Source organism: Pecten maximus, chromosome 10 (assembly GCF_902652985.1).
Source record: "Pecten maximus chromosome 10, xPecMax1.1, whole genome shotgun sequence".
In the NCBI taxonomy this organism is placed as follows: domain Eukaryota; kingdom Metazoa; phylum Mollusca; class Bivalvia; order Pectinida; family Pectinidae; genus Pecten; species Pecten maximus.
In genome coordinates, this window is record NC_047024.1 from 41,098,515 (window position 1) to 41,207,608 (window position 109,094).

At 37.0% G+C, this 109,094-nt stretch overlaps 4 protein-coding genes across 5 annotated transcripts; 2 read left to right on the forward strand and 2 right to left on the reverse strand.

Moving 5' to 3' along the window:
* Nucleotides 1-5,397: 5,397 nt before the first annotated feature.
* LOC117335434 (uncharacterized protein DDB_G0279899-like) lies at nucleotides 5,398-9,296 on the reverse strand. 2 transcript variants are annotated; one of them, XM_033895409.1, is made up of 4 exons: nucleotides 9,186-9,296; nucleotides 7,895-7,971; nucleotides 6,989-7,080; nucleotides 5,398-6,416 (listed from the first exon to the last, which is right to left on the reverse strand). In XM_033895409.1, exon 4 carries the CDS (start codon nucleotides 6,342-6,344, stop codon nucleotides 5,481-5,483), a length of 864 nt encoding a protein of 287 aa, XP_033751300.1. In that variant the 5' UTR covers nucleotides 6,345-6,416; nucleotides 6,989-7,080; nucleotides 7,895-7,971; nucleotides 9,186-9,296; the 3' UTR covers nucleotides 5,398-5,480. The 2 variants fall into 2 exon arrangements, with proteins under 2 accessions (XP_033751300.1, XP_033751299.1); XM_033895408.1 differs by having other exon boundaries at nucleotides 6,989-7,083.
* A 4,686-nt stretch (nucleotides 9,297-13,982) lies between these two features.
* LOC117336875 (thyroid transcription factor 1-associated protein 26 homolog) lies at nucleotides 13,983-17,587 on the forward strand. Its single transcript, XM_033897610.1, has 4 exons — nucleotides 13,983-14,122; nucleotides 15,466-15,604; nucleotides 16,213-16,300; nucleotides 17,408-17,587. The coding sequence occupies exons 1-4, from the start codon at nucleotides 14,026-14,028 to the stop codon at nucleotides 17,576-17,578; spliced, it is 495 nt and encodes a 164-aa protein (XP_033753501.1). The 5' UTR covers nucleotides 13,983-14,025; the 3' UTR covers nucleotides 17,579-17,587.
* An 18,840-nt stretch (nucleotides 17,588-36,427) lies between these two features.
* Nucleotides 36,428-70,111, forward strand: LOC117335837 (CD9 antigen-like). Its single transcript, XM_033896077.1, has 8 exons — nucleotides 36,428-36,849; nucleotides 59,890-60,090; nucleotides 62,316-62,390; nucleotides 64,741-64,839; nucleotides 65,257-65,358; nucleotides 66,046-66,129; nucleotides 66,382-66,451; nucleotides 67,452-70,111. The coding sequence occupies exons 1-7, from the start codon at nucleotides 36,784-36,786 to the stop codon at nucleotides 66,439-66,441; spliced, it is 687 nt and encodes a 228-aa protein (XP_033751968.1). The 5' UTR covers nucleotides 36,428-36,783; the 3' UTR covers nucleotides 66,442-66,451; nucleotides 67,452-70,111.
* Nucleotides 70,112-70,578: 467 nt separating this feature from the next.
* LOC117335836 (calpain-2 catalytic subunit-like) lies at nucleotides 70,579-102,721 on the reverse strand. The gene is made up of 22 exons (XM_033896076.1): nucleotides 102,213-102,721; nucleotides 95,623-96,614; nucleotides 94,967-95,066; nucleotides 94,278-94,347; nucleotides 93,807-93,986; nucleotides 88,094-88,166; nucleotides 87,723-87,891; nucleotides 87,059-87,139; nucleotides 86,620-86,705; nucleotides 86,382-86,459; nucleotides 85,280-85,449; nucleotides 84,409-84,539; nucleotides 82,353-82,561; nucleotides 80,319-80,355; nucleotides 79,738-79,806; nucleotides 79,209-79,305; nucleotides 78,432-78,496; nucleotides 77,569-77,637; nucleotides 76,984-77,059; nucleotides 75,357-75,470; nucleotides 72,602-72,660; nucleotides 70,579-72,190 (listed from the first exon to the last, which is right to left on the reverse strand). Exons 2-22 carry the CDS (start codon nucleotides 96,582-96,584, stop codon nucleotides 72,164-72,166), a joined length of 2,922 nt encoding a protein of 973 aa, XP_033751967.1. The 5' UTR covers nucleotides 96,585-96,614; nucleotides 102,213-102,721; the 3' UTR covers nucleotides 70,579-72,163.
* Between the last annotated feature and the right edge of the window lie 6,373 nt (nucleotides 102,722-109,094).

The following is a 109,094-nucleotide window of genomic DNA, read 5'->3' on the forward strand; positions in this document are numbered from 1 at the left end:
TCTTCTTAACATACGAATGAATTAAAACAATATTAACTTTTATAAATCGTTAGCTGCAATGAATCTTCATAGGCGGATAGCGTTTAAGGGGAAACGATACGGTCAGGAATTCATAAACTAATTATCATGTAAATTTACACGAGTGATCTTTGTATCATCTGTTGCTTTGTTGTCAATATTATTTTTGCTTATTTTCTAAGAAACTACACTGTTGGGAAAAAGTAACATGCAATCTTTTTAAAGAAATTCATTTATTTTTCAAACAGGAATCTAGAAATAACACCATTCTGTCGAAGGGTTTAGTGGTTACAGCGAGAATTTAATTGAGATATTTTACTACAGGTACGAAGTTTCTGATAAAACGAGTTAATTTCGTATATAACGCAAAAGTTTTGCGATATCACGCGTAATGTTTGCGCTTTAAAGCGTTATTTTCGTGTAATGAGGCCAAAGTTAGTTTTGAGATATATTACGAAAGTTTTGTGTAATACAGGTTTTGCGTTCTTGGATTTTTGAGCGAAAAATTTGAAAAGGCAGAAAGGGGCCAAAACCGACTAATTGAATTTTCAAAACGTCAGGAGATGTCACATCACAATTAAATCACTTAGATAATATTTGAGTATTTGATGATTATGAAAAAGCACGAAATATGTATGCATAAATTCTGATAGGTGTCAGTTTTTAGAAAAAATAGTAAAACCGACAAATGAAAGATGCCATTTTTAGTAATAATAATACCGCAAAGTACTTTTTTGTCTTGATATAGTGAAATGGCTGAAAGTAAAATTGATGTTGACGACGATAAAAACTGAAAACATCAAAATGGGAGGTTATAGAAAATTTACCTGGGTAAACAAAAGAAATATGAAATGAATGAATGCAACGCGTTATGTACACTCTCTTACCTGTGGGACATTCCTCAGGTACTCTTCTTTTCACACGTTTTCTACTGTCAATAACGAGATTAACAAAGCTATTTTCGCTTAAGTCTCTGTTTTCTCGTCCACTTTTCCTTGTCAAATCTACAACTGAATTATTTACGCTCTGTCCTTTGTTTAAAGTCAAGTTCGAGATTATGATACAAATAGCAAAGCTGAATAGTGCATATGACATGTTGTTTTGTAACATTGATGTATAACCACTCTTGTAATGACAAAAATAGGTTTTTATTAATCGTGAACACGACAAACTAATGCAGAAATTCCTGAAAGGTCACAGAACAATTGTCCTGACGAAATGAGCAATATAATGGAATAACTCTCATGAAGCCTGTTGCAATATCACAGAACAGCTGTCAGGCAGACTGTTGTAATGCCACAGAGCATATACAAGTGTATCTGACACACTGGAGAGAGCGATTCCACAGAACAACCATCCAGATGACTGGAGCTATATGTCACAGGACTACATACGTCCCGGAGACTGTTTGAGGTCAAAGTATAACAGCCCTGGAGACTGGAGCGATGTCAAAGAATAACACCCCTGGAGACTGAAGCGATGTCAAAGAATAACAGTCCTGGAGACTGGAGCGATGTCACAGAATAACAGTCCTGGAGACTGGAGCGATGTCAAAGAATAACAGCCCTGGAGACTGGATCGATGTCAAAGAATAACAGTCCTGGAGACTGGAGCGATGTCAAAGATAAACAGCCCTGGAAACTGGAGCGATGTCAAACAATAACAGTCCTGGAGACTGAAGCGATGTCAAAGATAAACAGCCCTGGAGACTGAAGCGATGTCAAAGAATAACAGTCCTGGAGACTGGAGCGATGTCAAAGATAAACAGCCCTGGAGACTGGAGCGATGTCAAAGAATAACAGTCCTGGAGACTGAAGCGATGTCAAACAATAACAGTCCTGGAGACTGGAGCGATGTCAAAGAATAACAGCCCTGGAGACTGGAGCGATGTCAAAGAATAACAGTCCTGAAGACTGGAGCGATGTCACAGACCAACTGTCCTCGAATGTAGAACGATGTAAAACAACATCTGTCCAGAATACTGTTGCGATGTCACACTACAACTGCCGGGCTGATTCGAGTGATGCCTCTTTTGTATCAACGTAATATAAATCGGCAACCATGCAGTGCTTTCGCATAGGGACCGGACATTTTGGTATTTGAATTTGATATATGTTTGAAAACTCCGGGATATCACATTCATGATTTCATGTAAATATATATGCAGTAAGATATGACGACGAGTTTAACTAGTGAATGTCAAATAAATCAATTGGAGATGTTGATATGTAAATTATCTGCTTCGGACATTATAGCGCTGGACTTGTTTGTGCCATTGCGGCGATCGGAGAACACGAGCGTTTTGATATGATTCGATAAAACGTTATGGTTTTGTAAAGATCAAACATGTGCAATGACGTGCACTAATTGGAAACTTAACCACGCGACCTATGGCGGACAACGAAATGTACTCCAGTAGGAGGACTAACATTGGGAAGCTGCTACATACGGAATCAAAAGCTTATGTTTTTAAATATGTATGTACCATATGTTGATTTCAGGGAATCAATTTTGTTCGTGCAAAAATCAAAATGTCTGTTGGAGAATGTATTTATAAGTGTAAGTAAAGAGAGTCACTGTCGGTCCTCCACATACTTGTATTATTGTCTATAGCACGCACTAGGAGTTTGAGCGGAATTTACTTTATATAGGTATAAAAGCTGTTCTGTTTTGAACTTGAAATGCGAATAGTGTTTATAAATAAAATCACAAAAATATGTCAAATGGGGAAACATGGTTTGTATTAAATGAATTTTCATATAGTTTTGTACCGTGGTTAACCTTTACACTGTACACAAATATATTGAGTTTGATTTCTGTTTGTTAATTAGATGATAATATCAAATTGATAGGTCGTTTTGATTTTAGAATATCCATGCTTACCTTGGATGAGAATATCAAATTTTCTGGTTTTTTTATTATAAATGTCCCAACTCCTATATAATATAAAATATCAGGAGGGTTTCGTCCATCACAACGTCAATATGAGCAGGGGTACGTCCGTCACGCCGTCAAAATCATCAATAGGGTTGCGTCCGTCACGTCGTCATTATCAGCAGGGTTACGTCCGTCACGCCGTCAAAATCAACAAGGTTACGTCCATTACGTCAATTTCAGCAGTGGTACGTCCGTCACGCCGTCAATTTCAACAGGGTTACATCCGTCACGTCGTCTATATAAGTAGGGTTACGTCCGTCACGCCGTCAATATCAACAGGGTTACATCCGTCACGTCGTCTATATAAGTAGGGTTACGTCCGTCACGCCGTCAATTTCAGCAGTGGTACGTCCGTCACGCCGTCAATTTCAACAGGGTTACATCCGTCACGTCGTCTATATAAGTAGGGTTACGTCCGTCACGCCGTCAATATCAACAGGGTTACGTCCGTCACGTCGTCAATATCAATAAGGTTACGCCCAACATGCCGTCAAAATCAACAGGGTTACGTCCGTTACGTCGTCAATGTTGCAAGGGTTACGTCCGTTACGTCGTCAATGTTGCAAGGGTTACGTCCGTCACGTCGTCAATATCAACAGGGTTACGTCCGTCACGTCGTCAATATCAGCAGGGTAACGTCCGTCACGTCGTCAATATCAGCATGGTTCCGTCCGTCAGGTCGCCAATATCTACAGGGTTCCGTCCGTCACGCCGTCAATATCTACAGGGTTACGTCCGTTACGTCGTCAATGTTGCAAGGGTTACGTCCGTTACGTTAATTTCAGTAGTGGTACGTCCGTCACGTCGTCAATATCAACAGGGTTACGTCCGTCACGTCGTCAATATCAGCATGGTTCCGTCCGTCACGTCGCCAATATCTACAGGGTAACGTCCGTCACGTCGTCAATATCAGCATGGTTCCGTCCGTCACGTCGTCAATATCTACAGGGTTACGTCCGTTACGTCGTCAATATCAGCATGGTTACGTCCGTCACGTCGTCAATATAAGTAGGGTTACGTCCGTCACGCCGTCAATATCAACAGGGTTACGTCCGTCACGTCGTCAATATCAATAAGGTTACGTCCAACATGCCGTCAAAATCAACAGGGTTACGTCCGTTACGTCGTCAATATCAGCAGGGTAACGTCCGTCACGTCGTCAATATCAGCATGGTTCCGTCCGTCACGTCGCCAATATCTACAGGGTTCCGTCCGTCACGCCGTCAATATCTACAGGGTTACGTCCGTTACGTCGTCAATGTTGCAAGGGTTACGTCCGTTACGTCAATTTCAGTAGTGGTACGTCCGTCACGTCGTCAATATCAACAGGGTTACGTCCGTCACGTCGTCAATATCAGCAGGGAAACGTCCGTCACGTCGTCAATATCAGCATGGTTCCGTCCGTCACGTCGCCAATATCTACATGGTTACGTCCGTCACGCCGTCAATATCTACAGGGTTACGTCCGTCACGTCGCCAATATCTACAGGGTTACGTCCGTCACGCCGTCAATATCTACAGGGTTACGTCCGTGACGTCGTCAATATCAGCAGGGTTACGTCCGTCACACCGTCAATATCAGCAGGGTACGTCCGTCACGCCGTCAATATCAACAGGGCTATGTCCGTCACGTCGTCAATATCAGCAGTTTTACGTCCGTCACGTCGTCAATATCAGCATGGTTCCGTCCGTCACGTCGTCAATATCAACAGGGTAACGTCCGTCACGTCGTCAATATCAGCATGGTTCCGTCCGTCACGTCGTCAATATCTACAGGGTTACGTCCGTCACGTCGTCAATATCAGCAGGGTTACGTCCGTCACACCGTCAATATTAACAGGGTTTCATCCGTCACGTCGTCAATATCAGCATGGTTCGTCCGTCGTCATATCTACAGGTATACGTCCGATCATTCTCAATAACAGGGTTACGTCCGTCACACCGTCAATATTAACAGGGTTTCATCCGTCACGCTATCAAATTCAATAAGGTTACGTCTCATATAATTGCCATTATAATATATTTATTATAACATTATGATATATTTATTATACATATTTATTATAATGTATTTATTATAACATTATAATATATTTATTATAACATTATGATATATTTATTATAACATTATGATATATTTATTATAACATTATGATGTATTTATTATAACATTATAATGTATTTATTATAACATTATGATATATTTATTATAACATTATGATATATTTATTATAACATTATGATATATTTATTATAAGGTAATTGTTCTGTGGATAATATACAAGTCCTTGGTGCAGTCAACTCATGATAAATTGTCCGTATATTTAATTATACCAAAGTCCAGTACTGCCATGGACTTAGGTATCAAAGTCGTGTCACTGGCTTAAATGTCTGTAACATGAGCATACTCTCCGGCTAAATATTAGAACAACGATTCAATTCACAGTTCAAATACGTTTATTACAAAAAAAACACATATTTACAAAAGATTGGTACACAAAAATAGATAGGGCCATGGCCTAAAACTACAAACTGATGTCCTGTATGTCACTGTTGTGTTGTATCGTCTGTATGACCTGACCTTTAGTGTTGATGAGATTTACTGTGTCGTTGGAGCAGTCACACAGCCACGCACGTCCATCAGATGTTAGGCAGATCGATGTGATGTCATCCGGGTATGTGAACTCGGACATGACAGTGGGACTGTCAGGAATAGTGTACCGGAGAAGTTCATCGGGAATGATTATGTTCCCGACGGCCTGCTTCAGGAGACTTTGTCTGTCCTTACCCGGAGTAAACTCTGCCATGTCTATATCAGGTGTCGGTGGGATGGTTGAATCCATTTCCTGGATTTCCGATACCGAGTCGTACACGAGTACAGCAGTTCCTATCTGAAGAGTCTGTTTATATTCTGATAAGAGGTTCCTCAAAGTATCCAATCTCCTCTCCAGGTCTGTGATGTGGGTCTGAATGATGTCCGTGGTCGCCGCCTCCATCGTGTGACATAATGATATATAATCCTCAGTAAGCTTATCTAATTCTAGCTTACACTGGATATTATTTTCGATGATATTTTTGCGAAGATTTTCGTAATGAGTTTTATAAGTAGACATTTTTGTTCGAGATGAAATAATTTCCTGGTTCAGTTTCGGAATATTTACTTTTTCTGTGTCATTAACAAAATCCACAATTGTATTTGTTTTTTCGGTCTTAATTTCCGACAGCTCACGTAAGCTGTCAATATGATTTTTATGGTTTTCTGATAAACAACATGTTGTGCATATTAAATTCTCACACTCTTGACAAACAAAGACAACATCCTTTTCTTTATGAATGCTACATTTAGAATTCCCCTTACTTCTGATTGGTAACTGGGCGATGCTTGCCATGGTATAGATATTGAAATATTAATTTATGTAACGAGATGGAAGGCGGCGGCTATGGTAGATCCTCTGGTGTGTCTGTATAACACAAAAATGACAAAATTGATCAAATAAATCTATGATTCCTTAAAAGTCTGAAATACTCCAGACCAAAGTGAACTCTTTTTCATTGCAAATAAATATACCATCAATCTTATAAACAGTTAATAATTGACTACATGAAAAGAGGGGGAGGTTTATCTATTCATTCCCTCTAAATTAGAACTCCCAGTAAAAGTTCGTTCAGCGAAATTTTGTTGTACGTGTCGTATACAATAAGTTGTACAAAACAATGATATTGACGTACAAGATAACAATTACGTCATACTTAAAATATTCTACCATACACACGATTAACAGTAAGTTGTATTACTGATTATTCTTTATATTGCCTCGGTACGCCGCTGTACAAGTAAGTGATTTGACGGTCTCCCGTATGGCACTCAGTGAGGTAGCCACCAGCTACTACAATGATACCATTTTGTTTACAAATAAACCTGACTGTTCACACGATGACAACACCAACAAAGTAGAGTACTTGTATTAGAAGGTAAAGTTAAAATAAAGAAAGGGCCCAAATAAAATAATACAATGCAATACACCATACTCACAGACAAGACCTATTTCAGTCTTTTCCAAGAAATGTTATGTCTTCTGTTCTGTGTTAAAGAATGATGTCCTCTGAGAGACAGGAAGGTGCTACCTGCTGGATAAAAAAGTACAACAATAAACATATTTCATCGACTAAAAAGGGTAAACTATAACTAATTGCCCTATTGGCCAATTGGTTTTCCCAAATCGATCACTCAAAACTCAAGGACAATATACTTTCCATTTTTCTGAAGAAATAGCGAAAACTGTTTCTACGTTTTGTTAGTTTGTTTTTGTTTAACGTCCTATTAACAGCCTTGTTTTTGTTTAACGTCCTATTAACAGCCAGGGTCATTTAAGTACGTGCCGGGTTTTGGAACTGGAGGAAAGCCAACGGCCTACGGTCAGTACCTGGCAACTGTCCCATGTAGATTTCGAACTCGTAACCCAGAGGTGGAGGGCTAGTGATAAAGTGTCGAGACCCCTTAACCACTAGGCCACCGCGGCTCATACAGAAGGACATATCACGGACCACTGACATAGGACGATTTGAATTGAATAAAAACATAATTTCATATCGAATGTTGGAACAATCAAATTAAAATTAGTTGTTCATCATACACTCTGTAAACTCAGTTAATACGGAGTCTATAATGAACATCTTATCTTATAAGATTGCTAGTGGAACCCAGTAAAATGCACATTTTCATATCAGTTTAATGCACATTTTCTATTTTCAAAACACACATTCCCGAGTGGTTGAGTTGAGAGCGGAAATGCTTTAAACAGCAGGATATGGTCGGAATAGTTATTTTGATTACGAACATACAAAATGTATACTCATGCAATTTATTACGAAATGGACTAGATATCTAGGTCAATTAAGAATGCAGACGACACTTTATCCTTTTCACTTCTGTACTCACCGACTTGTTCAAAATGGATGCATCTGCACGGAATGAGTGTCGTAGTTTTGAGCCCAGGTCAACAAATAGCGTCCTCACTGTGACAAAATAATAGAATTTGATTAATATTGGACTAAACTAAGATAAGCTGGTTTTGCTAGTACAAGGTTAAAGTGTAACACGATATACTTTTATGGATACATGTCGACATATGTTATATTCATTTAACTGTTTTCATTATAGTACAAGAGATCCTAGAGGAATTTTGTCGCCCACCATTAATGATTTTTATTTGCTTTATATCGGATTAACCTTCTTTTTCTTTTAACAATCTTAATCAAGAACAAGTTGATCATACATGTAAAATTTGAGAAACATCCATCTAGTTATTTTCAAGAAATAGCAATAACAACTTCAATATCAAAACTATCAACCATTACTTTGAACATAGGTTAGCAGACGACAGCTATATTTAGGAAGACATGGTTATGTCCCCTTATCTAGTTAGCAGGTAGGTGTTACATGAATTTATCCCTGGCAAGAAAGTTCCGGCATCAATAACGTAAAGTGTTAAATTTTACACGAGAGTGAACAAAATTCCCATACCACCGTCAATATTATGTAATGCAGGTATCACAATGTTAAGGTTATTTAATCTAAAACAAACAAACAAACAAACAAACAGAATAAAAAAAAAAGAAGATAATAACGTGTTTTTCTTGATTTCCTATGGGTGGTACAATTGTATAAAACTGGCATCAACTTAATGCTTAATGTACAATTGGCCAATTAATGAAGTGGTTATGGGTACATCTTATCGAAAAAATATGTAAATAAGCCTAGACCTTAGCCTAAATAAGCCCTGGTATGATAGATAGGAAGTAACTACACATAAAGGGGAATTAGGATCGAAACTAACCGCACACTAAGCGGACTTGTACATAACTTACCACACTCCAAGGGGACTTACGATCGGAACTTACCGCACACCAAGGGACTTAGGATCGGAACTTACCGCACACCAATGGACTTAGGATCAGAGCTAACCGCACACCAAGGGGACATGGGATCGGAACTAACCGCACACCAAGGGGATTTAGGATCGGAACTTACCGGGTTGTTAAGAATATTAATAAAACTCACGCATTTTCTCAGTTTAAATTGGTTCCCCGTGATTGCAATACAGTTTATGTGAGGTTTAATGTACATAACATATATCTGTATGATTACAATGGTAAAACATACACCTATAGTTTTACCTATTGATCTATATAATTAAACTGGTAAACGAATGAATAGTAACACATCCTACCTGTCTTTTTCTGATGCTAAACTGATGTCTTTGTATGTCGATGTCTGCAGGCGTAATTTGTGGTAGATTTCTCAGCTTGTCTCTTGTTAGGTAAAACGCCCCGTCTAATGTACAATAAAGTAATAGATACAGGTATTTATACTTTTTATCTACATGATCATGTGAAGTACTTATACATCCTTCTGTAAATTGATTGGATGAATTATATCATACTACATAAATATATGTACTATGTACAGCGATAAAGAACATTGTCGAAATGCACGTACACCAAATTATGGAGAGAGGGTTAGGTCAGAGACACACCACACTATATGGGTGTTGTGATAATGAAGCAAACATAGAGCCCGGCTGAATAGAGTACATCCATTCTGCCATGATTAAGGGAACTTCATCCCCTCCCGGTGTGAGATAACAGCCATACTCCCATAGGTAAGGGGGGATTCCCGGCGTGAGATTACAGCCAAACTCCCGTGGGTAAGAGGACTCCCGGCGTGAGATTACAGCCAAAATCTCGTGGGTAAGGGGACTCCCGGCGTGAGATTATAGCCAAACTCCCGTGGGTAATGGGACTCCCGGCGTGAGGTTACAGCCATATTCCTATGGGTAAACGGACTCCCGGCATAAAAGTTAACCTAGAGAGACAGACCAAAGGGCTTGGAGAAATGCTCCATTTGGCAGCAGACTTGTGGGGCTCGGGGATCGCTTTCCAGCTACTCATCCGTGTGTCGGAGATCAATCGGCGAAGGGAAATGGCTGATTGTTCCACCATGGTTAGGGACTATATAGCGCCGAGGGTAGTGTGCGTGCTCCCCCGGTGAGGCGTTACAACGTAATACATGAAGTTAGGGGATAACTCCTCGGGTGAAGGATTGCAACCATACAGCAAGGGATTGGGGGTTATTACAACCATACAGCAAGGGGCTGGGTATTACTACAACCATACAACAATGGGCTGGGGACTACTACAACCATACAACAAGGGGCGAGTGATCATAACAACTATACAACAAGGGGCTGGGGACTATTACAACCATACAGCAAGGGGCTGGGGGATTACTACAACCATACAGCAAGGGGCTGGGGGTTATTACAAGCATAAAGCAAGGAACTTGGGGATTACTACAACCATACAGCATGGGGTTGGGGGTTATTACAACCATACAGTAAGGGGCTGGGGGATTACTACAACCATACAGCAAGGGGCTGGGGGGTTATTACAACCATACAGCAAGGGGCTGGGGGTTATAACAACCATACAACAAGGGGCTGGGGGTTATTACAACCATACAACAAGGGGCTGGGGGCTATTACAACCATACAGCAAGGGGCTGGGGTATTACTACAACAATATAACAAGGGGCTGGGGATTACTACAACCATAAATCAAGGGACTGTGGGTTATTACAACCATACAGAAAGGAACTTGGGGATTACTACAACCATACAGCAAGGGGCTGGGTACTACTACAACCATACAACAAGGGGCTGGGGGTTATTACAACCATACAGCATGGAGCTGGGGGATTACTACAACCATACAACAAGGGGCTGGGATTACTACAACCATACAACATGGGGCTGGGGACTACTACAACCATATAACAAGGGCTGAGGGATTACTACAACTATACAACAAGGGGCTGGGGACTACTACAACTATACAACAAGGGGCTGGGGACTACTACAACCATACAACAAGGGGCTGGGGACTACTACAACCATACAACAAGGGGCTGGGGTATTACTACAAACATACAACAAGGGGCTGGGGTATTACTACAACTATACAACAAGGGGCTGGGATTACTACAACCATACAACATGGGGCTGGGGACTACTACAACCATATAACAAGGGCTGAGGGATTACTATAACCATACAACAAGGGGCTGGGGATTACTACAACTATACAACAAGGGGCTGGGGATTACTACAACCATACAACAAGGGGCTGGGGACTACTACAACCATACAACAAGGGGCTGGGGATTACTACAACTATACAACAAGGGGCTGGGGATTACTACAACCATACAACAAGGGGCTGGGGACTACTACAACCATACAACAAGGGCTGGGGACTACTACAACCATACAACAAGGGGCTGGGGACTACTACAACCATACAACAAGGGGTTGGGGTATTACTACAACAATATAACAAGGGGCTGGGGACTACTACAACCATACAACAAGGGGCTGGGGACTACTACAACCATACAACAAGGGGCTGGTGGACACTCAACCATACAAAAGGGAATTGGACTTTCTACAACCATACAAAAGGGAAGGGTTATTACACCATAAAGAAGGGATTGACTAACTACAACCATACAACGAGGAAATGAAGAATTACTACAAGCACACCGTAAGGGAAATGTGTGATTAACATAGCCATACAACAAGGGGCTGGGGATTACTATAACAATACAGTAGGGGAAATTGGTGATCACTTTAACGATACAGAAAGGGAAATTAGTGATTTCTACAACCATACAATAAGGGAAAATGGTGTTTATTACCACCATAGAGTAAGGGAAATTGGAGATTACTACAACCATACCGCATGGGGCTAGAGGTTTACTACAATCATACAGCAATTAAGGACGGGGAATTACTACAAACATACCGCAAAGGGCTGGGGACTACTACAACCATACAACAAGGGGCGGGTGATCATAACAACTATACAGCAAGGGGTCGGGGGATTACTACAACCATACAACAAGGGGCTGGGGACTACTACAACCATACAACAAGGGGCTGGGGACTACTACAACCATACAACAAGGGGCTGGGGACTACTACAACCATACAACAAGGGGCTGGGGACTACTACAACCATACAACAAGGGGCTGGGGACTACTACAACCATACAACAAGGGGCGGGTGATCATAACAACTATACAACAAGGGGCTGCGATTACTACAACCATACAACAAGGGGCTGGGATTACTACAACCATACAACAAGGGGCTTGGATTACTACAACCATACAACAAGGGGCTGGGTCTACTACAACCATACAACAACGGGATTTTTTAACCTTAATTACCTTAATTATGGGTATGCTTTCGATTTTCATTTTTTTCATTAGTAAATTAGATACATAGCCAGGATTAATAATATATAGCCATATTCGGCAATTCATGTTTCCGTAAATTACATCAAAACTGCCAAACATAATTAAAAGTATATCAGAGACCTCCAAATTAGAATTATACAGATTCGTGAACAGACATTGTTTCTATAATCTAATAAGTGATTGTATTTATATATTCTGATATTATAACCCAGATAATTAGCATCAGGTGAAACGTCCCGTTCAATGTACAATTAGATGCTTGATACAGGTAGATGTACCTGTTAATGGTTTATCTACCTGGTCACGTGAGTGACGTCTGGACTAACATGAATGAGGTCACCAGAGATGATAGCACTTATTTATGTTAATCGGTGAATACCTGTATGCTGGTGGTGTAGATAATCTATATACATATATATATATACGGTGTATAATCAATTGCTATTGTCTGGCTTCATTTTATGTTGTATTTGTTTTATTGTATGTCGGGAGAGGGAGTTTCATCAATTGAAATAACTTACGAGTGGTTACATAATTATGCTTGTTTGTTTGTTTTTGTTGAACGTCCTATTTACAGCCAGGGTCATTTAAGGACGTGCCAGGTTTTGGGGGTGGAGGAAAGCCGGAGTATCCGGAGAAAAACCACCGGCAACAGTCAGTACCTGGCAACTGCCCCACGTAGGCTTCGAACTCGCAACCCAGAGGTGGAGGGCTAGTGATAAAGTGTCAGAGGCCAAGGCGAGTAAAGAAATAATTGGAAAAGGGGGAAATAATAATAGTTATTTAATTAATATCATTATTCTCACATTATAATTAAAATTCCTTTTTTTTTATTGTTATTTTGAAAGTAACATGAAATCCCAAAAATATGTCTGAAGAAAAACAAAATCAGCACAGAAAATACATAAAAAGAAAAAAAGATACAGTAATATAGATTAATGATATGTTTTATCTATTCATCATTTCCAGAAGTTCGTTTCCATGCACTTTGCAATCTAACACTCTCAACTCCGAATGTGAATACATTGTTGCTACAATGAATTATTACTATGTGATTACAATTGGGCAAAATATTGCATGACAACGTACCCGTGATTTTGAAATCCCGCGCTAAAGGTCTCACGCAACTAAACAATTTACTGCGTGTTATTACTAGTTACACCATCTCCCAATCGCTCATTTGAAGTTCAAATGTTGTGAAATTGATATCAAATTAAATGTTAAGACTTTCGCTATTTGAAAAAAAAAATGATGGCAAAGGATGGATTTAATCACATATAAGAGTACATACATGTAGGTACTCGGAAGTACCTATTTCATATCTAGCCCGAGTTTTCTCTGGCCCTGTCACAATGTTTATTTTTTTCTTTAGGGACATGGTTCAGGTGAGACAGCAGCTGATTGGCTTACTTAGATGTGTGAGAGTAGTTGTGTGACAGCGGTTATGTACAGGAGAGACTGATCCAGCTAGCGAGCATTAATAAATAATTATGTAATATACCACACCATCACCGGGGGAATTAAATCGAAGTCACTCATAAAATGTCAAATACTCATTATTTATTTATTCATTTATTTGACTCGTCGTTATTAAAAATGAAAGCGCACATTTTGTGCGGAATGAGTTACAGAACAACAAGATGGTGTATATTTTCGTATTTTCCGGATCTTGATATATGTCGATTTCAAAATTATAATAATTTGTATTGATAATCGGAGTCTTTTGCATGTTTGATTCAGGATCGCGAGCATGGATGACAACATAAAAAGAAAGCCTTTCAAAAAAGCACACACCAAAAGGCCTGGTGCGGATAAATACAAGAAATTTATTGGAAATAAAAGCGAAGGTAACGTTTCTTTAAATTTGTATCTGATTTGGGGTGAACAGAGCGAGTGAAACAATGTTTGAAGCGAGTGGTTTTCCCCAAATAGTCCACATGTGCACTTGAAACTCTGAACGAGTTGATGAAATAATAAAACGTGTGGTATATTTTAGGAAGGATGCACCTGCTGTAAGAATTTGATAAATATGCGCGCCGTCTTGACAAAATGTATCGATGAGTCCGGGGATGGGCTGTTTGATTTGTCAACCGTGAAGTTAAAGTCTTCGATGACTTGACAAACAGACTTTTAACATATTCAGTCTTTTGATGATAAGATGTTAAATGTCACAATATGAACCTTCGAAGGCTTATATTATAGGACTAAGCCACAGGGTATTATGCGTGATTCTTGTTTATATTATAAACAAGGATTTTAAGGTCATTCCTCAATCTGTGGAGACAGGTATCACTTAATATATGTACAGTACTTACACTAGTTCTAAATATTAAAAAACTCCTACGTTGTCCTCTTCTTGACGACAAATTCAGTCGAAATAACTTGATCCCATTACTAAATTTTGGTAGCAATATGTCAACAGTAATGGCATTTACAAGAGTTATTTCCCTTCCAGTATCAATTCAGAAATTGCATCTGCCCGATGCTCCAATAAATAATGTACACTGATCACAAAGACTACCGGGACTAGTTACCCTTGGTCCTGATATGTGGATATAACTGTGTATACTTGTGTAGCGGAACTGGACTGAGATGAATGCCAGCGACCAGGTACAGGTACAGAATGTAGCTCAGTTGGTTGAGCATCCGGCTAGTGTTTGGAGGTCCAGGGTTCGAACCCCGGTCTGGCCTTGCATTTTTCCTCTCCTATTACAGTTGTATAAAATATGGTACAAAATTAATATTCTGGACCTTGGGTGCCTAGTCCCTTTACATCACCTATAGCTATTTATGAGTCATGTGATCAAACATTACTTTAGTTATAGAAGTAAGATATGCACCTGTTCAATAACAAAGACAGTATACCTGTGGTTCAGTTTAAAGATTTTGCGTTTCAAACCAACAACCTATGATTTGATGCATAAAAGTAAAAAGACAAAAAAAAATTAAAAAAAAAAATTAAGGGAAAATTCATTTAATATCAGATATTCACCCTGTTTCCCACAGTTGTAAATATGTCACAAAGATGTCCTTAACATTAATATCCTGCTTTTATTTTGTAAGTAGGGCAACATAATATGTCTACATTACAAATGAAACATTTTGGATGCATTTGTAAGATACACAAACCTGTTAATAATGTATAGTACTTGACTTTACATTTAAAGTAAATTTATTTCTATCACATCAGGACAAGGATTCGCAGACAACAGGAAGAGAAAAGTACAGCATGAGTACCTGAAGATATTGAGTAAACAGAGGAAAAAAGACGAACATCAAGCAAACCAACAATCGGAGAGAAATAACAGATTTACAGACAAAGAAGAAAGGTACATCTTAATATGCATGTGTATATCATCACATTTAAAGACTTTCATAAGATACCAATTTAGTAAGGCCTTTTGACTTTCATAAGTTATCAATTTAGTAAGGCCTTTTCAACAGAACTATTCCATATATAACTTTAAAAAAGTAGCAGCTTCCTATTCAATAAGGAATTGGAAAATTTTCTTTTGCCAGGGTGTCGGATATATAGTCTAGTGAAACAGAGGTCAAAGTTCAAACCCTAACAGTAGAATTGAAAATAAAATGCCATGTTTCATTACACAGAAACATAAATTTGAATCGTTATATGTTACAAACATTTTCTGCAGGCTTATAAATTCAAAAGGTAGATTAAATCTTGCCAACAACTTCTTTAATATACTTTTTGATTATCAAGCTGTTATATATATACAAAGTATATACTGTTTAGAGTAGAAGATAAAAATTCAAATTTACAAGTCAATTTGCTACACTTTACAAAATAAATCGACATTATCTGCTGTATATATAGTTAATTAACATTAATGAAAGATGAAATATCAAAGTTAACATGTTTGAATCACTTTATTTAAATTGAAAATATAAAAATTAATTATTTTATTTACAATTGCAGCTCTTCCAGTGCAGAGAAATTTACAAAATTTTCTAAATCCAAATGGCAGTCTGAACAAACGAAAGTTGAAAAGGCAAGAAAGAAGACGGTAAGAAATAAATGTTGCATTCTTGGTTTATAGCCCTTTGCATTTAATTCACTTTCTATCCTTTGTTAGGGGATATTTTCACCGAAATCGCGAAAATTCATATAGAAGCTAGGAAAAACATGCTCTTTCTGATAACAGGGTTACCAAAAATATTTTAAAAGTTTAAACCCACATGGGCAGAATTGCCTGATGACAAAAATTATTTTTGTAAATAATTGTCCAGTTAAAGCTTTTGCGCAAGTTTCTTCCTGAATTTTTTGACTACATGTCAAGTAAAACTTTACAAAGGATGCCATGATGACAATTTATGAAACAGTAATAGGGCATCCAGTTGATCCTTTGATGTTAAAAAATTCAAATGACTATTTCCATGAAAAAAAAGGACTAAACATCAAATAAGACATGTCCCTTCAATTTCAAGAGTCAAATCTGAATTTAGAAAGTAAAAAAAATACTGTCAAGTGTCTACTAGATACCCTGAGTATTCATTTATGCACATTTTTGACATGTTTTTTATTTTATGTTTTTTGCCAAAATTTTCGGGTAAATTTCTCCACAGGCCTATACATGTACTTAGTCAAAGATAATACTACAGAATTAATGCTTTGCATAGATAGGCCTATTCAGGATGGCGAAAATCCAATCTAAATAATTATGAATATCAATATTTTGGTCATTGGCAATTTTAATTTTTTTAATGCTGAATCATTTTCTACATGTACATGTATGTGATAATACTGTAAATCACATATATTTCATGTGAGATTTATTTTTTGTGTTAATAATGCAACGAGAGCCAATCTTGAATTCAAATCTTTCGTGATTATTTGTTCGAAAATAATACCTTGGGATGGCGACCGAGCTATCAGTATAGGAATCTCAAATAGCTAGATCAGTGTTCACGAAATCATGTATTGGCAAATATGCCTAAAGGGGTAAGCTCGCGAAATAAAGTATTCGCGAAATCTAAGTGTTTCACAGTACTAACAAGGACACTCACTGTGATTCATTCATTAGAAAAACCCAACTGGATCTAGGTTTAACTGTTGGGTGGGTGTTTACTGAACGATACAATGTATAAACCATAGTTTCTAATTTTATTTTCAGGAGGCATTGAAGAGGAAACGAGAACGAGAGGAAGCATTAGCTAAATACAGTGACAAAAAGCACCAGAAAAATAAAACATTTTGCAAACGGACGCGTAAAGGACAACCGGTAATGAAAAATCAAATTGAATATCTGTTAACTAAAATTGAAAAGCAGGTCAATAAAACGTGACAGTAAATATTGTTGAATTTGTTTTATTGATACATGATGATTTTGTTGCAAATTGTACCAAACAATTTTAAATGATTTAGCTTAAGTGATGTGGGGATGGAGGTTGATACTGTTGAGATTTCTGATAGAAATTCATGTGGCCATATGATATGTTGGTAATCCCTGTTGATTGTCATCTGTACATCACACTTATGGTTGTATGTTGGTAATTATTATTGTCATCTGTTTATCAAACTGAAGATGGTATGTTGGTAATTATTATTGTCATCTGTTTATCAAACTGAAGATGGTATATTGGTTATCCATAGTGATTGCAGACTCATCTTCCATCAAAATTAAGCTCATCTGATTCCATAGTCTGTTATCAGATCTAAAAAAGATTCTTCATCTGAACAAATCATCCTGATTAAGAGACTTGACGAGTAGTGCAAATGATTGTTACATCCCTGCTTCTCTTACCTACGTGTTAACATATTACTGGTGACTTGATATCCAAGGGCCTGTGTCCATTATCAAGATTTCCCTGACAGATGTCAATTTCTGGCTCGGAATCAAGTTAACAGCACAAGGTTTCGATAGATGCAAGTTGATAAAACCAGGCTGAAAATTCAGGTGATCGACATCATGACCTTCATTTAGGAATATTATTTTCTTGTGAATATAAGAAGCCAGAAATGTTTCATGCTTGTTGATATACCTAGTGGTTCCGTTGTCACACCCCAACCCCTATTGGGGATTGTGATGTAACCGAAATTCCACCTAGATTTGTAGTGGTGAATTCTAAAGTTATCCCCCTTTGCCATTTAAGGTAAAATTTCCGATTTCATCAATAACGATTGCTTGTTATATTTGAGTCTTCATGTAAATAACGTACAATGTATGACAAAAAAATTCAGTATTCTGTAACCATACTCTCTCCGTAGGAGGAAATCTATAAATCCTTGGTAGGGATAAAAACAATATTTACTTCTGTTTAGTTCATATGACATATATGCCATACCTCCCGGCGTGAGACAAAATCTCCCTTATTTTCAAGTCATTTATTGTCTCCCGGGAGGAGAGACAAAATTCCCGTATTTCGTAAATTTCTCCAGTATTTTTTCCACCGCCATTTTTGTACATATTATGTACCTACACTTGATTGGTATATATTTACATTTAGATATTTTTGATAACAGTTATCTACACCACAGACATTAAAACAACCAATGACTTTAAAGTACTTGTATTGTTTCCGTTGTAGGTCACAGGGACAATGTTTCGACTTCAAACATTTTCAATTTGACTGAAATTTTTAAAATCGTCTTCTTGAGACCCAAATAAGGTAGAATCAAATATTGTTTATTGGTGGAAGGGTCTTTACTTGAATTGTGACTTTCATGACCCTTCGGTCGCTCATTTGCCCCGGGGAGTTGGGGAACTTCTATAGTTTCAATAAAACCTGGATATAACTGTACCACGGGTCCTTGCAAACTCTTTCCATAACTGCAAATTTTGTAACGAGCATTCCCACCTTCAATCTTATTGTATCGTAACATACAGTGTAGCCCGAGTATCCTCTGGCCCTTACACCATGACTGGTGTGAGTTTCCTCTGGCCCTGACACCATGTCTGGTGTAGTGAGTTTCCTCTGATCCTGACACCATGACTTGTGTAGTGAGTTTCCTCTGGCCCTGACACCATGACTGGTGTAGTGAGTTTCCTCTGATCCTGACACCATGTCTGGTGTAGTGAGTTTCCTCTGATCCTGACACCATGACTTGTGTAGTGAGTTTCCTTTGGCTCTGACACCATGTCTGGTGTAGCGAGTTTCCTCTGGCCCTGACACCATGACTGGTGTAGGGAGTTTTCTCTGGCCCTGACACCATGTCTGGTGTAGTGAGTTTCCTCTGGCCCTGACACCATGTCTGGTGAAGGGAGTTTTCTCTGGCCCTTACACCATATCTGGTGTAGGGAGTTTCGGGGCCAGAAATGACTCCCTACACCAGACATGGGGTCGGGGCCAGAGGAAACTCTGGCTACATACAGTGCTGTTCATCCATATGTATGAATAAACAGATATTTAGTTGTTAGAAATAATTTGGTGTATAAAATTGTTACATACTATTCATTTAAGCATTGGTGTTATTTTTAATTTTTTTTAGTTTCATTGGGGTATGAAAAAAATATGCTTGCAAACTTCTTACAAAAATTTGCAAACATGTTTTTTTCATACCCCTATGAAACTAAAAAAACAATTGACATCAACGTTTATAATTTATTTTTGAAATTGATTTTCCAAATTAAAACATGTTTTAGGTACAATTGAACTCATCTTATAAGGGAATCTTTTTCACAAATCAATTTGCAATGTCAATGGCCGTATTGTGACGTCACATATTTCGCGCCATTTTCGGATTTTTTTCATAGAGGTATGGGAAAAAACTCTCAACCAATCAGAAAGCCACATTCTGCGTACAAACACTGGACAATTAATTATTTAATAATCAAAAGAATTTTTGTTTTTGAATTCCATGTATAAACAGTTACGATAGAAATGCGAACCTCATGACGGTAGACTAGGGCCTTCGACCATTGTGCACACTTCATAGTCTGATACGAGGTCCGTTTCGCCCGTGTCGCCTCCAGATTTTACACATTTAAGGATGTCATCAACAGTGTCAGTGTTAAATACGTAACATTGCAAGTGAGATATAGTCGTCGACCTCAAGTGTGGGGCCCGCGGCGGGGAATACGAAGCCTGCTTTCTCAATAGTTAGCAATGCATTGAACATACAATTACAGGAAAGTCGCATTTTTGACTATCATTTGTTGAATTTCTATTGGAATTAATTCAGACTTGATTACAATTATCAGTCACTATGGGATTGCAGTTATATGGTACGCACATGTTAGCCCTGACTAACCTCCAAGGGACTGACGGGCGGGGCCTTAAACGGTCAAATTGACTGAAATTTCAAAAATCTTCTTCTTAAGAACCAAATACAGAAGAATCAAATACTTTTCATAGATGGGAGGGTATTAAGGTGCTTTACCTAAATTGCGAATTTCATTACCGTGGTGTCTCCCATTTGCCCCTTTGGAGATGGTTTGATTAAAATTATCAATATGCACATGTCGGCCCTGACTGACCCCCTGGACTGATCACCGAGGTCAAAAAGGGCAAAATTGACTGTAATAGTTCAGAACTCATGTTAAGACTCACGTGCCTCTTAAGCTTATATGTGCAAAAATTGTTAAGACCTTTATATAAACGAACCATGAACAAAGGTATATAATGAATAAGTAACAATTAGATTAATGAATATTTGACAATATGGTCCTGCCCGCCAGGAAAATGATCTTGTCAACAGTTTTACATTTCAGTAATCAGATCGACAACCTTTCGTGTACCCAAGTGACAACGCCTTCATGCGTCAGACATACTTTCTGTGTTTAATTATGTTAAGCCATAATTTTTTAACAATTTTTGAACGAATTTGTTTATTTTAAAATTTCAATTAGCCAATCAAAAATTGAAATTGGCAAAAGAAGGTTTATAAATGTGCTTATCTGAAGCTTGAAATATTGGATACGCGCCATACTTCCCATTCGCCCATCCTCCATGAAAATTTGTTTGGTGGCAAGCATTAATATTGTCAGGAAGGAATTTTCAAAATGTTCCCTTCTTCCGTTAGTCTTTTGCATACTTTAATCTGATGATAACAGTATGCCGTGTATCGGTCCCGGACACGTACACTCTGGTAGATTTTCTTTTATAATATTTTCTAGAAGGGATTCTGGACGATGCTTCTTCACTTTTGGACACAGCCGAGCTAGTGTCCGAGATGGTAAAAGATGTGATCTACTCTGCAGAGTGTTTCGTCCTATCATGGTCCTATTGACACCAAGTTCGAAAATAGTGTGACGAGATGGTAAAAATAAAATAAAATCAGACAAGTGTACGAGATGGTATATTTTATTCACGATATCAATGCTCGGGTAATCAAGGGACATAACTCTGACGCGCTTCCTGCGTTAATGACATAATGTGCATAAAATCATCGGATGTTTTAATATAGAAATTGTTATCAATATATATTTGGCAATATTTCGTAACTATGTAGGAACTAAACGGATGTAAATATTTTTTCTCAAATACCACAGACATTAAAATACATCCGATTATGTAAATTACGTAAGTGTTGTTTGTGTCAGAGTTGTAGGTTTTCCGATAATGAGGGTTTGTTATATTGCTTGCTTGCTTGTTTGTTTGTTTGTTTGTTTGTTTGCTAGGTTTATCGTCCCGTGAAAACCCAGGGTCATTTTGAGGCGCGGTCTCCTTGTAGTAGTCGGTGACTACCTCACTGAACAACATACAAGGGGCTCGTCGCATGTAATCAAGAACAATTATGGTAAAAGTGTCTTGTCCATGCACAGACTGGGACATTTGTCGGCTTTCCGAGAAATACAAACCGACACGGGTAGGGAGTATCGAACCAGCTCCTCGTATCACCACTCGAGATTACGTGGCCGGCGACTGAGCTATCTTGGTCCCCTCAAAAATGAGGGTTAGGTTAACTAAGTGCTCATATCTATACGATCTATTGTTATATATACATATCTTAGCCTAAGCATAACAGAATGTTAATTGAAAAAAATAAACAGAATAATGAAACATATGAAATTGATGCATAGACCACAGGGACATGTCTAGTGTTATAATTTTTTATTTAATAGCCAGAAAGACCAATATATAGATATTTCTGGCTATTGTTTTTAATATAAGACTAGACATGCCCCTGTGTATATATACCAATTTCTTATCAAATTGGTCAAAAATTTGCAAGCCCGATAACTACATGGTTCAGTAGTATGAGTTCAGAAAGAAAATATATCAAAACTGTTAATACATAGAAGTCAACATCCATTCTATATATATATTATTTATTAAAAAAAATATATGCGATAATTAAAAATATTTACAGCATATTCCTTACACTTGCCCGTTCGTTGTGGTCAAAATTGACACCAAGTTAGAAAAAAAAACGGAAGTAGATAGCTTGATCGATCCCTATACAATTTTTGAGTTATGGCCTGAAGCACATTTGTACAAAGTTTTGTACTTCTGTCAAATGTGCATTATTTTTTTCATTTATTCGCTCCACTATCATAATCTTTGTCATTTTTTTCATAAAAAGTTGTATAATTTTGTCAATAATGTAATCTTAAGCATTCGAACGCTTGCGCGAAATCAAATGCCCGGAGAAAAAGATCTGAATCTAACCACCGAGTCATTTTAAAACCCAGAGCTTTCATGTCTGAACATGTTTCAAGTGAAACCGAGATTGCACCCACGATTCCGCACGAGGAATGATGGAATATCCGAGTGGAATCAATATTACAACAGCTTAAAACCATGACAGTATCTCTATACAGAGGTATATATATACCGAGGTATCTCTATACCGAGGTATATATATACCGAGGTATCTCTATACAGAGGTATCTCTAAACAAAGGTATCTCTATACAGAGGTGTCGCTATACAGATTTATCCCTAAACAAAGGTATCTCTATACAGAGGTATCTCTATAAAGAGGTTTTTCTATACATAGTTATCTCTAAACGGAGGTTTCTCTATACAGGCGTATCTCTATACAGAGGTATCTCTATACATAGTTATCTCTAAACAAAGGTATCTCATACAGAGGTATTTCTATACAGATTTATTTCTATGCAGAGGTGTCTCTATACAGATGTGTCTCTATACAGGCGTATCTCTATACAGAGGTATCTCTATAGAGTTATTTCTATACAGAGGTGTCTCTATACAGAGTTATTTCTATACAGAGGTATCTCTATACAGAGTTATTTATATACAGAGGTGTCTCTATACAGAGTTATTTCTATACAGAGGTGTCTCTATACAGAGGTGTCTCTATACAGAGGTGTCTCTATACAGAGTTGTCTCTATACAGAGGTGTCTCTATACAGAGGTGTCTATACAGGCGTATCTCTATACAGAGTTATTTCTATACAGAGTTATTTCTATACAGAGTTATTTCTATACAGAGGTGTCTCTATACAGAGGTGTCTCTATACAGATGTATCTCTATACAGAAGTTTCTCTATACAGAGGTATCGCTAAACAGAGGTATCGCTATACAGAGGTATCGCTAAACAGAGGTATATCTATACAGAGGTATTTCTATACAGAGGTATATCTATACAGAGGTGTCTCTATACAGAGGTGTCTCTATACAGAGGTATTTCTATACAGAGGTATATCTATACAGGCGTATCTCTATACAGAGTTATTTCTATGCAGAGGTGTCTCTATACAGAGGTGTCTCTATACAGAGTTATCTTTATACAGAGGTTTCTCTATACAGAGTTATTTCTATACAGAGGTGTCTCTATACAGAGTTATCTTTATACAGAGGTTTCTCTATACAGAGGTGTCTCTATACAGAGGTGTCTCTATACAGAGGTGTCTATACAGGCGTATCTCTATACAGAGTTATTTCTATACAGAGGTGTCTCTATACAGAGGTGTCTATACAGGCGTATCTCTATACAGAGGTATCTCTATACAGAGGTGTCTCTATACAGATGTGTCTCTATACAGGCGTATCTCTATACAGAGGTATCTCTATACAGAGGTATCTCTATACAGAGGTTTCTCTCAAATGTCATAAGTTTGTTTCCCTTAGTCCCTACCTGTACATGTTCACCTTTAGAACTGATCAGAAAAACAGGGTGGCCAACAGGAGGCCATTTTGACAGTTGAAAATTGTTATCGTTTTCATATTTTATTTGCAGGTTCCCCTTGGTATCTAGTTTTACATTGTCAGTCTTTACATATTGGAAAGCAAAATGTTCGACATCAGGCCTTTTGAATTTTGTTACCGCTATTTCTCAAAAAGTCCCTGGTGGACCTTTCTGAATTTTCATATGAACCTTCCTCTCTGTCAGTAATTTTTGCGTGGTCAATTATGAAATGACCAGAATTGAAATCAAAATGGCCGACAAAGGACTTACTGTGGGAGAAGACTGGAGTATCTGTTCACGTCCGATCGGGGAATCGAACCACGATCGCATATGTGAAAGGCAAGTGTGTTACCACTGTGCCACCTGACCGCTCATGTAATTTATTCTACCTTAACAACGATTACAAAACCATACATTCCTTTTCTCTCGCCAGTTATTTATAGAACAAAGTTTGCATTGGTTTATTATTGCGAAAGTTATTGAAAAAGAATTAATCTTATTTACTAATAATAACTTTTATATTTGTAACAAAATGTCACTGATTTCAAATGACACACAATTCAGACTTTCGCAAAAATTACCGATAGCATAAACGTAACGAAGATATGCATTCATCAACACAGACATGTCAAGTTCAAGGACGTGATCGCGTGCTTCCTAAGACAGTGTAATTACGTTGAAACATCCTGCAAGATATGTGGTAATGTCGAAACCACACGCTTGTAATAAAATCTTTCTGAGCCTGAATGTTTAGAAAGTGTCTTCAGTCTGGAAGTTGTATTTTCTAAAACAACAGAGTCTTTGATTGGCGGGCTATAAAACAACAGAGTCTTTGATTGGCGGGCAATGTCTTTCATCGGGTATATACTCTCTGTAATAGATGTTCACTATCCCGGCGTGAAGCCGTGCTACCGATAACTTATTTATCGTGCGAACGTTGACACGTCCAGATCTGCCAAACTGCGTATACGTGTAATAAAATAAACATACTCCAGACAAATTGCTCAATGAAATTTAACTAAGAAACAAGTACTTAAGATTCATGAATCTAACATCTTAGAATCAATCATTTTAGTTCAACAACCAGAAGGCTGGGAGCATATGCTGTGGTGCGGCGTCCGTTCGGCCGTCATCAATCCGGCGTCAATTTCCCCATATATATCCCCCCCCCCCCCCCCCCCCCCCCCCCCTCAATAACCAAAAGCAACAGAGACATAATATCTGGCCTGTAGCAAGCTATGACGAAGTAAAGGACTACCGAGTTTGTTCAAATGAATGACCTTGACTTAAATTCATGGTCACGGGATTCGTACATGCAGAAATCCTAAAACGACTTCTCGGTAGCCAAAAGACCCGGATACCTGATAGTTGGCCAGCAGCATGCTGGTTTGGTTTGGTTTGGTTTGTTTTGTTGAACGTCCTATTAACAGCTACGGTCATTTAAGGACGGCCTCCCGTGCGTGCGACATGCATGCGTGTGTTTTGGGAGGCTGCGGTATGTTCGTGTTAAGTCTCCTTGTGATAGGCCGGAACTCCTGCCGATTTATAGTGCTACCTCACTGAAGTATACCGCCGAAGACAGCCAGCAGGACACCCCAACCGGTCACATTATACTGACAACGGGCGAACCAGTCGTCCCACTCCTAATATGCTGAGCGCTAAGCAGGAGTAGCAACTACCATTTTTAATGACTTTGGTATGTCTCGGCCAGGGGACAGAACCCAAAGCCTTCCTCACAGGGGCGAACGCTCGACTGAAGACCAAAAGTGGAGCATTTTCAAGGGAGACATGAGGAAGAAGAAAGTTGTTAAGAAAGAAGAAAGAAGATAAGATCCCAAATTTGGTCGCCTCTAACGATCATGCAATGGGGGTAGCAGGTACAATTCTTATTGGGATTAAGAGCTACAAAATTTATTGAAATCAATAAAACCTTGCTTTACTGATTAACATCAACTTCAAAGTTGCATTATAGGCAGGTGTGTGATACAGGCACGTTGGGCCTCTTGTTGTGAATAGCGCGCGCTAAAGATTTTGTTGGGAAATAAAAATTCTGAAACACGATAGCCAGCAAAACAGTGTCTGAGGTTAGCGACCAAGAGCTGAAAAGGAATTTTTCACGGGTTATCTCCCTTCAAAAGAGTGTTATTTTGTGTGACAATGAATTATAAATGAATGTTTTGAACAACGTTATCGATCCTGAAAGTCGATTTTGTATTTAGTCGAGTTTTACCGTGAGTGTTAGTAAATTGACTATGCACTCCCGAGTTCACGCTAAACATTTCTAATATCACATGTGTCTTGTGTTTTATCATTGTACATTTTGTCTTTGTGTGTTATCAAGGTACATTTTGTCTGTGTGGGTTATCACTGTACATTTTGTCTTTGTGTTATCACTGTACATTTTGTCTTTGTGTGTTATCATTGTACATTTTGTCTTTGTGTTACCATTGTACATTTTGTCTTTGTGTTTTATCACTGTACATTTTGTCTTTGTGTTATCACTGTACATTTTGTCTTTGTGTTATCACTGTATATTTTGTCTTTGTTATCACTGTACATTTTGTCTTTGTGTGTTATCACTGTACATTTTGTCTTTGTGTGTTATTACTGTACATTTTGTCTTTGTGTGTTATCGCTGTACATTTTGTCTTTGTGTTATCACTGTACATTTTGTCTTTGTGTGTTATCGCTGTACATTTTGTCTTTGTGTTATCACTGTACATTTTGTCTTTGTGTGTTATCGCTGTACATTTTGTCTTTGTGTGTTATCATTGTACATTTTGTCTTTGTGTGTTATCATTGTGCATTTTGTCTTTGTGTGTTATCACTGTACATTTTGTCTTTGTTATCACTGTACATTTTGTCTTTGTGTGTTATCATTGTACATTTTGTCGTTGTGTTTTATCACTGTACATTTTGTCTTTGTGTGTTATCACTGTACATTTTGTCTTTGTGTGTTACCACTGTACATTTTGTCTTTGTGTGTTATCACTGTACATTTTGTCTTTGTGTGTTATCACTGTACACTTTGTCTTTGTTATCACTGTACATTTTGTCTTTGTGTGTTATCATTGTACATTTTGTCTTTGTGTGTTATCACTGTACATTTTGTCTTTGTGTGTTATCACTGTACATTTTGTCTTTGTGTTTTATCACTGTACATTTTGTCTGTGTGGGTTATCGTTGTACATTTTGTCTTTGTGTTTTATCGCTGTACATTTTGTCTTTGTGTGTTCATTTTGTCTTTGTGTTATTGTACATTTTGTCTTTGTGTGTGATCACTGTACATTTGGTCTTTGTACAATAATAAAACACAAATCCATATCATGTAAGCACGCACGGCAAAGTTACAGTATAAACGAATAGAAATAAAAGTAAGAAATCAAGTTATATTGTCGATATTAAGACGCTTTAGAAAATACATAAATCATACACATTATAGCTACAGAAGATAGCTGTGTATTTATTAAGTCAACATGGCACGTCAAAATCTTAATTATCAAGAGGAAATCTTCTATATGCTGAATCAGCATTTTTTTTTTAATTTTTTTTTAATTTGTAGTAGGTTATCGGTCTGATATATTAACTTAGAATGTATTAACCGTGGATTTGGGAGGGGGGGGGGGGGGGGGGGGGGGCTAGATCATAATTCGGTAAAAATGACACTCCTCCGGTGTTCGTTTTATACAGTATGAACACCGGGGGTTGTCATTTTTACAGAATTCTAATCTAGCCTGATAATGTGCTATACACACTAGGGGAGGTCCAAATACATGTAGACTGTAACTGATTCTCAAGTCCCTGTGATACACACTAGGGGAGGTCCAAATACATGTAGACTGTAACTAATTCTCAAGTCCCTGTGATACACACTAGGGGAGGTCCAAATACATGTAGACTGTTCCAAATACATGTAGACTGTAACTGATTCTCAAGTCCCTGTGATACACACTAGGGGAGGTCCAAATACATGTAGACTGTAACTGATTCTCAAGTCCCTGTGATACACACTCGAGGAGGTCCAAATACATGTAGACTGTAACTAATTCTCAAGTCCCTGTGATACACACTCGAGGAGGTCCAAATACATGTAGACTGTAACTGATTCTCAAGTCCCTGTGATACACACTAGGGGAGGTCCAAATACATGTAGACTGTAACTAATTCTCAAGTCCCTGTGATACACACTAGAGGAGGTCCAAATACATGTAGACTGTAACTAATTCTCAAGTCACTGTTGTCCTAGTTCCATCCGTATTCCTCAACACGGAATTTTTTAAAGGAACGGTATTGTTTGACCCTAATGACCCTAGCTGTTGATGGGCCGTGAAACCCAAACAATCTATATAAACGCCCTTTAGATTTTAAGCAAAATTCCTTAACTAGAATTGTTTTCCTTGAATATAATAATATGTTCCAGCTTGAAATTTTAAGTTAGGGATTCCCTTAGGCACAGAACGTTGATGAAAGCTAGAAAAAACTAGTTTTGTGCATACATCAGTAAATTCTCCACAGTGTCAATATCTCTAATGTATACCATACAACTAGGTAAACTTACAGTGTCGTTTAGTAACAATAAAGATATCAAATATTTACAGTGTGTGTTTGTATAGACATTTCATACGGTTATTTATGTTTCCAAATGAAACAAAACCAAACAATGATGGCAAGTGGTTGTCAAGATAATACAATATATATTTAGAAAGGTTTGGGGCAGGGTAAAGATTTAAAATAACACAGCTGAAATTTATCATGCGACTGAAAGCATTGATTACATAATACTGTCATCATAAATACAAACAAAGTAAACAAAATTGACAAAGACTGTTTACAGATACAAATGCGGTGATAAAAATGTAACTATTGAGTAGAAATTGTTAAAGATGAAGTTCGTGTAAAGTGTAAACATATTCATCTGAAAAAAACACAATATTGACATGTAAACAAAATTGTTATTTTAATTCAAAATTAATTGAATGGTGTGATAATCATATATTTTATGGAGACTCTTGAATAAGTAATAGGAGAATAAGACCACATGTTCCGGGAGAGTAACCGTCTTCTACTAGCTGTAACAAATCCAGGTCATCTCACGTCACCAAAAATAAGAATCACCGGAAAAATTATTTTCAATCAGGTTCATAAAATGTAGCCATAAATATTTTTTTTTAAAGATTCTTGTTTTCTATTCAATTTCTAGAATAGTCATTTACCACTCTCGACTAGAAAAATACGCTGCCGTTCTCGTCCAGACAAAATGTGTTATGTCAAACAAGTAATGTTGTATCCTTTGTTTAAATATTCAACTTTGAATCATTTCTTTATGCAGCACTACCGTACCCTGTTTGACATTCGATCATTATTTAGGATGCTACATTCTAAGTCAGCGCTGTCTGCAGTTTTAACCGCAGTCCTTGATGTTGGGTTTGGTTGTCTTCTCGGTTTTTTCTTCTTCAACAAGATCCTAAAGAACAACATCTGAACTGTCTTGTTAAGGCCTCTAAGTCGATATCGCAGTTTTTGCACGTTATATGTATTACTACAAGTCACTTAGTTTTCGCGAATACTTTATTTCGCGAACATATTTCTTCGGACATATTCGCGAATGCATACTTCAGTATATCGGTAGTCGTGAACCAAAGAGGTGACCAATGCTTGTTACCATAACCATTTACATTCTTACACTTCCTCCACTCCAGGAGTGGATTAAAGATTTTGGAGAAGCTATGTTCAACACTCATCGTATCGGTTCTTCGAAACTACTCTTCAACAGAACTCCTGAGTTTTCAATTCTGTGCACCCACTTCTGAACTTGGAAGAGAATGTGAGGTCTTTATTATGAGGGAACTTTCTACCATAAAAGGTTAGTAGCAATACAAATGGAATGGTGTAGCGTATGTTAGGGAAGGCACTGCTTAGACAAAAATTAAATTACAGAACTCTTCATGCTAGACTATTGCCATATATATGCGAACAAAATGTTGTCATCTCTTCGACGACTTTGAATTCTGCCGAGCTTATCATGACAATACAAGTCCATGGCTTCCATCTTCAGACATAAAACGACAATGTGTTGTCTTTAAATAAGATTTATTTTTAGATATAGATTTATAATCCCGTGAACATATGATTACCGTAGTCTTTATTTAGGGCCTGGTAACCAGTGATTGGTACATAAACGTATATAGTAAGCATTGTGATTTCCTACTTTCCATTTCTTGTTGGCAGCATCCCTTGTGTGTGATCGGATAGTGTTGGCCGATGTTATATGTCTGCCATCCTGATATGATTTGGTAATATGGTCTTTTTCCAAGTGTGATATTAAATTTTAAAAATAAGAAATATATGATGACGTTAGTTTGCAATGTGTTCCCGCCGTCACTTATTTGAGAACTTAACATATCTCGGATTTGATCTAGATCCTTTAGAAGCAAGATTATGCAAGAGCTGTTGACTATGTTGAGCTGTCAATTCACTGAACAATTTTATTGGTATTTACAGAGCCAAAAGATGGGTTGGTATAAGACTTTTTCGGCATGTTTTCCCCCGGTCGAACCAGTACCGTCGTCAAACAGCAGTTGACTATGATATGAATGGTAACTGATCGTGTGTATAATCTGTAAACATTAATGCGGAACAATGATTTCACACCACGATTTTATATATTGTGCCTGTAAAAGGTTAAATGGACGACCTATGTCAGATATAATGTTAACGTTTGGTGTTGTTTGGGGGAGCCAGAGAGATCAAATGTTTACTTTCACTAATGCAGCTCAACAATGCATCATTGTTAAGCTTCTAACTTGAATTAGTATATAACAAATGTAGTTTTCAGAAATAATTTGAGACGGCATTCAATAAATATTTGTGGTCGGGTTGCCCAATGGTTACACCCGTCTTTTACCGACGTGGCCGGGGTTTGATTCCCCGATCGGACGTGAAAATGAACAAGATCGCCTGCCCGATCACTTTTTCACGATTTCATCTCAAACTAAGACTCCGCGCGCGCTCTCATTCCGTGCATTACGTAATTACTACGTTCTCTCTGCGTTTGCCCGTTCCCTATAAATACAACTTGACTTGTTTCTTTTTTCCATTCCCCTGCAATATTCACAATATGCCGCCGAGAAAATCCGGACAGTCCAAGACAGGTGGTGGTGGTGGTACCAAAAAAGCCTAGGTTGTCTTTTATTCCTTCTTCGCCTTCTTCGCAGCATCAAAAGTGCGGCCTGTGCATCAATAAAAACCTGTTGTCCTTGAATCAGAGCAAGATGCATAAGAAGTTCTTGATAACTTGTAACCATCTTCTTTTGTAGTTTGAACGAAAGTGATAATGAATTAAACTTGAAATGAGTATTTATACAGCCGATCCTCTGGACGTGGTTTTGACGTGGTGGTAACCTGTGACAGACGTGTCGTAAACTTAATGAGCACCGTAAGAACGTACTGGAAACCTAACGTGGTCATCAACAACGTGGTATTGGCGTACCTTGGTCATTGTACAAGCGTAGAGAGGTCATAACAAGCGATATAAGCTGATATAACATGTTTCGCCATTGTTGTAAAATGAATGAAGTTGATATTTATATAAGTATTGGTGTACAAATATATACAGGAATATTAAAGCACCTCTACATTATAAAGCTACATGTAGTACAAAGCGACCTTAAATCGCAGAAGCTAGGGTTTACTAATTACAAATTCACATACATGTATGTTTTGCTTGTTTTTGCTTTTTTCTTTAATTTTACTTAAACATATTTCATTTACATTGATACAGATGGGGTCACCTGGAATCTCTCGAAAACTTATACACATGTATGTGTAATATTCAGCTTAATGAGACAATATCTCAATATTGACCAATCAGGGGACTCTATTGTATTTCCATGGCAACGGTTCTGGGAACACCTGATGTTTTATCTATTATACATTAATAAGATACACTACTTGACCGAGTTTAAATAGAATTTATCAAATGACTGACGAGACTTGCACATTTACACATGTTCCCAAACATTCCTGTGAAGTCTTGTTTTTCAGAAAGAGTCGTTCGGACAAGATGTGTCTACAGACAGACAGACAGACAACGGATTCCAGTCAAACCCCATAACACCGTTGCTGAGGCGGAAAAAATGAAAAAAAGATGATAAAACTATCTTATTGTAATAGAAGTATACATGTTAGTTACAGCATAATTACATAATGACAATATGTCTTTGAATTGAATTTCCTAACAAGGTTACGTGTTACAATAATTAACTTTGGCTATCAGTTATGGACCTTAAGTGAGGCTGATATGATGTTATACCAACCCGAAAAAAAAAATTCTGACAGGTTGGTATTACACCATATTAACCGAATCTAAGGTCCCCAATATTTATATTAGATATTAAATTTGTTTCCAAAAGGTTGATATTCAATTACATGTATATCTAGATAACAAATAAATTTCATATTCGGGCATTGCGACTTTCTTAACATGATATTGAATCGTGGTTCCTAAAAATAGAAATAGCACGTTTATATCTCTAAAAATTAACCTCCACGTGACCATGTTATAGCCAATAAGAATTGAGGAATATCGGACCATATCTATATTTTGTTATTATATGTAAAATTTAATTTAAGGTAGCCCACACATAAGTGTATCTTAATCACGTGACACAGCAGATCGCAGAAAGCTAAAGACACCCTGATACAGTCAGAACACAAACAGCGCCACATCATAATGTCCGCTGCCGGTGAACTTGAACCACATAATCAGCATAAAGAAGTTTATGTTTAAAAATGTATACTGGAATAGTTATTTAATACTTCGTTTTATTAGTTTAATTTATTTGTTTATTTATTCCTGCTCTACTGCGTCTAACTCTCAATTTGAATTGAAAAGTGATAAGATCTTTAATATCTTTTGTTCATTTTTATCGGATTGCAGGTGGTAGACGTATATGTATCTACCTAAATGTGACGTAATTTATTTGAAATGTGACACGGATCAAAATATACACATATTTTTGACCTTCCTTAGAAATCCAATGTTGAAAATCATTTACTTTATTGAATGTATAGGTCTTTTACGCCTCCTCACTCAGATTTCGACATTTCTGTTGATCTGTTTCGAGCTGAGTCGCTTCATTTAATCATTTTAGGCCTTTAGCATCACTGACGAGACGTAGAACGGCGAACCAGCTGTATCCAACTCTCAATTTATATCAAACGGTGGGGGCCGCGGTGGCCGAGTGGTTAAAGTGTCCCGACACCTCTGGGTTGCGAGTTCGAAACCTACGTGGGGCGGTTGCCATGTACTGACTGTACGCCGGTGGTTTTTCTCCGGGTATGCAGGCTTTTTTCAACCTCCAAAACCTGGCACGTCGTTAAATGACCCTGGCTGTTAATAGGACGTTAAACAAAAACAAACAAATATCAAACGGTGCTGCTATCGTGTATGTTTTATGTTAATCCGTTCAGATTTCCACCTTTAAAATTTTGCCATTTATATTTTGCCGATTGACAATTTTTAGTCTCGGAACTGTTTTTAATAACATTGCTGTCTTAACTTTCAACAATGCGAGATATGTTCCAGGCATGAATATAATTCGTTTGTTGGTGTTGTCAAATTAACCTGGTCAGTTTATTCACGAGATTAACTCGTCATGCAAGGTATGACACTTCTGTCTCGGTTAATGCCGACAGGTTAATTACCTTACCTGTCCCGGTCATTAAGGAAAGTTGTACCTGTCAGCTGTCAATCAAATTATGGTATTGTGTAAACACCGCTTGCAGCATCAGCACAGTGCAAACAGGCAAAACAATACGATATGTACTCTGTACATACACAACTCTCTCAGCGAATGTAGTGCAGAGCGACGTCTCATACAACATTATCTACAAATGCCTTCATCAAATATGTATACGGGTCTGGCATGTCATTTATAAATCTATCTCGGTTTATGCTACTTAATCTGATAAACTTAGCCTTTGTAGTAATTTTTTAAACATTTTTTTTATTATTTTATCATAATCACGTTTCCTGCAATGTTTCAAAAATAACAGCCCCCCCCCCCCCCCCCCCCCCCCCCCCCCCTTTTCAGAGGCCCTATTCTAGTCCGAGTTTCCTCTGAACCCGACACCGTGTATGACATGGTGTCAGGGCCAGAGGAAACTCGGACTAGCCCTATTCCTGTTATTCATTAAATGAACGAAAATAATCGGGACTCATTTCCTTTATCTCAAAACATTGAACTTCTAGGATAAAATCATCCTCAGCATCACCGCTAAATAATGTTGTATATGACATCTTTCGGTCCTGCTATATCGACCTGAAAATTCAATTTATGCGATGACATATGAAATTTCGACATTTCTTTCAAAAATTTAAATGGTTTCACTAAATATTTCTGCAAATGAAAACCATCATGTTCGTATAAGAAGCATTTCAAAAATGACTATCTTTTCTCCGAAATCTTGTTGAAATATATCCTTATTCTGCGTTTAACAATACCAATATCTCTGCCATTCACTTTGATAAGTTTAAACCATATATTCTGCAATATTTACAAAATCGAATACATTGTACTTTCCTATAATCAATAAAACATGCATTACGACTGGAAAACAAATTTTAACATATTTTCTTAAACCCAAACAGAGCATCACTTATTTTTTTCATATATACACTCGAAGTAAAGGAGTCTGTTATTTAAAACTGAATTAAAGATAAAGTAATTTAAATAATAAACCCCTTTTGTATCCAAAAATCGCCCACCGATCTACATATAGGGGAAAATATTTATAAACAAGTATTTCGACAACTTTTCACGACTTCGGAATCATTCATAACCGATTGTCTTCTCAGAACTATACAATGCACGAGAACAGGTCTGTAGATAATTGTAATCAAATTGATGTCAATTTGTTTGTTTGTTTGTTTTTGTTTAACGTCCTATTAACAGCCAGGGTCATTTAAGGACGTGCCAGGTTTTGGAGGTGGAGGAAAGCCGGAGTACCCGGAGAAAAACCACCGGCCTACGGTCAGTACCTGGCAACTGCCCCACGTAGGTTTCGAACTCGCAACCCAGAGGTGGAGGGCTAGTGTTAAAGTGTCGGGACACCTTAACCACTCGGCCACCGCCCCCCCCCCATCAAATTGATGTCAACAATTAGTTTTATTTTCTAATGATATATTATCTGGTTCAACAAATAAAAGACTGTCTAGCAAATGAGATTATCTACTTAGAGCGGCTGGATTAAATTGATGGGCTTAAAGTAGGGATTTCAGATTACCGAACGGAAAAGAATTAGAAATGGATTATTCATTAAAATTTGGAATGATATAAAGATTTAACTATTTAGTTCCAATGTATGAGAGATCATTTTTTGTTTATATAAAATAAATCTATATCTTTGAATCACGCTATTGTTTTGATCTATAAAATTGTAATTATTAAACATCGTGTAAATATTGTAAGTATGAAGGAGTGTAGTTGGTTTGCATTTCATATCATTACATAATTACTTTAGTACGTACGTGCTAGGGGCTTATAACACGCAACATTATATTGCAACTTTGTTTCAAGTATACCTATTTACCTTATTTGGAAGAAATGATCGTTTAACAATGAAACAATTCATTATTATATCAATACAAACAAAGCTTTTTTTCTCCTTTATAACTTATACAACATCTAATCCCATCAGCAAATTCATTTTTCTCGTTAGAACTTAAGTTTGTGAAGCTGGGAATATTAAAGTTTATAAAAATTATAATGCGAAAAAAATACTAATTGTATTCATTATCGCCCAGTCAGATTACGTGTTAAGCTGTAATGAGTCAACCCACGCACATTAAGTGAGTAATAGCGCTTTAAATTATAATGAATCAACTTCATTATCTAAATCAATAAAGCCATAATTGTTTCACTTTTTATTACTAATACAACATACATGTCTACCATATTTAAAATGTAAGTGGTTTTGTTGACGACCGACAGTCCCTTCTTAAATAACTCCGATGGTGTGTCATACATCTTGATGAAACAGTAGTGAGCTATAGTATATAGTCGTTTGTTGTAACGCCGCGCATTGCCCATGTCTCGTATATGTGCAATGCACGAACCGCTTTACCGCAAATATCTGTCAGGGTTTCCTCAGCAACAGTACAGAGACTGGATCAAGGCAAAGACTTGTATCGAGTAAGCCCTAACCGTGACGTTGTGTGCGTCCGACAACAACAAAACAGCGGGCCTGCAAGTTGTAGCCTGGCGCGTTCACTTTATCACTCGGGCGTGAACAGTGTAGCGGTGTGTAGGAATAGCTGTAAGGACGACCCAGGTATATTGTGATACACGCTTGCTGTGAAAAAGGATTTCAATACCGTTCCGAGTGTGGTTGGGGATTTTATAGTGCTTTAAAGAAACCTTTACACAGTCAAATCTCAAACTACCTACAGAAATGGCGTTGGGAAGCTGTCATACATGCATCAAGTATTTGATGTTTGCATTCAACTTCTTGTTTTGGGTAAGTACCGTGTATTCGTGTCGTCATCCAGATCGATTTAAACCGCCACAAGTCTTTATGGGTATTTTCAGTAGACGAATGTCTCGTCTGTGGAGAATATGTATATACACATTGAACACGCGGTGCAAATGCCCGGTGCTGTTTTGCTCTACAGCTCTGACAAATCTGTGGTAAAACATGCTGTATCGATCACATTGCTTACAAGAAGAATCAAAACAAACGAGCATGGTCCGAAAGATCAAACAAACACACTTATGTATGTGTCGCCCATGTACGTGACCTAGATTTTAGTCAACACAATCTTTAAATGTTGAAAGTGTTTATTGGCCGACGTCGGCAAACTGCTACCTTATATACTCACATAAACGCCCGGTAATACCACAAACAAAAGTTCATTGTCGTCGTTCAAAGTATTTCAATATACATACACATACCTATATATTTCTGAGTTTGCTCTATTTATATACATATGAGCTTGGGGCGATTCTGAGACTCGCGTTTGTAGTTGAAGCTGTATGTGCTACACACACAGTGGGATACATGGTCGACTGTTTATTATGTGCTCCGAGATATACATAACGGTACGGTTGAAGAGATCAGATTTATTCACAGATAGCCGCGAGAGAACACGGACAGCGCCAGCAAGCTTAGCTTTAATCCTATCCCATGTAAACGGGCTCTGTGCCGTTTGAGGAGGCAAGAATTTACGTACTAGGGCGATGCTTATTTATATCTAGGACCATTTTGCCTTAATACCAAGCGATGTTGAGAACCCCAATACAGATTTATGATAACAAATCGTTATACAGATTACATATTTCGAGGTTGTCGGTGTTGCGGTAGTACAGGGAGGGTGTGTGTTTAATGTAGATGTTTAGTAAACCGACGAATCGCTGTCACTTGGTGGCCTCTGACCTATAAATAACCCCCCTCTGGTGGAAGGATCTCCGCTATTGATGGAAATGTACATGAGGCTCCCCACGGGGTAATTTTACTCGGCACATGTTGATCACTACACGAACTTCAATTACAATGTAAACGGTTTATCTTAATGACAGTTGGGTATCAGACCAACACCGCTAAATGTGCACACGGGATTACACCACAGGGATTCGGCACGAATATACATAATATACTTAATGTAGTTACCATGGTTTAGGATTGTGTGTGCCAAGCCCCTGTGGATTAGGCTAACAGGCGTTCTCCAAACATTAAGCGTGGGAGGGGGTTGTAGTAAAAACCATCATTGCTTCTGCATGAAAAACCCCGTACATTCAAGTTTATTACCCTTTTAATCTTACAGCAGATGATGAATTGAAATCACTTGTGAAATTAATTAAGAAAATAAGTATACGACTCAACACTATTTAATATAAGCTCTTGCTTTACAAATATGCCCATGTATTATATCATATGTCTTGTACAATTTTGTATGTTTATGGGAATAAAATTTTGTCATTGTCATTGCCAGGAATAGGGATATTGTCCCTCCAACTAAAATGATATGGCGTTTCAGCCAGTTATAAATGAGCACTATTTAATGAATTCAATGCCGACCCTTCACCAGTTTTCCAAACAAAAGCCAGCTGGCGTACACTTAAAAGACGTCTCTGCATTAGAAATAGGAATTGTATAATTCAATCAGATATTTATACGATAGTTTTACTACAGTTTTATATTCTCCCCTTTCACATGAATTGGAGATTTCATGCCGAGGAAAGCATGTAAATCTCTGCACGTACCAGGTGGGCGTCTGGATCGCTGGGCCTCTTGTTTAGCACGGAATACCACTCGTGTTTTAAAAACTAGTAATAACACCGACCGTCTTTCTGAGTCAAACTTGATACACACAACCGCAGTATTTCTACTGGGGGTGTGATATGCATTATAATGTAGAATGTGAATAGATGATGTGAAATTCGTAAATACACAGTTGTCTGACGAATCTTGGATGTTGTTTGTGTAGCAAGTTGGTCAGGGATAATATGAAAGTTCTTCCCACGGAGTTTTGACTCGGTCTCGGTGGTATGGTCAAACACAGGGACTGGACACAATGTTAGGTGGGAATATTCTCAGGGAATAATGACACGGTTTGGGTGGAGTGATCAAGGCAAGGGGATGGGTAAGATGGGGAACAAGATGTCCGGGGCCCCTGGTATAATGATCTCGCACAGATGAGCAGTTGGCAAAAACTCGCCACGCTTGACGACCAGTTTACGCAAACCCCCTCTCTCTACTCTTTTTACGTTTTAATTGGATTTTGGCGGGTTTTAGTCTCCATGCGTGAAGCTTGATGACCGAGGGACGCTTTAAAACCATTCTTGTATCTGTCTGATCTTAACAGGTGGCCGACCCACAACACTGTCTTTAGAAGTTTAGTGTTTATAAACCTCATTCTTACGTGCACGTGGCTGATATTGACTAAATGCGTACAGGCCTACAACCTTCACCATCGCATTTCTTGTGCGTAAACGTGCGGGTGTGTATGTGTGTTAAATTACATATGTGTACATAGGTAGAGTTTTAAACATATGTATACACACACAGGGGAGAGGAAACAGTTCGAGACGTGACGTACTACACAGGGATAAGAATTCGTACATAATTATCAGCTCTGAAAGCAGTTTACTCGAAATTGTCACATAAATGTTTCGTCAGCTTATGCGCATACTCTGCAAGATGATAGAATTTGATAAAGCTTTAACGGCCATTTGCATCCTCTCATTAATAGTTAGTGCGGTATTACTTATATACCTATATATATATATATATATATATACTTTCCTAATATCAACAGGAATCTCGGGAATGTCAGTCCACATACAAATTACATACACCGCAAGTTTATGTAGATTGAGCCTGACCCTTATTTCACAGTATCGTAAACACTGATAGCTGACTCCAACCTTCAAAGATACGGTCCCCATTTCACGAGAAATTGCTCATTAGCGATTGGTCAATTGAGTGATAATTATTCATAAATATGCATATCCTTTTAATACCATGTACGTAAGTCCACGTACAGAACACACACACAGCGCCATCTGGAATTCATGTCCGGGGTTCAATTTTTTTATTTAGAATTTAACGCGAAGTATTTGATAAATACATTCTACATATGGTATAACTTAAGAACGTTATCGGCAGGTTTAATTAACTATATAACTGTTAGGGGTCGGCAGTGCAAAACTATGCTATGTTAAACACCACTTACTCCGGGGATCCAAAGAAAAGAAGAACCAGTTCAAAGTTCAATAACTCTTGATATCTATTTCTTGTCCAGGGTATTCATGTTATATATATGCGATATATAATGCTTGAGGTTCAAGAGCTCAATTTAAAGCCAAATATTTGATGACCGACAAAGAAAATCCCAAATTATCGACAATTTTCATTAGATAATATGTGGATAATTTCTTACTTAACAATTATTTGATGAAGTATCTTTTTAGTCGTTCTTTATGTTAGAACTCCTTGTTGACTTTCTCTTGAAAACAGACGTTTCTAGGAATTCATTTGATGTAATATTTAGGCCATATGCAATTTTTGCTGTTTCTCACAAAACAGGTTGACACGTTTATTCTGCAAAATATCTGTATGAAATGCTGATTATAAACGATATTTCAGATTAAAAGTGTTTATTTTAAATCGCTGATAAAAAGGAAAATATTGTAGACCAAGATTAGGGAATCAAAAGTGGAAGGATTTGCTTTATTCAGCCCGGAAGATTTTGACGAAAGATTCAAGTGAAATTATCAAAATTTGCCAGCGATATATTCTTTCCAGCTTACATACTTATGCAAAACGATTGGTTTGTCAATACACCAAATATATTATATTTTCGGTTATTGACTGACGACGCGAGTACCTGTGGTTTTTGGGTGAATTGATCACAGACGACGCGAGTATCTGTGTTTTGGGGTGATTTTATCACAGACGATGCGAGTAAATTGTAAATTGATAACAGTCAAGGCGAGTACCTGCTATATTTTAACTATAAAACCTAGAACACGAAGTGCTTTAGTTATAGCGGAAATTTCACATTCAAAAGCATAAAGAGGCGTTATCCTGTTTGTAAATGTTTCCTCCTTCTGAGGATTTTTATATATTTCTACACTTTACCGCTTAACAGTTTTTAGGGAAAATAAGAATACGTTTTAAATACCGACAAAGTCACTTTAAAGAACTTCGACAAAGTCACTTTAAAGAACTGTTTTGTCCATTACGTTCCAGTCACATGCTGCTCGCTGTCCTAATATCTGTAACTTCCCAGTCGTAACCAGATACCTGACGGAACAATGTTGTCCTACACAGGAACGGATATTGTGTTACGGTCATGAGCCGTGTCATAGTTTTAGAGCTCCATTCTTGGACCTTTAACTACACTGCGCTTTCGTACCGACCACACACCTCAAAACACATGTATTATACAGATGAATATGTTCAAACGGAGATGTTTAGGATGTTGTGTTCCGACTTGAGGTTTAACATCATGCTCAGCATCTTCGCTTGCCAAAGAAGCCTTGGCTAGCGAAGATACATATATGCATGCTCAGGTAATTTCAGACTACAGATATAAGTACATGTTTAGTCATCAAATGACACATGTAATGGTACTATTGGTAATACATTTGAATTGAATACTAGTATAATGTCCTGACTACAGACGAATTATGGTTAGACCGAAAGTATGTTATATGTTAAGACCACAGGTGTGTTATGTTCAGACCACAGGTGTGTTATGTTAAGACCACAGGTGTGTTATGTTCAGAACACAGGTGTGCTATGTTCAGACCACAGGTGTGTTATTATGTTCAGGCCACGTGTGTTATGTTCAGACCACTGGTGTGTTATGTTCAGACCAGAGGTGTGTTATGTTCAGACCAGAGTTGAGTTATGTTCAGACCAGAGGTGTGTTATGTTCAGACCAGAGGTATGTTATGTTCAGACCACAGGTGTGTTATGTTCAGACCACAGGTGTGTTATGTTCAGACCACAGGTGTGTTATGTTCAGACCACATGTGTGTTATGTTCAGACCACAGGTGTACTTTATTCAGTGTTCAGACTACAAATTGTGCATGTGAACATGTTTGCCTCTTAGTGAGTGATCTCCCACTCGACTACCGACACTATACACACGTATCTACTTACCTATGTAGACACTAGGCAGTGCATCCAGAGAACCACTGCCCCACCCAATCACCATACACATACATTCTGTTACGTAAATGGATCACACACACGTAAACAAGAATCTCCGTTTGGCAGTTAATGTCTAGAACGATCAAGGCTATCGCTGTGTCGCCCCTAATGTTATCTACTTTACATATGAATATCGGTCTTGAAATGATTACATTCCTGAATAAAACATCGTTTGATATATTTTTTGGCTTGCAAACTTTATTAAGTAAGAAGAATGAAATGTTTCTCACTTTTATCCGCCCGGCAGTTGTCAAATGACGCGGTTTTATGATATAATTTACTTGATGTAGCTAGGACGGATGGTTTGTATCTAGGTATGCTTTTGAAATAAATAGCTTGTTACTCATGGTGTCATTCGGAACCTATCGTCTATGTTTACCGTAGTGATGGTGTCATTCGGACCCTATCGCCTATATATGTTTACCGTAGTTATGGTGTCATTCGGACCCTATCGCCTATATATGTTTACCGTAGTTATGGTGTCATTCGGACCCTATCGTCTATGCTCACAGTAGTTATGGTGTCATTCGGACCCTATCGCCTATATATGTTTACCGTAGTTATGGTGTCATTCGGACCCTATCGTCTATGTTTACTGTAGTTATGGTGTCATTCGGACCCTATCGCCTATATATGTTTACCGTAGTTATGGTGACATTCGGACCCTATCGCCTATATATGTTTACCGTAGTGATGGTGACATTCGGACCCTATCGCCTATACATGTTTACCGTAGGTATGGTGTCATTCGGACCCTATCGCCTATGTTTACCGTAGGTATGGTGTCATTCGGACCCTATCGCCTATATATGTTTACCGTAGTTATGGTGTCATTCGGACCCTATCGCCTATATATGTTTACCGTAGTGATGGTGTCATTCGGACCCTATCGTCTATGTTCATCTTAGTTATGGTGACATTCGATTCGGACCCTGTCGTCTATGTTCACTGTAGTTATGGTGACTTTCGGATCCTATCGTCTATGTTTACCGTAGTTATGGTGTTATTCGGACCCTATCGTCTATATTTATCGTAATTATGCTAAAACTCCCCCTACAGTGATTCTCCCAAACTAATTCGTTTAATGTATGATGGATATGAGATTTAAAATTTTCGAATGTAAGATCTACTTAACACAAAGCTCGAATGCGAATATAAATGGGGAAAATTTTATTTAATGACGTCACAATAGTGTTATTTGTAAAAAATATATATATATATCTATATGTGATCCTTTCATCGTATTTAATTAGTTTGCTGTTATAACATATTACGTTCAAACAATATTGATTATTTTCCTATATATGATCGATTCTCCGAAATTCCATCTTCACTAGCCAAGGGTAGTTCGTATTCACGAAATTCACTAGTTCTTCGCTAGTAAAGATGATATCAAAATCAAACACTATTACGTAACTTCAATCTGATTAAAATACAGATCCTAATACTATCGTGTTAGGATCTATATTTTAATCAGATTGACGTAACTTGACCTCAAGATGTTGTAATGACAAGGGATATGTAAAAAATTCAGTCAACTCTGTGTAAGTAACTATTCTTTGAAAATACATAATGTATGGTGTGTAGGGTCTGCCAATTCCTCGCACGTGATCTCGTGGTTGAATTAGTTTTGATAATTGCTTTTCGGCTATCTATAGCATTCAATTTTGTCATAGTCATACAGTGTTTTGCTTAAAAATAAGAAGTTAAAGCAACCTTTTATAGATAAAATGAGGTTACTACCAAACGTCGATCCATCAAAATTATACATGCTGTTTAATGTAGCTGGTATATAATTTGAAAGAAAAAAAAACTTATTCTCTGCAGACTCAACCCTTAAATAAAAACAGGGTGAAAAAAAACAGAAAACCGAAGAGATAACCTTTTGATATTTAAGTGTGTTTCAGCTGATTTCTTCTATATCTCATTGCCAAGACTCGACTACCGAGACACAAGTTTATTTAAAAACGTAAAACAGACACATTCATCGGATGCATATGGTTATCCAAAGCGAGGGCGATCGTTTGTAAACAAAACCCGGAATTATATATGTTGTGGCATGCTGAATTTATACGAAACGAAATAATCATTTATTTGCTTATAACGAATATGATATTGTTTTAATTTTATTTCGGTGGATGTTATTATCAATTATGTATATAAGTAAGATGATACGCTGTTTAAATTTAAGTTTCTATTTAAAAAAAGACTGGATAGTTTCCGTGATGTCTAGTATACGTATGTAATGATACAGCGAAGTCAGACTCGGGTCTCTCACGGAAACAGTGACGCCAGTCTCCAAATGAAGCCATGAATATTAGATCAGGGGCTGATACAATCTAGTCGGTAGTACAAACCATTGATTTGTTCTCTGAATGTCAGTATCACTACAACAGCGCCATCTATCGTTAGTTTTGTTATATATTACTTAGGAAGCACGTGACAGCAAGGGTAGATAACTTATCTCGCTTGTCGAGGAATACGACATGCATCGCGATGTGTTAAACAACATTAAGTTTATGTCTTTGTTATATTGATCATTCCAGAATTCAATAGTTCTTGATAATCTCGGTCTGAAAGGGTCGATAGCAAAGCATGTTGGTCGCTATATTGTGTTCCCTGTGCACGCGCACTCGGCACGTGTCGCGATTTATTGCTGCCATGAGCACTGAACCCCATCTTTAACACGTGATAAACCTGGAGTAAAAGGGTCCTATAATAGATAGCGGACCCCCATGGAGGTCGACTGATAAAGGCCTGGGACGATTAGCCAAGTTTCACTTCGCTCCATAAAATTTCAACAGTTGAACCAAACCGAGGCTGTACATTAATATCACACGACTGTACGTGACGTATGAAATATTAATGAACATTGAATGCTAATTAACATAGTAACACGTAAGTAGTCTCGTCTCATAGCTACGGGGTTATCGTGTATGAAACTTCTACCAGGCTGTAAACTCTTTGTAGATGATACGTGTATATTTACCATAGACTCCCGGACTCATTTAATCTGGTCGAATCGTCTTACAAGAAAGTTGTCTTGGTCGGCACTGTTATAATTTCACAGCTACCTACAACTTCGTCACACACATCTGATACAAACGCTATAATGTTTGAAAGCAGAAACATATTTATACATACATTCACCACATTATACTGAATTGATTGTGCATGATGAGAATCTGACACCAGTGTCTATGTAATATTGAATTTATTAAACGTGTTTAATAATTTGGGCGAGTAGCTTAAAAAAATATTTAACGAGATTAATTAATTTCATATTACATAACCACGAGTGTAAGATTCTGTTTATCACATATATCTTTAATAGAATGTAAGTGTATTTATATAGACAGGCGAATTTGTCTCTGCAGAGACAATCGTGCGACGTCAAGTATTCATTGTGACGTCATAAAGCAATTGACGTCACAATAGTGTTATTACGTGTATATTGTTATAGCATTTGTGACATATCGATATCACTGGTTTTTATACAATCAATCAACATTACAGTTAATGATTACTTTTTCTTTAAGACAAATTGTGACGACAACGCTATGAATCTTTCAGATGTCAATATAAGAAATGTGAAAGTTCTATATTAGCAATACGTACATCCATTTGTGTAACTCTAATGTAAAATCAATAAAACATTAGAACTACTGACACTTCATTATATATTATTTTCTTATTTAGCGATCCATGGTCTCATTTACGTATGTTTCCACCTGTTTATCACGATGGGTGTTCGCCCCCCCATGCATGAAATACGACTAAATTACCGCCTTCTACATTTTGTATATACCTTATGATCACTCAACCGAGAAGATACTTGAAGTCGAGTGATTTTAGAAGTCAACACATCGACATAATCCAACACCGTAAGAAATCATGCGCACTTTAATTTGAGTTTTTAACGTGTTTCATCATTCGGAACCAAAACAGGTAAAACTTAAAAATGCTAAGTATCATTAAAAACAAATTTAAACCTACAAAAGTATATGTAGTGTTGAGTACAGCCTTATATCACAAATGCTCGGCATCTTTTAGATGGGGATGTACATAATAAATAGTAAATATAAGTCTCGTGATGTACACTATTGATGTACAATATTGTTGAACAATATTGATGTACACTATTGATGTACAATATTATTGAACAATATTGATGTACACTATTGATGTACGCTATTGATGTACACCATTGATGTACACTATTGATGTACGCCATTGATGTACACCATTGATGTACACCATTGATGTACACTATTGATGTACGCCATTGATGTACACTATTGATGTACACCATTGATGTGCACTATTGATGAACAATATTGATGTACACTACTAATCTACATTATGTACAATATTAATATCGAGGGATTAACATTATGATGACATCTCTACAACCTGAATAGCCTACAACATGTCCATTGAGTGAAACTGTAGATGAAGTGCCCTCCTGGTTTATTTAGTATGAATGCGGTGTGCTGAGCGAGTGGGATATGTGTTAAGACTAATGGATGTGTGTGGTGCTCGGTTGTGAATTAATATATGTGTTGTACATGTGCGTGGGAGGTGTGAGTAACGACACAGACTTTAGGTACAGTTATGTACGTCATTATACTGCCACTGTTTTAAAGCGACAGTTCGGCGTTATAAAATGTTTACCGATATATCGAGGGACAAATGAATGTATGATGGCGGTAAGCCATATGGAAGAATATATTATGGGCGTTGTATAACACTGTACATAAACGAGGAACGTTCTATCGATGCTTTACTATAAATGCGGGTGGTGTATCGAAGTTTTAATTTATATAAAGATATTATTTCGCGGCCTCACTTTATAAACCGAGGGACAGTATATCGAGGTGTCACTGTAAACGGTATAGTTAATTGGAGGTTTCACTATATAAACAGGTGACACTATAAGTATATCCAGGTGTCAGTATATAAACGGGGGGGGGGGGGGGGGGGGATTATACTGAATGTATTCTGCTTGTTGAAGGAATTGTGTAAGCTGTCTGTTTCGTGGAAGTTCGACTGTTATTCTGAGTGGCATATGCGTTTCAACTTGTTAATTTTGGACAAAGTACTTGACAGAATCAGAAGTGAGATAAAGGATCTGTCGTATATACTGGCTATTTATATAACGGGTTGTTGCGATGGTGTAATACCTGTGTACAGGTATACGTATATATCATGTATACATGTACATACATGCGGATATGTTCAGATAGATATCTGTAAGAATATATTATATACATTTACCCATGCATAGGTACACTTATATATATATATAGCACACACATATATACTATCAAAGGAATTATATCAATATTTCTTCGTTTAAATTTATTCAAAACGCCCACCATATAGTTAAAGTATTGACAGGTACAGCGCACCTGTGTGACGTAACACGGTGACATGGATAACCACTAAGAGGTTCCGGGGGGTTATCTCCTTTCGGGATGTCCGATCGTTTATATCTCTCGGCCGGGGGCTGTTTTTATTTGACGGTGGGCGTTGACTGTTGTTGATGTCGTTAACAAATGACCACTTTATGTCCACCTGTTTATAAATTGTCCAGTCATATCTCGCTCCTCCGTGTTTTTTTTTTCTTGTGATCATGGTGTACAATTATGGTGTTAAGTGAAGTCTGCGACACAAGGCGCCACCTGGTGGACACGAGATTTGTATTTATATATAGACATTCTTATCACCTCGTGTTTATTGGATATCAGACTTATGATTACAGCGAAGGGTCGTTTTACAGGTACGATAACAATCGATTGCAGCAAAATCTAGGTATCTCTTTCACTTCCGGTTGCAATGTACTTCACCGATACGAGTGTTTATGACAGATGTTTAGTAAAGCTGTGCTCGTAGAGTGTTATGAAATATTACGGTGCTTAAACAAAGCTTTAATAAGAAATAGCGAGTGTTTACACATTAAATGGTCCTCGCTGGCCGATGTGTCCCAGGAAAAGTGCACAATATGCTACGATATGTGAATGACATATCAGCATTTTTATGGGCGCATTTAGATAGTGTGTTATACATGCCGCCTACTTTGGTTCGTTTATACGCCCAGAGGTCTCGTGACAAGTAACATGTAAAGGGGGTGTCGCCATTTGCATGGGACGGTGTCTACTTTCGACCATGGCAATGCTGTTGTAATTGGAATCATAATGAACTTAATTATATCAATATTTCCGTTGCATAATAAACAATTAATTGTGTAGGTACACATCGTTTGGGTAGGTCTCGATGTAAGGCTTTGAAGAACCCTCTCTTGTCCCCATAGCATGATTCCGAAGCGACTTTTCTGAAGAAACAGTGTTCTTCTAAATGTCTCTCTTGCAGCAGACCTGGTCTATTCTGGTGTCAGAATCATGAATCTGGAGTGATGACGTCATATTTTGCATGCGACATTATTGAAATTTCAGTGTGATAACACTACAAAGCCAATAACTTTTCCTCTAAAGTTGGCGCCGTCCTTAAATGCCATCAATGTGTTGATAGGACGTTAAGCAATAAAACGCAAAGCAATACCAGAGGAAACAACGGCTCGTCCCCCGGGTTAATTGCATAATTTCTGTACTTTTAGAATAATGAAAATACGGCAAACGTTAGAATTGATGTTGAAAGAACATTCACTGTCGCCTGCAGTCATAAAATTAAAAGAGAAAAAAGAAAAGAAAAATTCATTTTATCACATTTTCAGTTTCATTTAGACAGATTCTAAATCGGAATGTCCTAAAAGTGAAAAAAATATAGAATGTCTCATTACGTTAATGGACTAGACTTATTAAAAACAGATCAATATGTTATTATGTTATCAGAAGAGCTTACGCTGTTAAAGAGAAATCAAACAACTTCATTCGTGACAACCTTCATGGAAACCCTGACATGAGCAGAGGGTGATTGTTGTTTGCTCCATTGCCCAATTAATATTCATCGAAAGTAATTTCTGGAGATGTTTAATTGGTTAAATCAATCTGAGGTTTTCAGTGCCTGGTGCTTTTGTGTAAGTTTGGCCGTTTTTCAAACGATGTGGATATTTCTAATTTGTATGTAAGCCTGCGATATTTATTCCCGGGAATGTATATACGAATGTACACATTATATAGAAAGTCATGAAGTTCGTGTATGCTCTGTACTTTTTAGTACAGTATATTGGACATAAAATGTTATAAAGGGTTCATCACACTTTTATGTCGGGCAACCTTCATCTCTATTTAGTCGTTAATAACAGATATATGGGGGCGATTTCCTGTGTTGCTCGATTTACCAACTGCTATTTTTTCCTCGTAAACATACCTGGACGCTAGGTTACGCCCCGTGATGGAATTAATTACACAACCATTTACTGGGGCTACTGGTTTACGCCCTGTGTGAGACACTGTCCGACGATGGGCGTTCAAGGTTTGGTAATTTCCGGGAGATTGTGGGTGCTGTCCGCGTACAAGATGTCGCGACCAGAGCCGTTGTATATATCTGAATGGTGTATACGCGGTACGGCTACTGCGACCAAAATAATATTGCCAAACCTCCGTTATATCTTTATTCAAGATCTACAATAACAAATGTTTACAGAAATCATCTATATTCACACATACATCATTTACATCCACACTCATTATCTACATTTAAAGTCCAAGGGTTCACCTGTAATGTTCTCCCTTGGAATACGTCATCTTAAAGGAACACGGTTCAATAAACGCTTCTTTCCGGATTACTTAAGTTGTCTGGTCTGGAAACTAGAGTAAACCAATGACAACCTTTGACCTGTTTTCTGATTTCGGAAACTATTTTGCAATTATTTCTTCAAGACAGCCTGGCGATTTAGAAATTGTCATGTTTGTATATCTGGGACCAACTATTTCCAATCGGAGAACCTTTAGTTTTCTGCTTAATATTCCATGGACTTAGAGAATACGTCTTAATAGGGACCCTTGGATTTAAGAGTTGGAATTTATTAACTCTTAGATGATGTTCCTTGATAAAACATTACGAATGAACATTCGTTGTTCAAATCCCCATCGATAAGATAATGATATGATGTGAAATCTGACGCCTTTTAAGATTACCTGGATCGCTATTTCCACAATGAAATCAAGCAGATCACCATCATTGATATTCTTGCTATATCCTGATGATGAGTAATGCACAGCGTACAAAATTGCATCCGAACAAAACATTTACATGACAAAGATATGAACATTAGTTACAAGCGTCTCGTTGCCATGACAACATATATAACCGCTCACCTGGTAAAGTTGAACAATGGCTTCTTATTGATTCTCGACTATTCTCGTTTATATCAATCGATCCCTGTCAATGGCACTCACAAAGAAGCACGAGAGATTGGTGTTCATGCTCAAAATGAGAATATGATCAAATTGTTATGACAGGTTTCGCCCAGGTAAACTTTCTATGGTGATTCACGAGTCCGTAATAGTCGGATATCGATCGGATCATGGATTGTTTGGGTACATACATATGTAGTCTCACAAAAACACGACAAGGATTTGATTAATTTTACACTGACAATGACCAAAGAAAGTTAAACGTAATGTTTTGGAACATAGGCCCGGCGGGAGCATATCTGTGATATAGATAGATCGAGGCGTTGTCTATGTAGTAATTGTGATGTTATACTCAGTTATGGGAAGTATGTCATTGGTATTTCAATTATGTTCCATGTACATGTACAATGTACAAAACTCAACAGTTGTCTGCTCAATCTGATAGTGGAGTGCATGCACCGTTAAAGTGCTGAACTATAATCGTTCTCGTGGCCTTTGTGCCAGGAGAATCCAGTCGCTATCGCCTCTCATATCTACTCGATCATGTGGTTATAGGACAAAGTGCTTTATAGCGGAAGCAATCGTATTTTTATGCTAACATTTACCTAACATTATCCAGTTCCTTCTTATTTTACATGTTAAAAGTCCCCAGGACGCCGTTCGGAACATATCGGGGTTAATTCGGGAAAATAAGTCCTCCCTGCACCAATCAGCTTCGAATCTTCTTTCCCTGGATTTGTTTAGAGCATGGCAAATGTTGTTTGGCATGCGCGTGTCATTATTACAATTAATTTCCACTTAGTTGGAAATTCCTCTGAAGACCGTTCGGAACGTTTCGGTACATATTGCATGCAACACTCTCTTTAGCCTAGCTAGTTGTCCGCTTAAGTTGTTCTGAACCAAGTACAGGAAGGATGTTTTTCATTGCTCCTTCGTATTACAATTTTGAGGGCGTTTACTGTGTAAAGAAGAGCGAGATGCTTCGTTTCAGCTAAAGTTTCTTGATTTGAATTTTGAACTCTTCGGTGGTCCATTCGGAACACGTAATTGAGGGTCCGAAGGAAAAGTCTATAATGGACAAATTGTTGTGGTTTGTGAAACACATTCTTGTACTGCCAAATAGTTCCCATCACGTCTGTAAGTTTTATAACGATGTTCGCAGATTTCTTCATAGGCCGAAACGACGTATTGTAAGGGCTATGAAGGTTTTTTTGTGAGGGTCACGTGATCCGCGGAATATGTAATCGTCATCAATCTAAGTGGATAACGCATCAGATTACTTGACTTTGATGTTGTGACCTTGACCATGCGACTATTTAGTAAATACATTTCAACAAGAAACATGTAAATATATCTTTCATTGAAACGCAATTTCTTTCCGTATTTTATGTCACCAGGTTTTGTTTTTGTCAATAGTTGTTTATCAAAATACTACAGCGGGTTGGGTGCGGACATATTAGGTTTCTCCACGTGATAATGGTCGTATAGTGTTTATGTAAACTGAAGTCACGTGAGACGATATATTATAATTTGATTAAATGTGACCGATAATGCTAATGTGGGTTATTTTAAATATCTACCCAATACCATCAAAAGGTAGCAAGGATTTTAAATTCCTGCTGAATTCATGTCATTATAAACGTTATCCTGGAGTCCATTATATCTCTCATTTATGATTTTCAATGGAGGTAAATGTTACTCTTCGACCAAAACCTGCTGTTTCGTTGTCTACAAGGCGCTATGGAATATCTTATGCCCTCGTCAGCATAATTATCGTTGACCCCTTTCTGCATGTCTGTATGCATGTCTGCAGACGTCTGTTTCACTTTAGAGATTTTTTATCATCAATGCCTTAGTTAAATCTTTGAAGTGACAGCCGCCTGCCTAACAAATGCTTGGAAGTTAACTAAAATATCTCCATTAAAATTATAATTATCTGTAAAAAGTGGATGCATCTTGTGTATCAGTATCGGGTTTCATAGTCTGTGTATTATATATGCTGGTTTGCTAAAGGTATCGTACATACCGCTCAAACTAACATTCATAGCGCTCAAACCATGCAAAACCCAAAACATGCACAGCTCAAAGCACATACCTCACAAAGCACATACCTCACAAAGCACATACCTCTCAAAGCTCACTGCTCAAAGCACATACCTCTCAAAGAACACTGCTCAAAGCACATACCTCTCAAAGCACAGATCTTTCAAATCACAATGCTCAAAGCACACTATTCAAAGAACATACCTCTCGAAGCACACTGCTTAAAGCATATACCACTCAAAGCTCACTGCTCAAAGCACATACCTCTCAAAACACACATTGTGAAATACAACTTAAAAATACACACACAGCTCAAAACACACGCACTGCTCAAGAACATACACACTGCTCAAAAACACAGCTCATATCGCACAGCTCGAAACAATGCTCAAAGTACACATGCAACTCAAAACACGCATACAGCCAATACTGGTTTAGTACTTATTTATCAGCTATTGCTCGTAATTAAGACAAAAGTCGAAGTTTATTTTAAGAAGAGAGCTCGGCTTCAGCTGATTTTATATCCCAGATTGCAAGTGCTCGACTTTTGTTTGGGGTGTTATTTTGAATTCTCGTCTGGTTCCGGTCTGACAGCGCAAAGCTTCGGTGAAAATCCAATCACAGTTCATCCAAATGGAATCTGGGCAGAAACGCTTAACTGATCGCTACTTTGAAAATAAATCAATAAGAAAATCAAACATTCTTCCACGCGTCCGATATAACATCTGGAATCTAAAGTGATGCCGCTGTGTTATAACACACGATCTCGAAATATTTCCCAGAAAACCTCCAACCAATCATATTGGTTTGTCTCCCTGTAACATCAGTGTTGAAATAACACGGATATTGTCAGTTCAGTTCGGCACGTAAATTATCCTGCTTACGGCAATGCTCGTCTCGACGCCATCGACGATATGATGTTCATGCCAATTTATCAACAAGCCAGACACCACCAATAAGCCATGTTTAAATTGCCTGTATGCATTTCTATATAAAATATATAATGATACTATGTTAACAATGTTCCTCGACAGATATAGTGTTACTTGATATTTTTGTGAAATGTTTCTTTCTAGTTTACAAAGTACCAGGTCAAATTAACATCAAATATATAAAAACAGGACAAATCTTAAAAAAAGATAAACTGCATAGTTTTAATGCTGGTGGTTATAATGTAAAACTGCTGGTGAAATAAATTAACGAACTATATCTAATACGTTTCAGCAAGGATAACAAAATTATATCAGTTTGAATCATTTTTGGTGATAATAAGTTTATTAATGTGTCTTTAGAAAAGATAATCGACTTATTCAGCTTGCATTCAATATTAATTTTGTTTCGTTTTTAACTGAATTTCTGCATTTTGCATTTACCGCTACATTGACCAATCACCTACTTCATCTTGACCAGCAACGCCACCTGTCGCGTCATATCCGGGAACAAAAGAATATTATACGGCTATGCCGAAAAATATATCAAATATCACTTGCATTTTAGAAATACATCTCACAAATAAACAAAATAATACATTTTCTGAAAATTATCGCCTTTAAGACCGAAGGTTACGTAATATCGATGTCTTTTGTATCTCGTTACAAGTCGTAATATAGTAACTGTTATTATTGTATAATCTACTAATGTTTCAATAGATACAAGATAAAAAAAACAACTCTTTATTTGAGATATACCATCAGCTAAATACTCACACATATTAGACCTATTAATTCAGAAATCTATCCTGGCAAATTGGACTGACCACTTTACCATAAGAACGTTCTTGCTGTACATTTTGTAAGATGATGCAAATTGTTGACTTATGGGAAACACTTTCTGTCAGAATATGTCGAGATAATTATAATCTGGAATGGCAATACATGTACCTAAAGAGAGCTTGGTACTGAATGAATTTGTTTATTTGTTTCGGGTTTTATGTTCGCGCAACAGCGAATCTTATGTGAAGACGAAAGATTTCATGCAGTCAAAATATAACGGGAATAATGATAAAGAATTGTCTTTAAACGCCACATCAAATGCGAGTACAGAGTAACGCCATCGGCTTACATATCTTTATACATTCTTTTGGTTAATTGATGTTCCATTCACATGGCAGGCGGTTTGCTCTTCTCTACCAGAAATTTGTTGCTGTTGCTGAAAAATAAATTAGCGTCGGCGAGTGAATCGTGCTACGTATTCTTGTGGGTAAAATTTCCACCAGAAAACTATTGAAATTAAAAAAAAAAGATTATTATTTTTGAAAGTTGAACGTCAGTGCTGTAATTAAAATTAAAAACCTTTTTATTATTTATGCAAGTTGAACGCCAGTGACGTTCTGCATAGGAATCGAATGGACAACTGGATACAAAGTATATCTACATGCTTACTTACCTCTACAAATCAGAATGTTGTTGACTTTTCACGTATTTTTCGTTAACATGACATTTTCATTTATTTCTAGCTCACCTGGTCGGAAGGGTTATATTATTGCTAATATATTTGAAATTGTTGAAATTCCCCACCCCATAACCACATAGCATTGTTGGGCATCAAGAGGTAATCACAATCCTTATGTAAAATAAGCCCAGTTGTCTTTTTACCTACCCAAGGGACTTAGTTTCCTTAAACACAGTAATGTTGTAAAACAATCCCATGGGTCTTTCCCCACCCCTAGGGAGTCTGGACTTTGTTTCTGGGTTACGTCATTCAATCAGTTGAGATCCCCACCCCATAACCATATATAGCATTGTTCGACATCAACGAATAGAGCTATTAACGAATTGAACATGAACATCATTTTAATGTCTGGTCAAATCCAACAATGTGAGCGATACATGCCCTCTGGGCCTCTTGTTAATGAAGCAGTGTTTGAATTCATTGGGCCTTTAATTACCAATCAATGTCGTTGTGAAAAATCATCTGATATTGTGTTCACTAGCAAATGAGAAAAACAGGGTCAGTGCATGTGTGTTTGCATCTTTCAGTAATATTCAATATAGAAAATATCGATAAACTGAAGTTTGTTAATTTAAGTAAAAGCAATCAACTATCGATAAGAAATCCGGCCGTCAATATTGTGGGGAGTTGCCGAGAGCTGATGAGGGCAACATTGTGCTAACGTATTGACGAAACACATGTTTACAATAAATATGAGTAAAATTGTACTTTGTACTTTTGTAAAAGTTCGTATCAAAGGTTAAGAGTACTTGAAACAATACAAACTGCTTGTAAAAGTTCGTATCAAAGGTTAAGAGTACTTGAAACAATACAAACTGCTAATGTATTACATGTATATATTAAGTATTTTATGACGTTCAAGGAGGTACAGAGAGGGTTAATGATGAACTGACGTTTAAATGCTGCACTATGATTGCATAAGTACCCTGAAGATGTCAACAAACATCAACTTACTTTTCGGCAAAAATGTCTGTATAAAAATGCTGTTTGAGAAAATTCTGCTATAGAATGTTCATCGCGTATTGGGCAAGTCATTATATATTTTGACTGCGTTAGGGATTTATAAGGGGCAGGTGACACTCGGGTATCTTTTGAATAAATTATAAATTCTTTAAACAGCTTTATCGCCATACCAGATTATAACGATAATTCTCATAAAGGTACGTCATACAAAAAAAACTATCTACGGGTCCTAATTTTCTTGTTGGAAACTTTTATTAATCTCGATCACTTCAAATCTTCCTTCTCATTTAGCTCGGAAACTGCTGAAAATCTAAAGTGCGCCTTTTTGCAAGACACCCTCTCGTTATTTACGTATTTGCTCTCGGCAAACTTCACAAGATGTCATTCAGTACAGCGATTTTCAGAAAAGGTCACCTTGAATATTTAAACTATGTAGCTATGAAGGTTATTTTTATACGGAAGCTTGTCGGAAAACCTCAAAATCGATGTGTACAGTAAAAGGACCAATCGACTTGATGTAGACAGTAGAAGTAAAATTTTGTGTCAATATTTATGTGGTCGGAGAACCCACAAAGAAACATTTCGCCATTCGGTTCACGGATGACGTCATTTGAATCCATATCCGGTTGACGGCTTGGTGTAGAGTGTTATTGAGTGGGTGGACTCTGGTAATATTATGATGAATAGCGATGTGTCTATGTCAGATTTGATAACATATAATTTGTATCTTAGTAGAAAGTTATGAGCAATCGTTCCAAGAATTGTATTTATTTCATTTAGTGATCAAAAATAAACCCAATTTACGTTTTATAATACAAGTACACCACATGGTCCCCATGGCAAAGAATGTTGAATTACAGAGGAATTTAGATGTAAAAATTTACACATAAATTGAAAGTAAACATTCAATCCCTCTCTCTCCCACCTTCGCGCCGTCACTCCCGGTCACATAATTATTTCTTATTTATATTGCAGTCTGCTGTTTATTTAAACAATTCCTCTACCTGGATATATCCAAAGCATAACTAGTCCCTCAAGACATGCACAGTAAATCTTGTGCACGTGAGCTGATTCGATGCACATGACGTCACACCGAACGAAACATTACGTGAAGCGTTTGGGAGGGATCGCGGTGCAATAAAAATGTCCAGATTTCTATAGTTTCCTATCATATGCAAGCCTCTTATTATCACTCAGATTGTTCCATGTGCTTGCACGCCTCCCTCTGAGATTAAAATAAATTAGAACGGCTGATAAATCTCACCAATGCACCTGTCTGACAGCTAAATGTTGCGATAAAATCCATGGAATGAAAGACTATAGTCTTAGCCAAACGCTTGTAGGTGGAATATAATATATAAAACGGCGAGTTCCGGTTTTAGCAGAACGTACAAACGTATTATTTAAACACAAAAGATCTATAGATATATCCTATATATGGGCGTCTATTAAAAGTAGAACCCTATTGAACTATTCTAAATGACATACTACGTATCGTTCAATAATTAAATAAAAATTTAAAAAAAAATATTCAAATTTTTGTTTTGCTTTCGATTTCGTCAAACACAATCTATCAATGACTTGGCTGGTTTCTAAAACATGCCTTGTCACGTTCGTTGATAAATTGACCCGGGCAGACTGCCACGCTGTAAGCTGCGATCAAATCTATGAGTTAATTTCCTCGATACGGCTCTGTATCACAGTAGAATATAAATAGCACGTGGCGCAGTATGGACAGAGGAGACATAAATAGCTCATCGTGTAGACAATTACAATAACCAGCACAGGGCTGTACCAAATGAAGAGGCCCATGGGGCCGTGCCTTTATTGACATTTTACAAAACGAAACTTTCACTTTACGTTGCAACGGGTAATAAACTATGGCCGTTTGTAAACATTCCAAAATGTTTATACATATATATGATCAGTTTATGTCCACATGCATGTGTTCCCCTATAGAAAACCCGCAACCAATCAAGACTTTGTCACATTAGGGGCCGCGATAGCTCAGTCTGTTAGAGTGCCGGCCATGTAACGGTTCGACCCTCCCTACCCGTGTCGGTTTGTGTCCCTCGGGAAGCTGAGAAACGGACCTGTCTGTGCTGTCGTGGTTGTGCTATTGGGCATGACACTTTACTCTAATTGCACTGGATGGCATGCGACTGACCTCCCAAATGATGTTCAATGAGTTAGTCACCAACTACTACAAGGAGACCCCGCCTCAAAATGACCCTGACTGTTCACGGGGCGATATCCAGCAAACTAACAAACAAATAATCAAATAAACAAACAAACACACAAATGGTCACATCAGTGGCACTGCCAAGGTTGACCGATAGACATGTCTGGGGAACGTTTCAAATATTCCTCAAATCTGGAAATTTGAAAATAAGAAAAGTAAAGAAAGTCACTCCTAGAATTCGGGAAGGGATTCCTGAAACCCACAAACCACCTCTAGATCCGGGAATCTGTAATACGTCAAAGTCTTGCTCGCGAACCTCGCGAATGCTATGTATGTAATTGGTGTTACTCGCTACACGAGTAATGTACGTGCCTGTATGCTAACTGTCCTAGAGCGTTTGTCGGTATTGGCAATGGTTTCCCTTATCGTGATGGCGTCTACCGGAAGTTCATAGGTAGATCATTTAAGAGATTATACCTTAACGTCATTTGATGAGCGATGTTGCTGGTAGTGGTTAAAAATAATCCTGTCTTTTGGCTATAACAAAAACAAATCTCTTGAAAAAAGTACTATAAAGAAGAACATCCCACTTCCGGTATTTACACTACGTGTTGGATCAAAAGGCTGCAGAGGCTGAAGAGGACAAATGAAATCCAGTTATAGAATCTGTGGTAGTGTTATGTTACTTCTGGTTTTGGCGGAGGGGCAGTAGAATGATGAATGAGTGTATGATCAAATCTCATTATAAAGTTATAATACTGTAAATTATTTCAATTTTGCGGTGTTAAAAATTCGCTGTTAATACTGTAAATTTATTCAATTTCGCGGTGCTAAAATTTCGCGGTGCTAAAATTTCGCGGTTGTCCCAATCGTAACTAGTTCGCGGGTGAGTTTCGCGCTACCAGCCTCGCTGCTGTATGAACGAGCAGATGGTGTTCATGTACGTAGATAATATTTCACGGTACAAATATGTATGAGGTATTTATGTTCGCGCTATATTTAATGAACCGCAATAATACACATACTACCATCTACACAGTACGGAATTTAATGAATGAAGCCTAAATTGATGCAACAGAGTGCAGTATGAAATCGTCTGATAATTGATGCCTCCGTAGATATGTCCAAGGTGCAATACAGTTTTGTGAACTCTTGAAAACCCATGATGGAATCGTTGAATAACAGGTGGAAAAGGCATTCCAAGTTCGTATTAGTCATATCAGCGGTAGCAGTTAGCAACGGTTAACCTGTAGCTAGCATGGAAACACGTAGCGAAATCCTCACTTGGCAGTATGGCCTTTGATTTACTGTTGCTTGTTTAAACAAAATTTCACCGAGGTTTAATAGACACACGAGCAGGGAAACGATTTTAACCCTTTTAAAGTTTTAAAATGTGTCCGCATTTTACATGGTACCCCGATCTTCACCTGAGATCTTGTGACCGGCGCTCTAACTGACTGAGCTATCGCGGCCACTTAGACGTGTCTCTCCATATATAATTATGTTAACTTCACACTGATCCGTGACGTTATGACTTATATAGATTTTCCATTATTCAACATAGACTGTAGACTTACAGATCTCGCGGACGAACATGCCTTTTTGCGATGTATTCATCCGCGGAGTTCAAACGCATGCAATATTGTTACATACGTTTGATAGTTACCAAACAGAATGTCGCTATATTCAAACTTGAAAACTTTAATAAATGAAGCATCCGTTCAAAGACGAGTACATATTTGATAGTTGTAAGTTAAGGTGTGAAGATAGTTCTAAAGATGTTTTCCAATATTTCAGGTCAACTACACATATTTGTACCTTTATTTATATCATCATACTGACATAATTATGCCCTAATGTCTGTCCTTTCGTCCTAACAGTTACTGGGATGTGCCATCCTCGCTGTTGGAATATGGATCCTGGTGGGAGACAACTTCAACAAGTATGTAGAGGGCGCTGAGGAGTTCGCCTTCCTCCACACGGGGGCATACATCCTTATCGTAGTTGGAGTCATCATAATGGTCATCGGATTCCTGGGCTGCTGTGGCGCCATCCGTGAGAGCCAGGTCATGCTCGGACTGGTACGTATCGTGTGTACATGTCTGGACACTGTCCGGACAGTTGCATTGCCAATGGCATGGACTCCTTATGGGGTTAATGTAAAAGCTCAGCTATATTTCAACATTTTTTCATGCCCGTTTCGATTTCTCCCACTTCCAGTCTCGATTTCCACATTTTAGGCCCTTAACATCACTGATGTGTTTTAGAACGGTGTAGTTTTGCATTCATGATTCGACATATACTTATATATTAGTGAATGCACAATTGAATAATACACCTTTGAATATGGATTTTAGTATCTACCTAATCACATGGGACTTCCCGGACTGGTTTATGATGTCTGGGACCAAATGGACAAATATTCAGAAATAAAGTCAGGAAAATCAAACGGTATCTAGATTCTATACAGATATTCAGATATAGACGTAGGAGATACAATACTCTCCCCTCCTTGTCTCCCGTTTAACTTATTCAAGATTTCTCTGTTGTCCGATAGGTAGCTCGAGTTTCCTCTAACACATTCATATTTCCCAGATTTTCACAATTCATTATACGGAAAAGTAAGAAACAAATAATTATGTCCATACATATGATCTGCTCACATTGTCATGTTATCATTGTAAAATTGCTGTAGACTTGTTTGACCTCTTGTTACACACACTCAAGTGTGTCGGAGAGTAATAAAAATGGTGTCAGGGCCAGAGGAAACTCGGGCTATCCGATAGGATGTGATTTCTCCTTCAACCGTAAGGGTATGACATAGCACGTACCGGCAACAATACAATCAATCAATCAATCAATCGATTTGTTTATTAAAGTCCCATATCATACAAGCATATACAACATGTAGTTACAAAGAAACGTTAAATAGCCGGGATCAGTCATTTTAAACATAATAAAATGTGAAATTATGATACAATATTATGGTTCAACATTTCAATCATGTCACGCCGATATTGTGTTGCATTACGAAACTTGAACAACTGGTTCTTACGATAATAGATAGTATGGTGGAGAAAAATAGCAGAGGGTTAGATCATTATAAGAATATTAGCTCGAGGGTTGGATATTGATCTGTCACGCCCTCCAGGTAGGAGAAGATAACCATTAAGAGATACCTTTCCTTAGTTTTAGCTTCTTCCTCATGAAATATTAAGGCACACAGTTTTTGTTTTAACACCTTTAGTTTCCTTTCATTATTACGTTAATTATGTTACTTTAAAAAAAAAAAGTTTCTCCTGCCAAAGTTACAATTTTGAAAATTGGGTCACCTCTAATCGCTTCATAATGGTGTTATTAGCTAACTATCCTAGGCTATGATTTGAAAACGTCCTTGGACTGTAAAAAAATCTTCCAAAATAGTCTAAAATGTGTTATTTGATTCATTATCATATTTGAATATATTTTCTATCGATCTGGATTCTGAAAGATGTGAATATTGCTCGATGAAGTATGCATTCCAAAGAATGACATCTTTTTACTAATGCCTTCTAAAGACTAAAAACTTTTGATATTGAAGTATTTCAAGGTAATAAAGTTAAGTTCGAATTATATTATTAAATCATTGAGAAGCAAAGCATTCAAATCTGATTTTCTTTGAATTTTACACCAATGTCAGAATTTTTGTTCTAGGTCCGATATTTTGATTTCTTTTTATTTTGTGAACAATAAAAAAGGAAATATAGTCATCGTTGAATAAGAAATATGATCAAGGAGATCATCTCTAGAACTAATATACCGGTATATAGTTCCGTAACTATTCTGACCTGTTGTTGGGTACGCTCCTTTCAGTCTGGCAAAATTGAACAACGGAGTCATGTTCTGCTCTTCCCGATATCTCGATGTTTGTTATCGACGCAGCAGAAGACATTCACTCTTCCACAACACAACAGACCTTTGTTTTAATTTCCTTTGTTCTTTTCAGAAATCTTCATCTACTGTAAACAAAGATCTTTTCGCGGCGATTTAATTTTGCGATTTATAGTCATAAGAGGTCTACTGTATCGGTGATTGAAACTATTACGCGGCGAATAATTTTCGCGAATTTTAATCGCCAGCGAAATAAGCGAAAATTATTTGCATGTGAAAAAAGTTGGTTTATTGTATATTTTTGTTTGTATTTTAGAATTATTTTACCGAATTCGAGTTAGAATTACGATTTCTTTTGCCTGTCGTTTTTTTCTCTGCTTGTTTCTACATTTATATATGCTTATATCTTTTTAAACGATTTTCTCTTTTATTACAGTTCTTCGGATTCCTGTTCATCATCTTCGCAGTATTACTTGGAGCAGGAATCTGGGCAGTCATGGCCAAAGACTCGGTAAGTTATACCACAGAAGTTAACGAATGTCAGTTAAAGTTATATCTCAGAAGTTAACGGATATCAGTTAAAAGTTATATCAGTCATAAAATGAAATGACAATAATTATTTATATAAGACATAGGAAAAAAGTATATATTCATACAACATTTGTAGAACAGTTTGCATGTTTTGTTTGAGGAATAAGCCCAGTGACGTCATGTTTTGTTTGAGGAATTAGCCCAATGACGTCAAGTTTTGTTTGAAGAATTGGCCCAATGACGTCATGCTTTGTTTGAGGAATTATCCCAATGACGTCATGTTTTGTTTGAGGAATTGGCCCGTTGATGTCATGTTTTGTTTGAGGAATTACTATTAGCCAAATGACGTCATGTTTGGTTTGAGGAATTGACCCGATGACGTCATGATTTGTTTGAGGAATTATCCCAATGACGTCATGTTTTGTTTGAGGAATGAGTCCAATGACGTCATGTTTTGTTTGAGGAATAAACCCAATGACGTCATGTTTTGTTTGAGGAATAAGCCCAATGACGTCATGTTTTGTTTGAGGAATTAACCCAATGACGTCATGTTTGGTTTGATAAATTGGCCCGATGACGTCAGTGTTTTGTTTGGGGAGATAGCCAAACGACTTCGGTATTTATCCTGAGTAACCGACTTGGTCAAACGTTTTTCGTCTGAATTTGTTTTTAATTGATTTCCAGAGATTTGTTTCTTTTTACCAATATTTTGTGCATTGTTGTTTTTATTCTAATCCACGCACACGTTTTTTTAGTTCATTTAATTGAATATACCAGTGACTTTAAGCTTGCCAATCTTGATATAACATAATCCTTAATTATGTCGTAAACAACTTTAGTGAATTTTCAAATAAGAATTATGAAACCATATATGACATGCCTGAACACATGGCAAGCCCCTGTGTGCCTGCATATCGTGTGTAAATTTTAACTATGTTTTTGGTTATAATATAACCCCAAAATTGGTCGCAAAAATTAGAGATACTTACATATTTTAGTTTTATAAGTGGCTGTGGTTTGGTTTAAAAATCGTTATATCTTGAACGAGGACTGTATACAGCCCATCTAGACTACTAGATAACTGACCACGCATTGCAGAAAAAAAAGAGAAGTGGAACGCATTATCGAGAGGATTTCCAAGCGAATCGATATCAATTTACTCCCCGTTAGAGAGGAATGTTAACTAAGGGACCAGTCCTTAATTGGTCTTCAGAGACGAATTGCATGTTGCTCGTGGTAGACCAGACCATTCGAGGGTCGTGTGAATACACTATCAGGCAAGGAGTTGTCTCCCCCTTAATTGTCTCCGCCTCGCACGGTACACTCTAACTGTTCCCGTTTGGGCTGATATTGATCACGAAAACCTTAAACTGACAGTCTGAAGTAGGATTCTAACTGTGCACAGATATGATTTATATTGGTAGATACAATCTTTGAACAAATCGACGACCCCCGCTTGTCTCATCCCGAACATACAGTACTCCCTGGTAGGACTACTCCAAGTTAACTTGGTCAGGAGGCCCAAATGCAAATATAACCATTTATTTGTAGAGTAAACGGTTAAGCTTGAGAATTCCAATAGTTTCATCGCAGTGGTTGATCTGAGGGTTTCTATGCTCAAGGGATCTTTAATCTCTGCCAGAATAAGACAAAATAACCTCATAGAACATTTATTTCAAAGTAGAACTCCAGCTCTGTGCAAAAGAGTCGTGGCTCGGCTTTGCAAAACAGAATGAACAGATACTGGTTAAGGAAGGCATTGTCGTTTGTTGTGGCACCGACCAAACCCTTCATCTCCATGTATCGACTGTTAATGCATTATAGCTATACTGAAAATATATTCATTTAAATAATTACATTCATAGTTTAGTGTATTATCAAACTAACTGGATTTGTGCAGTAATGAATCTATGTCCATATAAAAGTTGACATAAAAAGATTTATACATCAGTTCAGTTAGGTAATGCTTTCCGCGCGAAGAAAATGCACTCTAAAATACGACCATTTGCAGTATGGAGTTGATTATTGATAAGATAAAGGTTTTTGCCTTGGCAGTGATAGTAAGGAAGATTGGAGATATTCTGATATTTGAAATGACATTCTGCCTGACGTGACATTGACATACTTTATTACCAAAACAGAAATAATCATCTAATTACGAATTGGACACAATGTGCATGAGCTTCAATATACTTTGCTGTTACCGGGCATATGGGAAAATACCGAAAGGTTGTCTTAAATGGCATGTCATTGCATATGCTAGTTGTATGAGAGTATTGTATCGGCTTTCTGCCAACCGTGAAATCAATATTATATTGTATTGCTTACAGCTGAAACAGCTTGTCTCCGACGTTCTGCAGAAGAAAGTGGATGAATCATGTCAAAATAACCAAGACTCAAAGAACTTCATGAAGATGGTCCAAGACGAGGTATTCCGAACGTGATACACATTCGGTTTCTTCTCATTGTCGATAATATTGATCTAAAATGAATTAAAGCAATATTTACATTAAGATTACTCTAGTATGGCTTACTGTAAACGTCTTATTTTGGCGAGCTAAAATTTTAAATTTAAACGGATTAGCGGAATGATAAATTAACACACCTACAATGCTTGCCATATAAAACATAGAAGGTAAACCACAATTAGCACAACCAAACTTTAGCGAATTTATCCTGTGCGAAAATCGCTAAAATTATATTACCGCTAAGAAATGTACTTTTAAGAAAAATGAACTCTTATATTTGACAAACTCGAAGAAATTTCTGGGTAAGATATTTATGAATATTTAGATAAGCAATATTTTACTTATTGGAACATACATGATGTGTTTTATAATGTCTAGTTTGAGTGCTGCGGAGCTACTTCCGGTGTAATAGATTATCTAACTACTTCCTGTGTCATCAATTCCAACGTTTTCCCATGTGTCGCGGAGGCAACCATGTCGGTAAGTTTCTTAGAAAGTCTTTTCTACATTAAGTATGAAGGATTTTTTTACTAATATATTTTTATCTGATTATACAAAGTCGATACCTCAGTTTAATTTAGTATGTCTTTCTTTTTAAACAATTTGTAAACATCAGGCATATAATTTATATGCTCTATTATTCCGAAATATATACATTTTGTATATCAAAATTATTTCAAGATTATATTTTTATATGCGGTCAATAGATATTTCTCGATGGATTAGGCCAAAGATTCAGGAACCTTTCTTGACTAAGAGGAAATTTCTCTTGATTTAAATTTCTGGATAGGACAGCATTACAGAATTAAGAGGAAATATCCAATAACGTGTCTGGCCCTAGTTACCTCACAGTTACCTCATAGTTATCTCCAGTAAGATTTGTGGTCTATGCTATCCCCAATAAACTTTGTGGTCCCAATTACCTCCAATTAGATATGTGGTCCCAGCTATTGCCAATAAGCTTTTTGTTCGCAGTTACCTCCAACAAACCTTTTATGGAAATTACTTGAGGAATGTTGATAAAAACAACATCTTATCCCTTAATTCGGTCAGATGGTGCATAAGTAAGTCTACGAATGTATATATGGATAATTATGAGGACTGGTCTTAACTGATTCTGTTGTACGTGAATGGTCACGTTTTATAATCCGTGTTGGTCTGTTCCAGGGTTGTAATGAAAAACTACACGAGTTTTTCTCGGAGAACCTCCTGATAGTGGCTGGAGTGGCCATAGGTATCGCGTTTATTCTGGTAAGTATGCTTGTACACTACGTAAAATCGCGTTCTCTCTTTCTTTCATAACAAAACTTAATTCAAAACTATAAAATTCATAAATGAACAGTATTTATTTTTGTTTTCCTGTTCGAGGCAATTTAATATTCATTATTCGCGCAATCCTTTATTCCATACTGAATCCATTTAACATCTTTTGATAAACACTATTGCTATGTGTTCTGAAAGGATACGAGTCTTTCATGATGACGCCACTTCCTGTTTTCACAGATTCTGGGAATGATTTTCTCCATGGTTCTGTGTTGTGCGATCCGAGACGTGTCGGCGTAACGTCCCAAAGGTATGCATATATTCTTCTAGTACCGAGGTGTTCCGAATGCTGAGTTGGAAAAATAAATATGTAACTTTCCGTAATGGCGGAATACACCCATCACATATATTTTTGCTGTTTTCGGCAGTGATGGAAAACAGCAAGCCACTTTTGTCTTTCTTTACCCTCACAAAAATTCAACTGATATTTTCAGATACTGACTATATATTGTATCTATCCTAAACCAGCCATCAAAAATAAGCATTTAGGTGAAACAGTAGCAACAATGTTAAAAATATGTTTGCCTTTTAAACGTTGCTTCACCTGAAAATAGGTCAGTCGAATCGACGCACGTGCTATGATTCTAAAATACAGCTGTTTTCTGTCACTGCCGAATACAGCAAAAATATATGTGGTGGGTGTACCAGTAATACGACAATGCTGAAAATTGCAAGATATAGAGAATACATGATCAGTGTCTTAAAATATAAGCTGTATTTTGGCGAGGGTAAAGAAAGACAAAAGTGGCGAGCCTTGGCGAGCCACTTTTGTCTTTCTGTCCCGAGCCAAAAATACAGCTTATATTTTAAGACACTGGCCATGTATTCTATTTATCCTGCAACAGACATAAAAATAATCATCAGAAATAATCATTTTGAAGTGAAACGGTGTCAAAAATGACAGAAATATGTTCGCCTTTTAAACGTACTTTCACTTTGAAGTAGGTCAGTCGAACTGACGCACGTGCTATGATTCCAAAATACAGCTGTTTTCCGTCACTGCCGTATACAGCAAAAATATATACGGTGGGTGTATTCCGACAATGCGGTGGCAGTTGCAGGATAAAAATATATGTAGCTATATACGATGTTTTCAAGTGTTCACAGAATGAAATTACGCAAGACTTTTATATTGTGTAATGAAACAAAAGTTATTTTTTAATTTAACATCAATATAAGATGGTTTTTAATCTGATGTATTAAATTAGATTTTACTTTATATCTTATTATTCACTTTTGTCTTTTTGCAGCTTGCGCTGGATGTCTTTATTTATATGATTGTATATGGCAGTGTATATGTAGTGATTTCCTCATTTCTTCTGAGATTGGAAGGCAGCGACTGTTGTATGACGCGTTGTCACGTGGGATGAATTCAGAATATGTATTTCGCATACCCTGCGTGGGAAATATGCGTATGCGTTGCTATGGCAAAACCCAAGAAACATTTGGAAGCGGAAAATTTGGCCAGAATATATTTCTAAACCGGAAATAATGCTTTGAAGATGTATCAATATTATATATTATATGTTTTTGATAAAGTTATCATGCAAATTAATGGCATGCATAGTGAATTGACGAAAATGAGATACGAATGTTTTCGTTTGCTGAATGAGTTCTTTCCGGATTTTTATAGTTCATGCTATTACTTCAAGTCCGCTGGGACTGATTACGTCATCATATATTGTGTACTTAGTCATCAGATTTATCCACAAATATCATTAGTTTATGAGATCATGTATATTTAGTGCTTTTGTTTAAAACTCATTTCACCCCACCGTTTAGACGTTATTTTCATAAGAATTATGTTGCTGCTTGCCATCTGTAATATATATATACATATATACATGTGTCTTGTCATATGTGGAGGTGCAGTGAGCGGACACACCCATATATGGACGTCTGATGATGATCACACTACGCAGGACGATCGGATGGACATCCTTATTACCGTGAAACTGGCGCAATGCGCTAAACTTGGCCTCAATGTTTCACATATTTACATTAATTTACATAATTTTTGTAAGATGTTCAAAGTATTTTGTGTAGATATATAGCTTTTAACTGGTGTATTTTTTAAAAAACAAAACCAATGTTCAAAGATCTTGTCCACTACATATTCAAAGTGCCGGTGACCGAGATTTTTTTTCTATTCGACACGATGGTCACTATTTTTATCTCCAAATGGCGACACTCCTCCCAACGGAAGTAGACTGTTGCAGCGACACCTTGTGGAGAGAAAATGACATCCAACGGGATCTACATTTGACAAGTGTCAATTGTGACCGTTTTTCGTAGCAAAACGAGGGTTACTTTACCGGTACAGAATCTCATTGAGTTGACCTTCCTCAACCTGCCCCGTGTTGTAGTTGCATGCGCTGATTCCGCGTCTACGTGTGTTCGTACAAAGATAACACACGTACCACATGCACGTGCATGTGTAATACGCTAAAATAGATTGCTTTCACGCGATGTCGTGAACGTCACAGCATATCTTGAACGTGACTTCGTGAGTTACTTGATTTTAAGTGCCTAGAAGGAAGCAAAATAGAGAAATTATGCAATTGAAACAAAAACATATGGATTTGTTTTTGCCGCTTTCCGTAGCGACCTCTAGTGGCAAAACACTACCTAGTATCGGTCGATAACTCTAATCAACGAGTCACAAATGAAGACCAATTTCTCTTTTGGAACACTTTGCCTTTTTTTGTATCTCTCGCAATGGCAGTACATTTTAACTGACACGGGTCTTCTTGTTACTAAGAAATCTTTATTTTTCTATTTAAATGTGGTGGACACCATCTTTAATTATTGCATTCGTACCCAGTGTTATTGGTTTCTCCTGTGTATTTGTGTGTAAAGTAAGTATTGCCGTAATATGAAGCATAATAACAATTGTAGAGGTTTAAAAACATGTAATCGAAGAAATAATAACACTTCCGCACATGTTTCCCCACTTTTTTCCGAGGGAAATCCTAGCGAAGGAAGTACAAACGCCCCTTTATTCTTCAAAAAATTCATCATTGCACAATATGATTGCGTCATCAATTTTATCACATATTTCATACGTCATCAATAATGGCGTAGTTTGCAATATCAGCTAAGGGAGAAAGTAAATGGTCACTCTTGCGATATAGGCAGATAACGGTGTTGTAGTTTGACTTTTGGCCAAGCCTAGTTTTATTATAAATAATCTAATTATCTTTGCCTGGCTCCGGAGCGATACATTCTACTAACTCGGAAAAATATTCAGGCATTTACGAATAAAAAAAAATTAAGCGAGTTTATTTTCGACAATTTTTATTTTTATGATTCGAACAACATTTCTTATCTCTAACAAGTCTTAAATATGCTGGAGTCAGTATTCTCGTTAGATTTCCTCGTAAATTAGTCATTATGTATAGACTCGCGAGTAAAAATTAATTTTCAGATCATGCTATGAAACTTAACATCCCGGAAGTTGTCAACGTTAACTAGCACAGAAACGTGTACTTTTAATTAGCTCATGAATGTGACCATACACGGTGTTTTATGTTGAATGTTTTAATATGGTATATATGTGTGTAGACACTATTCTTTATCACATTGTTCTTCTAAAAAAAACTATTTTGCTGTTTTACATGTTGAACATCTATTAATAAAGTATTAAACCACAATTACTGTAGTATACAAGTTCATATTCCAAATTTCAATTGTTCTATAAGACAATAGTGTTTTGTTCTGATCTTACCTATTTTGAATGCATATTATGTGCAACTAGTTACCACAAATTTAGTCTTGAACCCAATGTAGAAAAAAATAGATATGTAATAATTTGTCGTTAAAATAATTTCTCGCAGGGGGTATATGACAGTAGAATAGCGTTTTATGTGTTTACTGGGTTAAATGCAATAAAAGATCCTTTTGAAATATCCCTTTCTTGCTTTGTTTTTTGTTTTTGTTTTGTTTTACAGCAAAAGCGATTTCTTTTTCAGCAAAAGCGACATTAAAATTCAAGTGTGTGATTCTATTTTAAATAGATAAAACGATATTAAAAGATTAAAAAAGATTTAGTTTCTCGTTAAATCGTGATATTTGGAACATAATGGGGAAGCAGGAAGGTTGCCATCAAGAAAATGAAAAATAACACTTCTGATACAGCTTACCTGCTGATGTAAGATGAGCGGCTTATATGTTTATGTCCTTGATTGATATCAAGTCCTTGGAAGAAGAGTTGGATCATCTCTGTAAATTTAGTCAGACCCTCAAGTTAAAGATTGGATGTTGCTAAAATTTCGTTACCCCATCTTAAAATGTCAATTTGCACGGACAGCATCAAAAATCAAATGACAATGATGCAAAACATAGAGGCACCAATAAAAAAGGAACGACCAATCGTCATAACAGTATAAAATAATTTTTATTTTCGGGTAAAACTGGGTTATCACAACATATATGTAAAGAAATACGTTTACAAAATATAAATTTCTATTGTTATATAACTTATTTTTCAATAAAAATACGTAAGTAGACATTAAAATATCTATATTGTAACTTTAATATTCCAATAAGATATGACTTACATCGTTGTAATATTCGGTATAATGTTTTACATAAACCTGTCGTTAACGACCACTCGAATAAACTGAAAATACCAGATACGTGGCAAAAACCTTTATGCATATAGACTTAGTAAATACTTAGTAAGCATTATTTTCTAGAGATTCCTGACATAGCATTCTCTTTCTTAAGACTTTTTTCAACATAACCATTGCGAGTTAAAAATCTAAATCTTACTAAATGGAAACTGGTTTAAGATTCTATTTATAGCATGATGCAGATGGGTAATTGTTTGGGATACCAATGCTTAAATGCTTAAATGTTATGATGGTAACTATAGTTTGAACGCAAGTCACGTTCCATCGCTTTTAGGGGGAAACGTAAATAAGTAAAACGGGAAATATTCAATACAGCGTTAACAGGCATATATATACGTATGTATGTAATTAACTACAAATCTATATGATGTCAATCATAACATTCGTCATCCAGCCATGCCTACCGCTCGGAAGACGACATGCTTCCTCTCCATTAGCACATGCATGTACATGAACGGTAAGCATCAAAGCAGGGGACCTTGTAAATAAGAACAAATTCTAAGTATTCCTCAGAAAACGATTATATCTTGAGAGATGTTAATAAAAATTTACTTATTTCTACCACGACCAAAATTTTAAAAACATCTCCGATACGCTTGTGGCGTTGGCAAGGTTTCCGTCTCGGAGAACAGTTCGCTCATTAATAAAACAGATTGCTACTACATATATTATTTATATAAAAATGCCCGCCGTCATGGTATTCAGCAATTACGCTCAAATGCATGGACACGTATTTGATAATGCATATTGTTGTTGTCGCTACCGACATGAAACATGCAGACAGACATACGCCACTGTCCGAGCGAACGTGTTTGTTTATCGTATTATCTCGGATGACTCACCAGTACATTAAATGCTTAATTGGATCAATTTCCATGTATTTGCCAAGAGAGGGGAAAACATTGCGAAACAGACGATTGAAAGGGAAAAGTGTTATTGTTGTTGTTGTTGTTGTTGTTGTCGTCGTCGTCGTCGTCGTTGTCGTTGAAGAAGAATATATTTCGGAACAGGCTCATATTCTGTGTTGATATTTAACAAGATTCCATTGCTGTTTGGTTCAAAGTCTCGTTTCGGGGTAGTAGCAGGTAGGGAGAACATCGACATGACGGGTTTGAGTGCTAAACTAAACTGCTGTTTCAATTCCGAACTAGACATTCTCGATAGGCAAGGTATTAGGCAGATCTTTGTATCGGGCACGATTTCGTCAGACCAAGTACTCGATTCTTTCGATAGGCAGGAGTACAATCTTCTCAGATTAGATGTTAGTGCGGCCATGTTAGATACTTGACAGCAAGTAAACCACAACCTGTTGACGGGGTCTCGTCTGGCTAAGAATATATTGCTGTTCTCAGGAGCTGGAACAAAAGATCAGATGTGTTTATGATATATTTCATGAAGTAATATTGATAACAATTTTTACTTCATGTCTGATAATTAAATTCAATAGTAGGTGTAATAGAAAGCAAAATGAGGTGAAAATGGCTACAACTTTGAACACTCCTTAAAATGCTGTCTAGGGTGTTTTAATAGCTGAACAAAATGAACGTTTCATCCAAAATTGATGAAAAAGACCGTAATTTAATTACCTTTTTTGTGCTTTCTGTTCGCGAAAACAATGGTAAATAAAAGCCCACGAAAAAGTTCTGTTCGCGAAAATAATGGTAAATAAAAGCCCATGAAAAAGGAAGCCATTACAGTATATAAACTGAGTATTGAGTATTTTACTTATACAGATATTATGAAGATAGTGACGTCACAAGCCATACCTCCTGTAGGAATGCACTTTGATCCTTTGAGGTCTCTTTAGGTAAGTTCTCTCGGCGCTCTGTGTAAGTAGAAGAAGAAAGATTTTCAGATTTCAAATTTTATTGATCACAAGAGGTCAAAGATAAACAGCAAATTTTATACAGGGCGGAACACAACAAACCTCATACACTCTTTATAAAAAATTTTGAAGCCTTTCAACAAACTTACTTACATTTGAGAGCACATGAACATTACATAAAGAAACTAAACCTTTTATGTACAATAATAATTTGGTTATATAAAATTCTAATTTGGCATACTAATTCATGATTACAGATAAATAAATAATGATACTTATCACCTACACTATTGGAGCACAAAGGACAAATTCGATCATTACGAGGTACACCAGTGGAAGAAAATAGAAACGTTATATAAATCCACTACATAAACACTTAATAATGTTACAATGTCAGATTTTAAAGGGTCAAATTAGGATATTACTCTGTATATGAAATTTTTTTTATAATTAAAGTATTTAAAGTCCAAAAGTCATGAAATAGATAACGGTTTTCAATTTATATTAATATTCTTTACGCATACTTCAAATAGTTTTATAAATACTTTTAATTTATGTAGATCTACCAAACTGTAACACCTACATAATGTATGTAGACCTATCGAACTTTACCACCTACAAAATTCAGGTAGACCTATCCTTCTTTAACGCCTACAAATATTATGCAGATATATTACGATACTTTAATAATTACACAATTCCCTAAAAAGTAAAGTTTTCCAACTTTATTAACATATCTCATCAGGAGAATATCGTGTTTTTATCTATCAGATATACAAGTCGTCCTAAAAGACTGGATTACGTAGAAAATGTCACCAGCCATTACGATGTAGATAATTGATCAACAGAACACATTGTTAAAAGCATAAGAGTGGCAAAAATCAGCATAAACAACACCAATTAAAGCTAATTAATGAATAATATATAGTCAAGATTGTGAGCCATGTGTAGAAGTTCACATGCTATCACACAATATATAACACAGCAATCTTTTATCGGGGTTTAGTATAGCTAACCTGAAAGCTAAACCCGGATTGCACTTAAAGCTTTAGTCAAAGCACTTAAAATGATTACCGGTTACTCTCGAGTAAAATACACTAAAACAAAATGTAGACAAATGTCGATTACATGTAGGTATAAATATGTAAGGCGTAATAGGATTACCTCTCCATATCATTCCTGGAGTATATAAATAAATACATATGTACTAGTATTGTCATACAGAATTATTCATATTTGACTGGTACATATTTTTTTTCAGTCGGCATTGTTCTCGGGGCACCCAGTAGACCCCGGAGAGTATGTTTTTGACTCTCCAAATTCAGATTTGACTCTTGAGTTTCAAGGGGCATGTCTATTTGACATAATGATTTGATCCTTCATATTTCTGAGAAAAAGTTATTTGACTTCTGAAATTACTAAAAGTCAAGGTCAACTGGATGCCCTGGTTCTAGTGAAATTTAATTTGTAACATCCATAAACAAGTATATTTCATTTGTAGATAAAGTTCCTCAACGGGCATTGTTTTAATGAAACTGAAATTGTAACCTACATCAATGCGGATATTTTAATGGTACGTTTTCAGCCATTTTACTGAAATCGTATGGCAAATGTTATCATTATCACATCATCGATACCCCACGTGTTACGTTCAATACATTCAAACTTTGAAAACGGGCCAGATTCATGCCTAAATGCATTGAATAATTCGTTCATTAAGCTAATATATCCAAAACGTTTTATGTTCAAAATGTTCATAACACTGATTGCTATGAGCGAATATGTTCATTGCACTTTAATGTACATAACGCTATTTGAACACGCTAATACGCTAACCCGTTCGATACGGTTATCTAACTTATACGCTAACCCATTCGATACGTTTATCTATATTAAACGCTAAATGCAGAACGTCAACGCAATGTTATATATCAAGTATCTTCTATGGCGTCAATGATGATGTTACAGATGACCTTTTGATAAACATCAATCTATAACACGTAGTTGTACAAACTTATAGATCATCTCAATTGGCGAGTCATATATAATGCGTAAATTAAACGAAAACAACTGGAGAAATACACCAAAGAAAAGCAACACTAAATCATCAGTGAGACACATTTACATACTAAAAACAGGCGAGACACATACAAAATGTTCAGATGAGACATTCAGACTTCTAAACACTTACATACACAATATTCAGATGAGAACTTATACTTCTAAACACTTACATACAAAATATTCAGATGATATATTGAGACTTCTAAACACTTACATACACAATATTCAGATGAGAACTTATACTTCTAAACACTTACATACAAAATATTCAGACGAGACTTTGGACTTCTAAACACTTACATACAAAATATTCAGATGGGACGTTGAGACTTATATACACTTACATACCAAACATTCAGATGGGACATTGAAACTTTAAACGCATACAAAATATTCAAATGTGACATTGAAACTTCTAAACACTTAATACATAGTTAAACATGTGTAACACATAGACTTGTAAATACTTGATCAGAAACAGATACATATATTATACAAAATTGGCAAAGTATCGATAGGTGAAATGGACATCTAGGATGGACCTTTATGAAATATGCTTTACTGACTTGGATGGGTCAATACCGCCTTGAATGGGTCATAACATTTCGGAAACAAAAACGATATAGACTTACGATGGGCTACGCTCAGCTTCACCAAAGCATTGACGTAGGATTCCAGAGTTATCGTCCCTTTGTTGGCGAACCTGATCACCAGCGCCTCTAGAGTCTTGTTACTGACAGTAAAACCTGTGGCGGCAAAATAGGATCATAAGTTCAGGTCTAACAACGACATTGATTTTCAAGCCGCGTTCACTACGAACGGGTCAAAGTGTCAGATACATTGGGTCAATGTGTGCGCTTCATTGAAGATGTGTTTGCATACGGTTGAAATGACGTCTGCAATAACTTGAAACAAAACTCGTTCCAATCAGACGGGGTTTACACATCGACCATAAACAAAGGCAGTCGGTTTGTTCAACGACGCTAATTATGCTATCAATATGACAGAAAATCGATAATTGTGCTATTATGGCAGAGAGGAATATAGAGGACTGACGATTACTCATAACGGTAGAGATAGATATTTATTGTGGGGCGCATTCGAATCGATGGCGGTAATGAGTGTAAAAACATAGATCTTTACTACCGGGTAATGGGTGGAAGACGGATATGTCGACACGTTTACATTAAAATCAGGTCAATGTCTCTCTGAACGGCAGACTAACAAAGCATTTACATAATGCATCATTGTACCTCTGATTTATTCACATGTTTGTGGTTATTGTAGCCAGTAGGACACGTCCAAGGTTAGGTAAACAATTCAACAATGCCTTATCGGATAGCACCATTATAAAGATAGCAATACCACCTGTCCATCACGCCGACAAATGCGTCTCATTCTTTGCCGCGATACCGTTTGGTAAATAACATAAATATAACCGTCTCTATGATTTTTAACGATGTTACCTTATAGTTATTGATAAACACATTCTGTAAACTTTAGCCTGGAATAGGAAACTCCCACGATTTGCCGTGAATGGACATTTACGTATGAAATTTAGGAGTCCGAATTCATTTAACAACATAACCTTAGACCCTTTTAAAACGGTACTGCTGCAATAACGTTTATGGAATGTTAATTTCAAGGAAATATTTATAAAATTGATATCATTGTTATTATTATTTTTTTTTTTTTTTTTTTGCGAATTTTCTATAATAATTAATAATTAATTCATTAATAATTGTTTGTTAAAGACCGTTGTCAAGTTTTATAGTTGACATATGGTATCTTTCCTAACAAAATGTCCATAAGTTCCGTTATCATTACCACGCTTCTCATATTGAGAACATGGAATTGCCCGAATTTAACTTGAACTTTTTATTGCGAGCGTCGATGAAGGGTCTCCATGTGGTGTACACGTGTTTTTTTTCAATATTTTACCCTCGGCTTAGCAATTTCGAAACTTCGTTAAAATGACAACATTCCCTGATTGCTATTGAGAAAGCAATAATTACACTTAAGTCGCTTCTGCGGCTATTTCCGGTGCTTTAAACAAGGACTCAATGACATACATAACAGAGAATTATTGACATATTACGGAGCTCTCATGCATACTTGAAAATCCCCTTGACCTATTCGAAAATAATTTCTATCATTTTAATCGGGCCCTGGACATTTCAATATGCTAGCATTTGATTGTACGCCTCAATTACACGGATATGTATCATTTGTGAGGGAGGTCACACCAATCTTACATACCCGCCATTTTGAGAGCGTTCCGCAGGGAGTACGTTTCCATATCACCATTTCCATTAACCATCTTGTGGTAGATTTCCTGTGTTAAAATATATAATATAAATAATAAGCATAAAATTACTTTCTAAGCAAGTATGCGATATTATTTATCTATCATCGTAACATATTTCATAATCCTAACTACTATTTCTCAGTGTTGCACTAAATATTTCGCTGGTGTTAAAACCACAAACTCCCAAACAACATAAGTTCTAGTTGCTGCACACATGTATTAATGGCAATCCAAGATGCTCAGTTATGCTCTCCTAACAGTCAAATTACCACTGGCCTAGAGGCTTGACCGGGGGAGTCAATTCGCGGATTTTAGTAGAATATAGCGAAAATAAAACTCCGACGAAACATAGCCCCTATACAGTATTTTGATGTTGTAATGGCGACATAATATCTATTTTGGTCTCTCCAACATCATCTTAATAGAAGACATGAAAGAAAATCCCCAATTCTTATTTCGTTGCCTTCTACGACAACATTTAGTGAAAGACGATAGGTTTTATATAACAAGGGAGATAACTCCAACTTTCTACTTACCTGCCAATGCATGAGAAGATGGAGGAGGTGATTGAACTCGTCGTAGTTAAGACGGCCATTTAAATCCCGCTTAAATAGTTAAGGTAAACTGCATCTCGTCTATATATATAGGTAGATATAGTGTCCAACTTATGAATATTCATACTGTAATTTAATAGATCTATAAATAACGTTGTCTTTGGTAGTATTGCTTGTTCCCTCAGTTTGTATTCTGGTCATCAAGTCAGACCAACGGAGAAATTTTATTTTTTCTTTCACTCCGTTTTAATAGAATAGAAACAAATGATAATTTGTTTAAAACTTCATGCAAGATCCTTAAATTTCCCCTGATACCTATCTTGCCCAAACCAAAAGAAAAAAATACTTAAACATGCAAATCCACTCAAATCACCCATCAAAGGGTTTGCAGAAGATATCTTGCATCACAAGCCTCGAATTTCCCACGAGATAAAATAGAAACATATTTCCTCTGCATGTACAGTACGTCTTGTCACGGTCTGGGGATAAAAATAATCCAAACACTTCCTCACAAACTCAGAGGCAAAACGTTAGACCATCTTATAAACAGACACGCCCAAAACAAGAAAACCAAAAGTCTCTATCAGGTACCAAGTAGTAAAGTAAACTAGATGCAATCTGGCTAAATTAACAACCAAATTAAAATTAGACTTGTAATATCCGTTCCTCTACGGTACTCTACGATACACTGCAATATATTTCAATTATATACTGACAACACAATGCAATATATTGCAGTGTATCCTAGAATTTTTTTCAATTAATCTTAATTTGACCAATTGACCAAATCAACCACTTGTTAAAGAACAACACAGCCGATGTTTTACATGTTAAGTGAAGGATACATCAGCGATGGCCACCGCGGATTTACATGTTTCCAGAGACAGTCGGAGTGGCTTGAACGTAAAACCTACAAATGTAAAGAATTGTTATATACTTAATAACGGTAAACTAGACAAATAAACAATATATTTTAATACGAATTGAACAGGTCTGAAGAAAGATTCAGGGTGTGGGACGTGTTTAAAATTACAGTTCTAACATTATAATGAAGTAATGGAGTTACCATACACAATACACTTGGTTTAGACTTTTATAGGTTGGTATTATAGAAATTCCAATGCAAACGTCTGTATCATTTGGTCTATACTTTCATTTCGATAAATATACAAAATGTGAAACTCTCTAAGGAAAATTTGACTAAGTGAAATTAATATCTCCTATCCCACAATGCTCATCCTCGTTCCCATCTTTGTTCCCAGGGTTACAACACAATAATACACGTGCTAACCATCCTCGTTCCCTGGGTAACAGTACCATAATACCTACCATCTTCGTTCCCATGCTTACCATACTATACTATAATGCACGTACTCACCATCCTCGTTCCCTGGGTAACAGTACCATAATACCTACCATCTTCTTTCCCATGGTTACAACACCATAATGCACGCAATCACCAACCTCGTTCCCTGGGTTACAGTACCATAATAATAACATCCTCGTTCCCTGAGCTGCAGCACCAAATTACCTACCATCTTTGTTCCCAGGGTTAACGAAACCATAATACACGTACTTAAATTACCATCCTCGTTTCCTTGGTTCAGTACCATAATACTCACCGTCCTCGTTCCCAGAGCTGCAGCACCAAAGATTACGTAGTTCGCTCTGTTTGTATTCCAGGATACCCTGTAGACCTTTAGCGTCAACCTCATCGTCCTAGTGAAGAACGAAAAAGACATTACATGCATAATATTGATGATGTTTTTTTAGCATTTAAGCGATCCGATATCATTAACTGAAATCTACATATATTCCACTTAGCCCCCACTCGATTTGTACTCTTCTCCTTCTAGAATATAACTTCCGGTCACTCGATTTGTAGCTCTTCTGCTTCTGGAAGACCTTCTACCTCTTCCGTCTCGAAGCTGGAAGATTAATCTTCCAATATGGCGGCGACTATGTTTTAAGTGTGCGAGTGATGAGTTTCACTAGAGAAGGATTTATGACACATACATGCACATGTGTGTCATAGTGTTTGAGAAAATTTAAAAACTTGTTTGTTTTGGGTTATATTTTTCCGGTTTACTCGATTTACATATAACAGAATGTGATCTTCTGAGAAGAGTGCAAATCGAGTGGGGTTCTTACCTGATTAATGGCGTATAGGAACTTCCGGCGGAAGGAAAATAAACTGGTTGTGTCTAGCTTCCGGTCATACTGAGAGAAAAAAAGAAATCAAATAACTAAACAGGAGAGGTAAAATTGTTTTAAGTTCCTTTATTAAAGATTCGTTTTATCGTTTTATGGGGATTAAGTATATGGCAGATTATGCTCTCTATTATAAATACAATCTCTTATTTTGAGATTTTGAGAGTTAAGTAACCCTTCTCAAAATGGAATTGTTTTCTAAAGAGACAATTTACTAAACCCCAAGACTCAGTCTTAACGCTTAGTTTTTATACCATCAATTTAAGGGATTCGGTCAAGTATCAGTTTAAATACCAATCTGGGTACCCTTGTAATAGAACAGCACCCTGTTACTTTTCTCCTGTGTCCCTTGTGACGGGAGTTTAACTGTGTAGAATGTATATAGGTAAGACTTCATTTACTGGCATTATTAGGATTGAAGATGAACGAATCAACCAAAGTTCTCTTGTTAATCTTCATCTTATGTTAGAAGAAAATTGAAAACCGACTTAAATGGAAATGTATCTTGTATGGAACAGTACCTGGTAGGGGATCACATTGTCAGGCTCGTCCAGTTCCCTACAACAATAAATACAAAATATCTGTCATTGAAAACAACAACAACAACAACAACAACAACAACAACACCAACAACAACAACAACAACAACAACAACAACAACAACAACGTCCACATCACCATCAACAACAACCACTACTACTTCTACTACAAAGGGCTAAGAGGCGAGGTGATATTATTGTAAATTTACATGTATTGCATTTTGTATACCTTTTCTGTACAGGTGTTGAGATAATAAATTAATTTGAATTTAAATTTGGAGAGATCGGGCTGGGGCTTGTCCTCACATTTGCAATGTTGACATAAACCTTTTGCAGACAGCGTTGCAGCTATATTCTAGAACCAACAAAGAAATCCTGTTTTATTATGCATATTTTATATCGTTATCATCATACTAACCGGGTGTTAAGATGGTTTGGGAGATAAATAACTCTACCACATATTGGCAACATAAGCGTAAGTCTGACTTTGAGATGTAATTTCCTATGTTGGTTAGCTTACATGATCTAACTGAAGTTCATGAGAAAATTAGCACCTTTCTCCTGGTTTTCATTGCAAATAAATGTCGGGTAGCTTTCACATAATTGTGAGTGTAATATCGTATTCATTTATGACAGGCTTGTTTGATAGGAGGTAAGAATTGTACCTGTTGTACCCTACAGGTATGACGCAGGAATTGTACCAAATGTACCCTACAGGTAGGACGTAAGAATTGTACCTGTTGTACCCTACAGGTATGACGCAAGAATTGTACCTAATGTACCCTACAGGTAGGACGTAAGAATTGTACCTACTGTACCCTACAGGTAGGACGTAAGAATTGTACCTGTTGTACCCTACAGGTAGGACATAAGAATTGTACCTACTGTACCCTACAGGTAGGACGTAAGAATTGTACCTACTGTACCCTACAGGTAGGACGTAAGAATTGTACCTACTGTACCCTACAATAATACTACAAGTAGGACATAAGAATTGTACCTGTTGTACCCTACAGGTAGGACGTAAGAATTGTACCTGTTGTACCCTACATGTAGGACGTAAGAAGTGTACCTACTGTACCCTACAGGTAGGACGTAAGAATTGTACCTGTTGTACCCTACAATAATACTACAGGTAGGACGTAAGAATTGTACCTGTTGTACCCTACAGGTAGGACGTAAGAATTGTACCTACTGTACCCTACAGGTAGGACGTAAGAATTGTACCTGTTGTACCCTACAGGTAGGACGTAAGAATTGTACCTACTGTACCCTACAGGTAGGACGTAAGAATTGTACCTGTTGTACCCTACAGGTAGGGCATAAGAATTGTACCTACTGTACCCTACAGGTAGGACGTAAGAATTGTACCTACTGTACCCTACAGGTAGGACATAAGAATTGTACCTACTGTACCCTACAGGTAGGACGTAAGAATTGTACATGTTGTACCCTACAGGTAGGGCATTAGAATTGTACCTACTGTATCCTACAGGTAGGACGTAAGAATTGTACCTACTGTATCCTACAGGTAGGACGTAAGAATTGTACCTACTGTACCCTACAGGTAGGAGGTAAGAATTGTACCTACTGTACCCTACATGTATGACGTAAGAATTGTACCTGTTATACCCTACAGGTAGGACGTAAGAATTGTACCTACTGTACCCTACAGGTAGGACGTAAGAATTGTACCTACTGTACCCTACAGGTAGGACGTAAGAATTGTACCTACTGTACCCTACAGGTAGGACGTAAGAATTGCACCAGCTGCCTCCATTTCTTGATGCCTAAAATCATCTGAATCTCTGACCTTTTCCCTTCTTCCTTAACAAGTTTCTAGCTTCCTAGTCTCTCGACAGTTTCTCACATTTGACCTTAGTTGAGCGTTCGCTTGTTTCCAATGACATTCCGGTAGATATTTGATGAGTAAAAGTATGTGATATTCACTATATATTATACCTCCAATGTTATAAATTTGAGTACCATCTGTGCTTGTCTGATAATGATTTTTACCTGATAGATGAATCCCCTTCCGTGAATATCCTTAGCAGGAACTTCCCTTCCATTTCCTGACTACCTGTCACCGGAAGTACTAAGTAGTACCCTGCCGGAAGTATGTAGAGTCCAGTATTTTCACGTTTTTGGTGAAGTCCCGTTGAAAACATCAGTTTCAGTTGATTAAATTCGGAATATCCCAGCCTGGTATCAAAGGATCTTGCAACCTTAAATTAAAAAAACCCTGTTATTTCGACGAATATTCATGTGGATTTTTTCAGATTTTCCAAATGTTTGATACATAAAAATTATTTTTTGTTTTCTATTATTATAAACCAGACAGCCGACGGGTGGTAGTACTCGGTCTACACTACTCCTGTAGTACTTACATTATAAACCAGACAGCCGACGGGTGGAAGTACTCGGTCTACACTACTCCTGTGTTACTTACATTATAAACCAGACAGCCGACGGGTGGTAGTACTTACATTATAAACCAGACAGCCGACGGGTGGTAGTACTCGGTCTACACTACTCCTGTGGTACTTACATTATAAACCAGACAGCCGACGGGTGGCAGTACTCGGTCTACACTACTCCTGTGGTACTTACATTATAAACCAGACAGCCGACGGGTGGTAGTACTTACATTATAAACCAGACAGCCGACGGGTGGTAGTACTCGGTCTACACTACTCCTGTGGTACTTACATTATAAACCAAACAGCCGACGGGTGATAGTACTCGGTCTACACTACTCCTGTGGTACTTACATTATAAACCAGACAGCCGACGGGTGGTAGTACTTACATTATAAACCAGACAGCCGACGGGTGGTAGAACTTACATTATAGACCAGACAGCCGACGGGTGGTAGTACTCGGTCCACACTACTCCTGTAGTACTTACATTATAAACCAGACAGCCGACGGGTGGTAGTACTCGGTCTACACTACTCCTGTAGTACTTACATTATAAACCAGACAGACGACGGGTGGTAGTACTCGGTCTACATTACTCCTGTAGTACTTACATTATAAACCAGACAGCCGACGGGTGGTAGTACTTACATTATAAACCAGACAGCCGACGGGTGGTAGTACTTACATTATAAACCAGACAGCCGACGGGTGATAGTACTCGGTCTACACTACTCCTGTGGTACTTACATTATAAACCAGACAGCCGACGGGTGATAGTACTCGGTCTACACTACTCCTGTGGTACTTACATTATAAACCAGACAGCCGACGGGTGATAGTACTCGGTCTACACTACTCCTGTGGTACTTACATTATAAACCAGACAGCCGACGGGTGGTAGTACTCGGTCTACACTTCTCCTGTGGTACTTACATTATAAACCAGACAGCCGACGGGTGATAGTACTCGGTCTACACTACTCCTGTGGTACTTACATTATAAACCAGACAGCCGACGGGTGATAGTACTCGGTCTACACTACTCCTGTGGTACTTACATTATAAACCAGACAGCCGACGGGTGAAAGTACTCGGTCTACACTACTCCTGTGGTACTTACATTATAAACCAGACAGCCGACGGGTGATAGTACTCGGTCTACACTACTCCTGTGGTACTTACATTATAGACCAGACAGCCGACGGGTGGTAGTACTCGGTCTACACTACTCCTGTGTTACTTACATTATAGACCAGACAGCCGACGGGTGGTAGTACTCGGTCTACACTACTCCTGTGTTACTTACATTATAAACCAGACAGCCGACGGGTAGTAGTACTCGGTCTACACTACTCCTGTGTTACTTACATTATAAACCAGACAGCCGACGGCTTGTAGTACTCGGTCTACACTACTCCTGTAGTACTTACATTATAAACCAGACAGCCGACGGGTGATAGTACTCGGTCTACACTACTCCTGTGGTACTTACATTATAAACCAGACAGCCGACGGGTGATAGTACTCGGTCTACACTACTCCTGTGTTACTTACATTATAAACCAGACAGCCGACGGGTAGTAGTACTTACATTATAAACCAGACAGCCGACGGGTGGTAGTACTCGGTCTACACTACTCCTGTGTTACTTACATTATAAACCAGACAGCCGACGGGTAGTAGTACTCGATTTACGCTACTCCTGTATTTCTGTAGTACCGACAGCATTACACAGGAAGGTTTTTCCAGTTCCATTAGGAACTGACAGTTACTGAACACCAAAGCTGGAACAATAAGGTTAAAGGTCACTTAAAGGACGTTGTTTCATGCCATTGATTTCATAGTCTTATTTTTTGTACTTTTCAGTTCATTTCATAGTTTTATTATTGTAGTTTTCAGTTCACGACGAATCTGCAATCTGCAACCCGACATCAACTTTTTCTAATTAATTAAATGTGAAGCTACTTTGGGCTGATAGTTTTTTACCAAGAGGTTTTTACCAATGCAAAACAATATATTCCTGTCAACATACAAAGTAATTTTGTTGAAATTCGTCCGTATACCACCAAATTCACTTTTATTCAAAATGTGTTACACTGTTGTTTTTTTTGTTGTTTTTTTTTTTGTTTTTTTTGTTTTTATTTTATTTTTGTTGTTGTTGTTTTATTTAATGTAAGAAAGAAAGAAAGAAAGAAAGAAAGAAAGAAAGAAAGAATGAAAAAAGAAAAGGGTTGAGAGGTACTGCCATGGTTTTTCTTTTGAGGACGTGATATTTTTTTTACATCTGCCATGGGGTATCGGTGATAAGGTAGACGACCGTATCCAGTAAATCCTTCTGGATCATCTGGTCGCACGTGCGCTGTATCAATGATCGACCTCCGTAAAATCATCATATTCCTTCATTTTATCAATTTTCATTAGAATTTACTTGATTATACATCACTGCTGTCTATTTTTGAGTCTGATAAGTTGAATTAATGTAAAACAAGTCACAGTTAACTCTTTTAGGTACATGTGTACTCACGAGACGTGTGGGGACCCCCCGCGTTGAACCCAATGCGCCACTGTCTCACTGCCTGGGTGGACCGCCACGCTTTCCGGTATTGTATCTTAGGTTCCAGTTTCCAGGATTCAGGCGTAAGGAAACACGATTCCAACAGAGTGAAGATCTGGATAAAATCTCCGAATGACATCCTGGAAATTAAGGTGAATTTAAATCAATGTCGAAAAATGAATGAAAATCAATGTGAGTCGGACTTCTTTAAGTTCCTTCTCGGTAGATGACGAATGGTAATTAACTGTATGCTGAAATTATAATATTTACATCATATCATTTAAAAGATATTTTAATACAACTTGATACAATGTATATAATCGAATGCTACTGTCTGGGTTATTTGTATGTACGAAGTAATTTCTTTGAAATTCCGTCCGTATACCACCAATTTCACTTTCATTCAAAATGTGTGACATTGTTTTTTATGAAAGAAAAAATCATATGTCGGGAGAGGACGTTTCAGCTTAAATAACTGGTGCGATCCTTTATCCCGCTAATTTGATAATAAAATATGTTTAATCTGACATTTGAGCTCCAACAGAGACGATATCGGTACTGTTTTACTGGCTGTAAATATCATAGCAATGCTTTTCATACCAAACACCCTCGATACACCAGGAGTAACGTTTCGACGTTCGCTCTCTGTACCCTTGGAATATGTCATGGCGAAATTGAAGACTAAACCACCGCCATCTTGTGGATACATATACGTCAAACAAATATGGAGATTGCCATATCTTTAAATTTGAACGTGGTCGTAACTCCTCTGTGATACAGCAGGCGATTAGCGAGGTTTGTTTCTGATACCAATCATATTGTTTGTTGTGTGTCTTTGGTTTCAAGGGTTGCAGAGAGCGCAATATGACTGTCGGTTTCATTTAGCATGTTTAAACAATATTATACATTTTAGTTGATGTCCTTGCAGGGCACGTTATAGCGTGTCTCGGAAAGAAAGCAAAATACTTCAAATACACAATTACAACACTTCGGCCAATACCGTCAAGACTCGGATCAACGACGGAATTTACCGATATGTTGCGAATGCAGCTATTCATTACATCGATCATACCAGAATTCTCCGTCCTCCATCTTCCTCTTCCGGACTTGGGCTCTGACGTCATAAGTGAGTTGACCCCAATGTTTCGAACTGTAAATGAAAAATGTCTGATAAGACAATGTTTGTGACATATTTAGAATACTATCACGTGGTGTATGACGTAATAACAAAACTTACCCTTCACTCCAAGCTCCTTGCCAGTTTGACATCCCGGATGTCACGTGGTGTATGACGTAATAACAAAACTTACCCTTCACTCCAAGCTCCTTGCCAGTTTGACATTCCGGAGCAATCCCGAAGACGTATGAGCACTTTGGTTTCCGATATCGCAGGTAGCTGTAATGTAGACATGGATAATCAGCTGTTTACTACAAACATCCGGGTACTGTACTAGATATCGGATTGCAGTTATAACGCATTCACCTTTAACCTAGACGACTAGGGTTCGATTCCCTGATCGAAAGTGGGTTTACTCCGGGTACTCCGTGTTTCCTCCCACAATAAGACCCCTCGCGCTAGAAGTTGATATACATGTAACTTGTTTTGCAATAGGTGTAACAAAAATAAAGTGAACATTATAATTGCTATGTCATTCATAACGGGTATGCATGTCGTCTGGATGGGTAATTACACTATTGCAATGTTGTTGTTAATATACCTGAAATGAGTCGATTTGTCACGTGACTTACCTCAGCGTACCCAGTGACGTTGTATACGTGACCAGCAACTAGACCAGTTGGGATGGTCTTGGCCTTACCGTTGGTAGTGCCCTGTAGGAAAGTTTACAAATAAGACATATATAGTGTACGAAGGGGCGATGTAGTCTTTGTGCTGATAGGGAATGACTGAAGACTATATTAATATGCATAAGGATCCAAATATTTAATAACCGGAGTGTTGTATTATTGGCAATTTGGCAGATAAATTGTAGAGTATGGAGAAAATACCTTTAATTACATTGAATGTCATATTCAAATTCAATGTTATGATTCGGAAATAGTTTGCTAATTTTAAGTTTGATTTTATAATATCCGGAAATCACAACCGGTGACCGGATCAATCTTATGTAATAATTATGTAATGAGGACCCGGATGATGGGGAAAAAAGGAAGCAATGGCGGCGAAACTTGACGAGTTTGCATGCTAATTCCTGATAGGAGTTGTACTGTTTCTGGTGAAATAACATTAAGCAACTGTGTCGAACAATCAATTACTCGTGTCAAATATAAACCAAAATGAAAACGGGAACACAACCTGACATTACTACACGTCGATGACGTCACCTTGATGACGTCATTGTTCTATGTTGTATCTGCGTGAAGAACTTGTGACGTCATATCAACTCAATTTTACCTGTATTGAGGCACCGATTAGTGACGCTCTGGATAACCCAATATCCACAACTTTCTGGACGAACTTGGGATCGTCTTGGATATTCGTTGCCATGGTAACACCCCCTGTGATATCCTGAAGTGACCAACCCAGCACTCCACCTAGGAAAACCTCGTAACAACCTTGGAGCCTACAAGTAAGCAAATAATCAAATGAAATACAAAATATTGTGTGCGAGAGGGTCGCTATAATAATATTCATGACGCTATTGTCAAGAAAAGAAATTCTGCTGACTCAATTTTCAGTGAGCGAAATCCACCATTTTCAAGATATTGTCGCAAGCTACTGCACAATGACGTCATAAATGAGTAAAGTAAATTAAAATGACTTACTTGGCATATGCCTTCTCAAATAGAGACGGCCAAAATTCCGCGGGGTCATTACTTCGGGAGTATAACAACTCGCCTGAAAAAAACGCATATCCGGGTATATCAAACAAATAACAGTAGTTTTGAAGAAAAAAATATGCTAATAATTTTTCCGTTATTGCTGTTAAATTATCTGTTTATAACAAAAGGCTGTAATCATCAACAACATTCAAGTCTACACATTTAGTTGATATTATTAGTCAGAAATCAAGCAAATAGCTTATTTTGAAGCTTAGGCTGCTTTCAGATGTTCTTAGTAGAAAAACTTGGTGAAATATTTCATAAATCGTATTGGCAATTGTACGGCTTCAGCGCGAATAAAAAATGAAAGTACTGTAGGAGGCGTTAGTCAGATGTAAAAGGAGATATTTGAAATAAAGCAAGAATACAAATTAAACTGATATCAACATGACTAAACATTTCCACTTAAGTGTGTCAAACCAACTGGACATAATGGTTTTCACAGTCCTGATGAATGTAATGGTTTAGACTGTTTCGATGTACATAATGGTTTTAACCATCTTAAAAGTTGCAAACCTACTTCTAAAAGTAGTTAAACATTTCTTATTTCAATCAAACCTTTACTTAAAAAGTCAAACATTTTAATTTTTTTTCAAATCAACTTGCACTTAGGTACATGTCATTAACATTCATACTTTAAACCATCTTTTATACTTAAGTAGTTCAAAATTTGCATTTATGTGTTTAAAGCAAACTTATATTTTATAGGCCTGGGTATTAGAAATGTCGAAACAATATGATATGCATTTCGATAAGTTATAACAATACACGGTATGTATTGAAAATACAGGGAGTGTCTGCTACTTTTTTTGTTGAAAGTGTGCAATGTCTTTCAATATCTTGTAAACAAAATTGTTTATTCCTTTCTATTTTGATCTTAGAATAATATCAAAATTAGATTGACAGCTTTTAAAAGTTATTACACTTTTTTTTCAACAAAGACCTCATTTTTAAGGACAATTATTTCAAAATTAGATATCAATTCCATCTATTTTAATAGATCCAATGGCAATATTCACAATAAACTGTGATTTGTGATTTGTAGCTTTTTAATTTAGCACCAAGATGTAGATAATAGCCTAGTAGCTATAGGTACTGTATATAAATATACAGCGTTTTACATGCAAAATATTGAAGAAAACTTTCATATTTGATATCAATTCAATTTGATTGTATAAGGCCCTTGGGGTGGGGAAAGAACCCTGGGCCTATTTTTACATCAGGATTGTGTTCATCTCTTGTTGTCCAGCAAGATTATGGAGTTGGGATCTGAATGGTTTCACAGATAAAACAAGAGGCCCAGAGGGCCTGTATCGCTCACCTGGTTTTATGAGATATGAAACAAAAATGATGCTTAAGTTTATTTGTCAATATATCATAAGCATTTTATATGGGTACATGTACATTGGTTTATTGTTATTCTAAAAATGTCAATTTAGCGAAATTGACCTATTTTGGTCCCATCCTTCAGCCCTCGGGAGGTTAACCCCAACATTCGTACAATTTTGAATACCCACCCATAACCATGCTACCATACGAATGTAGGTTTTATACCAAATTGTGCAATCAATCCATGAAATGAAATTGACTTTGCGTACAACCCCATAGGGATTGCTACCACACCAATGTGAGTTATATCCATAACTTAGTTTCAGAGAAACCAATTGACCCCTTTTGACCCTGCCCCCCGGGGGTCAACCCCACCATTTTTACAATTTTGAATCCCTACCCAAAAGGATGCTACCAGTCAAGTATGAGCTATATCGATTGCTTAGTTTCAGAGAAGAAGTTATTTCCGTCAATTGAGCCAAATTGACCCCTTTTGAGCCAACAATTGAATTGCAATTTATGGATAATTTTTGATTTTGGCAAGAAAACATTCTTTAAAGGGCATGTCTGCATCATTTTTAATAATTTGCCTTTGAAACTTCGCACACACCTTCATAAGAGCCGGTTTTTTAAAATGTGAATGAAGGTCAAGGTCAGAGAGATAAACTCAATATTTGTAGCCAGTCACACATCTTACATGTATCCAGCCTTCGTGTGTATGTGCAGTTTTGGGTCATTTTTTAATTTTGTTAGGAATTTCTTTTTAAAAGTGCCATATCTGCGTCATTTTGATTATTTGACCTTGATGCATTGCACACACCTTTAAAAGGGCTGATTCTTTAAAATGTGACCCAAATTAATAATTTGAAAGAACTTTGAATTTTCTTGATCATTTGACCCCCATGACCTTGAATGAAGGTCAAGGTCAAATATAAGTATAACATTTGTAGCCAGCCATACGTTATCGATGCGCCAAACATCAAGCCTTCATGTGTATATTATAGATAAAAGAGCAGAAACCTTTATTCTGCAATTTTGGATTATTTTTTAATTTTGGCTGGAGAAAATAGCTTTATGATTCTTTTCCAAGTGCCATATCTTTCTGCCATATTTTTATCTGATGACAATAAAATATGCACATTCTGTTTCAGTGGACTATGTTCTTTCATATGAAATGAAAAAAATTAATCAATATAAGATTTTTATTTTTGACATTCGAACCAATAACAAGTCGTTGGCCTTGACATTCTCTGACAATATGTCATTGAGAAAAGTTTGCCCTAACCATGTGCTAACCAATTTCCAATGAAAATGAAACAAATTATGTTAAAATATGTGTGATGAGTTTTCTATATAAACTATAGTAAAATGTATCCTCTCCCCAGGGAGAATGCGACACATAGGAGGCCATGAAATTAACAATTTTGATAAAACAGCTTAAGAACCTTTTGTACACCATTCTGCGATATCTTGGTCTTAAGAAGAAGACCGACGCATGACGACAGATCAAATTATAATGGTGTATATTATGAGCTGAATGTCAAAGGATTGTAAACTCTGTACAAATTGTATTATATTATCAGGCAGTCAGCCTAAATGTATGTTTCATTTCTACCATATTAGAAGTTTGATGTTTTGTACGATATATATATATACTTAATTTTTACACATACATTAAAGGAGTTAGCTACTTTCATAAATTAAGATGTTTTTTCTAGAGTTTACTAGGCCGGATGAAATATGATCATGAGCAATCAGTATGGTAAATATGAGATTTGATAAAAAGCCTCTCGTAGTCAACCAATCATGATCACTCAACTTCTTTTTGTAGGAGTCAATATTATATGCAGGAGAATTAAACTCTCGCGATGTCTGTTGCACATAAGTACAAAGAAATACATTATCACAGAAGCCGAAAAAATTCACACTTAAGTAGCAATAACACATAATAGTCAAAAACCCAATATATGTGATCAGTGATAAGAAACAGTACTTATAAGCATTTTTGGCAATTTATCCTGAAACAGCTATAGCCTTCCATATTTGACATCCCACAGATTGTTGCTTGTATATATATATATAGTTTTAAAGGTCAACATTGGAAAAAACCTAAATGGTTATACATGAATTCATAATGAATAGAATTATTGACAAAAAAGTTTCATTTATTTTCACACTTTCTGGAGACCAATAAGGAGATTGATGATCATTTTAAGGGATTTGTTCGTGACATGAAAATCAAACATTTTTAATGAAATTTCAAAAGCAAATATAGATTTATTTTGAAAGTTATGAGGATATTGATATTTGAGAAAGTCTTATATTATATGGATTGTATATCGATTGCCAATAGATATACATGTATTTATCATTTTACATGAAAACAACAAAAAGTTATATTACATGAAAACAACAAAAAGTTGTACAAGTACGTTAAAATGCAATTGGTATACATTTTGTTAATCTACAATTACTTTTTATTGTTTAAATATTCTATGTAATACAAACATTTCACAGCTTGGTGCATACAAATGTATATATATATATTACATGAAAACATTTGAAAAGGTTGCATTGAATCGTGAGCTGAATAATATATAAATAAGACAAGCTGGTTCAATAATAATTTAGCATTTTCATATATATTACGAGTGCGAGTAGCTACTGCAGTAAACCTTATCACAAAAATCCAGATTCTGTATATTGTCTCTGTCGGGGAAGGTACAGCACAAATGACCACCACGACAGATATGTGCCAGTTTTCTTAGTTTTGAAAAATAAACGATCGAATTCCATCACGTAGGTCTGCCGATTCATAGATTTGAAACACAGGGACTTCGATCAGTTATCGCAGTAATCCGAAAGGTTCTGGTGTTGATATTGCCTTAAAGCTGATTAAAGTCTGCATATAGTATATAGCAAGATCGTCAGAAAATTCGGACTATAATCGCAGTAGATATTGTGATTTTGTGGTCTGGCCAGGCTTGAACAACTTATCGTAAACAGTTTCGTCCTAAATAAACAAACGCTTACTTCAGTGGGTCAACAAACAGATTTAAACTTTGTAAGCAACTTGCCTTTAATTCATAATGATAGATATTAATTTCTAGCGACAATCATCGCACTTTGATGCTTCGTGTGAAGCCCATGTCCACGTGCCTCTATTTTGACAGAGTGCTCGCTCACGTAAACAGACGAAACACGTGATCGCTAAATATCGGACCAAATCTCATAAAATCTCGTGAACAAACTACCAAGTTGTAAACAAAAGAAATGTTGTTAGCCAAAACCTGGAGGGTTTTATGAAAATCGGAAATTTGTTTGCGCTTGGGTTGTTATGCCGTCTTTATTCCTAGTAGTTAAACAAGTGTCCTCTGTAAGGTAACGTCAGAATATCGCAGTTATCTCCCTTCAATCAGTATTTTCGATATAGATTTGCAAAAATCGATGCAGGTGTAGATATTTACAAGACATTATTCTTATTGTTTATTCAAAATAGTTCCTGAAATGTTCACAACATTATCAGCATAGTTAATACATTTCTGTGCACATCTACTTTGAATGACGGACTACAATGACGTGCCTCATACTTGCACTAATAAGCGAATCATTACCCCTAGTTACAGAAATTACCACCAGAGGTCTCAAATTCCGGGCTTCCGCCGAAGAGAAATTTATACTGAATATACCTTTTTTCATGTAATAGCACTTTATTTGTAGTCGTGATAGTTTTCATAAATGTATATATAGTTCAACTACATCATATATGAACCGAAAGAAACTACAAAATGAACTGTGAAAGGAAATATAACGAAAATGAAAGTGAGAGATTGTGACGTCACAACTCGTAGGTGATTGTAATATGGCAGGCGTAAACGCCTCCATAAAAACTTATTGTATATCAATTGGAATATCTTTGAATCACGTGACCGGCCTAATATCCAGTGAATCCGTCCATGTTATATTTTTGCATGTCATTATATATTCTGGAGAATATCCTTTGTGGCGTCATGATAAGGAAAATGACGTTTGTCATGAATTGAAAAAAAAACACAACAAAACGGCTGCCAAAGTTTGTATTGCTCTTTCGAGCTATGAGATAAAAATATCTTACTTGTGTATCCATTTTATGAGATTAAATGAAACTCGTCTCGAAGTTTTAACTTTTGCTCAGCAAGGAGAAAAAAAGAATGTTTAAAAAAAAAAAAAAAAACCTTCTTAGACTCGTTCCAGAAAATCTCATATAAAATGACAACTCATCCAGGTCCTATATTTACGTATCGCCCAATAAAAAGTTACATTTTTACAAAATTTATTCAATAATTACCATTCAACGTGGGTAATCGGTCGTCTATCACAATCTCGGTCCATTGTCCAAATCTCCAGAACCGGAAGCGGAAGATACCAGCATATTTATCACCAAACTCTTGTCCTTCCGGTATACAATATTTCAATAAGGAGGGTGCGCCCGTCAGGCAGGTGAAACAGCCAATAAGCCAGTTAGATCCTGAAGTGGATTTCAAGATAAGTTAGAGGGGATCTTCAATACCATGCATTCACAACACACGGACGTAACAACAGAGTTATCTCCTCATGTCCATTATCTATTTTTAATTTTATATTTATTTTATCTATCATTAGGTATATATTAGTCCCTTTGTTTAGTTTCTTTTTGTAACATGACCGAAAATTTACCGTAATTTATCGTAGAAGAAGGAACATATTTTTTGAGGTTTATTTTATAATTTAAAACAACTTATTCACTTTGTTGAATGATATACAGAATATGGGTACTTACCTAGTTTTCCGGATCGAATCTTACAATCCATGACATCATTTGAAATAAATCTTGGTTTCTTGCACAATTGCTGTAAAACACAAATTGTCATTTTTCTCAGTTGTGGTAAATAGTACGGTACATTATAGGGAACGTGAATTAAACTGTACATGTAATATTGGCCTGCTATGAATTACTTTATTCATGAAAAGAACAATTGCAACTCAGGACTAAAAAAAAACTAGCTGGGCTAACGTAGCCTGCACGACGGACTTGGTCAGTCGGAGGTACGATTCTATTTCATTGACGGTACTGTTGCAAAACCGGAAACCTCGATATTACTACAATTAATCGTTTATCAAGTTTATCTTACTTTTTTTTCTAAATTAGAAAAGTGACGTTAGTAAGATAGATATAATAAACAATTTCACTTGTAGAATAACCTCTATTTACATATTGTTGTTGTTTCTAAGTAACCCTAAAATAAAAAAAAATAACAATAATAAAAAAAAACCTTTCATACATGTAATTTATCCAACGCACCTTGGTTGGTTCCCTGAGGTTTGATTTTAAAAAATACCAATTTCGCTCAAACTCCCTGCTGTTTACAGAGTACTTTTTCGCTCACTGACCCGTTCTAACGAGCACATTTCTCAAATTGACCCTTACTTGACCTTTCTGTACCGACACATAATCTGACCACTACATACCCCGGGACGTTTCCACTGTATCTGACCAACTGGAGATTTTCCCTGTCGGAAAAGCGACTCATCCATGGCTGGGAAATCCGGGTCTTTGAATAACATGTCACTAGATTGAAATGAAAGTAAGGGAAAAAATAAATGAATATAGGTTAATGAGGTATGGTTCCTTCTGTGAGATATGTATCTCCAAGCAAAAGAGTTACAAACTGATAGGATACAAATACACTTAAGCGTTAATATATGGTTTGTTTATTAGTTATTTATCAATTGGTTGTAATACGTTTGAAAATAACAAAAAATTACACGTACATAATATACATATATTATATTCTTTCTTAACTCTAAATTATTATTAGATATTTTAATAAGATGAAAAGGCATATGACTTTATACATGTACATACTTAAAGATATCCGCAACACAGATTGATAATTAATTATTCTCAGTTTCATAACCTTGCAATAATAACACTCGAATTTAAACTATGTACTTCAAATATCTGAAAACATTTCCGGGATTTTGTACATGAAGCATAACTCTTTAACCGAAACCATTCAAATATCATGACCATTTTTATTGTAGCTCACAAGTTCATTATGACATCATTCATTAGTTTTCATTATAAGATCCTTTCTTCTACGCATGCGCGTGTTAGTACTTACTTCTGTCGGCAGAGGTCTCTGTATGTCTCGTACATATTTCCCCGGAAACTGCTTTGACTGGTAACGGAAGTGTCTAGAACTGACCTGGATGTCACCGAATCGTCTAACACACCACCAGGCGTCACCGTGGCATAGTGGGATTTTGGCCTCGGTGATTCGTTGACCGGCGTCCTCGGTGACGACACGGGTGACGACAAGGGTGGCGACATTGACCTTGGAAAAGTTCCATTAGAAGTGAAGTTGTAGTTGGATGTTGATCTTGGAAGAGTGTTGCTGGAATTTCTCTCCGATTTTTTTATGAAGTGCCTCGCGGTAAACGACTTACTTCTATTCACAGTGTCTTTGGCCGACCTTGACCCCACTCGGTAGAAATTTTGAGAAATCGTTGGTGATCTTGCCTCATATTGCTTTTTAACAACGCCATTCGGCGATTTTGGGAGCACGATTGCTGATAGGTCTAATGGCGGCGGTACTTTAAATGACGTATTGCCGTTAGTGTTTGACCTCGGGGTCAAGACATGTCCGTTCTGAATCTCTCTCGGACTTGAGAAGAGTTCCCCCGGGTCAGGGATAATAGTAATACCCTGTCCGTTTTGTCCGGACCTAGGAGTTAAATTTTCCATTGGAAGAGACACGGCAAACATGGAAGACTTCGTAGGAAGTGCACGTGGTGACGGCGATGCTGATTGGTTCTCAAACGGTGATGTTGGCCTCTGCGCATGTTCTATAGGTGACCTCGGTTGCTGCACGTGCGGTGATAAGGGGCGGCGTTCAAACGGAGACATTGGACGTTGCCGACTGTTAGCTGCCTTTATAGATATATTTCCTGGTAGCATTGACCTTGGAATGGACAAATGGATCTGGTATGTTCCGGACTTGACCGACATGTTTGGCTCGTGATTCCGTCTCCGACCACGTGATCTTCGAGACATGCGTAAGTTATATTCATTTGACCGTTCCATAATCGCTAGCTGGATATTTCGATATGAATTCTGAAATGAAGAATAATCAAAATTTAACCTGCAATAAATGTTCCAATTCGACACCAATGAGGTCATACTAAAACTTATCAGACAGGTGCCGTATAATGCCATCAGGCATATTAGCCATAAGGAGATTGTACATGTACATGAAACAACTGTTTCAGCATTGTTAAATATTCCCTAACACACTATTTTGTGACAAACAAAGTGTTAGAAAGGGAAGAATTATTCTTTTGAGGAATAACCATACCATGTTCTCGAAACGTTTACCGAAAAAATTCTCGGGCGGACGGTCCTCATACAGGGGTACATGTACTTGCACAGAGACATGAGACTCTGTTTGTTTGTTTGCTGGGCTTAGCGCCCCGTGAACAGCTAATGTCATTTTGAGGCGGGGTATCAGTGTAGTAGTTGGTGACTACCTCACTGAACATCAAATCGGGGCCCGTTACATGCCATCCAAAGCATTAGGGTTCAGATGTCTTGCCCAAGGACACGACCACAACAGCACAGAGCTGATACAGTTCCTTGTTACAAATGTAAACAGTTGCTGGGGTTAAAAATACATTAAATATAAAAATGAAACCTCTCTATGACGGAACAACATGGCGAGGTGTTTGGTAGGTGCGACCATCTAAAACGTCTGATGATAGTCTGTACAGATTTTCATGACGGTATGTCAATATTTTGTGTACTCTTTTTATAGGGTGAGTCACTGTGCAACATCTTCGATATCCAAGTGTATACGATAATAATGCCCTCCGACCCCCATCCGCATATCCACCCCGAACCCCCGACCCATCCCACACATATACACATTTTGTGTTGCCATAGTTATGTCTTTAGTCAAGCCACTTAACCCCAAATGTGCTGGCCAGAAATTGATTGATTCAGCGTATGGCGTTCAGTATGGTAGCCACTAACTACTACAAAGATATCCCGACCCGAAATGACACTGACACTTGTAGTTATTGATTACAAAATTGGATAAACCCAGCAAACAAACCGAATGAGCAAATAGGATTAGATGTGAACTTGTGAGTGATTGGACTACGACCATGTCGTGGGCTGACGTCATCAAGTGAAATATCCAGATCAGTTAGAAATACAAATCACCTTAAAGACAGCAGACGGACGGACGGACAAACTAAAGGTCACATAGCAGTGGACCGACAGATATTTTGATTTACATTTTGTGTATAGCTTATGTAGAGGATGTGGCTCTCCGCCAACGAGAACAGCTTAACCGAGATTGTGGATAATGTTAATAACGTTTCTTAATTGGTATCTACCTGGATGTACTCATATGTACATGAATAGGTGTCCCCAAGGTCACGGGTGAACCCAAGGTTATACTTGAATTTTGTAAAACAGCAGAGACACAGGACGAGGGCAGAGTCTAATACAACGTATTTCTCGAGTCCTGGAAAGGATTTTTTTTTAATGTGGTTTTATTTGTTATTATTATTTATTTATTTATTTATTTATTCTTTCTTTTTTGTTGTTGTTGTTGTTGTTTATTTTATTTATTTTTTATTTATTTATTTATTTATTTTTCTTTTTTTCTTTTTGTTGGTTTTTGAATTTTTTTTTTTTTTTTTTCGAAATCCTATTACCAAAAATGAAAACAAAAATTGTAACACTAAACCATAGCAATTGGACATCATTACAATTCCCGATACCAAATAATTTATCTGGATAACAATTTGACATAAAGACACTTTAAAAATTTCAAGCCGTTGTCAACATATGGATAAGGATAAAATTGTTACACTCTATTCCTTATAAGGTCACAGAATAGATGCTTCAACTCCAATGGACAAGGAAAGTAATAAACACCAATGGTATGTCCAAATCTTCATCTACCTGAATTTTTTCCTCGGTAAAAAATATACCTCCACTGAACTGTGGCTCACTTAAACACAATAGTAAAGCCAGAACAGGCACGAGAAACCATTCTAAATTCAGTGTAATTCTGTATTGGGTCATTCGTGCGAAATAGGATAACGACCGTCTTTGTTTTGGTTCTATAGCACGGGTGATGCTATCTCTACACTCCTGTACCCGTGAAGGGAATGGGGCTATTTCTCATACCACTAACGCGTTTTTTTTTTTCACATGTGACAGGTGTGTTTATAATATAATAGACATGACGTATGGGGTTGTGTATTTAAGAAAAACTATTTTAAAAGTAGGTCACCACAGAGCATTTAAAACTTTGCCATAATTCAAAGTGAGTGTGAATGGATATGTCTGTTTCTTGAAACGGTCAGGTCTATATAAAAATCTATTTTAGCGTTCATGTCTAGATATCGAACACTTGTAAGGTACATCAGTTAAATTATTATCAAATAGTTCTTAAACTTGAGCCATAATGCACACCATCTTGAAACTTATACAATCATAATTTATTATACAACAATAACAAAACATCTTGGTAAATATATATATCAAGTATTCTAACGACTCTTGTTGCCCCGGAGGGAAGCGCGTGACGGCCTTCGAAATACCATGAGAAACCCCGTGTGGTCGGAAAGGTGACCCCATATCTGTTCACGTCCATTTGTGGATTCGAACCCAAGTCGCCTAGGTGAAAGGCGAGCGTGCTATCGCTGCTCCACCCCATCACCCGTGAAGATAAAGAGACTCATTTGGTGAGTGATGGATTCAACAACTTCAATACACAACAGTTGTTTGAATATTGACCCTGAAATAAGAGTTATTTCACCTAATACAGCGCCCCCTATTGGTCACTGCTGTGTTTGACGCGAGACCACGGCTCGGAGGAGACACGGTGTTGTCTGAGAGTGAAGGTTCGAATATTAAACCGATCATTGACGGAATTGGCCGATCAATGAAACAAAGGGTGCATTAAATTCTAAAAGTGCAGGTATATACAAATATTAGAACGGGCTGTGATGTTAAAATGTATTCCAAAATGTGTAATAGCCCGAGATTACAGACATTATAACGACAAGTTGTCGAGTTCGCACATTTTCTCAGATAACTAAAAGCTTATAAACTAGAGATTATGTCCATTTAATAATGGACCCCGTGACATCGCATTCAAAGTAGATAAATTCATCCTTTTGTGCTATCAGAAGCCCACGGTGGCCATGACCTGTCAAAAGTGCTTTAAAGTTTAGTATGACCAACGCGGAGATTCAATCGGCAAACTCAATATGTAGTTTAATCAGATGAAATTCGATTCATTGTCAAAGAAATCTATCGCTTAAAAACAACCTGGCAGTAACAGTTTCGGTTTACAAATTATTCTAACTACGAACTTTGAAGGAAGGCAGACATTTTATTAGAAGGTATTTAAATGTAAATGATGCGATAGTGGATTTTGAACAATGATATGTATGTTTCAACGAAATTCCTCTTTTAGATTTATCAATGAAACTTGCTGATCGACTGTGAAACACACAGTGCAAAAACCACACGGTCTAATGTACACAACACCGAACAGATCGGCCGTGAACCACGTCCACATTAACACAGAACTGACACGGTCTATTGAACACGACACTAAACAGATCGGCCGTGAACAACGTCCACATTAACACAGAACTGACACGGTCTATTGAACACGACACTAAACAGATTGGCCGTGAACCACGTCCACAGTAACACAGAAATGACACGGTCTAATGTACACAACACCGAACAGATCGGCCGTGAACCACGTCCATGGTAACACACAGAAATGACACGGTCTATTGAACACGACACCGAACAGATCGGCCGTGAACCACGTTCACCGTAACACACAGAAATGACACGGTCTAATGAACTCGATACCGAACAGATCGGCCGTGAACCACGTTCACCGTAACACACAGAAATGACACGGTCTAATGAACACGACACCGAACAGATCGGCCGTGAACAACGTTCACCGTAACACACAGAAATGACACGGTCTAATGAACTCAACACCGAACAGATCGGCCGTGAACAACGTTCACCGTAACACACAGAAATGACACGGTCTAATGAACTCGATACCGAACAGATCGGCCGTGAACCACGTTCACCGTAACACACAGAAATAACACGGTCTAATGAACTCGATACCGAACAGATCAGCCGTGAACCACGTCCACAGTAACACACAGAAATGACACGGTCTAATGAACACGACACCGAACAGATCGGTCGTGAACAACGTCCACAGTAACACACAGAAATGACACGGTCTAATGAACTCGACACCGAACAGATCAGCCGTGAACCACGTCCACAGTAACACACAGAAATGACACGGTCTAATGAACTCGACATCGAACAGATCGGCCGTGAACCACGTCCATGGTAACACACAGAAATGACACGGTCTAATGAACACGACACCGAACAGATTGGCCGTGAACAACGTCCACAGTAACACAGAAATGACACGGTCTAATGAACTCAACACCGAACAGATTGGCCGTGAACCACGTCTACCGTAACACTCACAGTAACACACAGAAATGACACGGTCTATTGAACTCGATACCGAACAGATCGGCCGTGAACCACGTCCACAGACCACGTCCACAGTAACACACAGAAATGACACGGTCTATTGAACTAGATACCGAACAGATCGGCCGTAAACCACGTCCACAGACCACGTCCACGGTAACACACAGAAATGAAACGGTCTAATGAACTCAACACCGAACAGATCGGCTTTGAACCAAGTGAAGATGTATTGATCTATCGAACATCTATCTTCTAATCCCGTTGATGAATGTTTTGTTTACATTTAGCTTCCAAGTGACTATAAAATTGACTATGCACTAAAAATACTGGACAGGTGTTTCAGTGAGATTTTCTACTCGTGTTTCGTTTTGTTTTGTTTTTTATTTTAGAATGTTATATAAAATTTCCTCCCAAACAAATTGCTGAAATGGAGAAGGCTGCACTAGATGCCATTGCACACAAACCAGCTGAATTAGGTTTTGCCAACCCCCACCTAACCCATGTCCTCAAAATAAACAATTGATCATTAGATACTTAATGGGTCCGTTAGCTCCTTGGCTGTCATCAAATTAACATCTACATTGTATTCGTCCACGTTAAATACCACGAAAGCACGCTCTAGTTACGAGCCTAAATTGTAGATCGTTCTAGAATTGATGGAATATTTATAAAGCACTGCAGTTTGGATGTTCGGAATACCATCTGGACGGGCCTTAATGCTCTACTACCCTTATAAAGACCAAAGACGATCACGTGCCTTCATAAACTGTCATTCGTGATGCTAAACGAAATTTTTTTTTATAGATTATGCACTTCAATACAATTCAATTTATTGAAATGAAGGCCTTAAGGCCCGTGAATAGAGTACATGAAACAGCAAGAGAGCTCGTATCTTATTTGTCTCAAAAATGAATTTACCGAGAGAGCTAATTCCTTGTTATTGACACACAATAACTGTATTGCAACATAGCTACAATTGATTGAGGATCAATACTACTAGTTCAAAAAAACAAGTCATTTATCCTAAATATAAAACACTATGATTTCTCTGTATGTAGAACAATTCAGCCGGTGCTAAGACGGTACCTTGCACACCCGCAAAACGCAAATTAATTCTTTAATCAGTGTACTTACCTTCCTAATACTTGCCCGGTAACATTAACGTCGATGAAATCCGACTACCGAACTGTCAATCCATATCCATTTCAGGTCTGCCAGGTCCTATACGATGTCATTAACATATATTTCCCCGATAAACTATTGTATTTAAAATGTTCTTCAATGAAACCAGCATAACCAGTTTAGATGTATTTTTTCTGAACAATACACGTTTTAGTGAAATTCCTTCGAGGTTCCGTCACAACGCACGGCCGACGAAGCTCGATCGCTGTATACTAACAGCCATTACTCTCTCATTCGAAAACAATTCAGTGAAATTCTCAAGAAATAAAAGTGTAGTTCCGAGCCACAATTATCTGCAACCAATTGACTGTGTCCAATTTGTGTTCAATTCCGGAATGTTCTCTGCAAGTGTGAAAGTTCCCCGGTTTATTACAACAAGCATTACACACCTGAATGTCTACAGCCCATCTTATCCCGGCCGAGTTCCGGTCAATTTGTCCTCGCTGCGGGCGACACGTATTTAGGCGGCTGGTTTTGTGTACCGGGGCTATTGACAATACACCTGTGATTTTCAGAAATGTTTTTTTTAAATAGCTATGGTGTCTAGTGTACTGTATAGTATAGTAGATTAAATGTACTATACGTCTGGTTTTGAGGACCATAAACACGCCATGTGTATTGTGATACTCTAAATTACTAAATATCATTGCCAAATAAGCAATATTATGCACAACGAAAAATGAATAATATTTAAATTTCTTTCTGTATCAAATTCAAATTTCAAATTGATTTTAGTCTCTTTTCGCATCAGGAATGAAATACATATTGCCGAGTACGTACATAATTGCGATGAAATTTTCTGTATAGATTTCATTCGATTTGAGTTGCACTAAAATGATAAAAAAAACACACACACAAACACACACACTCCCTTACACACAAACGCACACACCCTTACACACAAAACAAAAAAACCAAAAAACCAAAAAACAAAACAAAAAATGAGAGTATGTGACCATATGTTCCGGGGTGTAAGCGTCTTCTGTTAATTCAGGTAAAGTAACGTTCTCAAAATAACAACCGGGTGAAATAAAGAAATCACTAGGTTATATTATGTCACATAATGAATTCTCAATGAGAGCATGATGTCTCATAAAATTCTTCAGTAGTCTTCAACAGCCTGAATTTTCACCAAGCCTAAAGTGTCTGGACTTCTCAAAACTGCATTTTCAAAAATTTTGGGCAAATCCAGCTTTGATTTTCGGCATTAAGATGTTTTTTATTTAGTTAAAATTTGACAAAGACAGGACTACGATTGCTGTGTCGATGGAGAATCAGACTGATCAATCTGTGGTAGATAGCCGAGGAATGCGGTTCGATCCTTATCCCAAGGATTTGTTTTCCTCGTACTGATTGTCACAGACTGTCACGTGATGTAGTGGATATATCCCTTGGGTAAGACACGATACTCCAATTGATCTGTACTGTATACATAATGTAGTATGTTACGAGCTCCCGTATGATGTTCAGAGGTAGCCACCAGCTACTACAAGGACATCCCGCATTTTTTTTTTTTTTACCACCTGTATTGGCATTTGCAAATTTAAACTTTAGAAATATAGGAAAGCTATGTAAGAACGTGGTCTATCTGCATGAAAGAAACTAAGAACGTGATGGGAACAATTAATTTTATATACGTTCGTACATGTTGGTAAACACGTGCGGTTTAAATCTAAAAACAAGAAATATCTTTAAAAAAAGATAAACAGCATTGTTTTAATGCTGGTGGTTATAATGATAAACTGTTGGTGAAATGAATAATTGAATAATGGAACTAATGTGTTTCAGCATAGAAAACAAAATTATATCAGTTTGAATCATTTTTGGTGATAATAAGACAAATAAGATAAAAGAAACATCCACCTATTCAGCTTGCATTCAATCTAAATTTGTTCCGTTTTTAACTGCATATCTGCATTTTGCATTTACCGCTACATTGACCAATCACATATACTTCATCTTGACCAGTAACGCCACCTGTCGCGTCATATCCGGGCCAAAAGAATATTATACGGCTATGCCGAATAGGACGAGGAGTAGAGATTTTGTATTATAGTAGCACTTTTCGGTTACTCTCCATATTATCTGAAAGCATGGGTACCCCGGGCAACAACTGACATATACTATTAACCGAGATAAAAGGGTTAGGTGATGTGTATATGATGGCTATTCTTAGTGTAGATTATCTCTCACACAACAATAGGTGTGCCATAACAATAGGGAGTTATTGTGAGTGTTTGTCCTCCAACAGAATCTACACCTGTTACCATACCTAATTACCTCAGAGAAACTCTTCAGAATAGCAGAGTAGACAAAAATCAGTCGTCCATAACAACAACAGGTGTCACTACAAGGCATACGTGATTAACCATCCGTAACAATGACGCTCCATTATTGACGAGATTCCATTGTAGATCTATGTGACCAATCCCAGTCGGAACACCTCGCCTCCGTCGGCGAAGAAAATGACAAGGGGTTCCGATTGTGACCAATCCAGGAGTTCATTGGATATTTCTTAGACTAGAACAGAAACTCTATATTCACCTCAGAATTACGTCATCAGAACAGGAAATCAACATATTTAGTTGACTCCATGGATTCATTTGTATCATATCGCATAAATACTACTACATTCTCTTCTCCCCGTCTTTTCTACGAAAGGACGAAAATAAACTTTTCGCGCAATGTGAAGTCCTTGTTTAAACTGTAAGTATATGAAAAAGAGAAACTGTTTAGTGCCAAAAGATAAATGAAACAGAATGAAGATACATGTATACACAAAAGCATGTTTTTATTTCTACTACCCCGGTTCTTACTTTGAGAGACGTTGCCGTTTACTTAGTTTTATATGGAGGGTGTCGTAGATGTAGCGGACACGCTTACTCTGCCGGAACAAATGGGTTTACTATGTATTTTTAAGTGGCTCCGTGCTTAACTTTCTATGTTGGAATGTCGTTATTATTTCATCTACTCCAATGTTAGATTGGTGGTTTTGGTTATGCATAGATATTCTCTCGTTGAGCGGACCGGAAGGTATGACTGCCAGACCAGAGAACGCTATTTCTGGAGCTTGGAGGCCCTGGGTTCGGATCCGTTCCCATTTATTGTACGGCTGTCGTTGACGTTGTATTTCGTAATATGTTAAAACAGTCGTTCATTCACCATACATTTATGTAGGTTTAATTGTAATTTGTAAAATGCTCCGGTGTTAAATGGGTGTATCAGGTGTAACGTATGTAGAAATGTTTTCAAAATTAACTTAATTTAATTCAATATGTGGTTTTAATTGTGAAAATCCATTAGAAGATCAACATGATGTTTGGAATAAAACACCAACACAACCAACTCTTCAATGTTCCGGAAGTCGCGTATAGTTATTTAACAAACGGAGTCAAATAATGTACGGCAAAGCCGGATTAAGCTAGTACTCTCAATGCCAAAGGCATATTGAATGTTTCAGCAGGTTACTTAATCATATACCAATAGTACAATACCCGCTACGCTCTAAATATGTACAACAGGGATTATGTGTAATCCTGAGTCTTAAAAACGTTAATACTGAAGTCAGTGGAACAGCTCTGACGACCTAATCTCCGAAATCCCTGGTGTAGGGTCTCTCCGATTGGAGGCACGCGACTAATACACCTCACCGACACAATGGTTATGTGGAAAGGCAATCACAGCTCATTGTCTGATCACCTCGCTCGTAAGCAATAGTAACAAGCAATAGTAACAATAGCTGTTGACAAAAATCAGTGTTCCGTGAAACTCCAGACGGTGTATTGTAGATTACGTACCGTTTATTGTCAACGGGCATAACACTTAAAAATAATCAACATACGTGTGTGTTATATCTGTAATAAGTAACTCTGGTGAAAAAAAGACGTGTCGAGGGAAATAATGAGGCAGTGCCAATAGACGTGAGATAATTGGTTTCCCAGCCAGTTTTAATTCCGAATACACATGCACTCCCAATTATATATGTTAATTGTTACTTTTGTTTGGTGTAAAAGTCCATTAGACTTGTGATGTAACAGCACCGATTAATTAAAACTAAGATAACACTAATATTAATGATTTGTATACAGCACTTATAAATAAAATTAACGAAGTTATTAACTTACATGTTCCCCACAAGTCAGTTATGATCCGTCCTAATGATAAACCATGGATGAGTTCGGAAATTAGACTAAAACTAAGGCAAAAAAATAGAATTCATAAAAAAGCTAAATATAACAACAGAGATCAAGATTGGGCTAAATTCAGAATCATCCGTAATGAAACAATAGATCTAATCAGGCAAGATAAAGATAATTATTTAAAAAAATTACAAAATGAAATTTGTGATAAATCTACAACTCCAAAAAAATGGTGGAATATAGTAAAATCAATTACAAAAATAAACAATACCAACACAAACTCTAATCCTCTTAAAATTAATGGTAAAACATTAACCCACCCTCTAGATAAAGCTGAAGCCTTTAATCAGTTTTTTACTTCTATAGCAGCAGATATTAATGATACTAATAACCTCCCTGACTTACCTCCCCTATGCCCTTTTGAACTCAATGAAATAAACATAACTGAACAAGATATTAAAGATCAATTCAATATACTTAATGCAAATAAACCTGCTGGTCCTGATGGCATTCTTCCTCGACTTATAAAAAACCTATCTACCTCTTTAACATATCCAATCAAACTATTATTTAATAGGACGCTTTCTCAAGGTGAAATTCCAGACATACTTAAAACTGCGAATGTCAATGCTCTGTATAAAGGTAAAGGTGAAATAAATGATCTAAATAATTACAGACCTATTGCAATAACCTCAATATTTATTAAAATGTTGGAAAAAATTATTTTCAAATATACGTACAATTACATCATGAAATACAACATGTTAAGTGAAAATCAATCTGGATTTCAACCAAAAGACTCAACTACTAATCAACTTGTTTATATTTTTAACACGATAAGTTCTAATCTGGATAAGGGACATGATCTACGATTTGTTTTCTGTGATATAAGTAAGGCCTTTGACAGAGTATGGCATAAAGGTCTATTGTATAAATTACAAAAATATGGTATAAAGGGACAGCTTTTTAATTGGTTTGAGGCCTACTTATCTGACAGAAAACAAAGAGTAATTGTTGATGACTACCAATCTAATACTAAATTCAAAAATGCTGGTGTACCTCAGGGATCTGTTCTTGGCCCCTTTCTTTTTCTTTTAGTCATCAATGACATAACAGACAATGTTTCTTCAAACATTAAGTTATTTGCAGATGATACTTCATTATATATAATAATTGATAATAAAGATGATCTGGTTACACCAGCTAGTATTCTTAATGATGATCTTTCTTCTATATCATCATGGGCTAATCAATGGCAGATTCTTTTTAACCCCAATAAAACTGTATCTCTAACATTCTCACGAAAATATACCAACTTACATCCTCCCCTAATGTTCAATAATCAACTCATATCTATACATGACTTTCATAGACACCTAGGTTTAACATTTAATAGCAAAGGTACATGGTCTGATCATATATCTAGCATCTATGATAAAGCGTCATCCAGACTAAAAATACTAAGAATGTTAAAGCATACACTTGATAGGAACTCTTTAAAAACATTATATATATCATATATTAGACCTATTTTGGAATATGCAGATATTGTATGGGACAATTGTACAAAAAAATGAATCAGACCTCTTAGAATCTATTCAAATTGAAGCCATGAAAATTATTACAGGTCTAAGAAGAGGAACTTCACATCATATCCTTTATTCGGAAACTCATTTAGAAACACTACAGACAAGAAGAAATCATCACAAACTCATACTAATGTATAAAATTATAAATGACCATGTACCAAAATATCTTCACAATATCATCAATCCTTTCTTTAACACAAATAACAACTATACATTTAGAAATGAAAGAATATTTAATATACCACAAACTAGGACTAACAACTATACTAACAGTTTTTTCCCTTCTACGATGAGACAATGGAACAATATTGATAACTCATTAAGAAACTCTGTCTCTATTTCAAGTTTTAAATCAAAAATAAAAACATTATTTCCAACAATAATTTCTGAAATTTTTATTAACTGTAACCCTAGGAATCTTAATATATTACTATGCCAATTAAGAAATAATGCAAGTGACTTACAACATGATAAATTTATTGATCACTTGACTGATGATTGTTCCTGTGAATGTGGTGCACCATTAGAAAATGTTGAACATTTTTTTCTAGAATGTCCTTTATATAATGAATTTAGGTTACATATATACACAGTATTTAATATTATTGGTTTGGTAAATGTGAATATTTTATTAAGTGGCTCTCTCGAGAAGTCAAATGAAATTAATGAAACGAGTATAGGGATATCGATGACATTGGTATGCATGCATGCATGTATGTATGTATGTAAGTATGAATCTATGTATGTATGTATGTATGTATGTGTGTGTGTGTGTGTGTGTGTGTGTGTGTGTGTGTGTGTGTGGGTGTGTGTGTGTGTGTGTGTGTATGTATGTATGTATGTATGTATGTATGTATGTATGTATGTATGAAGATAGGTGATGGTTTTCTCTTCTTTTTTCTTTTTGTTTACTCATCATCTCCATTAACTACTGTTATATCTATTTTTCATTTTTCTACTTATTTATATATATATTTTTTTTTATTTTTTTATTTTTATTTTTTGTTAATCTTTTCTCTTCTCTGTTAGACATTCTCTTCAATAACTTATTATCTATTATAAAGCAAAATTCTCCTCTCAGTTATGATCTTTCTTTTCCATAAATT

Coding starts and splice junctions, on each gene's coding strand:
- LOC117335434 (XM_033895409.1), bottom strand. CDS start 6,344: ATGGCAAGCATCGCCCAGTTACCAATCAGAAGTAAGGGGAATTCTAAA.
- LOC117336875 (XM_033897610.1), top strand. CDS start 14,026: ATGGATGACAACATAAAAAGAAAGCCTTTCAAAAAAGCACACACCAAA. Junction 14,123..15,465: donor TATTGGAAATAAAAGCGAAG/GTAACGTTTCTT, acceptor CTATCACATCAG/GACAAGGATTCGCAGACAAC. Junction 16,301..17,407: donor AAAAGGCAAGAAAGAAGACG/GTAAGAAATAAA, acceptor TTTTATTTTCAG/GAGGCATTGAAGAGGAAACG.
- LOC117335837 (XM_033896077.1), top strand. CDS start 36,784: ATGGCGTTGGGAAGCTGTCATACATGCATCAAGTATTTGATGTTTGCA. Junction 62,391..64,740: donor CAGTCATGGCCAAAGACTCG/GTAAGTTATACC, acceptor TATTGCTTACAG/CTGAAACAGCTTGTCTCCGA. Junction 65,359..66,045: donor TCGCGGAGGCAACCATGTCG/GTAAGTTTCTTA, acceptor GGTCTGTTCCAG/GGTTGTAATGAAAAACTACA.
- LOC117335836 (XM_033896076.1), bottom strand. CDS start 96,584: ATGGAACGGTCAAATGAATATAACTTACGCATGTCTCGAAGATCACGT. Junction 86,460..86,619: donor CAAGGAGCTTGGAGTGAAGG/GTAAGTTTTGTT, acceptor TTTCATTTACAG/TTCGAAACATTGGGGTCAAC. Junction 84,540..85,279: donor GGGGGGTCCCCACACGTCTC/GTGAGTACACAT, acceptor TTATTGTTCCAG/CTTTGGTGTTCAGTAACTGT.